A 144179-nucleotide genomic window follows, 5' to 3' on the forward strand; every position below is an offset into this window, starting at 1 on the left:
GTCCATGGAAGAGGAAAAAATCAGATCCCAATCCCATATGGATCCCATATGGATCAACAGTATTGCATCCGATTTTTAAGGATACATTACAATTTGTTAACTTCGAAAAAATGCAATTGGTCTTGTAAAATTTAAAAACTGCTGATGTATAAAACCGGATGCTATTCGGATGAAAATCGGACGATCTTTTATACCCTTGTATGATTGTTGCCATAGACTCGGGCTACTTTATAGGATCTTGGTAACAGTAAGGCAGGTGGTGGTTGGTTTCATCAGCGCCACACGTGTGTGACATCACAGCGCAGTGCCATGCTCTTCAGATCTGGTATTGCGCTGTTTCTGTAAGAGACCAGCCATGTTTTCAAAACCTTGCAAACCCCTTTAAGCAGAGGAACACAATATTTTTACACCAACCATCGAACCATAGGTAGCTGGACACTAATGGTACCAGTAACCAAGGAAGGAAGTGACTATTTGGATTTGGAGAGGTCTCTAATGAAAGCCTTTGAAAGGGTGTCAGTGTGATAGATGTTACCCACATTTTAGTTTTCTGATTCATATGCACTTTCTTTGCACAAGAAGTTATGTAACAGCATTTTTACTTTAAGTGATGATCTGGAAAGTTTTGTCTTCACAATATCTTTCACAATGAAAACTACATATGTCTTTGTTTTCAAGACTGCATTGAAGATTGGTGTCTTCATGGTAATACAATACTTTACAGCACAAGCCAGAGAGCAAACACTTGACGTCTCTGACAATAACTTGTCACACTGCTGCTTTTCTTCCCAACACATTGACATTGAATTATAACAAAAAAAAAACATCTTTTTGATCTTAATGAAGGGTTATAAAAATTGACTGAAGGAAATTGCAAATAGTCAAAAGAGAACAAGATCAAACATCAAAGAGATTCTAGACATCTGGTACCCAACACTTGGGCAGCATAGACATCTACATGACATCATCAATGTGGATGTGATGCTGCAAAATAGCAGCCAGATATGGAGAATACACCCGACATCCCACAGGTAATCAAGCATGCATCTTGCATTCCTCGTCAGCATGACCAGGGGGCCTTGGTTCCCTTTCTGCACTCCACTTCGATGTTTGATCATGGTCATAGAATTCACACTGACCATTAGCTTAGTACTCTGCCTGTTCCAGTGATATCTCAATGTCAATGTCCCCTTGCACATCCACTTGTTGCTGCCTCACCTCCTTCATCACATTCTGCTGCCTGTGACATTGACCTTGAGGTTCCCCAACAGCCCTAGGTTGCGATGAACATTTAGAATTTGCTGTTCCTCATCAATCCCTTGCTGAATCCTTGTGCATGTTTTTTTCCTATATCATAGAATCATAGAATGGTAGAGTTGGAGGGGACCTCCTGGGTCATTTGGTCCAACCCCCTGCTCAAAGCAGGATTCACTAAATCATCTCAGACAGATATCTGTCCAGCCTCTGTTTGAAGACGTCCATTGAAGGGGAACTCACCACATCTCGTGGCAGCCTGTTCCACTCATTGATCACCCTAACTGTAAAAAAGTTTTTTCTAATATCTAATCTGTGTCTCCTCCCATTCAGTTTCATCCCATTGCTTCTAGTCTTTCCTTGTGCAAATCAGAATAAAGATGATCCTTCTACAATGTGACAGCCCTTGAGATATTTGTAGACAGCTATTAAGTCTCCTCTCAGTCTTCTTTTTTGCAAGCTAAACATTCCCAAATCCTGTAACTGTTCCTCATAGGACATGGTTGTCCATACTGATGTGTCCCTCATCAGCTGCCAGTGGTGGATTTCAAAATAATCCAAGCTCCAGGTTGCCTGTTGCATAATAAAATCAGTTACCGCTTTACACTGCTCGTACAGATGCTCCAACACATGCAGCAGTTGAATTCCATCGCTTTGCAACGTAGCAAACAATGCAGTGCACAGGCCGACAGTTCTGTTTGGGTTTTGTCACCCATACTCATTAGCTGTAAAACAGTTTTGTAATGCTTTAACTTACAAGAAAGAAAGTACTGAGGGTCAGGAGTGAATGTAATGTTCTGCCCTATTGTTGTTGGAGATGGTGTCATGTCCGTCGAGGAGAATGAGGAAGAAGTGTAAGAGGAGGTAGATACAGTGCTGCTCACCATTATTGGCACTCCTTTATTTTTTTCATAGACTACACAATATCTTCACAAATAAATGGAAATGTACCAAAGTTATATCCTCAGGATTTTCTAGTTAGTGGGCCAAAGGAATACAACAATAAAACATTGTTTTTCAACTTCCATGTTGCAATTTAAAAGAAGAAACAGAATAAACAGCATGTGCAGCAATAAAGGCCCCCCTAATTAATACTTGGTTGCATACCCTTTGGCATTGCTGACAGCCTCCAAACGCTTCTTGTAGCCATCTATAAGATTCTTGCACTTCTCAGCTAGAATTTTTTCCCACTCTTCCTTTCCAGTTTGTTCAAGCTCTTGAATGGTTGACGGGTTCTTTTTCCCAATGGCAGATTTCAGCTCACCCCAAAGATTTTCAATGGGATTGAGGTCAGGACTCATTGCTGGCCATTTTAAAACAGTCCATTTTTTCTTTTTCAACCATTCTTGTGTACTTTTGGATGTGTGCTTTAGGTTATTGTCTTTCTGGAGTAATAATAATAATAATAATAGTTTATTTTTATAGCGCCAACATATTCCGCAGCACTTTACAAATTTTAGGGGGGACTTATACAGACAATACAGAATAAGCATATCTCATATCGAACGGAGTGAGGGCCCTGCTCGCAAGCTTACAGTCTATGAGGAAGTGGGGGAGACACAAAAGGTAAAAAGTACATATATTGTATAATGCAGCCTTGATATACTGAATAGGATAAATAATAATACATGGACTGGTCGCCAGCCAGTATGTGTGCAGTCCTGACAGAGGCTTTTATGTGCATGGTTGGTTTGAACCCGAAGTTGAAGAAGATTTTAATATGGGGGAAAGCTGGGATGGACAGAGTGTGTTTAGGTGATACGCCAGTCTAAAGAAATGTGTTTTTAGGGTTCGCTTGAAACTGTGGGTATTGGGAATTAATCGAACTGTCCTGGGTAGTGCATTCCAGAGAATTGGCGCAGCACGCGAGAAATCTTGGAGACGGGAGTGGGAAGTTCGGATTATGGAGGATTTTAGTTTCAAGTCATTTGCAGAACGGAGGGCACGTGTAGGGTGGTAGACTGAGACAAGGGAGGAGATGTAGGGGGGTACTGAAGCATGGAGCGCTTTGTGGGTAAGCGTGATAAGTTTAAAACGAACTCTATATTGGATGGGCAACCAATGCAATGACTGGCACAGGGAAGAGGCATCTGAGTAGCGGTTGGCGAGGAATATGATCCTGGCTGCTGCGTTCAGGACGGATTGGAGAGGGGAGAGTTTAGTAAGAGGGAGACCGATTAGTAGAGCGTTGCAATAGTCAAGACGAGAATGAATAAGAGCGACAGTAAGAGTTTTTGCCGAGTCAAAGGTGAGAAAAGTCCTGATTCTTGAGATGTTTTTGAGGTGTAGATGACATGAACGAGCGAGTGATTTGATGTGAGGAGTGAAAGAAAGATCTGAATCAAAAATGACCCCAAGACAGCGGGCTTGTTGCTGGGGAGTAATGGTTGAGCCACAAACGGAGATGGCAATATCGGGCACAGGTAGATTAATGGAGGGAGGAAAGACGAGTAGTTCAGTTTTTGACAGATTCAGTTTTAGGTAGAGGGAGGACATAATGTTAGACACAGCAGAAAGACAATCACTGGTCTTTTGTAGTAATGCAGGGGTGATGTCCGGAGCAGAGGTGTATAATTGGGTGTCATCAGCATAGAGATGGTACTGAAAACCGAATCTACTGATTGTTTGTCCAATAGGAGCGGTGTATAAGGAGAAAAGAAGGGGGCCTAGGACTGATCCTTGAGGAACCCCGACAGTAAGAGGAAGTAGGGAGGAGGAGGAGCCGGCAAAAGACACAGAGAAGGAGCGGTCAGAGAGATAGGAGGAGAACCAGGAGAGAACCGTGTCCTTGAGGCCAATAGTGCGGAGCATAGTGAGGAGGAGCTGGTGATCCACAGTGTCAAATGCTGCAGAGAGATCCAGGAGAATCAGCAGGGAGTAGTGACCATTAGATTTAGCTGTTAGTAGATCATTAGAGACTTTAGTGAGGGCAGTTTCAGTAGAATGTAAAGAGCGGAAACCAGATTGTAAAGGGTCAAGAAGAGAGTTGTCTGAGAGATAGCGGATTAGACGGGAGTGGACCAGGCGTTCCAGGAGTTTAGAGATAAAGGGAAGATTGGAAACAGGTCTGTAGTTGGCCGTGCAGTTCTGGTCGAGGGATGGTTTTTTAAGTAATGGTTGTATGCTGGCGTGTTTAAAAGAAGAGGGAAAGATACCAGATGAGAGGGAAAGGTTGAAAATTTTAGTTAGGTGAGAGGTGACAGCTGGAGCAAGGGACTGAAGGAGATGTGAGGGAATAGGGTCGCTGGTGCAGGTGGTAGGGCGAGAAGATGCAAGGAGCCTGATCACTTCATCTTCCGTGACTGGTTCGAAGTCAGAAAATGAGCAAGATACAATGTGGCGGGGGGGAGCATGCATAACATTTGGGGATTGGGAGAAAATTTCCTGTCGGATATGGTCAATTTTTTCTTTGAAATAGTTAGCCAGATCGTCAGCGCTGAGGTCGGTGGTCGGGGCCTGTGCTGTTTGATTGAGGAGAGAATGAAACGTGTCAAAGAGTCGTTTAGGATTATTGGAAAGTGAGATGATGAGGTTGTTAAAGTAGGTTTGTTTGGAGAGGTGAAGGGCAGAGTTATATGTTTTCAGCATAAATTTATAGTGGAGGAAATCTTCGGGCAGATTTGATTTTCTCCACAGCCGTTCAGCGCACCTGGAGTACCTCTGGAGAAGACGTGTTTGAGGCGTGTGCCAGGGTTGTCGCCGTCTATGCCGAATTGTTCTTTGTGTAGGAGGTGCGGCTTCATCCAGGGCGCATAGCATTATTTTGTTATAATGCTTCAATGCAGATTCGGGACATGAGAGGGAGGAGATTGGGGCCAATGATGATTGCAACCTTTTTATAAATTTCTGGGTGTTAATGGCGCGTAAATTTCTATAAGTGTGGACGGTGGGAGTGTCTTGAGTAGAGTCACAGTTCTTGACAGAGAATGAAAGAAGATTATGGTCAGAGAGTGGAAGGGGAGAGTTAGTAAAGTCATGTACTGAGCAAAGCCGGGAGAAGATCAGGTCCAATGTGTTCCCGTCCTCATGTGTAGGAGAATTAGCAAGCTGTGAAAGGCCGAAGGAGGAGGTTAATGATAAAAGATGCGTGGCAGATGGGGAAAGAGGATCGCCAATTGGGATGTTAAAGTCTCCCATGATTATCGTGGGGATGTCGCAGGATAGAAAATTTGTAAGCCAGGCAGCAAAGTGATCCAGGAATTGACGGGGGGGACCTGGGGGGCGATAGACAACCGCCACTCGCAGGGAGAAGGGCCGGTAGAGTCTGACTGTGTGGGCCTCAAAGGACGGGAAGATGAGGGAGGGTACAGGGGGGATAACCTGAAAAGTACATTTTGTTGAAAGAAGCAGACCAACACCTCCACCTGATCTGTTGTCAGGTCGCGGGGTATGAGAGAAATGTAGGCCACCATAGGAGAGAGCTGCAGCGGCGGTGGTGTCCGACTGCTGGATCCAGGTTTCAGTGAGAGCCAGAAGGTTGAGGGAATTAGAGAGGAAAAAGTCATGGATGTAAGAGAGTTTATTACAAGCTGAGCGTGCATTCCAAAGGGCACAGTTGAATGAGACAGAAGATATGCAGGGAATATTAATGAGATTAGCAGGGTTTCTGAATGTAACAGGGAAAGAGTTAGTGTTATTATTACTGGAGGGTCCTGGGTTGGGAGTAGCCATGATCTTCGACTCAAACGAAGTCTTCTTACACTGGGTAAGACATTTCTCTCTAAAATCTCTTGATGATTCTCTGGTTTCATGATTCCTGTGATACGGTCAAGGCCTCCAGTACCAGACGCAGCAAAGCAACCCCACAGCATCATGGATCCTCCACTATCCTTAACTGTTGGTAAGGTGTTCTTTTCCCTATAAGCTTCATTGCACCGTCTGTAAACAAACTATTGCTTTGCATTGCCAAAAAGCTCTATTTTTGTTTCATCTGTCCACAGAACATCTTCTCAGAAGGATTGTAGTTTGTCACGGTACTTTTTGGCAAAGATCAGTCGTTCCTTTTTATGTCTTTTCTTCAGCAATGGTTTCTTCCTTGGCCTTCACCCATAAAGCTCTGCTTGGTTTAGAGTGCGGCGTATTGTGCTTGTTGAAGACCCCAGACTGTTCCAGGTTGGCTTTCAGGTCTTTGGATGTTTGATGTGGTGTTTTTTCCACCATTCCCAACCCACCAACTTTCGAAGACATCTCTTGTCAATTTTCCTCTTTCCCCCACGTCCAGGGAGGTTCTTGACGGTTCCATGCTTGGCAAACTTCTCAATAACATTGGGCATTGTTGAAACTGGGATACCAAGGTCTTTGGAGACGGCCTTATACCCTTTGGAAGTCTTGTGTTTGCTAATAATAGCAGTTCTGATGTCCTCAGACAGCTCCTTTGTCTCCACTGTTGTGACAAAGGAACAGGGCCTACCATGCTGCTTTTTAAAACAATGAAGTCATCATTCATTGGCTAATTCATGTCACATGGGCACTGACTATTAATCACAGGTGAATCTTTTTTGTGATTTTCAGAGGTGAGTCAAAATGTGTTTCTATACTAAATTAATGTAAAGGGGGCCAATACCAGTGACACAGCAGCTTTAGGTTTTTCTATTTTTCCCTCCCATTGTTTTTTGTTTTAAATTATTTTTTATCATTTGCTCTTTTGTATTTAACACGAGTCTCTATACAAAAAACTGTTTCACTTGATTCATTTTTTTCAGGAGATATTCCACATTATGTACTTAAACGTCATGGATGGCAATAACGATGAGCAGACTGTAAGTTCTGGCTGTAGCATCGACGTCTCTGCCCCCTGACAGGCAGAGACGCCGTCCCCCTTACCGCCGCGCTCCTGGCCCGGCGTCTTCCGGCTCTTCTCCTGCTGCCGGCACGCGCAGCTTCCCAAGCACTGTGCTTAGGGCGCGCGCTTCCTCCCTCTTAAAGGGGCCGCGCGCCGTCCTAAAGAGTCCCCGGCCAATGGCCGGAGGACTTCTCATATAAAAGGCACCTCCTCCAAAATGGAGGTGCCCGTGCAAGGTTGTAGCTTTGTGTTCTAAACTCTGCTTCAGCCCTCAGGTCCCGCTGCTAGTCTGACTACCAGTGCAGTCCACCAGCCTACCAGTCCAGTCCGCCAGCCTACCAGTCCAGTCCGCCAGCCTGACTACCTGTCTCCGCCAGCCAAGTACACTCTCCAGCCCGACCGTCTGCCTACGGTCCAAACCTGCCAGTCTGTCTATGGGCCAGGCTTGCCTGCCTACCCGGAGAACGTACCAGTTACCTGACGTGCCTACCAGCCAGCCTACCTGGAGGCTCCTACCAGTTACCTGCCGTGCCTACCAGCCAGCCTACCTGGAGGCTCCAGCCAGTTACCAGTGGTGTCTGCCAGTCCGTCTACCGGATCACCCGTCAGCCTGCCTGCCGTGCTTATCTGCTGTACCGGTCAGACCCTGCCTTCTGACCCGTGGGAGTCACCTGCTCTCATACAAGGACTGGCCCAGAGTAGCACCTGGTCCCTCTGCTCAGTCCTTCCCTGGTTCACGGAGTCGATTGAGCCGGTTGGTCAGGCCGAGTAGGCACTTAGTTACGCCCCTCTGATCCCTCCTTGCACCGCAGCACAGAGGTTCCACCATCCGGATCCGTAACACTGGCTAGTATTGGAACCAGACCTAGCGCCCAACCGTGGAGACTTCTCTCCTGCTTCTAGTAGTGCAATATTGCCAATCAATATATTGAACTGTGACACACATGTAATGTCCCTGGCCATAATTGCTGCTCAATGTGTCAACAGTTCAGCACTTTCCAGGTCAATTCCAAATCTAGGGAGCAGCCCACATTCTCCTGCATGTAAGAGCACAGAACAGGCACCCATTTCTGCGAGAAACAATGACAGCTGGGTATCTTTCAGCAACGCTGAGCACATTTCATCATTTTTTGAAAGGCAGTGGAATTCATTATTTGGTATGGCAGCGACCGCACCAACTTGACGAGGTGTGAGTTGAGCTGGCATGCAAGTAAATTAGTGGAAGCATATGGTTGTTTCCTGGCCACACAACCAGGTATGGATATCTAATTGTAGGGTGGAGAAGGAGGAGTAGATGACGCTGATGATGACTCTGACCAGGTATTACTTGCTGATAAGGCTTGGCTACCAGACAGATGATCATGAAGAGACGGCATAGAAGGACAGCTAGAGCCTTACTGGCTTGCTTTTCTCACATGAACAGATGATGTTGCGCTGATGGAGAGCCATAGTTCCAAGCCTATTTGAGCCGGGACATTCGGGGCTTATTTTACCCCTGCAGAGCTTCTACACTGCAAGATATGTTGTCCAATGTGAAAATGAATTCCCACACCTGAGATGACCACACATAGAACTTGCCACCAACTACACTAAAGCTTTGAAGTACTGTTGAACCTCCTCCACCAACAATATCATCTGCTCCTGAGCTGACTGCAGAAGAAGCAAACTTGGAAGATCTTTTGGTCGGACATTCGTTCCGCTTTTTATTGTTGACATCGCTACCTTCCTCTTCTGATGACATCACATTGATCTGGTTCTAAGGTCTTGTCAACCCCACAATCATTATCCTTGGCAGTTGTCTCAGGGTGAAATGTCCTGAGCTCCTTACCCTCCTCCTGATTTCCACCACTAGATTACCTGGACTCAGGGTGCCATTGTCACCCCAGTTGCCACTGACAGTGCCTCCTCTATCACCATGGTTGGTAAAGCCAGCAACATACCTAAGCACTTGTATCTTGTCCTCCTTCTGCTCGGAGTACAAAGCTCACCCTATCCAATAAATAAAGTGTAAGAAGTTGTCGTTGGGAAAGATTTTCTTTTGCCCCCCGCTGTGCTGTGGCTTAAGAGATTGAAAAAGGGTAAGAAGAGAAAGTGTTTTATTGGCGGAATTGAAAGACTGCAAGATAACAGATTAAGTGTTACAGCGGCTTAGTGGGAGGACTGTGCAGGACACGGACTTAAACTGACAGTGTCACTGTCAGAGGTAACATCATTGTGCTGACTAAAATGAGTGATATGCCATATATTACAATTTCACCTTCGACTTCTTCTTCACTAACACAGTTGCTGGAGGCAAAGGTGGCCAATTGTGTCCTGTGTTTGGTAGCACTACTGCATGGACGACTGCCGCCACCGATGGTTATGCTTGCTACTCCTATATTCTTATTGTCAGATGCTGTGCTCTTCTTTTTTTTTTTCTTTTATATTACCCCATCTATTGCCAATGTAAATTTTTCTTTTACCATCCATTTTTTATCACACTTTAATTAACTTTTGTCGCAGTTTTCAAACACTATTTCCCCCCTTCCCAAAAAAATAAGTGAACAAGAAATGCTAGATCCATGTACAAAAAAACAGAAGCGACAACAAGCCGCAGTATTGGTGTGGTGCCAGTACAGATGTCAAATTTGACAAACAGGTGTACGAAAAACAGTAGTTTGTGACACGCACACTTAGTGAGGTTGACAGCTGCAGTTAAATGTCTGGATTTTATAAAAAATCCTATTCTGTATTTTTCAAACACAAATATATTGCGATTTCCAAAGCAGAAAGAACAAGAAAAGCTTTGTACACTACAAAAAAAATGAATAATGTGTGCAAAAATTCAGTAAACTGGTTTGTGACACGCACACTCTGTTTCGGCAAACACTTTACTTTTTCTTTTTTTTTCCAGCAATATTGTTGTCTATTTCTGCAAGAAGAATGAGAAAATATATAACTCTAATGCAGCTGTTGCCGGATGCACCATATAATCATTGCTGTCAATCACTTGCGCTGCTACTGTCAGCTATCAGATACCTTTTGCTCTCAATGTATCAACTGAATCTCAATATTCTTTTTTTTCGGATAACACTAATCTTCTCCGCTACTATTGTTCTACAACTATAGTACAGACCAACTATAAAATGTGTCCTTTGTTTCATGGCTTTCTCTCCCTATTATATTACATTGCCGATATCATCATACAGGAGTTTCTTCATTAATTTTATGCCTTTATATGTATCAGCTCCTCTACTCAACCCCTCGTAGTTGGGCTGGACGAGGGGTTGTCTAAATTCTGACTATTGTGAATGAGGTCGGTCCAAAAAGTCCCAGAGAAGATCCATTGCTTTGGACAACAGAACCAAGCACAGATTTCTTCTTATGGCAGGGTCCTGGAATGCAGGAAAGACATGTTTTCGTCTTTCATCCGGTCAATGGTAGTTGAATAGTAATTTAATATCTTCAACCCAAGAGCAGCTACACAGTGCTACAATCCATTCTGGATATTGACTGGTGGGCATGGTTAACGAGTAGTTTCTTCTTAATATACGACCAATGAAGCATCTATGTTTTATGGACGCTCTGTATTGATTGACTCCACCACATTGTTAGCCTGATTTATCTGTATTAAGGAATGGCAGGCTTCATACCCAACCAAGAATTGAACTCTAATTGGAGAACAGGAGAATGTGACAGTGATACATGAGGATAAGATGTCGTCAATATACCGGGCAGATTATAAATGTAACCTACGGCGAGGTGACACATGAGCCGCCCGAGACTTGTCGTTGTACAAGTTACGCACTGATTACTTTGCTATACGAGCAAACAAGAAGTGACAAGTACGGCGTTTAATTTGGTGATATGCCGTAGACGACACTATGTAACGGTATTGGAAATTTGTACTGTCAGATTATAGATGTATGCAGTAGACGAGGGGCACGGTTCTGTAATATTACAGTAATTTTCTAATAAATTAATAAGTATTACTGTATATATAGATTGTTTTTGTTACGTTTTCTAATCTCAGGGAAAACCCCTTTCAAATAGTGGCAGCGGGGGGGCAAGTAATTGTCACGGTTTATGCTTCTGGAGCGGATGTACAATACGTAAGAAACAATACAAGAAAGGAAACTGTTCTACAGATAACACTGACAATAATACATTATAAGGATTCTTTTTGCCAATTCTCAAAGTCGCTCCAGTGAAAATGTACTGAAGTGATCTGCAAAACAAGGAGAGCTTCGTCTTCCAATACAGAACTAAAGTTCTCCACACTGTCTGAAGAGTAATGGGGAAACCTCACGAGACACGGACACCTGTTCACTACCATTTGAAAAGATCATCTTGCTCCGTTTTCTGGCCATGTTCCTAAAGGAAAAGCACGGTCTTTCAGGAGAAAATGGTTTTAGCTCGCTTGTTACACCCAGAAACAGGGGTATTAAAAAATAGCATTTCAAGAATGCGGTTAGTGCTGCTTCAGCAGTACGGTCAAGCTGTGTAAAAGGGCTGTCAAAGATGCAATGGGCAGTAGAGAAGATGTTGGTGTAGCAGAGCTGAAGCAGTGAAGACTGGTGCAGCAGAGATGGAGCAGTGGAGACTGATGCAGCAGAGCTGGGGCAGTGAAGACTGGTGCAGCAGAGCTGGAGCAGTGAAGACTGATGTAGCAGAACTGGAGCAGTGAAGACTGGTGCAGCAGAGATGGAGCAGTGAAGACTGGTGCAGCAGAGATGGAGCAGTGAAGACTGATGTAGCAGAGCTGGGGCAGTGAAGACTGATGCAGCAGAGCTGGAGCAGTGAAGACTGATGTAACAGAGCTGGAGAAGTGAAGACTGGTGCAGCAGAGCTGGAGCAGTGAAGACTGATGTAACAGAGATGGAGCAGTGAAGACTGATGTAACAGAGATGGAGCAGTGAAGACTGATGTAACAGAGCTGGAGAAGTGAAGACTGGTGCAGCAGAGCTGGAGCAGTGAAGACTGATGTAGCAGAACTGGAGCAGTGAAGACTGATGTAGCAGAACTGGAGCAGTGAAGACTGGTGCAGCAGAGTTGGAGCAGTGAAGACTGGTGCAGCAGAGATGGAGCAGTGAAGACTGATGTAGCAGAGCTGGGGCAGTGAAGACTGATGTAGCAGAGCTGAAGCAGTGAAGACTGGTGCAGCAGAGATGGAGCAGTGAAGACTGATGTAGCAGAACTGGAGCAGTGAAGACTGATGTAGCAGAGCTGGGGCAGTGAAGACTGATGCAGCAGAGCTGGGGCAGTGAAGACTGGTGCAGCAGAGCTGGAGCAGTGAAGACTGATGCAGCAGAGCTGGGGCAGTGAAGACTGATGTAGCAGAGCTGGGGCAGTGAAGACTGGTGCAGCAGAGCTGGAGCAGTGAAGACTGATGTAGCAGAACTGGAGCAGTGAAGACTGATGTAGCGAGGTGGAGAAGTGAAGACTGGTGCAGCAGAGTTGGAGCAGTGAAGACTGGTGCAGCAGAGCTGGAGAAGTGAAGACTGGTGCAGCAAAGCTGAAGCAGTGAAGACTGGTGCAGCAGAGCTGAAGCAGTGAAGACTAGTGCAGCAGAGCTGGAGAAGTGAAGACTGGTGCAGCAGAGCTGAAGCAGTGAAGACTGGTGCAGCAGAGCTGAAGCAGTGAAGACTGGTGCAGCAGAGCTGGAGCAGTGAAGACTGGTGCAGCAGAGCTGGAGCAGTGAAGACTGATGTAGCAGAGATATAGCAGTGAAGACTGGTGCAGTAGAGATGGAGCAGTGAAGACTGATGTAACAGAGCTGGAGAAGTGAAGACTGGTGCAGCAGAGCTGGAGCAGTGAAGACTGATGTAACAGAGATGGAGAAGTGAAGACTGGTGCAGCAGAGTTGGAGCAGTGAAGACTGATGTAACAGAGCTGGAGAAGTGAAGACTGGTGCAGCAGAGCTGGAGCAGTGAAGGCTGGTGCAGCAGAGCTGGAGCAGTGAAGACTGGTGCAGCAGAGCTGGAGCAGTGAAGACTGGTGCAGCAGAGATGGAGCAGTGAAGACTGATGTAACAGAGCTGGAGAAGTGAAGACTGGTGCAGCAGAGTTGGAGCAGTGAAGACTGATGTAACAGAGCTGGAGAAGTGAAGACTGGTGCAGCAGAGCTGGAGCAGTGAAGGCTGGTGCAGCAGAGATGGAGCAGTGAAGACTGATGTAACAGAGCTGGAGAAGTGAAGACTGGTGCAGCAGAGTTGAAGCAGTGAAGACTGGTGCAGCAGAGATGGAGCAGTGAAGGCTGGTGCAGCAGAGTTGGAGCAGTGAAGACTGGTGCAGCAGAGATGGAGCAGTGAAGAGTGGTGCAGCAGAGCTAGAGCAGTGAAGACTGGTGCAGCAGAGATGGAGCAGTGAAGACTGGTGCAGCAGAGCTGGAGAAGTGAAGACTGGTGCAGCAGAGCTGGAGCAGTGAAGGCTGGTGCAGCAGAGATGGAGCAGTGAAGACTGATGTAACAGAGCTGGAGAAGTGAAGACTGGTGCAGCAGAGTTGGAGCAGTGAAGACTGGTGCAGCAGAGATGGAGCAGTGAAGGCTGGTGCAGCAGAGTTGGAGCAGTGAAAACTGGTGCAGCAGAGATGGAGCAGTGAAGACTGGTGCAGCAGAGCTAGAGCAGTGAAGAGTGGTGCAGCAGAGCTGGAGCAGTGAAGACTGGTGCAGCAGAGATGGAGCAGTGAAGACTGGTGCAGCAGAGCTGGAGAAGTGAAGACTGGTGCAGCAGAGCTGGAGCAGTGAAGACTGGTGCAGCAGAGCTAGAGCAGTGAAGAGTGGTGCAGCAGAGCTGGAGCAGTGAAGACTGGTGCAGCAGAGCTGGAGAAGGGAAGACTGATGTAGCAGAGCTGGAGCAGTAAAGACTGGTGCAGCAGAGCTGGAGCAGTGAAAACTGATGCAACAGAGCTGGAGCAATGAAGACTGGTGTAGCAGAGCTGGAACAGTAATGACGGATGTAGCAAAGTTGGACCACTGATAGATGTTGAAGTGGAGTTAACTCAGTGATGACCAGAGTAGCACAGTTTCTATATTGGTTGAGGCAGCAGTGCTGCAACAACAATCACTAGAATAGCAGAGTTATAGCAGCATCGGCTAATATATTCTTGCAGCCACAATGGCTGATGTGCAGGGAGTTCCCAACACTACACAGAGGCAGGATGCAACCTACTTGAATTTTAAGATGACATCCCACCACTTGAGCCTGGTTAAGTAACCCAGTGTGAAACTGTTACTGAGGCGTCAAGTTGCAAAGAGAAACTCTGAGGAAGAGTAAGGAGGATGAAGAGCACATGGGCTGGAGCCAGGAAAGGTGAGTAACAACATTACACATGATTGATTATCTAACAGATTCACAGTACCCTGGTCCGGTGTCCACTTTAGTACTTAATGACAGCAGGACTGAGACACCCAGGATGTTGACATTTGAGAGCTGGTCGAGGAGTTTGCAATGCTCTACTTTGGCAGCCACGCAGTATGTCTAGGACCAGGGTAGTGCAAATCTTTTTGCACATCTGCTCAAAATCCAAACTGTTGGATTTGGGTTTCACCTGTGCTGACTTCTTCTGGGGTGTGTATGAAAGTGTCTGGGATGAAAAGAATAAAACACTTATGAAATAGTGGTAGGACAGGCTTGTGTGTCCAGTAAAGTTTTGCATTTATTTCTGGAACACCAATGAGAACTTGGTTCTGTCCCCCTACAAAACTCGGACCCGGTGGAGCACAGCTGTTCATCATTTGTAGTCGAAGACGACCATGACTTCAGCGTGGCTGTGGGTCCAGAGGTGACTGAGGGTCCAGAGGTGACTGATGAGGCCAATCTTGGCCCTGAAGGATCACCCACATAAGTGACATAAGTATACAGATGTGGCTACGAGAGCAGATGTCGCTCTCACTTTCTTTATGCCTCAAAGATTCTCCCATCTTCAGCTGTACATGCTTCTGAGATGATCCTGGTTCGCCAAGCTGAATGGTCCAAGGCAAGTTTCTCCCATTCGTTGACATTGACTCCCAGGATTTTGAGAGATGGTTCAAGGCAGTCTTTGTAACGTTCCTTCTCCCCCCCCAACTGCTAGATTTTCCTGACACAGTTCTCTGTACAGCAGTGGTTTAGGCAATTGGCTATCTGGCATCCTGACTATATATCCAGCCCACCTGGCTTGGGCTTTCAGCAGGAGAGTGTAGACGCTGCAGAACCCAGATTGTTTGAGGATTGCCATGTTGGGGACATTGTTTTGCCACCAGATGTGGAGAAGTCAGCGGAGACAGCTCAGGTGAGTTGTTTGCCATGCCGGCTGTAGACAGTCCCGGTTTCGCTGGCATAGAGAAGAGTGGTAAGGACCACCGCTCTGCTGACCTTCAGCTTGGTGGTAGGGCTGAGTTCCCTTCATTCCCAAACGTTCTTACGCAGTCTCCTGAAGGCGATCCCACCTTTAGCAATTCTGCTGTTAACACAGCATCTATGGTCACTATGAGGGAGAATGCACTGTCCACGTAGGTGAAGTGGTCAACTGTTTTGAGGTTGGGCTTCTTCACCGTAATGCGTGGCTGATGGTATGGTTTTCCTGGAGCAGGTTGGTACATAACTTCCGTCTTTTTAGTATTGATGACGAGACCGAAGTTGTCGCAAGCTTGTGAAAAACAGTCCATTTCATTTTGCATCTGCTGCTGTGTGCTGGCGTTGAGTGCGCAGTCATAGGCAAACAAGAAATTGCGGATAACTGTCTTATGCACCTTTGTAACAGCCCTCAGGCGGAACCAGTAGAACGCAACTATGTTTATATATACAGTGCTGTGAAATAGTGTTTGCCCCCTTCCTGATTTCTTATTCTTTTGCATGTTTGTCACTTAAATGTTTCAGATCACAAAACAAATGTAAATATTAGACAAAGATAACACAAGTAAACACAAAATGCAGTTTTTACATGAAGGGCTTTATTATTAAAGGAAAAAGAAATCCAAACCTACAGAGCCCTGTGTGAAAAAGTGATCCCCCCCCCCCCCCTCTTAAAACATAAATTAACTGTGGGTATCACATCTTTGGGAAGCTGGGTTAAATTTTCCTAGCCACACACAGCCTTGAACACCTGTTCTCAATCAAGAAATCACTTAAATAGGACCTGCCTGACAAAGTGAAGTAGACAAAAAGATCCTCAAAAGCAAAGACATCATGCTGCGATCCAAAGAAATTCAGGAAGAAATGAGAAAAAAAGTAATTGAGATCTATCAGTCTGGAAAGGTTATAAAGCCATTTCTAAAGATTTGCGACCCCATCGAACCACAGTGAGAGCCATTAACCACAAATGGCGAGGACATGGAACAGTGGTGAACCTTCCCAGGAGTGGCCGGCGGACCAAAATTACCCCAAGAGTGTGGCGACGACTCATCCGAAAGGTCACAACAGACCCCACAACAACATCCAAAGAACTGCAGGGCTCACTTGCCTCAGTTAAGGTCAGTGTTCATGACTCCATCATAAGAAAGAGACTGGGCAAAAATGCCATCAAGGCAGAGATCCAACATGAAAACCACTGCTGAGCAAAAAGAACATAAAGGCTTACTCAGTTTTGCCAGAAAAAATCTTGATGATTGCCAAGACTTTTGGGAGAATACTCTGTGGACTGATGAGACAAAAGTTGAACTTTTTGGAAGGTGTATGTCCCATTACATCAGGCGTAGAATTAACACAGCATTTCAGAAAAGGAACATCATACCAACAGTAAAATATGGTGGTGGTAATGCGATGGTCTGGGGCTGTTTTGCTGTGGTAAATTGAACCATGAATTCAGCAGTCCACCAAAAAATCCTGAAGGACAATGTCCGGCCGTGTGTACGTGACCTCAAGCTGAAGTGCACTTGGGTTATGCAGCAGGACAATGATCCAAAACACACCAGCAAGTCCACCTCTGAATGGCTTAAGAAAAACAAAATGAAGACTTTGGAGTAGCCTAGTCACCTATATGAATGCATTGGATATCCTATGTGAAAAGAATGGATTTTAATAAGAAGTTGGGCAGTAGTAGCCTCTGATAATAATCTGATGATGACGTTTCCAGAATTATATTGAAGCTCACTTCAGTGTTGGGAGAGAATTGTAGTTGTGAGTCCCAGCGAATCCCCAACTGTAATGTTCAGGATCAGAGAAACCTACCACCAGAAAAACAGCAAACCTCCCGGAAAATAGTTTCTAACCTCGGGAGTGTTTCGCTTCTAGCAGTCACACTCTGCGAGTCTGATGTGTTGCTCCATTACCACTAACGAGCCTCTGGCTGATAATATCCTGATATTGATCACATATATATTTTAACAGATCAACTGACAGCATAAAAATTCTCTAGATTTTATGAAACTTCCAAAAACTTTAGATAATAATTGGAACAAAGGGAACTTTTCTATCAAGAGAACTGATTTAACCTTTGCAAACCAGAGAAAAGTTGTAAATTTTACGAATTTATTAGTTGTTTCATTTCATGATTTTTTTTTGTCCCATTTTCTACTCTATTAGATTTTTTTAAAATTGTTATTTAGAGCAGGTGTCATTTTATGACCCATAATTAAGAAAATCTGAGTAGGAGAAAGTAATTGTTGTCATCCAATGTTCACTTGATGTAAAGAAAAAAAACAAGACTGCATTTCTTATTAAATTCATTCCAAAAATAGCAATATTAATTTTCTAATGTTATAGAAAAAAAAAACCTCCATAATAAAGCCAACTGCCTAATAGTATATTACACTGCTGCACAGAAATCTGCGATGCTCTATGTCCTGACCCTTTTCTATCATAGCTGTGATGCTCTGTGTGTCCTGACCCTTTTCTATCATAGCTGTGATGCTCTGTGTGTCCTGACCCTTTTCTATCATAGCTGTGATGCTCTGTGTGTCCTGACTCCTTTCTACCATAGCTGCGATGCTCTTCATGTCTTGACCCCTTACTTTCATAGCTGCGATGCTTTGTTTCCTGACCCCTTTCTATCATAGCTGCGATGCTCTGCATGTCCTGACCCTTTGCTTTCATAGCTGCGATGCTTTGTTTCCGGACCCCTTTCTATCATAGCTGCGATGCTCTGCGTATCTTGACCCCTTACTTTCAAAGCTGCGAAGCACTACAGTTACGACCAAAAGTTTGGACACACCTCATTTAAAGATTTTTCTGTATTTTCATGACTATGAAAATTGTACATTCACACTGAAGGCATCAAAACTATGAATTAACACATGTGGAATTATATACTTAACAAAAAAGTGTGAAACAACTGAAAATATGTCTTATATTCTAGGTACTTCAAAGTAGCCACCTTTTGCTTTGATGACTGCTTTGCACACTCTTGGCATTCTCTTGATGAGCTTCAAGAGGTAGTCACCGGAAATGGTCTTCCAACAATCTTGAAGGAGTTCCCAGAGATGCTTAGCACTTGTTGGCCCTTTTGCCTTCACTCTGCGGTCCAGCTCACCCCAAACCATCTCGATTGGGTTCAGGTAGCCATCCCATTGGAAGTAACCAGAAATATATAATGTCAATCCCATCTGGTCCATATAAAACTTAGACATAGTGATAAAAAACTATAAATAATATGTGTAGATCTCACCCATTCTCTTGTCCATGGGCATCCTCCAGGTTTTTTTTTTTCCAGTTCAGTAATCTCCAAATATTAGGGATAATCCATCCTTCCAATGGGATGTATAAGAGGGTTGCACAGTGTCTTGTTTTAGTGTACTGTGTCCTTAATAAGGTTAGAAGTATTTTGTGCTGACTCCCTCTAGTGTATAGGGAGCTTGCCTATGATGCAATACGGGTTTATGAGCCGTTTATATTGGACATTGGAGGTACAAAAAATTAAATATTTTAAGGATCTAATAAAGGCTATATTTTAAAAGTTTTTCCTCTTGGCTGATATATATCGTTAATACTGAGGTTTATAAGTGAATACTGCCGTTACTTTAAGCAGTCTGTGGCTAAATATCTGGTGACTGGGATAAACTTATCCTCAGAAGCAGAGGTGACTCTTGGTCTTCCTTTCCTGGGGCGGTCCTCATGTAAGCCAGTTTCTTTGTAGAGCTTGATGGTTTTTGCAACTACACTTGGGGACACTTGCAAAGTTGGGCCAATTTTTCGGACTGACTGACCTTCATTTCTTAAAGTAATGATGGCCACTCGTTTTTCTTTACTTAGAATTTGTATTATGGCAAGAAAAAAGCAGCTAACAGTCTATTCAGTAGGACTATCAGCTGTGTATCCACCAGACTTCTGCACAACACAACTGATGGTCCCAACCCCATTTATAAGGCAAGAAATCCCACTTATTAAACCTGACAGGGCACACCTGTGAAGTGAAAACCATTTCCGGTGACTACCTCTTGAAGCTCATCAAGAGAATGCCAAGAGTGTCAAAGCAGTCATCAAAGCAAAAGGTGGCTACTCTGAAGAACCTAGAATATAAGACATATTTTCAGTTGTTTCACACTTTTTTGTTAAGTATATAATTGCACATATGTTAATTCATAGTTTTGATGCCTTCAGTGTGAATGTACAATTTTCATAGTCATGAAAATACAGAAAAATCTTTAAATGAGAAGGTGTGTCCAAACTTTTGGTCTGTACTGTACTTTCATTGCTGCAATGCACCGCATGCCATGACCTCTTACTTTCATAGTTACAATGTCGTGTCCTGACTCCTTTCTATCATAGCTGCGATGCTGTGCATGCCCTGACCCCTTACTTTCATAGCTGCGATGCTCTGTGTCCTGACTCCTTTCTATCACAGCTATGCTTTTCTGTGTGTCCTGACTCCTTACTTTCTGGATGCTCTGTGTCCTGACTCCTTTCTATTATGGCTGTGACCCTCTGTCTGTCCTGACCCCTTTCTATCATAGCTGCGATGCTCTGCATGCCCTGACACCTTTCTATCATAGCTGTGATGCTGTGTGTCCTGACTCCTTTCTATCATAGCTGCGATGCTGTGTATCCTGACTCCTTTCTATCATAGCTGTGATGCTCTGTGTGTCCTGACTCCTTTCTATCATAGCTGTGATGCTCTGTGTGTCCTGACACCTTTCTATCATAGCCGTGATGCTGTGTGTCCTTACCCCTTTCTATCACAGCTGCGATGCTCTGTGTGTCCTGACCCCTTACTTTCATAGCTACGATGCTCTGTATGTCCTGACCCCTAGCTATCATGGCTGTGATTCTCCGTGTATCCTAACCCCTTACTATCATAGCTGTGAAGCTCTGCGTATCTTGACCCCTTCCTTTCCTGACTCATCACTACTAATCATCAGGCCCTGAGTGCCCCTTAACTGGTCGCTGGTTTACCAGTTGTTCTTGGAAAAATTCTGCCATGTTTGGTTGGTACTAATCACTTCATATCAGAATCCCCTCTTAATGACCAATATATACAGTACAGACCAAAAGTTTGGACACACCTTCTCATTTAAAGATTTTTCTGTATTTTCATGACTTTGAAAATTGTACATTCACACTGAAGGAATCAAAACTATGAATTAACACATGTGGAATTATATACTTAACAAAAAAGTGTGAAACAACTGAAAATATGTCTTATATTCTAAGTTCTTCAAAGTAGCCACCTTTTGCTTTGATGACTGCTTTGCACACTCTTGGCATTCTCTTGATGAGCTTCAAGAGGTAGTCACCGGAAATGGTTTTCACTTCACAGGTGTGCCCTTTCAGGTTTAATAAGTGGGATTTCTTGCCTTATAAATGGGGTTGGGACCATCAGTTGTGTTGTGCAGAAGTCAGGTGGATACACAGCTGATAGTCCTACTGAATAGACTGTTAGAATTTGTATTATGGAAAGAAAAAAGCAGCTAAGTAAAGAAAAACGAGTGGCCATCATTACTTTAAGAAATGAAGGTCAGTCAGTCCGAAAAATTGGGCAAACTTTGAAAGTGTCCCCAAGTGCAGTTGCAAAAACCATCAAGCGCTACAAAGAAACTGGCTCACATGAGGATCGCCCCAGGAAAGGAAGACCAAGAGTCACCTCTGCTTCTGAGGATAAGTTTATCCGAGTCACCAGCCTCAGAAATCGCAGGTTAACAGCAGCTCAGATTAGAGACCAGGTCAATGCCACACAGAGTTCTAGCAGCAGACACATCTCTACAACAACTGTTAAGAGGAGACTTTGTGCAGCAGGCCTTCATGGTAAAATAGCTGCTAGGAAACCACTGCTAAGGACAGGCAACAATCAGAAGAGACTTGTTTGGGCTAAAGAACACAAGGAATGGACATTAGACCAGTGGAAATCTGTGCTTTGGTCTGATGAGTCCAAATTTGAGATCTTTGGTTCCAACCACCGTGTCTTTGTGCGACACAAAAGGTGAACGGATGGACTCTACATGCCTGGTCCCCACCGTGAAGCATGGAGGAGGAGGTGTGATGGTGTGAGGGGGCTTTGCTGGTGACACTGTTGGGGATTTATTAAAAATTGAAGGCATACTGAACCAGCATGGCTACCACAGCATCTTGCAGCGGCATGCTATTCCATCCGGTTTGCGTTTAGTTGGACCATCATTTATTTTTCAACGGGACAATGACCCCAAACACACCTCCAGGCTGTGTAAGGGCTATTTGACCAAGAAGGAGAGTGATGGGGGGCTACGCCAGATGACCTGGCCTCCACAGTCACCAGACCTGAACCCAATCGAGATGGTTTGGGGTTTGCTGGACCGCAGAGTGAAGGCAAAAGGGCCAACAAGTGCTATGCATCTCTGGGAACTCCGTCAAGATTGTTGGAAGACCATTTCCGGTGACTACCTCTTGAAGCTCATCAAGAGAATGCCAAGAGTGTGCAAAGCAGTCATCAAAGCAAAAGGTGGCTACTTTGAAGAACCTAGAATATAAGACATATTTTCAGTTGTTTCACACTTTTTTGTTAAGTATATAATTCCACATGTGTTAATTCATAGTTTTGATGCCTTCAGTGTGAATGTACAATTTTCAAAGTCATGAAAATACAGAAAAATCTTTAAATGAGAAGGTGTGTCCAAACTTTTGGTCTGTACTGTACCTAGGACATCATACCCACAATACCTGCTGTTGACTGGGATCACGCCACAATACGTGATGTATATTGAAAACATTCCACAAGACCTGCGGTAAACACCAGGAACACCCGACAAGACCAGCTATATACTGGGAACAGCCCAACAGGCCCGACATATACTGAGAACAACCTAAAAGGCCAGACATATACCGAGAACAGCCCATAAGGCCCGGCATATACCAGGAACAGCCCTTCAGATCAGCTGTATACATCAAAAACACTCCATAAGACCTGCTGTATACAGGTAAGACACCATAACAAGATGATACACATGAAGGGTTCACCCCACAAGTATTCCCGTATACTAAGAACACCCCAAAAGGACTATCAAATACAAAACTACCCCTCAAAACCTGACATATGCAGGACCACCCCTCTAGCTCTACCATTTACAGGACCACTCCAATGGACCCATCATACAGCAGGAATACCCAAGAAGACACAATGTATCCCGGAGCACCCCATGGGATCTCTCGGAACCTGGGACACCTAACAAGACCTCTCATATCCCGGCATACCCCAAGAGATCTGTTTTGGAAATTCAGACGCTGCAGCTGCATCCCCCTCCTCCCTTTTTTACTACCGGCAATGTTGTTAAGCTGTATCGCGGACTGTCTACAGACACTGTGTGCACTCACTGCATACACTGAGGTCTAAAGATGGATGGCATCATAGATGTCCACAATGTACAGCATCAACCAGAAGCCACCGGCCCCAAGATCTCTTCTTACTGACCGGAGTAACGCACAGCTAATTCCCAAGTTACCATTGGGCAATATCACTACCTGGAGCGGTGACACGCACGCCGCCATCTTTCTATTCATCACATGATCACATTCCATTACTGCAACATTTCTGTTTAATTATATAAAACAAGTCATTATTCACAAATTGCTGCTTCTATGAGAAGGTTCAGGGTTAATTATGAAATGAAACTGGTTAGAAAATTCATTCTCCGTGCCGGTAATAACAATGCCTTTCTCCATTAGACGCACGACCGGCAGACAATCAGCGCGTGCAGGATTATACCAGGAAGGAATTAGGAATATATTCTGAGGATAATCGAGTGAAGAATCAAGAATTTGGCTGAGGTGACGTAGAGCGGCTCAGAGCTTAGAAGGGACCGGCGCGGCGTGAACGTCTCCCAGCCACTTCATCAGGATTTCATTCACCGCAGCCGGTCTACAACAGAAGATACAGCGTATACAAGTCACACAAAGTAACACAAAGCCGGGGAGCATGTGTCACTATATAAAACAATTTACCACAGTCAGAAATCACATTCTTATACATAGAGCGCAGTATAGTAGTTATATTCCTGTACATAGGGGCAGTATTATAGTAGTTATATTCTTGTACATAGGGGGCAGTATTATAGTAGTTATATTCTTGTACATAGGAGCAGTATTATAGTAGTTATATTCTTGTACATAGGGAGCTGTATTATAGTAGTTATATTCTTGTACATAGGGGCAGTATTATAGTAGTTATATTCTTGTATATAGGGGCAGTATTATAGTAGTTATATTCTTGTACATAGGGAGCAGTATTATAGTAGTTATATTCTTGTATATAGGAGCAGTATTATAGTAGTTATATTCTTGTATATAGGAGCAGTATTATAGTAGTTATATTCTTGTATATAGGAGCAGTATTATAGTAGTTATATTCTTGTACATAGGGGCAGTATTATAGTAGTTATATTCTTGTATATAGGGGCAGTATTATAGTAGTTATATTCTTGTATATAGGGGCAGTATTATAGTAGTTATATTCTTGTACATAGGGAGCAGTATTATGGTAGTTATATTCTTGTATATAGGAGCAGTATTATAGTAGTTATATTCTTGTATATAGGAGCAGTATTATAGTAGTTATATTCTTGTATATAGGAGCAGTATTATAGTAGTTATATTCTTGTACATAGGGGCAGTATTATAGTAGTTATATTCTTGTACATAGGGGCAGCATTATAGTAGTTATATTCTTGTACATAGGGGCAGTATTATAGTAGTTATATTCTTGTACATAGGGAGCAGTATTATAGCAGTTATATTCTTGTACATAGGGGCAGTATTATAGTAGTTATATTCTTGTATAGAGGAGCAGTATTATAGTAGTTATATTCTTGTATATAGGAGCAGTATTATAGTAGTTATATTCTTGTACATAGGAGCAGTATTATAGTAGTTATATTCTTGTATATAGGAGCAGTATTATAGTAGTTATATTCTTGTATATAGGGGCAGTATTATAGTAGTTATATTCTTGTACATAGGGAGCAGTATTATGGTAGTTATATTCTTGTATATAGGAGCAGTATTATAGTAGTTATATTCTTGTATATAGGAGCAGTATTATAGTAGTTATATTCTTGTATATAGGAGCAGTATTATAGTAGTTATATTCTTGTACATAGGGGCAGTATTATAGTAGTTATATTCTTGTACATAGGGGCAGCATTATAGTAGTTATATTCTTGTACATAGGGGCAGTATTATAGTAGTTATATTCTTGTACATAGGGAGCAGTATTATAGCAGTTATATTCTTGTACATAGGGGCAGTATTATAGTAGTTATATTCTTGTACATAGGGGCAGTATTATAGTAGTTATATTCTTGTACATAGGAGCACTATTATAGTAGTTATATTCTTGTATATAGGGGGCAGTATTATAGTAGTTATATTCTTGTATATAGGAGCAGTATTATAGTAGTTATATTCTTGTATATAGGAGCAGTATTATAGTAGTTATATTCTTGTATATAGGAGCAGTATTATAGTAGTTATATTCTTGTACATAGGGGCAGTATTATAGTAGTTATATTCTTGTACATAGGGGCAGCATTATAGTAGTTATATTCTTGTACATAGGGGCAGTATTATAGTAGTTATATTCTTGTACATAGGGAGCAGTATTATAGCAGTTATATTCTTGTACATAGGGGCAGTATTATAGTAGTTATATTCTTGTACATAGGGGCAGTATTATAGTAGTTATATTCTTGTACATAGGAGCACTATTATAGTAGTTATATTCTTGTATATAGGGGGCAGTATTATAGTAGTTATATTCTTGTACATAGGGGCAGTATTATAGTAGTTATATTCTTGTACATAGGGGCAGTATTATAGTAGTTATATTCTTGTACATAGGAGCACTATTATAGTAGTTATATTCTTGTATATAGGGGGCAGTATTATAGTAGTTATATTCTTGTACATAGGAGCAGCATTATAGTAGTTATATTATTGTACATAGGGGGCAGTATTATAGTAGTTATATTCTTGTACATAGGGGCAGTATTATAGCAGTTATATTCTTGTATATAGGAGGCAGTATTATAGTAGTTATATTCTTGTATATAGGAGCAGTATTATAGTAGTTATATTCTTGTACATAGGGGGCAGTATTATAGTAGTTATATTCTTGTATATAGCGGCAGTATTATAGTAGTTATATTCTTGTACATAGGGGCAGTATTATAGTAGCTATATTCTTGTATATAGGGGCAGTATTATAGTAGTTATATTCTTGTATATAGGAGCAGTATTATAGTAGTTATATTCTTGTACATAGGGGCAGTATTATAGTAGTTATATTCTTGTATATAGGGGCAGTATTATAGTAGTTATATTCTTGTATATAGGGGGCAGTATTATAGTAGTTATATTCTTGTACATAGGGAGCAGTATTATAGTAGTTATATTCTTGTACATAGGAGCAGTATTATAGTAGCTATATTCTTGTATATAGGGACAATATTATAGTAGTTATATTCCTGTACATAGGAGCAGTATTATAGTAGTTATATTCTTGTATATAGGGGGCAGTATTATAGTAGTTATATTCTTGTATATAGGAGCAGCATTATAGTAGTTATATTATTGTACATAGGGGCAGTATTATAGTAGCTATATTCTTGTATATAGGGACAATATTATAGTAGTTATATTCCTGTACATAGGAGCAGTATTATAGTAGTTATATTCTTGTACATAGGGCGCAGTATTATAGTAGTTATATTCTTGTACATAGGGGGCAGTATTATAATAGTTATATTCTTGTACATAGGGTCAGTATTATAGTAGTTATATTCTTGTACATAGGGGCAGTATTATAGTAGTTATATTCTTATACATAGGGGCAGTATTATAGTAGTTATATTCTTGTACATAGGGGAAGTATTATAGTAGTTATATTCTTGTACATAGGAGCAGTATTATAGTAGCTATATTCTTGTACATAGGGGCAGTATTATAGTAGTTATATTCTTGTACATAGGGGGCAGTATTATAGTAGTTATAATCTTATACATAGAGCGCAGTATAGTAGTTAAATTCTTGTACATAGGAGCAGTATTATAGTAGTTATATTCTTGTACATAGGAGCAGTATTATAGCAGTTATATTCTTGTACATAGGGGGCAGTATTATAGTAGTTATATTCTTGTATATAGGAGCAGTATTATAGTAGTTATATTCTTGTACATAGTGGACAGTATTATAGTAGTTATATTCTTGTACATAGGGGCAGTATTATAGTAGTTATATTCTTGTACATAGGGGCAGTATTATAGTAGTTATATTCTTGTACATGGGGCAGTATTATAGTAGTTATATTCTTGTACATAGGAGCAGTATTATAGTAGTTATATTCTTGTACATAGGGGGCAGTATTATAGTAGTTATATTCTTGTACATAGGGGCAGTATTATAGTAGTTATATTCTTGTACATAGTGGGCAGTATTATAGTAGTTATATTCTTGTACATAGGGGCAGTATTATAGTAGCTATATTCTTGTACATAGAGCACAGTATAGTAGTTATATTCTTGTACATAGGGGCAGTATTATAGTAGTTATATTCTTGTACATAGGAGCAGTATTATAGTAGTTGTATTCTTGTACATAGTGGACAGTATTATAGTAGTTATATTCTTGTACATAGGGGCAGTATTATAGTAGTTATATTCTTGTACATAGGGGCAGTATTATAGTAGTTATATTCTTGTACATGGGGCAGTATTATAGTAGTTATATTCTTGTACATAGGAGCAGTATTATAGTAGTTATATTCTTGTACATAGGGGGCAGTATTATAGTAGTTATATTCTTGTACATAGGGGCAGTATTATAGTAGTTATATTCTTGTACATAGTGGGCAGTATTATAGTAGTTATATTCTTGTACATAGGGGCAGTATTATAGTAGCTATATTCTTGTACATAGAGCACAGTATAGTAGTTATATTCTTGTACATAGGGGCAGTATTATAGTAGTTATATTCTTGTACATAGGAGCAGTATTATAGTAGTTGTATTCTTGTACATAGGAGCAGTATTATAGTAGTTGTATTCTTGTACATAGGAGCAGTATTATAGTAGTTATATTCTTGTACATAGGAGCAGTATTATAGTAGTTATATTTTTGTACATAGGGAGCAGTATTATAGTAGTTATATTCTTGTACATAGGAGCAGTATTATAGTAGTTATATTCTTGTACATAGGGCGCAGTATTATAGTAGTTATATTCTTGTACATAGGGGCAGTATTATAATAGTTATATTCTTGTACATAGGGGGAGTATTATAGTAGTTATATTCTTGTACATAGGGGGCAGTATTATAGTACTTATATTCTTGTATATAGGAGCAGTATTATAGTAGTTATATTCTTGTACATAGGGGGCAGTATTATAGTACTTATATTCTTGTACATAGAGGCAGGATTATAGTAGTTATATTCTTGTACATAGGAGCAGTATTATAGTAGTTATATTCTTGTACATAGGAGCAGTATTATAGTAGTTATATTCTTGTACATAGGAGCAGTATTATAGTAGTTATATTCTTGTACATAGGGGTAGTATTATAGTAGTTATATTCTTATACATAGGGGGCAGTATTATAGTAGTTATATTCTTGTACATAGGGGCAGTATTATAGTAGTTATATTCTTGTACATAGGGCATTATTATAGTAGTTATATTCTTGCACATAGTGGCAGTATTATAGTAGTTATATTCTAGTACATAGGGACAGTATTATAGTAGTTATATTCTTGTACATAGGGGCCAGTATTATAGTAGTTATATTCTTGTACATAGGGGCAGTATTATAGTAGTTATATTCTTGTACATAGGGGGCAGTATTATAGTAGTTATATTCTTGTACATAGGGGGCAGTATTATAGTAGTTATATTCCTGTACATAGGGGCAGTATTATAGTAGTTATATTCTTGTACATAGGGGCAGTATTATAGTAGTTATATTCTTGTACATAGGGGCAGTATTATAGTAGTTATATTCTTGTACATCGGAGCAGTATTATAGTAGTTATATTCTTGTACATAGGGGGCAGTATTATAGCAGTTATATTCTTGTACATAGGGGGCAGTATTATAGTAGTTATATTCTTGTACATAGGAGCAGTATTATAGTAGTTATATTCTTGTACATAGGAGCAGTATTATAGTAGTTATATTCTTATACATAGGAGCAGTATTATAGTAGTTATATTCTTGTACATAGGAGCAGTATTATAGTAGTTATATTCTTATACATAGGGGGCAGTATTATAGTAGTTATATTCTTGTACATAGGAGCAGTATTATAGTAGTTATATTCTTGTTCATAGGGGCAGTATTATAGTAGTTATATTCTTGTACATAGAGGGCAGCATTATAGTAGTTATATTCTTGTACATACGGGGCAGTATTATAGTAGTTATATTCTTATATATAGGGGGCAGTATTATAGTAGTTATATTCTTGTACATAAGAGCAGTATTATAGTAGTTATATTCTTGTACATAGGGAGCAGTATTATAGTAGTTATATTCTTGTACATAGGAGCAGTATTATAGTAGTTATATTCTTGTACATAGGGGCAATATTATAGTAGTTATATTCTTGTACGTAGGGGCAGTATTATAGTAGTTATATTCTTATATATAGGGGGCAGTATTATAGTAGTTATATTCTTATATATAGGGGGCAGTATTATAGTAGTTATATTCTTGTACATAGAGGCAGTATTATAGTAGTTATATTCCTGTACATAGGAGCAGTATTATAGTAGTTATATTCCTGTACATAGGAGCAGTATTATAGTAGTTATATTCTTGTACATAGGGAGCAGTATTATAGTAGCTATATTCTTGTACATAGGGGCAGTATTATAGTAGTTATATTCTTGTACATAGGGGCAGTATTATAGTAGTTATATTCTTGTACATAGGAGCAGTATTATAGTAGTTATATTCTTATATATAGGGGGCAGTATTATAGTAGTTATATTCCTGTACATAGGAGCAGTATTATAGTAGTTATATTCTTGTACATAGGAGCAGTATTATAGTAGCTATATTCTTGTACATAGGGAGCAGTATTATAGTAGTTATATTCTTGTACATAGGAGCAGTATTATAGTAGTTATATTCTTGTCCATAGGAGCAGTATTATAGTAGTTATAATCTTGTACATAGGGGCAGTATTATAGTAGTTATATTCTTGTACATAGGAGCAGTATTAGAGTAGTTATATTCTTTTACATAGGGAGCAGTATTATAGTAGTTATATTCTTGTACATAGGGGGCAGTATTATAGTATTTATATTCTTGTACATAGGAGCAGTATTATAGTCGTTATATTCTTGTACATAGGGGCAGTATTATAGCAGTTATATTCTTGTACATAGGAGCAGTATTATAGCAGTTATATTCTTGTACATAGGGGGCAGTATTATAGTAGTTACATTCTTGTACATAGGGGCAGTATTATAGTAGTTATATTCCTGTACATAGGGGCAGTATTATAGTAGTTATATTCTTGTACATAGGGGCAGTATTATAGTAGTTATATTCTTGTACATCGGAGCAGTATTATAGTAGTTATATTCTTGTACATAGGGGGCAGTATTATAGTAGTTATATTCTTGTACATAGGAGCAGTATTATAGTAGTTATATTCTTGTACATAGGAGCAGTATTATAGTAGTTATATTCTTGTTCATAGGGGCAGTATTATAGTAGTTATATTCTTGTACATAGAGGGCAGTATTATAGTAGTTATATTCTTGTACATAGGGGCAGTATTATAGTAGTTATATTCTTATATATAGGAGCAGTATTATAGTAGTTATATTCTTGTACATAGGGGGCAGTATTATAGTAGTTATATTCTTGTACATAGGAGCAGTATTATAGTAGTTATATTCTTGTACATAGGGGGCAGTATTATAATAGTAGTTACATTCTTGTACATAGGGGTCAGTATTATAGTAGTTATATTCTTGTACATAGGGGCAGTATTATAGTAGTTATATTCTTATATATAGGAGCAGTATTATAGTAGTTATATTCTTATACATAGGAGCAGTATTATAGTAGTTATATTCTTGTACATAGGGGCAGTATTATAGTAGTTATATTCTTGCACATAGTGGCAGTATTATAGTAGTTATATTCTAGTACATAGGGGCAGTATTATAGTAGTTATATTCTTGTACATAGGGACAGTATTATAGTAGTTATATTCTTGTACATAGGGGCAGTATTATAGTAGTTATATTCTTTCACATAGTGGCAGTATTATAGTAGTTATATTCTTGTACATAGGAGCAGTATTAGAGTAGTTATATTCTTTTACATAGGGAGCAGTATTATAGTAGTTATATTCTTGTACATAGGGGGCAGTATTATAGTATTTATATTCTTGTACATAGGAGCAGTATTATAGTCGTTATATTCTTGTACATAGGGGCAGTATTATAGCAGTTATATTCTTGTACATAGGAGCAGTATTATAGCAGTTATATTCTTGTACATAGGGGCAGTATTATAGTAGTTATATTCTTGTACATAGAAGCAGTATTATAGTAGTTATATTCTTGTACATAGGGGCAGTATTATAGCAGTTATATTCTTGTACATAGGGGGCAGTATTATAGTAGTTATATTCTTGTACATAGAAGCAGTATTATAGTAGTTATATTCTTGTACATAGGGGCAGTATTATAGTAGTTATATTCTTGTACATAGAAGCAGTATTATAGTAGTTATATTCTTGTACATAGGGGCAGTATTATAGCAGTTATATTCTTGTACATAGGGGGCAGTATTATAGTAGTTATATTCTTGTACATAGAAGCAGTATTATAGTAGTTATATTCTTGCTCATAGGAGCAGTATTATAGCAGTTATATTCTTGTACATAGGGGGCAGTATTATAGTAGTTATATTCTTGTACATAGAAGCAGTATTATAGTAGTTATATTCTTGTACATAGGGGCAGTATTATAGCAGTTATATTCTTGTACATAGGGGGCAGTATTATAGTAGTTATATTCTTGTACATAGAAGCAGTATTATAGTAGTTATATTCTTGTACATAGGAGCAGTATTATAGTAGTTATATTCTTATACATAGGAGCAGTATTATAGTAGTTATATTCTTGTACATAGGGGCAGTATTATAGTAGTTATATTCTTGTACATAGGAGCAGTATTATAGTAGTTATATTCTTGTACATAGGGGCAGTATTATAGCAGTTATATTCTTGTACATAGGGGCAGTATTATAGTAGTTATATTCTTATACATAGGAGCAGTATTATAGTAGTTATATTCTTGTACATAGGGGCAGTATTATAGCAGTTATATTCTTGTACATAGGGGCAGTATTATAGTAGTTATATTCTTGTCCATAGGAGCAGTATTATAGTAGTTATAATCTTGTACATAGGGGCAGTATTATAGTAGTTATATTCTTATATATAGGGGGCAGTATTATAGTAGTTATATTCTTGTACACAGGAGCAGTATTATAGTAGTTATATTCTTATATATAGGGGGCAGTATTATAGTAGTTATATTCTCTTGTACATAGGAGCAGTATTATAGTAGTTATATTCTTGTACATAGGGGGCAGTATTATAGTAGTTATATTCTTATATATAGGGGGCAGTATTATAGTAGTTATATTCTTGTACATAGGAGCAGTATTATAGTAGTTATATTCTTATATATAGGGAGCAGTATTATAGTAGTTATATTCTTATATATAGGGGGCAGTATTATAGTAGTTATATTCTTATATACAGGGGGCAGTATTATAGTAGTCATGTTATTGTAAGTACATTTAATCTTAAATCCCCTTGCTTTTTGCTGTTTGTTGAGAAGTGACATAAAAGAGTTTCATACATAATCAGGTAAAAAACATAAAACTGTCACAATCAATAGTAAATAAACGCCGTCAGCATAGAGATGTAGATGTCATTCATGAAACCATAACCTGTAATTTGTGCTCCTGTGATCGCTCACAGCCTCGTGTTATGTTGGTCGTATGAGTGCGGCACAGCGTTCTTCATACGTCTCGTGTAGGTCACACTTATAGCTCGCTCTGTACGTGCTGGATAGTTATACTGTATCTTTATTTATACTTTAAGCAAATATAACCTGGCAAATATGAGACTTACATAGGAGCAGACTCTACTGCGATACTGGAAGAAGAATGTCAGGATTGATTTATTTTAAGAGGATCTTTATTATTAAAGGCGCCCGTGAGACCCATCTTCCCCGATTCCATAGAAGTAGACTGTGTCAGGGTTGGACGAGTCGGTAACATTCGCCCTGCGAGCCGCTGCCGGCTTACGGTTTATGTATATGATTGTGGCTGCTATATAACCGCTATTAGGGTGATGCAATATATTTACAGGGATCTGGAGACTTATCCACTGGCAAAGAATGGCCGGATAAACATTTTCCCTTTTAAAATTTAGCATTCAGAAAATTCTAAAATACAGTTATATGAAAAAGTTTGGGCACCCCTATTAATCTTAAGCTTAATGTTTTCTTAAATTTGGTGTTTTTGCAACAGCTATTTCAGTTTGATATATGTAATAACTGTTGGACACAGTAATGTTTCTGCCTTGAAATGAGGTTTATTGTACTAACAGAAAATGTGCAATCTGCATTCAAACAGAATTTGACAGGTGCATAAGTATGGGCACCTCACCAGAAAAGTGACATTAATATTTAGTAGATCCTCCTTTTGCCTCTAGTCGCTTCCTGTAGCTTTTAGTGAGTTCCTGGATCCTGGATGAAGGTATTTTTGACCATTCCTCTTTACAAAACAATTCCAGTTCAGTTAAGTTTGATGGTCGCCGAGCATGGACAGCCCTCTTCAAATGATCCCACAGATGTTCAATGATATTCAGGTCTGGGGACTGGGATGGCCATTCCAGAACATTGTAATTGTTCCTCTGCATGAATGCCTGAGTAGATTTGGAGCGGTGTTTTGGATCATTGTCTTGCTGAAAGATCCATCCCCTGCGTAACTTCAACTTTGTCACTGATTCTTGAACATTATTGTCAAGAATCTGCTGATACTGAGTGGAATCCAAGCGTCCCTCAACTTTAGCAAGATTCCCGGTGCTGGCATTTGCCACACAGCCCCAAAGCATGATGGAACCTCCACAAAATTTTACTGTGGGTAGCAAGTGTTTTTCTTGGAATGCTGTGTTTTTTTGCCGCCATGCATAACGCCTTTTTGTATGACCAAACAACTCAATCTTGGTTTCATCAGTCCACAGGACCTTCTTCCAAAAAGAAATTGGTTTCTCCAAATGTACTTTTGCATACCTCAGCCGACTCTGCTTGTGGCGTGCTTGCAGAAACGGCTTTTTTCGCATCACTCTCCCATACAGCTTCTCCTTGTGCAAAGTGCGTTGTATAGTTGACCGATGCACAGTGACACCATCTGCAGCAAGTTGATGCTGCAGCTCTCTGGAGGTGGTCTGATGATTGTCCTTGACTGATCTCACCATTCTTCTTCTCTGCCTTTCTGATGTTTTTCTTGGCCTGCCACTTCTGGCCTTAACAAGAACTGTCCCTGTGTTCTTCCATTTCCTTACTATGTTCCTCACAGTGGAAACTGACAGGTTAAATCTCTGAGACAGCTTTTTGTATCCTTCCCCTGAACAACTATGTTGAATAATCTTTGTTTTCAGATCATTTGACAGTTGTTTTGAGGAGCCCATGAGGCCACTCTTCAGAGGAGATTCAAACAGGAGAACAACTTGCAAGTGGCCACTTTAAGTAGCTTTTCTCATGATTGCATACACCTGGCTATGAAGTTCAAAGCTCAATGGGGTTACAAAACCAAAAAAAGTGCTTTAGTAAGTCAGTGAAAAGTAGGTAGGAGTATTTAAAACAAGAAAATGATAAGGGTGCCCATACTTATGCACCTGTCAAATTTTGTTTGAATGCAGATTGCACATTTTCTGTTAGTACAATAAACCTCATTTCAAGGCAGAAACATTACTGTGTCCAACAGTTATTACATATATCAAACTGAAATAGCTGATGCAAAAACACCAATTTTAAGAAAACATTAAGCTTAAGAATAGGGGTGCCCAAACTTTTTCATATAACTGTACTTATTGGCCTTTCCCCAATAGCTCGTGTATAGAGGAGGCACCAGTGACATTACACTATAGTGTCGTGGATGTGGGAATCGACATAGTAGCATGCTTAAAACTGTACTGTGAAAGGAGGGAGATGCAGCTTCAGCAGAATGCCTAAGACTGTTTGCTGTGAGAGGGGAGAAGAGCTGAAGTAGGAAACATATGATTGGCTCAGTAGTAGAAACAGCAGCATGCCTAAGACTGTACTGTGAGAGGGGGGAGATGCAGCTGCAGCATGCCTAAGACTGTACTGTCAGAGGAGGGAGATGCAGCTGCAGCAGCATGCCTAAGACTGTACTGTCAGAGGAGGGAGATGCAGCTGCAGCAGCATGCCTAAGACTGTACTGTGAGAGGAAGGAGATGCAGCTGCAGCAGCATGCCTAAGACTGCACTGTCAGAGGAGGGAGATGCAGCTGCAGCAGCATGCCTAAGACTGTACTGTGAGAGGAGGGAGATGCAGCTGCAGCAGCATGCCTACTGCTGTGTACTGTGAGAGGAGGGAGATGCAGCTGCAGCAGCATGCCTACTGCTGTGTACTGTGAGAGGAGGGAGATGCAGCTTCAGCAGCATGTCTGAGACTGTGTACTGTGAGAGGAGGGAGATGCAGCTGCAGCAGCATGCCTAAGACGGTTTGCTGTGAGAGGGGAGAAGAGCTGAAGTAGGAAACATATGATTGGCTCAGTAGTAGAAACAGCAGCATGCCTAAGACTGTACTGTGAGAGGGGGGAGATGCAGCTGCAGCATGCCTAAGACTGTACTGTCAGAGGAGGGAGATGCAGCTGCAGCAGCATGCCTAAGACTGTACTGTCAGAGGAGGGAGATGCAGCTGCAGCAGCATGCCTAAGACTGTACTGTCAGAGGAGGGAGATGCAGCTGCAGCAGCATGCCTAAGACTGTACTGTCAGAGGAGGGAGATGCAGCTGCAGCAGCATGCCTAAGACTGCACTGTGAGAGGAGGGAGATGCAGCTGCAGCAGCATGCCTACTGCTGTGTACTGTGAGAGGAGGGAGATGCAGCTGCAGCAGCATGCCTACTGCTATGTACTGTGAGAGGAGGGAGATGCAGCTTCAGCAGCATGTCTGAGACTGTGTACTGTGAGAGGAGGGAGATGCAGCTGCAGCAGCATGCCTAATACAGTGTACTGTGAGAGGAGGGAGATGCAGCTGCAGCAGCATGCCTACTGCTGTGTACTGTGAGAGGAGGGAGATGCAGCTTCAGCAGCATGTCTGAGACTGTGTACTGTGAGAGGAGGGAGATGCAACTTCAGCAGCATGTCTGAGACTGTGTACTGTGAGAGGAGGGAGATGCAGCTGTAACAGCATGTCTGAGACTGTGTACTGTGAGAGGAGGGAGATGCAGCTTCAGCAGCATGCCTAAGACTGTACTGTCAGAGGAGGGAGATGCAGCTGCAGCAGCATGCCTAAGACTGTACTGTGAGAGGAAGGAGATGCAGCTGCAGCATGCCTAAGACTGTACTGTCAGAGGAGGGAGATGCAGCTGCAGCAGCATGCCTACTGCTGTGTACTGTGAGAGGAGGGAGATGCAGCTTCAGCAGCATGTCTGAGATTGTGTACTGTGAGAGGAGGGAGATGCAGCTGCAGCAGCATGCCTAATACAGTGTACTGTGAGAGGAGGGAGATGCAGCTGCAGCAGCATGCCTAATACAGTGTACTGTGAGAGGAGGGAGATGCAGCTGCAGCAGCATGCCTAATACAGTGTACTGTGAGAGGAGGGAGATGCAGCTGCAGCAGCATGCCTAATACAGTGTACTGTGAGAGGAGGGAGATGCAGCTTCAGCAGCATGTCTGAGACTGTGTACTGTGAGAGGAGGGAGATGCAGCTGCAGCAGAATGCCTAAGACTGTTTGCTGTGAGAGGGGAGAAGAGCTGAAGTAGGAAACATGATTGGCTCAGTAGTAGAAACAGACCACCTGTTGAGCAGGAATTAAGTAACTAAATTAAAATTTGAAGTGAAGGCAAAAGACGTGCATTCTTCATTTTGTGCAAATTCATTAAGGTGATTTTTTTTTTTTTTAATTGGTCATCCCGATCACCGACATTTATAGCATATGGATAGGATTCCACATGCAGGGGGGGAATGAATGGAGAGGGACCTGCACAATGGGATAAATAAAAAAACATTGAGTGGAGACATTTTTGACATATCACATGGACATGCCAGAAATGTTCAAGATAGTTAAAGGGTTATTCCTCCCCCCCGAGATCAAGGAGGATGGTGTTGGTATGGAACCTTTCTGTTACTTCATCATCATGTGACATTTTCTCCAACCAAACTGCAGAATGTAATTCTATGAGCTCCCCGCAGCAAAATGCAGCAAGAATGGTAACATGCATCTGTAAAACTGCGCGAGAAGAGCGGACAGAAAACTGGATCTTATATATAAAAAGAAACAAAAAAAAAACCCCGGTCCACTGTAAGAGGATTATACTGAAGATGTGCGCTCCCTGCTACAGCCACAGCTGCTCGGAAAGGCAAGAGAAGAGAGATTTATCTGGGCATAATTCAGATTACAAATGCTGCATTTGCCAGTCCTGGGTTATCTGCCTTTGCATTAGGCCAGCCAGATGGCGCGGGCACAACAATCAGCTGAATATATTAACCTTTTATCAATGAAAAGCTAAAGACAAAGGCCCCGATTCATCACAGTCTTTGCACCTTAAACAGGTTTTATTTCAGACTTTTTTTTTTTTTTATATATATATTTCTGCCTCATTTGTAATTTTATTACGTTTATTTTTTACGTTTCCTTTACTTGGCTTAGTCTGGGGTTTTTTTTTTTGATAATGTGGTAGTAAGTTTTCCTTATCCAGATGTTGTTTGAATCTGTTGCAAATTTTTGGCACAATTGTCCTCTAGTTCCCTAGTGGAATACAAATTATTATTTTTATATTTTTTTTTGCACAACGTACGACATTTTACAGGATGATGCGACTTTTTCGCTCTACAAGGGTGCAAAAAAAAAAAGGCGAATGCCAAAAATAAAAAAAGAGAAGAAGAGCATCTTTGATTTTCTAGATAATTCATCAACCCATTTTGAAGAATTTGGACAAAAAAAAAAAATTGCAAAATGATGAATTGCGGCCACAGTTTTCTTGCCTTTATCTTATTTCAAAAAATCGTTCCCACAAATGTTTCTTTTCTTACTCGACATATCGAATCGAGAGACGGCTGGTGTTCAGTCACCAGCTTTCTGATGCTTTTGCTGGGAGAAGTTTATGTAGTGTCAGCCGGGTTCAATATCGCATTTGCAAAGTTTTGGTTTAGTTTTTGGTTTGTTGTTTTACTTTGCACTTTTTTTTAACTCTATTTTATGTGAAAAAAACAAAAACAAAAACCAAATGATGAATTGGGCTGAATGCCTCCGTGTGTGCGCCACCTATTGGTTGTGATGTGGATGGCAGGGATTCGCTACCAAAAATTGGGAGTCCTTAACCAGATTCAATGGTGAGAGTGTTTTTCCAACCGGCGTCTACGTACAGACACTGAACCAGCAGGTGAAACTGGGAAAGCGTCCCTGGATCTGATGGGAAGACAGCGATCATATCTAGATGGTACCAGTAAGGACGCGGAGCTGACAATAACCATCGTGTTCCTTCTTCTTTGCCCCCAATTGTCATTAAACAGAAAGTAATTGATCCTACGTTGATGATTCAATGCGGAGGTCACCGGGCTCGGCAGCGTCCTCTCCGCAGCCGGGGATCAGGTGTGCGCCCAGGACCAGATCATGTATAAATCACAAGGAGTTCAGCAATAGGTCAAGATAAAGCTCCATGACTCCATGTCAGCACAAGTGACAGGCAGGCGACGGCATCAGTGCTCACCGCCGCCGGCAGGGAAGCTGGACACGTCAGATGTGCCAGATATGGCAGGACGGGGTTAGAAATGCTCGAACATGGGCCTGAGCTTCAGAGCAATATTTACTAGTGCAATTACACCGCAAAATCCGTGGTGTACGAAGTGTGTCCGTGTGAACGTGTGTGTCATCCATGTGCCACGTACCGGAATAGAATAGAAGTGACAGATGTTTAGGTGTTAAAAATGTGCAAAGATAAGAGAAAAATAGACATCCGTGAGATAATCTGTGACGTGCGTGTGCAGTTTACTGTATTTGTATTTAGCTAATAAATAAATCATTAAAAAAAAAAAACGACGTGGGGTCTCCCCCTTTTTTTTTTTGATAACCAGCAAAGGTAAAGCAGACAGCTGAGAGCTGATATTATCAGGCTGGGAAGGTCGCTGGTTATTGGGCCCTTCCCAGCCTAAAAATACCAGCCCGCAGCCGCCCCAGGAGTGGTGCGTCACATTAGATGCGCCCAATTCTGGCTCTTTACCAGGCTCTTCCTGATGCCTTGGTGCGGTGGCAATCGGGGTAATGGTAGCTGGGGTTGATGTCAGCTGTGTAATGTCCGTTGACATTAAGCCCACGGGTTAGTAATGGAGAGGCGTCTATCAGACACCCGCATTACTACCCCAGTAATCAAAAAAAAAAAAAACACAGAAAAAAATACTTTATTTGAATAAAGACTCCCCCACACTATCCCTCATTCACCAACAGATGTGAGGAACATGGACTACGGCGGAGGAGCTTTGTGGGAACATTTTTACAAATAAATTGGTTAACGAGGGGCAGTGTGGGGGGAGTCTTTATTTAAGTAAAGTGTTTTTTTCTGTGTGTGCTTTTATTTTTTATTACCGTGTTAGTAATGGGGGTGTCTGATAGACCCCTCTCCATTGCTAACCCTAGGGGTTGATGGCAGCTGTGATTTTTGACTATTCACAGCTGTCATCAAACCAAACTACCATAACCCGATTTCCACCACCACACCAGGAAGAGCATCTAATGTAATGTGTCAATTCTGGAGTAGCTGCAGGCTGGTATTTTTAGGCTGGGAAGGGAACAATAACCAGGGACCTTCTCAGCCTGATAATATCAGCCCCCGGCTGTCTGCTTTACCTTTGCTGGTTATCAAAAATAAAGGGGACCCCACATGTTTTTTTTTCCATTTATTTATTAGCTAAATACAACTCCAGGAGTTGATGGCAGTTGTGATTTTTGACAATTTACAGCTGTCATCAAACCCAACTACCATTACCCCGATTTCCACCGCACCAGGGCATCAGGAAGAGCATCTAATGTAATGTGTCAATTCTGGAGTAGCTGCGGGCTGGTATTTTTAGGCTGGGAAGGGAACAATAACCAGGGACCTTCTCAGCCTGATAATATCAGCCCCCAGCTGTCTTTTTTAACTTTGCTGGTTATCAAAAATAAGGAGGACCTCCATGTAGTTTTTTTCATTTATTTATTAGCTAAATACAAGTACAGTAAACTACACACGCAAGGCACTAATAGCTCACGGATATCTTTCTATCTACTCCATCTCTATCTATCTATTCTCTATCTTTGCACATCTAACACCTAAACATCTGTCATTTCTATTCCGATATGTGTCACACTTTATACAATCCGCATGCACGTGTGACGTCCGTGCTACAGGACAAAAATGGACATGTCCACGTACATGTGCGCAGTCCAATCTAATATATATAATTGTCTTATCCTGTCTGTCTGTCTTTCCATCTGTCTGTCCAGGAAATTCCTCGGACGCTCACCCTCACACGCTCACCCTCGGACGCTCACCCTCACACGCTCACCCTCGGACGCTCACCCTCGGACGCTCACCCTCGGACGCTCACCCTCGGACGCTCACTTTCTCACGCTCGCCCTCACACGCTCACCCTCGGACGCTCACCCTCGGATGCTCACCCTCGGACGCTCACCCTCGGACGCTCACCCTCACACGCTCACTTTCTCACGCTCACCCTCACACCCGCTCTCACGCTCACCTGCTCCCACGCTCACCCTCACACCCTCACATTCTCACCCTCCCACGCTCACCCGCTCCCACGCTCACCCTCACACGCTCACCCAGTGCTAGCCGGTCATCTCCCGGCTGCTCGCAGCAGAAGTACCCCGACCAGCGGCCTCGCTCCCCGGTCCTCCAAAATTCATTAGGGGCCCCGGGGTGAAAACATTGGGGGGTTAATTTAAAGTAGTGCACAACCAATTTAAACACTGCTTCGCTGATTAGTCGCGCCCTGTCGGCCGCATGCATATTCTAGAATACCCGATGCGTTAGAATCGGGCCACCATCTAGTAGATAATAATGGGTGTACGTGTCTCCAGTCAACACTGACATGCGAAGAAGGCTGTAACAATAGATCGGACTATTACAAATGCAGCAAAACCAAATAAGTGTAATTTAATTTTTGTATTACTCTAATGGGGGAAAACTGGGATAATATAAATTATTTGATTTTTTTTATATATATATATATATATATATATATATATATATATATATATATATATATATATATATATATGTATATATATATATATATATATATATATATATATATATATATATATATATATTAAAAAACTGATTCTTTTTTAGTCCTGTTGCGATTGTTTTTTCGCTTGTACTATATACTGTAATTCTCTAATATTGCTGAATATAGTAAAAAAATCACGGTCTCCTAATGAAGCCCATCCACAGGCTGAGCTTCACAGCAGCACAGACCAGGAAGCCACAGGGGCTTTCAGCAGGTCCACAGCTGCCATTGCAACCCAATGACATGCTGCGATCGCAATACATCAGTGCCTCAAAGACTGACAGTGGCTCTCTACTGTTAGAGGCAGATGATGGTGGTGTAACACAGCCATCATCTACCAGGTATCATCTAGGCTCCTGAGCATCATACATAAGGAATCGAATTTAGGACGTACCAGTCCAATGTCGGGAAGGGGTTAAGAGTCAGTAACAATCTGGTGACCGCGGCCAATTCTGAATCCGTCTGAGCTGTCAGATACGAAGGCACCAGGATCTGCGATCAGAAAAGGCTCATCAGTGGCGCAGTTCAGGGGGCTCACGGGATGCAGTAGTGTTCAGCGCCCGCTCTGCCGTCTCCTCCGTGACCGTACCGCACTGGTTCATCACTCCTTTAGTACCCGTGCAGCTGCATCGAAAAGGGTCTGACCCGGGAGAAAAGTTTTAAAGGAGTTGGGAATATATATATATTTTTTTAACATGATATTGGGGGCTAAACATCTTTTTTCTTGCCTTAAAAATGCTTCGCCATCGGGCTTTTATAAGCTCTTTGTACATTCAGTTTCAGGTGGTCACAAATCAGCAGCAACAGACAGGAGCTCAGAAAGACATCAGATTGAGCTCGCTGATGGATACTCAGTTAACTCATTCGGCAGCCAAAAAAAAAAAAGTCAGATTCTATAGCCGGCAACATTTTTAATGAAACCCATTAATATTAAGGGATTACTTGTAACGGAGCAGCCACGATGTTTAACTCAATGATTCATAGAAAATCCGACTGAAAAAATAAGCCGTAATCTCCAGTGAAATGAAGAGACCTCCAGGGGGGACATCTGGAGCTGCACTAGGGCCCATACAGCGCTATGGGAGCCACTCTGCAATCCTTGCCATTTGTTGTTTTGCAGTCCTATGTAAATCAAAACATCGTTACATCGGTATTCTCAGATGACTTTACAGCGCTTGCAGCTGCACATTACATGTAAGGCACGAGACTGCGGGGGTCCGGCTGTGAGACTGCGGGGGTCCGGCTGTGAGATGTGCGGATTAAGGATTCTTACCATCCAGCGATACGAGTCGCAGCTTCTCGGCAGGAACGGCCCCCCGCTCCTTCATAAAGACTGATATAAAGACCACCTTTTATGCCACCACATAACCCGGCACTTACATCAGGTGTTATAGCCTCATTATTTCTACCTGGCTCCGAGACCGTAATTATATATGGAGTCGTTAGGAAATTTCATGTCTCCAATAAACAGCAATGTGCTATTCTATTGTTGGGAAGACAGCAGCGATCCCGGCGGGAATTAATGACTCATGTGCCGGTACAGGTCTGTTCTGTAGTGTCCGTGCTCCATGCTGGATACAATGGCTGCCATCATCCACCACCAAGAAATCAATGCTGCGAATGACTCCCAATGTCTGCAGATCACTCCCCGGCTCGGACAGACCATCTAACTGTCTGCAGGTCTCCTGACTCACACTCAACAACCGGCCTTATGTCCGAGGGCTGAACTGTCCCAGGATCAGAGAGTAAAAAATAATCAGCTGAATGCAACCCAATGTACTCCAATCCAACATCAGCCCTTGGGTCATTTAACCTGGTTGGGTATTTAGGTAGTTGGCTTCATACCGTACAGCTCCGTTGCTTCATTCTCCATTTTCTGCAGCTCTGCTACATCAATCATTCATTGCTGTTCCAGCTCTGCTGCAACGGCCCCTGCCGTTCCAGTTCTGTCACAAAGATCCTCCTTGTTCCTGCTGTTCCAGCACCAATAACCTGGTGCTTAAGATGTTCCCATTTGCACCAGAAATGGTTTTTACAATGAATTACAACTAAAAGGCACTTGTCCTGTCCTGGGATCACACACATACAGTGGGGAAAATAAGTATTTGACATATTGTTGATTTTGCAAGTTTTCCCACCTACAAAGAATGGAGAAGTCTGTAATTTTTATAGTTGGTCACTTCACTTGTGAGAGACAGAATCTAATAATAAAATCCAGAAAATCCCATTGTATGATTAATTTGCATTTTATTGCATGAAATAAGTATTTGATACAATGGAAAAACAGAACTTAATATTTGGTCCAAAAACCTTTGTTTGCAATTACAGAGGTCAGACGTTTCCTGCAGTTCTTGACCAGGTTTGCACACACTGCAGCAGGGATTTTGGCCCCTTCCTCCATACAGATCTTCTCCAGATCTTTCAGGTTTCGGGGCTGTCGCTGGGCAACATTGAGTTTCAGCTCCCTCCAAAGATTTTCTATTGGGTTCAGGTCCGGAGACTGGCTAGCCCACTCCAGGAGCTTGAAATGCTTCTTATGGAGCCACTCCTTAGTAGCCCTGGCTGTGTGTTTTGGGTCATTGTCATGCTGGAAGACCCAGCCATGACCCATCTTCAACGCTCTTACTGAGGGAAGGAGGTTGTTGGCCAAAATCTCACAATACATGACCCCAACCATCCTCCCTTCAATAAGTTGCAGTCATCCTGTCCCTTTGCACCCCCAAACATGTTTTCCCCACTATGCTTCACTGTTGGGACCGTGTTCTTGGGGTTGTACTGATCCTTCTTCTTCCTCCAAACACAGCAAGTGGAATTGATACCAAAAAGTTCTATTTTGGTCTCATCTGACGTCATGACCTTCTCCCATGCCTCTTCTGGATCATCCAGATGGTCATTGGCGAACTTCAAACGGGTCTGGTCATGTGCTGGCGTGAGAAGGGAAACCTTGAGTGCTCTGCAGGATTTTAATCCATGACGACGTAGTGTGTTACTAACGGTAATGTTTGAGACTGTGGTTCCAGCTCTCTTCAGGTCATTGACCAGGTCCTCCCGTGTTGGTCTGGGCTGATTCCTGACCTTTCTCAGAATCATCCTTACCCCACGATGCGAGATCCTGCATGGAGCCCCAGACCGAGGAAGATTGACAGTCATCTTGTATTTCTTACATTTTCTAATAATTGTACCAACAGTTGTTGCCTTCTCACCAAGCTGCTTGCCTATTGTCCTGTAGCCCATCCCAGCCTTGTGCAGGTCTACAATTTTGTCCCTGGTGTCCTTAGACAGCTCTTTGGTCTTGGCCATGGTGGAGAGTTTGGAGTGTGATTGATTGAGTGTGTGGACAGGTGTCATTTATACAGGTAACGAGCTCAAACAGGTGCAATTAATACAGGTAATGAGTGCAGAGTAGGAGGCTTCTTAAAGAAAAACTAGCAGGTCTGTGAGAGGCAGAATTCTTGCAGGTTGGTCGGTGATCAAATACTTATTTCATGCAATAAAATGCTAATTAATTATGTAAAAATCATACAATGAGATTTTTTGGGATTTTTTTTAGGTTCTGTCTCTCGCAGGTGAAGTGACCTACGATAAAAATTGCAGACCTCTCCATTCTTTGTAGGTGGCGAAACTTACACTGACAATTTTGCATCAAATAATTATTTTCTCTACTATACAGTGTATGGTATAGAGGGAATTCATCAAAATTGCCCTTTGCTCCCACAGTACACAAATACCTTCTAATAAATATTTTGCATTTTTGGGCTGTCTGTGCACCAGAAATTTAAAATCTATGCCAGCTATTAAATCTGATATAAATTACACCATTTTACTGGCATACATAATAGTAAATATATAATGCTGTATCACCAAGCCACAAACCCTATATCACATACAGCGGGTGAAATAAGTATTGAACACGTCGCCAATTTTCTTAGTAAATCTATTTCTAAATGGTGCTAATGACATGACATGTCTCTGAAACCAATTGAGAGTTTCCTTGGCTGTGTGTTTGGGATCATTGTCTTGCTGAAATGTCCACCCTCGTTTCATCTTCATCATCCTGGTAGACGGCAGCAGATTTTTATCAAAAATGTCTCAGTACATTTGTCCATTAATTCTCCCTGTAATTATGAAGTATACCAGTGCCGTAGGCTAAAAAACAGCTCCACACCATGATGTTCCCACCTCCACACTTCACTGTTGGTAGGGTGGTTTTAGGGTGATATTCAGTGCCTTATGGCCTCCAAACATGGTGTGTATTATGGCATCTGAAGTGTTCAATTTTGATCGCATCTGACCAGACTATATTTTCCCAGTATTTCACAGGCTTGTCTAAATGTTGTTGAGCATAAAGGCCATGGAGGTTGTGTGGTGAGCGTGCATACAGGCAATGGAGGCTGCGTGGTGAGTGTGCATACAGGCAATGGAGGCTGCGTGGTGAGTGTGCATACAGGCAATGGAGGCTGCGTGGTGAGTGTGCATACAGGCAATGGAGGCTGCGTGGTGAGCGTGCATACAGGCCATGGAGGTTGCGTGGTGAGCGTGCATACAGGCCATGGAGGCTGCGTGGTGAGCGTGCATACAGGCCATGGAGGTTGTGTGGTGAGCGTGCATACAGGCCATGGAGGTTGTGTGGTGAGCGTGCATACAGGCCATGGAGGTTGTGTGGTGAGTGCACATACAGGCCATGGAGGTTGCGTGGTGAGCGTGCATACAGGTCATGGAGGTTATGTGGTGAGTGTGCATACAGGCCATGGAGGTTGTGTGGTGAGTGCACATACAGGTCATGGAGGTTGTGTGGTAAGCGTGCATACAGGCCATGGAGGTTGTGTGGTGAGCGTGCATACAGGTCATGGAGGTTGTGTGATGAGCGTGCATACAGGCCATGGGGGTTGTGTGGTTAGCGTGCATACAGGCGATAGACGATGGGGGTTGTGTGGTGAGCGTGCATACAGGTCATGGAGGTTGTGTGGTGAGCGTGCATACAGGTCATGGAGGTTGTGTGGTGAGCGTGCATACAGACCATGGAGGTTGTGTGGTGAGCGTGCATACAGGCCATGGAGGTTGTGTGGTGAATGTGCATACAGGTCATGGAGGTTGTGTGGTGAGCGTGCATATAGGTCATGGAGTTTGTGTGGTGAGCGTGCATACAGGCCATGGAGGTTGTGTGGTGAGCGTGCATACAGGTCATGGTGGTTGTGTGGTGAGCGTGCATACAGGTCATGGTGGTTGTGTGGTGAATGTGCATACAGACCATGGAGGTTGTGTGGTGAGCGTGCATACAGGTCATGGTGGTTGTGTGGTGAATGTGCATACAGGCCATGGAGGTTGTGTGGTGAGCGTGCATACAGGCCATGGAGGTTGCGTGGTGAGCGTGCATACAGGCCATGGAGGTTGTGTGATGAGCGTGCATACAGGCCATGGGGGTTGTGTGGTTAGCGTGCATACAGGCGATAGACGATGGGGGTTGTGTGGTGAGCGTGCATACAGGTCATGGAGGTTGTGTGGTGAGCGTGCATACAGGCCATGGAGGTTGTGTGGTGAGCGTGCATACAGACCATGGAGGTTGTGTGGTGAGCGTGCATACAGGCCATGGAGGTTGTGTGGTGAATGTGCATACAGGTCATGGAGGTTGTGTGGTGAGCGTGCATATAGGTCATGGAGTTTGTGTGGTGAGCGTGCATACAGGCCATGGAGGTTGTGTGGTGAGCGTGCATACAGGCCATGGAGGATGCGTGGTGAGCGTGCATATAGGCCATGGAGGTTGCGTGGTGAGTGTGCATACAGGCCATGGAGGTTGCGTGGTGAGTGTGCATACAGGCCATGGAGGTTGCGTGGTGAGTGTGCATACAGGCCATGGAGGTTGCGTGGTGAGTGTGCATACAGGCCATGGAGGTTGTGTGGTGAGCGTGCATACAGGCCATGGAGGTTGTGTGGTGAGCATGCATACAGGCCATGGAGGTTGCATGGTGAGCGTGCATACAGGCCATGGAGGCGGAGTACATTACTTATAGTTTTCTTTGATACAATTGTATCTGCTGATTCCAGGTCTTCTGTAGCTCTCCACAGGTGGTCCTTGTCCTTGGCTCCTGGAGAACTCTTCTGATAATTCTTTTCACTTCTCTGTCTGAAATCTTGTGGGGAGCACCTGGTTGTGGCCGGTTTATGGTGAATGGTGTTCTTTCTACTTGCGGATTATCTCCGCAGCAGAGCTCACTGGAACCTTCAGTAGTTAGAAATTCTTCTGTAATCAATGCCATTGGGATGTTTTGCAACAATAAGGTTGAGAAGGTCTTGAGACAGTTCACTGGTTCTCCCCATCATGAGATGTTTCTTGTGTTCCACCTTGGTAATGAGACACCTTTTTATCGGCCATCAGATGAACCAGCTGATATTATTTGTCACTAAGTGACAGGATTGCTTTCTAATTACTGATAGATCTCAGCCGGTGTCAGGACTTTCCAGGGCTTTTTGCACCTCTCTTTCTTCATGTGTTCAATACTTTTACCCTGCGACATTTCTCATTATTACACATAATTTCTGGACATCTCTGGTGATTTCCTTGCCCGTGTGGATAGGATGGGTGGTTACCGATATCTGGTGAGAATTTCATGTCAATAGCACCCATATATATCTATTTTACTGGTTGGTAGAAGTTATTCTCTTTCACACATCAGGAATCACATTGCACTATGGAAGTCTTGTCCACAAATCTAAGGGCTGCGATCATTTTCAAAGAAAAAGCAATCTGCCAGCAGATAACATGACAAACCTGTAATGTAACCTGAGACAGTAGGTTAAATGAATGCCACAGTGCAAAGTCAGGAGGGCTCAGAGACGGGTGACAGCGGCCCTGAACGGGGAGTAATGAAAATTTCTCTTATCAGCCATCAAACCTGTCAAGATCCCATCATCTCCAGACCCAAACTAATCCTGCGGACATGTCACAAGTGCTGGAAACAGTATGTCTCTGAATTAAAGCACTTTACAAGGTCTCATTGCTACCCTGCTGCAGAATATAATGCTTAAAGGGCAACACCGGGCATTATTTATATATACAAGAATATAGCTACTATAATACTGCCCCCTATATACAAGAATATAACTACTATAATACTGCTCCTATGTACAAGAATATAACTACTATAATACTGCTCCTATGTACAAGAATATAACTACTATAATACTGCCCCCTATATACAAGAATATAACTACTATAATACTGCTCCTATGTACAAGAATATAACCACTATAATACTGCCCCCTATGTACAAGAATATAACTACTATAATACTGCCCCTATGTATAAGAATATAACTACTATAATACTGCCCCCTATGCACAGGAATATAACTGCTATAATACTACCCCTATGCATAAGAATATAACTACTATAATACTGCCCCCTATGTATAAGAATATAACTACTATAATACTGCTCCCTATGTACAAGAATATAACTACTATAATACTGCTCCCTATGTACAAGAATATAACTACTATAATACTGCTCCCTATGTACAAGAATATAACTACTATAATACTGCTCCTATGTACAGGAATATAACTACTATAATACTGCCCCTATGTATAAGAATATAACTACTATAATACTGCCCCCTATATACAAGAATATAACTACTATAATACTGCTCCTATGTACAAGAATATAACTACTATAATACTGCTCCTATGTACAAGAATATAACTACTATAATACTGCCCCCTATATACAAGAATATAACTACTATAATACTGCTCCTATGTACAAGAATATAACTACTATAATACTGCTCCTATGTACAAGAATATAACTACTATAATACTGCCCCCTATATACAAGAATATAACTACTATAATACTGCCCCTATGTATAAGAATATAACTACTATAATACTGCTCCTATATACAAGAATATAACTACTATAATACTACCCCTATGTACAAGAATATAACTACTATAATACTGCTCCTATATACAAGAATATAACTACTATAATACTGTCTCCTGTGTACAAGAATATAGCTACTATAATACTGCCCCTATGTACAAGTATATAACTACTATAATATTGCCCCTATGTACGAGTATATAACTACTATAATACTGCTCCTATGTACAAGAATATAACTACTATAATACTGCTCCTATGTACAAGAATATAACTACTATAATACTGCCCCCTATATACAAGAATATAACTACTATAATACTGCCCCTATGTATAAGAATATAACTACTATAATACTGGCCCCTATGTACAGGAATATAACTACTATAATACTGCCCCCTATGTACAAGAATATAACTACTATAATACTGCCCCCTATGTATAAGAATATAACTACTATAATACTGCCCCCTATGTATAAGAATATAACTACTATAATACTGCCCCTATGTATAAGAATATAACTACTATAATACTGCCCCCTATGTACAGGAATATAACTACTATAATACTGCCCCCTATGTACAAGAATATAACTACTATAATACTGCCCCTATGTACAAGAATATAACCACTATAATACTGCCCCCTATGTACAAGAATATAACTACTATAATACTGCCCCCTATGTACAAGAATATAACTACTATAATACTGCCCCTATGTATAAGAATATAACTACTATAATACTGCCCCCTATGTACAGGAATATAACTACTATAATACTGCCCCCTATGTATAAGAATATAACTACTATAATACTGCCCCCTATGTACAGGAATATAACTACTATAATACTGCCCCCTATGTACAAGAATATAACTACTATAATACTGCCCCTATGTATAAGAATATAACTACTATAATACTGCCCCCTATGTACAGGAATATAACTACTATAATACTGCCCCCTATGTACAAGAATATAACTACTATAATACTGCCCCCTATGTATAAGAATATAACTACTATAATACTGCCCCTATGTATAAGAATATAACTACTATAATACTGCCCCCTATGTACAGGAATATAACTACTATAATACTGCCCCCTATGTACAAGAATATAACTACTATAATACTGCCCCTATGTACAAGAATATAACCACTATAATACTGCCCCCTATGTACAAGAATATAACTACTATAATACTGCCCCCTATGTACAAGAATATAACTACTATAATACTGCCCCTATGTATAAGAATATAACTACTATAATACTGTCCCCTATGTACAGGAATATAACTACTATAATACTGCCCCTATGTATAAGAATATAACTACTATAATACTGCCCCCTATGTACAGGAATATAACTACTATAATACTGCCCCCTATGTACAAGAATATAACTACTATAATACTGCCCCTATGTATAAGAATATAACTACTATAATACTGCCCCCTATGTACAAGAATATAAACACTATAATACTGCCCCCTATGTACAAGAATATAACTACTATAATACTGCCCCTATGTATAAGAATATAACTACTATAATACTGCCCCCTATGTACAGGAATATAACTACTATAATACTGCCCCTATGTATAAGAATATAACTACTATAATACTGCTCCTATGTACAAGAATATAATTACTATAATACTGCTCCTATGTACAAGAATATAACTACTATAATACTGCCCCCTATGTATAAGAATATAACTACTATAATACTGCCCCTATGTATAAGAATATAACTACTATAATACTGCTCCTATGTACAAGAATATAATTACTATAATACTGCTCCTATGTACAAGAATATAACTACTATAATACTGCCCCCTATGTACAAGAATATAACTACTATAATACTGCCCCCTATGTACAAGAATATAACTACTATAATACTGCTCCTATGTACAAGAATATAACTACTATAATACTGCCCCCTATGTACAAGAATATAACCACTATAATACTGCCCCCTATGTACAAGAATATAACTACTATAATACTGCCCCCTATGTACAAGAATATAACTACTATAATACTGCCCCTATGTATAAGAATATAACTACTATAATACTGCCCCCTATGTACAGGAATATAACTACTATAATACTGCCCCTATGTATAAGAATATAACTACTATAATACTGCCCCCTATGTACAGGAATATAACTACTATAATACTGCCCCCTATGTACAAGAATATAACTACTATAATACTGCTCCTATGTACAAGAATATAACTACTATAATACTGCCCCCTATGTACAAGAATATAACTACTATAATACTGCCCCCTATGTACAAGAATATAACTACTATAATACTGCCCCCTATGTACAAGAATATAACTACTATAATACTGCTCCTATGTACAAGAATATAACTACTATAATACTGCCCCCTATGTACAAGAATATAACCACTATAATACTGCCCCCTATGTACAAGAATATAACTACTATAATACTGCCCCCTATGTACAAGAATATAACTACTATAATACTGCCCCTATGTATAAGAATATAACTACTATAATACTGCCCCCTATGTACAGGAATATAACTACTATAATACTGCCCCTATGTATAAGAATATAACTACTATAATACTGCCCCCTATGTACAGGAATATAACTACTATAATACTGCCCCCTATGTACAAGAATATAACTACTATAATACTGCCCCTATGTATAAGAATATAACTACTATAATACTGCCCCCTATGTACAAGAATATAACCACTATAATACTGCCCCCTATGTACAAGAATATAACTACTATAATACTGCCCCTATGTATAAGAATATAACTACTATAATACTGCCCCCTATGTATAAGAATATAACTACTATAATACTGCCCCCTATGTACAGGAATATAACTACTATAATACTGCCCCCTATGTACAAGAATATAACTACTATAATACTGCCCCCTATGTATAAGAATATAACTATTATAATACTGCCCCTATGTATAAGAATATAACTACTATAATACTGCTCCTATGTACAAGAATATAATTACTATAATACTGCTCCTATGTACAAGAATATAACTACTATAATACTGCCCCCTATGTATAAGAATATAACTACTATAATACTGCCCCTATGTATAAGAATATAACTACTATAATACTGCTCCTATGTACAAGAATATAATTACTATAATACTGCTCCTATGTACAAGAATATAACTACTATAATACTGCCCCCTATGTACAAGAATATAACTACTATAATACTGCCCCCTATGTACAAGAATATAACTACTATAATACTGCTCCTATGTACAAGAATATAACTACTATAATACTGCCCCCTATGTACAAGAATATAACCACTATAATACTGCCCCCTATGTACAAGAATATAACTACTATAATACTGCCCCCTATGTACAAGAATATAACTACTATAATACTGCCCCTATGTATAAGAATATAACTACTATAATACTGCCCCCTATGTACAGGAATATAACTACTATAATACTGCCCCTATGTATAAGAATATAACTACTATAATACTGCCCCCTATGTACAGGAATATAACTACTATAATACTGCCCCCTATGTACAAGAATATAACTACTATAATACTGCCCCTATGTATAAGAATATAACTACTATAATACTGCCCCCTATGTACAAGAATATAACCACTATAATACTGCCCCCTATGTACAAGAATATAACTACTATAATACTGCCCCTATGTATAAGAATATAACTACTATAATACTGCCCCCTATGTACAGGAATATAACTACTATAATACTGCCCCCTATGTACAAGAATATAACTACTATAATACTGCCCCCTATGTAAAAGAATATAACTACTATAATACTGCCCCTATGTACAAGAATATAACTACTATAATACTGCTCCTATGTACAAGAATATAATTACTATAATACTGCTCCTATGTACAAGAATATAACTACTATAATACTGCCCCCTATGTATAAGAATATAACTACTATAATACTGCCCCTATGTATAAGAATATAACTACTATAATACTGCTCCTATGTACAAGAATATAATTACTATAATACTGCTCCTATGTACAAGAATATAACTACTATAATACTGCCCCCTATGTACAAGAATATAACTACTATAATACTGCCCCCTATGTACAAGAATATAACTACTATAATACTGCTCCTATGTACAAGAATATAACTACTATAATACTGCCCCCTATGTACAAGAATATAACCTCTATAATACTGCCCCCTATGTACAAGAATATAACTACTATAATACTGCCCCTATGTATAAGAATATAACTACTATAATACTGCCCCCTATGTACAGGAATATAACAACTATAATACTGCCCCCTATGTACAAGAATATAACTACTATAATACTGCACCTATGTATAAGAATATAACTACTATAATACTGCTCCTATGTACAAGATTATAATTACTATAATACTGCTCCTATGTACAAGAATATAATTACTATAATACTGCCCCCTATGTACAAGAATATAACTACTATAATACTGCTCCTATGTATAAGAATATAACTACTATAATACTGCTCCTATGTACAAGAATATAATTACTATAATACTGCTCCTATGTACAAGAATATAACTACTAAAATACTGCCCCCTATGTATAAGAATATAACTACTATAATACTGCTCCTATGTACAAGAATATAACTACTATAATACTGCTCCTATGTACAAGAATATAATTACTATAATACTGCTCCTATGTACAAGAATATAACTACTATAATACTGCCCCCTATGTACAAGAATATAACTACTATAATACTGCCCCCTATGTACAAGAATATAACTACTATAATACTGCCCCCTATATACAAGAATATAACTACTATAATACTGCTCCTATGTACAAGAATATAACTACTATAATACTGCCTCCTATGTACAAGAATATAACTACTATAATACTGCCCCCTATGTATAAGAATATAACTACTATAATACTGCCCCCTATATACAAGAATATAACTACTATAATACTGCTCCTATGTACAAGAATATAACTACTATAATACTGCCCCCTATGTACAAGAATATAACTACTATAATACTGCTCCTATGTACAAGAATATAACTACTATAATACTGCCCCTATGTATAAGAATATAACTACTATAATACTGCCCCTATGTATAAGAATATAACTACTATAATACTGCTCCTATGTACAAGAATATAATTACTATAATACTGCTCCTATGTACAAGAATATAACTACTATAATACTGCCCCCTATGTACAAGAATATAACTACTATAATACTGCCCCCTATGTACAAGAATATAACTACTATAATACTGCCCCCTATGTACAAGAATATAACTACTATAATACTGCTCCTATGTACAAGAATATAACTACTATATTACTGCTCCCCATGTACAAAAAAATAACTACTATAATACTGCCCCCTATGTACAAGAATATAACTACTATAATACTGCCCCCTATGTACAAGAATATAACTACTATAATACTGCCCCCTATGTACAAGAATATAACTACTATAATACTGCCCCCTATGTACAAGAATATAACTACTATAATACTGCTCCTATGTACAAGAATATAACTACTATAATACTGCTCCCCATGTACAAAAAAATAACTACTATAATACTGCCCCCTATGTACAAGAATATAACTACTATAATACTGCCCCCTATGTACAAGAATATAACTACTATAATACTGCCCCCTATGTACAAGAATATAACTACTATAATACTGCCCCCTATGTACAAGAATATAACTACTATAATACTGCTCCTATGTACAAGAATATAACTACTATAATACTGCTCCTATGTACAAGAATATAACTACTATAATACTGCTCCTATGTACAAGAATATAACTACTATAATACTGCCCCCTATGTACAAGAATATAACTACTATAATACTGCCCCCTATGTACAAGAATATAACTACTATAATACTGCCCCCTATGTACAAGAATATAACTACTATAATACTGCCCCCTATGTACAAGAATATAACTACTATAATACTGCTCCTATGTACAAGAATATAACTACTATAATACTGCCCCCTATGTACAAGAATATAACTACTATAATACTGCTCCTATGTACAGGAATATAACTACTATAATACTGCCCCCTATGTACAAGAATATAACTCCTATATGAATATGGTTGTTAATAGGATTGTCTTGATATAATTATTGCCTTTCTCTTCTAGGGGACATTTCCTGTAGGGACTTTACCACTTACTTCTCCATCTGAGTCCAGTGGCCGCAGTCTTCGATATGTCCTCTTGTAAGATTTGGAATCTGTAAAATACATTTTTATGTTGACGACGTGGATAATCCATGATGTGCAGAAGAATGTAATCATAAGGCCTCTAGTATTAAGACCCCATCCGATGCCACCCTAGAAAGGTCTCCGGCGTCAATCCTGCTGCAGAATGATCAGGACCTGATTGCTCGGGATCTCTGGTGATCACAGAATAAGATTTGTAAATTGTGAAAAATATCAAGTTTTTGAATTTTCCTAACTGTATTTCTCAGGTGAGCTCTAGAATGTGAAGGGGTGATACATTTTTGGATGATAGATTAAACCAATGATATCCGTTGTCTATGGTCCTCTTTCTCGGCGCCCGTGGTGTCTCACCTTTTTCTCCATGCCCGTGGTCATTACTGGCAGTAACACTGCATCCTTTTCCGCCGTCACCATCAGGGCTGGAACCAGGATCTGAAAATGAAGGAATAAAAAATAACTGAAAGATGCTCAGAAAAAGACAAATAAAAAGAGTTGGGAGTCAGAATGAGCTCACTGATGGATTCTCAGATAACTCACTCTGCAGTAAGTAATAGACAGTGTAACACAGATGCTAAAGAAGGCAACATTTGTAATGAAGCTAGGTTGCAATGTTGGGCTGTGGGGCGTCAGGATTTATTCTGTTCCGTATGAACTATCCCGTTTCGAGTGCGCGTCAGGCGTCTGCAGGACCCTCCATGGTTATTAATATATTTAGGTGGCGTGACGCGCGCTCCCTACCTGGGGGTCAGGCTGAGCAGATATCTGGACAATATCCTGCAAGATCTGAATTAATAATCACAAGAAGAGTTTACGTTTGCCAAACAAATCCTCCCAGCGAGCGTCCCATCACATCTGTCCGCGAGCAGCGGCCAGGAGACGCCGAGGTTTAACCCCTCGCTGTTCGCAGCTCCTTAATATTCACTGTGTCTTATTCCAGCCAACAAGGATTACCGGACGGATAAATACTGCGCCCCCCATTTGTCTTTTGTTTGTTTGTTTTTTTAAGTGAATTTTCTGTCTCTTTTTGTTTCCTTTTTTTGGCGCCCAATTCTTTCACCCCTTCACCCCCGAGGGTGGTTTGCACGTTAATGACCAGGCCAATTTTTACAATTCTGACCACTGTCACTTTATGAAGTAATTACTCTGGAACGCTTCAACGGATCCCCCTGATTCTGAGATTGTTTTTTCGTGACATATTGTACTTCACAATAGTGGTAACATTTATTCAATATGACTTGCGTTTATTTGTGGTAAAAAAAAAAAAAAAAACGGAAATTTGGCGAAAATTTAGAAAATTTCACAATTTTCAAACTTTGAATTTTTATGCCATTAAATCGGAGAGATATGTCACACAAAATAGTTAATAAATAACATTTCCCACATGTCCACTTTACATCAGAACAATTTTGGAACCAAATATTTTTTTTTTTTTTGTTCGGAAGTTATAAGGGTTAAAATTTGACCAGCGATTTTTGGAATGTGGAGGAAAGCAATGATCATTTAGCTTTTTTTTCACAAAAATTTTACTTTAGACCCAATTTTTTTTTTACATTTTCACAGGGGTAACAGGAAAAAATGGACCCCAAATGGACCTTCTGAGCACGCCGATACCCCATATGTGGGGGAAACACCAAGGTTACTTACCAGTAGCCGGTTTTTCCCGAACCCATGACGGGTTCCATGCTTGGCAAACTTCTTAATAACATTGCGCACTGTTGAAACTGGGATACAAAGGTGTTTGGAGATGGCCTTATACCCGTTGGAAGTCTTGTGTTTGCTAATAACAGCATTTCTGATGTCCTCAGACAGCTCCTTTGTCTTCACCATGGCGACAAAGGAACAGGGCCTACCATGTGGCTTTTTAAAACACTGAAGTTATCATTCATTGGCTAATTCATGTCACATGGGCACTGACAATTAATCACAGGTGAATCTCGCAAGCTTTAGGTTTTTCTATTTTTCCCTCCCATTGTTTTTGGTTTAAAATTATTGTTTATCATCGGGCTTTATATATAGTGCTCAGCATAAATGAGTACATCCCCTTTGACCAAACTGAAGTTCATACAACAATTTTAACTTTAAGATTAATAATATAAATTCCATTTAGAAAATATTCAGCTTTACTCACATTAGTAAAGATTAATACATGTAAGACCTGGTGGTGGCTGTGTCCTTATGTGGGGGCACATGAGCTGATGGTGTCGGGGGGCTGGGGCACATGAGCTGATTGTATCAGGGAATACATGTCATTGATGGTACCATTAATTCACAGATGTTCTGCTCTATAGTGACAGAGAAGATGCCGCCATCAGGTCTCACTGTAGGCACCGGGCAGTTTTCTAAATTCATTTTTCTAATAGCACAATGCCTACAGTGAGACCTGGTGGAGGCCGTGCCCTTATGTGGGGCCACATGAGTTGATGGTGTCGGGGGGACACATGTCATTGATGGGATCATTAATTCACAGATGTGCTGCTTTATAGTGACAGAGAAGATGCCGCCATCACTCCGTGCTCTTGGTAGACGTGCACTTTTCCAACATGACAATGATACAAAACTCACATCTGCTGCATTTCTGAAGAAGAACCGGTGACAGTGACTCAGTGGCCAAGCGTCTCCTGATCTGACAACTGGACACCTATGGGGGGATTGTGAAGAGACAAGTGGTCATCACTCTCCATCCGGCATCCAGGCTCGTTCTTGGAAGAATGGAGAGAGATCGATGTTGAAATGTCTCACCAGCTTGTTCCTTCCAGGCGTAGAAGACTCGGTGCCGTCCTTACACATCATGGAGGTCACACACAATACTGGATGTAGGTAGTTTTTTTTTTTTTATGTGGGGTGTACTCATTTTTGCATCGATTAAGTTGAGCAAAACGGAAGATTTTTGTAATGAAAGTTCTATTATTAACCTCACTGTCATCTTAAGGGTTTCACAAATTGTCCTTGTGTTCAGTGAGACATTTATTAAATTCTTAAATGGGGTGTACTCATTTATGCCGAGCACGGTGTGCACCTCACCACCTTACAGGGAGCGTTCCTCACGTTGCCTCCTGACTACTTTAATCATATGTCGTAGTAGATAATATCACGCACAAGAAACTTCTGTTTTAGAGGTTTTGTGCCCAGGAGATTTATCGCCCTTTATCCCGGACGTTTCGGGGGGGGGGGGGTTGCCCAGTATGACGTGTGACCTTACCTTCCAGTCGTGGCCCTTGATTGCCCACTCCCAGCTCCGGTCCATGTTTCTGTACCAGTTTAATGGGCCCCTGAAGAACAAAGGCCGTGGATCAGCTGCCATCATTAACCCTTTTAAGACTAACAAATTCCTCCAATTAGAAATCTAGTATAGTTCTTCTGATTAGCTATGTCTCTTACCCCATCTGCAGGGCATTGTAGCAGCTTAGGTACCCATGGTTACGACCACTCATATAGTGACAGTTAGTTAGCTGTTAGTGGTCGTAACCATGAATAGCTAAACTACTGCAATGCCCTGTACATGCGGTAAGTGACATAGCTAATCAGAAGAACTATACTACATCTGTAACTGGACTTATTTGCTAATATTATTATTAGTATTATTACTACATATTGGGATAGGGTCTTGGAGATGTAAATACCCTGTTAAAGCCACATACTTACTTTTTTTTTTTCATTTCATAACTTTGAAAAAAAGTTTTTGTCATGCATTTTTTTTTTTTTTACACCCATCACTTTTTACTTTTCTATCATATGGAGCTTACTTTTTTTCTTACGAGCTTTTGTCTTACTGATCACATTTTGGGCCGCATACGACGTTTTGAATGCTTTTCGTTGCATGTTTTTTAGGGAGGGAGGCGCAAAGATGGAAAAAAAAAGACAATTGTAGCTTTTTCGATTTTTTTTCTTTTTTCTTTATGGTGTTTACCATGCGGATCAATATTACATTTTCATAGATTGGATTTCTATGGATTTGAAGACACCAAAAATATGTTTTTCTTTATTTCTTTAACTTTCGAATTGGGAAATGGCGGAACGCTTAAACTTTTTAAGTGTTTTAATATATTTAAAAATAAAAAAAATAATATAAATAAATATATATATATATATATATATATATTTATTTATATATATATATATATATATATATATATATATATATATATATATATATATATATATATATATATATATATATATATATATATATATATATATATATATATTTTATTATTTTTCACTTTATTTTCTATTTCTGCTTGGAGACTTGAAGCCGCGATCCGTACTCCAGAATTGCAGTGTATAGTACAAATTTCCTATAACGAGCAGCTGGGCATCATGGGAGTACAAAGATGGAGGTAAAGGGGCCTTCAGAGGATCAACGCAAAGACTTCCCATGATCAAATCATGGGGATGGGGAGCAATGGGTGCTGAAACAGTCGCGTAATGAAATCACGAGAGCGGTAATTACGTGGTTAAATATCAGCGATCGGAGTTTGCTCTGGTTGCTGCTGTTAGGATCAGGTGCTGGCTGTGTAACACAGAAGGCACCCACCATGTATGGAGAGAGCGCAGCTCCTGAGCACACTTTGTATGTATGTTCACGAAGGGGAAAAATAAGCCATATTAATTTGTTTCCTCATGCATGCAACCTCATTGCAAAAGTCTGCAGTCCCCACAAGCCCATTCTGGTTATCAGCCAATCCCAAGCCCCTGTTCTGTTTGCTGGTGACGTGATAAGATTCCTACCTGAACCCATTCTTTTTAAACTGCGAGACGTAAAACTGCAGATCCGATTCGCTGAGTAGATGACTGCGGGGGATTTCTTCTGGGAGACCGACAAACAGACCGCCTGTAAGGAAGAAGAGCGGATGGTATGGGGATTGCTGGAAACATCGAAATCTATTTAATCACACATTAATTATATCTGGCATCTGATAATCCAGCACTTAACATCTCAGTATCAGGAGAAACTTTTTCAGATCCCAGGAAGAAAAGTACAATAAAAAATAATTCTTCATTACAGGCACAGTAGATTGGATTTTTTTTTAGGGCCTTTTTACTATTTCGTTAACCTGAGGATTTATTGGTGGCAGCTTATCTTTCCGCAAAAACAAAACAAAAGATCAGGCATACTGAAATCCAACTGCCCAATCTTCACTCTTCTGTCTCTGTTCCTGTCTCTTCTTGTGGGCATCGGGTTGATGCTCTGAGGACATTCATCCAGATAATGTAAACCCAGCTCGGGAGGGGGGGGGGGGGTTGATGTCGTTCCTTCCGCTACATTGCAAATTCAACACTGCTATTCCGGTCATCATGGTTATAGAACAGCTACATCAAGCACTGCTGTGCAACTCTGCTATTTCGTTGCTCCAGCTCTGATGTACTGAGACTCTCTTGCAAATCCAGCTCTTCCACATTGGTTTTCACAGGAGAATGAACTCTGCTGCAAACTCAGCTCTGCTGTGCTGCTTCCTCATAACTAACTCAATCTTAGCTCTGCTTACACTGGTTCCTCTTGGTTAAGCTAACTTTGCTACATCACTGTGCATTTAGCCTCCGTTCTCTACTCAGAGTGAACTTTTCAGGTACTTCTTGGAGTGGACTTTAAAAACTTTTTTAAACACTTTTTTCGCAGGTTTTTTTTTTTTTCATTTGAGTGGGGTCTGCGCCAAAAAACAGCTGAATAAAAAAAAGCAACAATCACCTATAAACTCATGTTGTGAAGTTACTCAGACGCCACAAACTTTTTTGTGAGTTTTCACCCGGGAGAAGATCTGTGGTGCTGAGAAGGTATCAGCGACACTTACCTCTCTCGCAGACTCCGCTGGTGCTTAAGGAAGATGAAAGTTTGTTCTACGATAAAACAGACACAAGTATTATAAAAAGCCGCCTCCACCTGCAAAGTGTCAGTCACGAAGAAGAGGAACGGTAACAGTTGTCATTCTGGAGCCTGGGAAAGCTGGGTGAGATCCCTGTGGAGCTCCGTAATGGCGGCTCCATCACAGGAGGACACCGGCGGGCCGCCATCAATTATTGACGGGGGAGACGGAGAGTTTAGTCGCGCTCTGCTTGGTGCTAATCTCTTTCGCTCCGGCTTTTCTTTGCCGTCTGACCCGTCCTTGTCAGAAACACCTCCGACACCAGAGTTCAGCGCCCGCCGGGAGGTGACGGGGAGGTCGTGTAGTGCGGACGGACGCTCCTCTCCTCCGATCACTTCCAGCAGGTGTCAATCACCGAGTGATACTGATACCGGAGGAAGAGCGCGACCAGCCCCCCGTAATTAACTGAGCGCCCATCACATGCACAGGACGACCCCCCGTGTAGGTGTGGAGTATATACACATCTACTGTCTGACGCCACTATCAGACAGGTAGCATTTCCCACGTATTCAGTAACATGTGAACTATTGATGAGATCGGATCTGGTGTCACTGACATTTTCCAGTGTGGAGGATTTCACACATTGTCTCATGTAGCAGGAGGGTGAGAGCACGAATACGGGGGAGGATCATCCGTAATATCACCAAAGCTCAAATACTATAATGTCTGGTAATAAGTCACCAGCGGAATAGTGAGTGCAGCTCTGGAGTATAATGCAGGATGTAACTCAGGATCAGTAATGTAATGTATATACACAGTGACTGCACCAGCAGAATAGTGAGTGCAGCTCTGGAGTATAATACAGGATGTAACTCAGGATCAGTACAGGATCAGTAATGTAATGTATGTACACAGTGACTGCACCAGCAGAATAGTGAGTGCAGCTCTGAAGTATAATACAGGATGTAACTCAGGATCAGTAATGTAATGTATGTACACAGTGACTGCACCAGCAGAATAGTGAGTGCAGCTCTGGAGGATAATACAGGATGTAACTCAGGATCAGTAATGTAATGTATGTACACAGTGACTGCACCAGCAGAATAGTGAGTGCAGCTCTGGAGTATAATGCAGGATGTAACTCAGGATCAGTAATGTAATGTATGTACACAGTGACTGCACCAGCAGAATAGTGAGTGCAGCTCTGGAGTATAATACAGGATGTAACTCAGGATCAGTACAGGATCAGTAATGTAATATATGTACACAGTGACTGCACCAGCAGAATAGTGAGTGCAGCTCTGGGGTATAATACAGGATGTAACTCAGGATCAGTAATGTAATGTATGTACACAGTGACTGCACCAGCAGAATAGTGAGTGCAGCTCTGGAGTATAATGCAGGATGTAACTCAGGATCAGTAATGTAATGTACGTACACAGTGACTGCACCAGCAGAATAGTGAGTGCAGCTCTGGAGTATAATGCAGGATGTAACTCAGGATCAGTAATGTAATGTATGTACACAGTGACTGCACCAGCAGAATAGTGAGTGCAGCTCTGGAGTATAATACAGGAGGTAACTCAGGATCAGTAATGTAATGTATGTACACAGTGACTGCACCAGCAGAATAGTGAGTGCAGCTCTGGAGTATAATACAGGAGGTAACTCAGGATCAGTAATGTAATGTCTGTACACAGTGACTCCACCAGCAGAATAGTGAGTGCAGCTCTGGGGTATAATACAGGATGTAACTCAGGATCAGTAATGTAATGTATGTACACAGTGACTGCACCAGCAGAATAGTGAGTGCAGCTCTGGAGTATAATACAGGATATAACTCAGGATTAGTCATGTAATGTACAGTACAGACCAAAAGTTTGGACACACCTTCTCATTTAAAGATTTTTCTGTATTTTCATGACTATGAAAATTGTACATTCACACTGAAGGCATCAAAACTATGAATTAACACATGTGGAATTATATACTTAACAAAAAAGTGTGAAACAACTGAAAATATGTCTTATATTCTAGGTTCTTCAAAGTAGCCACCTTTTGCTTTGATGACTGCTTTGCACACTCTTGGCATTCTCTTGATGAGCTTCAAGAGGTAGTCACCGGAAATGGTCTTCACTTCACAGGTGTGCCCTGTCAGGTTTAATAAGTGGGATTTCTTGCCTTATAAATGGGGTTGGGACCATCAGTTGTGTTGTGCAGAAGTCAGGTGGATACACAGCTGATAGTCCTACTGAATAGACTGTTAGAATTCGTATTATGGAAATAAAAAAGCAGCTAAGTAAAGAAAAACGAGTGGCCATCATTACTTTAAGAAATGAAGGTCAGTCAGTGCGAAATATTGGGCAAACTTTGAAAGTGTCCCCAAGTGCAGTTGCAAAAACCATCAAGCGCTACAAAGAAACTGGCTCACATGAGGATCGCCCCAGGAAAGGAAGACCAAGAGTCACCTCTGCTTCTGAGGATAAGTTTATCCGAGTCACCAGCCTCAGAAATCGCAGGTTAACAGCAGCTCAGATTAGAGACCAGGTCAATGCCACACAGAGTTCTAGCAGCAGACACATCTCTACAACAACTGTTAAGAGGAGACTTTGTGCAGCAGGCCTTCATGGTAAAATAGCTGCTAGGAAACCACTGCTAAGGACAGGCAACAAGCAGAAGAGACTTGTTTGGGCTAAAGAACACAAGGGATGGACATTAGACCAGTGGAAATCTGTGCTTTGGTCTGATGAGTCCAAATTTGAGATCTTTGATTCCAACCACCGTGTCTTTGTGCGACGCAGAAAAGGTGAACGGATGGACTCTACATGCCTGGTCCCCACCGTGAAGCATGGAGGAGGAGGTGTGATGGTGTGGGGGTGCTTTGCTGGTGACACTGTTGGGGATTTCTTCAAAATTTAAGGCATACTGAACCAGCATGGCTACCACAGCATCTTGCAGCGGCATGCTATTCCATCCGGTTTGCGTTTAGTTGGACCATCATTTATTTTTCAACAGGACAATGACCCCAAACACCTCCAGGCTGTGTAAGGGCTATTTGACCAAGAAGGAGAGTGATGGGGTGCTACGCCAGATGACCTGGCCTCCACAGTCACCAGACCTGAACCCAATCGAGATGGTTTGGGGTGAGCTGGACCGCAGAGTGAAGGCAAAAGGGCCAACAAGTGCTAAGCATCTCTGGGAACTCCTTCAAGATTGTTGGAAGACCATTTCCGGTGACTACCTCTTGAAGCTCATCAAGAGAATGCCAAGAGTGTGCAAAGCAGTCATCAAAGCAAAAGGTGGCTACTGTGAAGAACCTAGAATATAAGACATATTTTCAGTTGTTTCACACTTTTTTGTTAAGTATATAATTCCACATGTGGTAATTCATAGTTTTGATGCCTTCAGTGTGAATGTAGAATTTTCATAGTAATGAAAATACAGAAAAATCTTTAAATGAGAAGGTGTGTCCAAACTTTGGTCTGTATGTACACAGTGACTGCACCAGCAGAATAGTGAGTGCAGCTCTGGAGTATAATACAGGAGGTAACTCAGGATCAGTAATGTAATGTATGTACACAGTGACTGCACCAGCAGAATAGTGAGTGCAGCTCTGGAGTATAATACAGGATGTAACTCAGGATCAGTAATGTAATGTATGTACACAGTGACTGCACCAGCAGAATAGTGAGTGCAGCTCTGGAGTATAATACAGGATGTAACTCAGGATCAGTAATGTAATGTATGTACACAGTGACTGCACCAGCAGAATAATGAGTGCAGCTCTGGAGTATAATACAGGATGTAACTCAGGATCAGTAATGTAATGTATGTACACAGTGACTCCACCAGCAGAATAGTGAGTGCAGCTCTGAAGTATAATACAGGATGTAACTCAGGATTAGTACAGGATCAGTAATGTAATGTATGTACACAGTGACTCCACCAGCAGAATAGTGAGTGCAGCTCTGGAGTATAATACAGGATGTAACTCAGGATCAGTAATGTAATGTATGTACACAGTGACTGCACCAGCAGAATAGTGAGTGCAGCTCTGGAATATAATACAGGATGTAACTCAGGATCAGTAATGTAATGTATGTACACAGTGACTGCACCAGCGGAATAGTGAGTGCAGCTCTGGAGTATAATACAGGCTGTATATATCCTATCATGTGTCGCGCTGTACAGGAGACTGGGGCAGGTGTGGAATAATGATGTAAAGATGTGGACAGATATTTAAGTACAATTACTGACAGAGCTATTTCCTATGGAGGATAATTTACCTTTTCTCCTGGACCACGGAAAAATATTTTAAATGTTCTTTCCAAATTTTTCTCCAGTTCTGCTTCAGCGACGCCCTAAGAAATGAAAACACAATTAGCAATGGGAGGAAGAGGAGGATGAGGATGAGGAGGAGGAGGAGGAGGAGGAGGAGGAGGAGGAGGAGGAGGAGGAGAAGAAGGAGAAGGAGGAGGAGAAGGAGGAGGAGGGGGAGGAGGAGGAGGAGGAGGAGGGGGAGGGGGAGGAGGAGGAGGAGGAGGAGGAGGAGGAGGAGGAGGAGGAGGAGGGGGAGGGGGAGGGGGAGGAGGAGGAGGAGGAGGAGGAGGAGGAGGAGGAGGAGGGGGAGGGGGAGGGGGAGGAGGAGGAGGAGGAGGAGGAGGAGGAGGAGGAGGAGGGGGAGGAGGGGGAGGAGGAGGAGGGATGATAGAGATTGTGCTGTCACTGATGGTTGTGCCTCCGCCATCGGCGATTACAGACAGGGTCGGCCGCACAGTCGGTGCAGTACAGCGGAGCAGCAGCGGCCGGGTCTATCATCCACAGAGATAAAGACCTGCAGCCGGCCATGCTGGGGCTTGTAGTCCTGCAGTGGATGGTCCCCGAGCATTCGTGCTCGGTATTGGGGGGGGGGGGGGGGGACAACTCACCGGTTCCTGGAAATAAATCTGGTAATCAAAGATGGGGTTCCCTTTTATTGTCTCACTGGCTTTTCTCTCTGGATTAATGGGGAAGAATGGCGTATTGAGCGACGCCACGGCTCTGCAAACAACAGGTAAGAAGTAATAGACATGTCCGCTCCTGAAATACTCTGCACAGCTGGTGTCGCTGCTGCAGCCGCTATAAGAGTCCGTCTCGGACTTCTTCTCTACCATCACAATGGCCGCCTCTTACATACCGAGAGCGACATCTACTTACTTCACTCTCTCGGGAAAGAACAGCGCCAGGTTCCAAACAAAGAAGCCGCCCCAGTCGTGGCCGATGAACGTGGCCTGAGAGATCCCCTGAAAAACAGAAGGAGCTCCAGCCAGCGGCAGAAAGACAAGCGAACAAAAGCCCCCCCAGAGGCCGAAGGGTGGGAGAAGAGCTCTGTGGTCACAGCTCTGAAAATAGGTCTGTGCAAAGGTCATTGTACAGGAGGAGGAGGAGGTGAGCTGTGACATCACCTATTGTGTATGGTGGATCCTGTGTTATCTACTGTATATAGAGGTGTTATCAGTCATTGTGCAGGAGGAGGAGGTGAGCTGTGACATCTCCTATTGTGAATGGTGGATCCTGTGTTCTCTACTGTATATAGAGGTGTTATCAGTCATTGTACAGGAGGAGGAGGTGAGCTGTGACATCACCTATTGTGAATGGTGGATCCTGTGTTATCTACTGTATATAGAGGTGTTATCAGTCATTGTACAGGAGGAGGAGGAGGTGAGCTGTGACATCACCTATTGTGAATAGCGCCCTAAGCAAACTCTATCGGTGTGCATTATAATACTACACAGCCACCCCCTCCATGAACTAGTAGGTTAGTGAATGGCTGTTTGCATCAGTATTTTGCACATGTGCTGCCCCCGCCTTTATCATGGAGGCTTGCTGCATCCTGCAGTGCATTGTTAGTCTGGCCTGGAGTTGGTAAGGTATTATCTTTTACTGTGATGCTTTTTGAAATGATGTCTAATGTTAACCGAAGAGACAGGACGGTAATAAAATGCGGATGGAACAGCAATAAAGACATAAAAATGTGCAAAAAATCCAGAGGTAAAATTTACAGACTGAGATCAAGACACTCAAAGTCTCATTCTGTAAAAAGTAACGGAAATATCAACTTCAGATCACTCACCAGCTTATCCAGGAAAGTCACCGCGTCCTGCAAGAAATACAAGAAACACGAAGATATCAGAGGAAGAAAAGGAGAGAACTCGATAGCAAGTGATTGCGTGTATATACCACCGCCACAGCATATATACCACTCCTGCCCCGGCCACAGAGTCTGCATCGCTGCCCCGGCCACAGAGTCTGCATCGCTGCCTCGGCCACAGAGTGTACACCCCTGCACCGGCCACAGAGTCTGCATTGCTGCCCCGGCCACAGAGTGTACACCCCTGCACCGGCCACAGAGTCTGCATTGCTGCCCCGGCCACAGAGTCTGCATCGCTGCCCCGGCCACAGAGTCTGCATCGCTGCCCCGGCCACAGAGTCTGCATCGCTGCCCCGGCCACAGAGTCTGCATCGCTGCCCCGGCCACAGAGTCTGCATCGCTGCCCCGGCCACAGAGTCTGCATCGCTGCCCCGGCCACAGAGTCTGCATCGCTGCCCCGGCCACAGAGTCTGCATCGCTGCCCCGGCCACAGAGTCTGCATCGCTGCCCCGGCCACAGAGTCTGCATCGCTGCCCCGGCCACAGAGTCTGCATCGCTGCCCCGGCCACAGAGTCTGCATCGCTGCCCCGGCCACAGAGTCTGCATCGCTGCCCCGGCCACAGAGTCTGCATCGCTGCCCCGGCCACAGAGTCTGCATCGCTGCCCCGGCCACAGAGTCTGCATCGCTGCCCCGGCCACAGAGTCTGCATCGCTGCCCCGGCCACAGAGTCTGCATCGCTGCCCCGGCCACAGAGTCTGCATCGCTGCCCCGGCCACAGAGTCTGCATCGCTGCCCCGGCCACAGAGTCTGCATCGCTGCCCTGGCCACAGAGTCTGCATCGCTGCCCCGGCCACAGAGTCTACACCGCTACCCAGTAAGCAGGAGACCCAGGGCCGGTCACTACATCAAGGTCCGCACTCGGACCATGAATGAAGGATGTGTGAGGGTCCTAAGGGTTAATGTTCTAGACCAAAATCGCCCTAACAGCTTGATGGACGGTCAGCTCATGTGATCGAAGGGTAAAGAACCGGCCATTCCTGCACCCGACTGTAAAGTTAGTCGTACCTGGCAGAGCACTTGTTGGGAGTATTCCTCAATCTCTGGAACAAATTAAGAAAAAAAACATCATTCCTTTTTCACGTTTTCACATTTTACTCATTATGTAGAGAGATTGGACATGTTTGTTTGCCTTTTGTAACTATAAGACATTCAAAGACAAATCCAGAAATACCTTCACATGGTCGGTCCGTTCCTCCATTACTGAGAAACCGGCGTTTGAACTGATATGCAAATGAGGCTGAAGATCTATGGTAGATCCAAAGCCTCTGTCATTCCAGCTCTATTCCCCGCCCAATGCTGCTGCTAGACTGATGGCTCCTTCACCTGAAGTCGCAGCATAGAGGCTGCCAGTAAAGCAGGCGGCTCCGGGCGGCGAATAGAGCTGGAGTGACCGAGGCTTCGGATCTACCATAGCTCTTCAGCCCCATTTACATAACAATTCAAACGCCGATTTCTCAGTAACGGAGGATCGGACCGGCCATGTAAAAGGTATTGCTGTACTTGTCTATGAAGTTACTTACCAGGTGGAGCAGACGAGTCCCCATAGCCCTTCATGTCCAGGGCTATAACTCTGTAGCCAGCAGTAGCCAAGGCCGGCAACTACAATGAAAATGGGAACAAATGAGAATGTTTCTGACCGTGAACACACCATAGACAAATCAATGACTGACTGCAGCGGTCACAACAACAAATATCGCCCAAGACGGCTGGAAAGTGTTTATAATATTATTGTGAGCCTTAGGAAGCCATTCTGTATAGTAAGATGTAAACCTTGCGGACTGTCAGCACATAGTAGGGTTAGCGTTACTCACCTGGTACCGCCACGAATACCAGCTCTCCGGAAAGCCGTGACACAGGCAGATCGCCGGCCCGCTGCCCATCTCTACATAATGCAGCTTCACGCCGGGCTACGAGGAGGGAGACAGTAACGATACAAGAGTCAATGACATCCGGGGATACATTCCCATCCTTATCCTTCCTCCTGGTCTCATCTGACCCTTCCCATTCTCATTACTGGTGATACATTGTATCCAGAAGGAATTGATCTCATTTACATCAGGAAAGAAACATGAGATTATAGCCCCCCCTGTATATACTCCAGTAACCTGGTCCTGGAGGGTCCTCCACATAGGAGACACCGGCAGAGAAGAGCCGCGAGGTTTATGTAGGAGAGGAGCTGCAGGCAGTAGGGATTATTCCCGACCGCTCCTTCCTTACGTCTCCGCCTGGATGGAGACATCCTGAGATGAGGGACTTAAGATGAACGGCTTAGAAGGATGTCCTGGCACTTCTATTCATCAAAGACGGTCATCTCAGGACGCGGATGTAAGGATATATCGAGGAGAAGGAAGACTGGACATGAGCCGGTGCGGGGCCGACCTCAGGACTGATCAGAGATCGGCACATGTACAGAGAACTTTATACGCAGGAAAAACAAGCGCCTGGTATATAATACCTGGCCCATATCATTGGTGCAAGCAGTGCGGCCGCACAGGGGCCCAAGAGGTAAGGGGGCTCCCTTTCTGTCTGTGTTCGCAGTGATTTGGCCCCTCGCCCCCAGTGTGCAACATCCAGTCCCATTGCCTCCAGTGTGTAACATCCGACCCCCGATCCCGCGGTATAACAGCCAGACCCCTAACCTAGGAGTGTAACAACCGACCCCCGATCCCGTGGTATAACAGCCAGACCCCTAACCCAGGAGTGTAACAACCGACCCCCGATCCCGTGGTATAACAGCCAGACCCCTAACCTAGGAGTGTAACAACCGACCCCCGATCCCGTGGTATAACAGCCAGACCCCTAACCCAGGAGTGTGACATCCGACCCCCGATCCTGCGGTATAACAGCCAGACCCCCAACCCCGGTGTATAACATATGACCCCCGATCCCGCGGTATAACAGCCAGACCCCCGACCCCGGTGTATAACATATGACCCCCGATCCCGTGGTATAACAGCCAGACCCCTAACCCAGGAGTGTGACATCCGACCCCCGATCCCACGGTATAACAGCCAGACCCCTAACCCAGGAGTGTGACATCCGACCCCCCGATACCGTGGTATAACAGCCAGACCCCTAACCCAGGAGTGTAACAACCGACCCCCGATCCCGTGGTATAACAGCCAGACCCCTAACCCAGGAGTGTGACATCCGACCCCCGATCCCACGGTATAACAGCCAGACCCCTAATCCAGGAGTGTGACATCCGACCCCCCGATCCCGTGGTATAACAGCCAGACCCCTAACCCAGGAGTGTAACAACCGACCCCCGATCCCGTGGTATAACAGCCAGACCCCCAACCACAGTGTGTAACATCCGACCCCCCGATAACGTGTATAACAGCCAGCCCCCCCGATCCCGCAGTATAACATCTGACCCCCGATCCCGTGGTATAACAGCCAGCCTCCCAACCCCGGTGTGTAACATCTGACCCCCGATAACGTGTATAACAGCCAACCCCCCCTATCCCGGTGTGTAACATCTGACCCCCGAACACGTGTATAAAAGTCAACCCCCCCGACCACCAAACCAGTGTGTAACAGCCAACCCCCCCACCCCCCCCGTGGTATGTAACATCCGACCCCTGATCCCGTGGTATAACAGCCAGCCCCCCGACCCCGGTGTGTAACATCCGGACCCCGGTGTGTAACATCTGACCCCCGATCCCGGTGTGTATCATCCGACCCCGATCCCATGGTATAACAGCCAACCCCCCAATCCCAGTGTATAACATCCGACCCCCATGTGTAACATCCGTCCCCCGAGCCCATGGTATAACAGTCGACCCCTCGATCCCAGTGTGAAACATCCGACCCCCGATCCCGTGGTATAACAGCCGACCCCCGATTCCGTGGTATAACAGCTGACCCTCCAATCCCGTTGTGTAACATCCGACCCCCGATCCCGTGGTATAACAGCCGACCCTCCAATCCCGTTGTGTAACATCCGACCCCCGATCCCGTGGTATAACAGCCGACCCTCCAATCCCGTTGTGTAACATCCGACCCCCGATCCCGTGGTATAACAGCTGACCCTCCAATCCCGTTGTGTAACATCCGACCCCCGATCCCGTGGTATAACAGCCGACCCTCCAATCCCGGTGTATAAGATCCGACCCCCGATCCCGTGGTATAACAGCTGACCCTCCAATCCCAGTGTATAAGATCTGACCCCATTGTATAACAGCCAACCCCGGTGTGTTACATCCATCCACCAATCCCGCGGTATAACAGCCGACCCCTCGATCCCGGTGTATAACATCCGACCTCCGATCCCGCGGTATAACAGCCAACTCCCTGATCCCGGTGTATAACATCCGACCCCGGTGCGTAACATCCGTCCCTCAATCCTGCGATATAACAGCCGACCCCTTGATCCCGGTGTATAACATACGACCCAGATGTGTAACATCCGTCCCCCGATCCCGCGGTATAACAGCCGACCCCCCAATCCCGGTGTATAACATCTGGCCCCCTGCCATACCATCTGCCTTTACTGACATGTGACAGAGCGGCCGGTGGTGCAGAGCTCCCTGATACCAGCACGGTCCTGTGATAGGAGCCACTGGGGTAACAAGTCCGTCCATGCCATTTCTTCTCTCATCACCTGTGTGTGATATTATTGAGAAGTGGAAGGAACCGCAGCAACTCAGCCACAAAGTGGAGACCCCATAAGGTTACAGAGCGAGGGGCCGAGTGCTGAGGAGCAGAGGGCAAAGAAATCCCCACAGCTCTGCTGATCCCATATTTGCATAGTGCAGACCTCTGCTGGTATCAGCCCGAACATAGCGCCCCCGCCAGGAGCTTCATGGACGAGCAGCTGCATGCAGCCATACATCACCAAGCACAATGCCAAGCGTCGGATGGAGTGGTGTAAAGCTGCCACCACTGGACTCTGGAGGAGACGTGTTCTGTATAGTGACGGATCACACTTTTCTATCTGGCATCTAAAGGAGGAGTATGGGTTTGGTGATTCCAGGAGAACGTTACCCCCTGACTACATTGTGCCCGCTGTAAAGATGGTGGAGGATGATGCTATGGGCTGTTATCAGGGGTCGGCATTGGGCCCTTAGTTCCACTGAAGGGAAATCTTAATCTTCAGCACAAGACATTGTGGACAATTGTAGTTTCCGGCTTCATGGGAACAGTTTGGGGAAGACCCTTTTCTGTTCCCCATGACTGTGCCCAGTGCACAAGCTCCATATAGAGATGGAGGGGAGACCATGAGCGACCGCACAGAGCCCGGACCTCAGCTTCATCCAACACCAATAACTGTGAGTCCGGCCTCCCCCAATATCAGGGTCAGACCTCACAAATGGGCAAAAATACCCACAGAGACCTCCAAAATCTTATAGAAATCCATATAGGTATCTGTGATTTGGCTGGGGCACATTTCCTCTGTGGAATACAAGGTCCGCACTGTTCCTAAGGGTGAGATGAATGGGATTCTGTGGGTCGTTGGCTCCTTGCGGCATCAAGGAGGCATCATTGCCCTCTGACCTCACACCGAGGTATCACAGAACTATCCGTCCTTTCATCTGCTCCGGATCTATGAGCTGCTCGCCGAACGGAGGATAATGGCCTCCTCTTCATCTTCTCCTGCAGTATATTACCGATCCCAGGAACCGATGGCTGTAAACTAGCAGTATACAGCGTATACATTACTCACAGGGTCGCAGACCTCCGCAATCCATACAGGGGTCAGCGCCGGCCTTGCTTTATAAAAAGTAATAGCGCGAGGATGATTTGTTATATACGACATCGAGTCACTGATCTATGAAGCCCCAAAATCCAATAATCCGGCATTTACCAACAGATGACAGAGAAGGGTAAAAATAAAATATCAATATAAAACGCGGAGGGCAAAAGGTGGGAGCGAAATGCGTCAGCACCAATAAGAAGTCCCAGCCCGGACCGTACAGGCAGGAGTCAATGAAGGGGTTAAAGCAGCTTAAGACTGAAATCCTTATCAATGTCCGGCAGGTAATGCAGACGGCAGAGCCATCACTGGACAGCGGGTCCCTGCCAGCGTCAAGACTGGTGACGGGGCTTATCTCTGCCCCTGATGCCAGTCGGCAGCTGCCCGTGTACAGCACGTTCTGCCGAGCAGCCGCCGCCGCTTATCTGCTCCGTACTAATCACACAGACGAGCGTCCAAAAGTTCAGAGAGTTTTCACTTTGGCACAAAAATAAATCACATCTTGGATTTATCCTAACAGCTGATTGGTGAATATTTGGACATATATTCAGCCAGAACAGTAAAACCAAAACTAGCGTAAGCCCCCATCTGCGAACAAAATAACTGATCCCCCCCAAGCGTTTGCAGGGTCCTGTGCTATCCGGCACCAACAGCCGCACATCCCACCAATGATCTGGGAATCTGGAGACCAAGTGATCGTTTCTTCCATCGTTCCACCGTCCATTTATGATGCTGACAGCAGTGGACAGGAGTCAGTATGGGCACCGTGACCGGTCTGCAGCTACAGCCCCACAGATAGCGAGCTGCAACGCTGACTCCTTTCTATCATAGCTGTGATGCGGTGTGTCCTGACTCCTTCCTATCATAGCTGTGATGCGGTGTGTCCTGACTCCTTCCTATCATAGCTGTGATGCTCTGTGTGTCCTGACCCCTTTCTATCATAGCTGTAATGCTCTGTGTGTCCTGACCCCTTTCTATCATAGCTGTGATGCTCTGTGTGTCCTGACCCCTTTCTATCATAGCTGCGATGCTCTGTGTGTCCTGACTCCTTCCTACCATAGCTGTGATGCTCTGTGTGTCCTGACCCCTTTCTATCATAGCTGTAATGCTCTGTGTGTCCTGACTTCTTCCTATCATAGCTGCGATGCTCTGTGTGTCCTGTCTCCTTTCTATCATAGCTGTGATGCTCTGTGTGTCCTGACCCCTTACCATCATAGCTGCGATGCTCTGTGTGTCCTGACTTCTTCCTATCATAGCTGCGATGCTCTGTGTGTCCTGTCTCCTTTCTATCATAGCTGTGATGCTCTGTGTGTCCTGACCCCTTACCATCATAGCTGCGATGCTCTGTGTCCTGACCCCTTTCTATCATAGCTGTGATGCTCTGTGTGTCCTGACACCTTTCTATCATAGCTGTGATGCTCTGTGTGTCCTGACACCTTTCTATCATAGCTGTGATGCTGTATGTCCTGACACCTTTCTATCATAGCTGTGATGCTCTGTGTGTCCTGACTCCTTTCTATCATAGCTGTGATGCTCTGTGTGTACTGACACCTTTCTATCATAGCTGTGATGCTCTGTGTATCCTGACACCTTTCTATCATAGCTGCGATGCTCTGTGTGTCATGACACCTTTCTATCGTAGCTGTGATGCTCTGTGTGTCCTGACACCTTTCTATCGTAGCTGTGATGCTCTGTGTGTCATAACTCCTTTCTATCATAGCTGCGATGCTCTGTTTGTCCTCACCCCTTTCTATCATATCTGCGATGCTCTGTGTGTCCTGACTCCTTTCTATCATAGCTGCGATTCTCTGTGTGTCCTGACACCTTTCTATCATAGCTGCGATGCTCTGGGGGGCCTGACACCTTTCTATCATAGCTGTGATGCTCTGTGTGTCCTGACACCTTTCTATCATAGCTGCGATGCTCTGGGGGGCCTGACCCCTTTCTATCATAGTTGCAACGCTCTGTGTGTCCTGACCCCTTTCTAGCATAGCTGTCATGCTATGTGTGTCCTGACACCTTTCTATCACAGCTGTGATGCTCTGTGTGTCCTGACACTTTTCTATCATAGCTGTAATGCTCTGTGTGTCCTGACACCTTTCTTTCATAGTTGCGACGCTCTGTGTCCTGACCCCTTTCTAGCATAGCTGTCATTCTATGTGTGTCCTGACACCTTTCTATCATAGCTGCGATGCTCTGTGTGTCCTGACCCCTTTCTAGCATAGCTGTGATGCTCTGTGTATCCTGACACCTTTCTATCATAGCTGCGATGCTCTGTGTGTCCTGACACCTTTCTATCATAGCTGCGATGCTCTATGTGTCCTGACACCTTTTTCTATCATAGCTGCGATGCTCTGTGTATCCTGACCCCTTTCTATCATAGCTGCAATGAGCTTCTGTCTGCCTTGATGGAAGAAGAAACATGGGGCCATATCCAGAGTTGATTCTCAAGGTGTTGGGGTCCTGCTCGTTGCAGGTTCTCACCCTAATAACGCGGCATCGCCTGATGTTTGTGGGAGCAGCTGTGATTTCCACCATCATCTTACAGGGGATTCTCTAATGGTATCGTCCGGTAAGAAGTGAATCATCACCGTCACATCTCCATTTATCCCAGAATGAGCTATGACACACGTGTGAGCCGAGTGATAGGGGGCTGCAGTCAGCCATCGCTTATCACAGGAGCACGAAGGGCCGCCGCCGGAAATCGGCTCCGCTCCAGTGGTAACACTAATAATATCTCATCATCACTGCTGCACTGATAGAAGATCCAGGACACAGACTGCGCCATCATCGGCCATTCTGCTAGTTATGGCACAGCAGGGGCCGGCGACTGGTCCCTCCATCACCAGGAGCTGTAGGGGTACAGACAGGATGCAGAAGGGAGAATGTACAGTGCAGGCTCCGCAGCCCTGTATATAGTGTGGAGATGGTCTTGTGGGGTGTGCCCGGTATACGGCGGGTCTTGTGGAGTGTTCCCGGTATACGGTGGGTCTTGGGGGGGGGTATGTTCCCGGTATACGGTGGGTCTTGGGGGGTGTTCCCAGTATACAGCAGGTCTCGTGAGATGTTCCTAGTACATGGCAAGTAATGTGGGGGATTTTCAAAGTATGCGGCAGGTCTTGTGGGGTGTTCCTGGTATACAGCAGGTCTTGTGGGGTGTTTACGGTACACGGCAGGTCTTGTGGGATGTTCCCGGTACACGGCAGGTCTTGTGGGATGTTCCCGGTACACGGCAGGTCTTGTGGGATGTTCCCGGTACACGGCAGGTCTTGTGGGATGTTCCCGGTACACGGCAGGTCTTGTGGGATGTTCCCGGTACACGGCAGGTCTTGTGGGATGTTCCTGGTATACAACAGGTCTTGTGGAGGGTTCCCGGTACACGGCAGGTCTTGTGGGGTGTTCCTGGTATACGACAGGTCTTGTGGAGGGTTCCCGGTACACGGCAGGTCTTGTGGGGTGTTCCTGGTATACGACAGGTCTTGTGGAGGGTTCCCGGTACACGGCAGGTCTTGTGGGATGTTCCTGGTATACGGCAGGTCTTGTGGGATGTTCCCGGTATACGGCAGGTCTTGTGGAATGTTCCCAGTATACAGCAGGTCTTGTGGGATGTTCCTGGTATACGGCAAGTCTTGTGGGATGTTCCCGGTATACGGCAGGTCTTGTGAGATGTTCCCAGTATACAGCAGGTCTTGTGGGATGTTCCCAGTATACGGCAGGTCTTGTGGGATGTTCCCAGTATACGGCAGGTCTTGTGGGATGTTCCCGGTATACGGCAGGTCTTGTGGAGGGTTCCCGGTACACGGCAGGTCTTGTAGGATGTTTACGGTATACGGCAGGTCTTGTGGGATGTTTCCGATATACGGCAGGTCTTGTGGAGGGTTCCCAGTACACGACAGGTCTTGTGGGATGTTTCCGGTATACGGCAGGTCTTGTGGAGGGTTCCCGGTACACGGCAGGTCATGTGGGGTGTTCCCGGTACACGGCAGGTCTTGTGAGATGTTCCCGGTACACAGCAGGTCTTGTGGGATGTTCCCGGTACACGGTAGGTCTTGTGGGGTGTTCCTGGTATACGACAGGTCTTGTGGGATGTTCCCGGTATACAGCAGGTCTTGTGGGGTGTTTCCGATATACGGCAGGTCTTGTGGGATGTTCCCGGTATACAGCAGGTCTTGTGGGATGTTTCCAGTATACGGCAGGTCTTGTGGGATGTTCCCGATATACAGCAGGTCTTGTGGAGGGTTCCCGGTGCATGGCAGGTCTTGTGGGATGTTCCCGGTATACGGCAGGTCTTGAGGGATGTTTTCCGATATACGGCAGGTCTTCTGGAGGGTTCCCGGTACACGGCAGGTCTTGTGGAGGGTTCCCGGTATATGGCAGGTCTTGTGGAGGGTTCCCGGTACACGGCAGGTCTTGTGGGGTGTTCCCGGTATATGGCAGGTCTTGTGGGATGTTTCCGGTATACGGCAGGTCTTGTGGGATGTTTCCGGTATACGGCAGGTCTTGTGGGATGTTCCAGGTACACGGCAGGTCTTGTGGGATGTTTCCGGTATACGGCAGGTCTTGTGGAGGGTTCCTGGTACATGGCAGGTCTTGTGGGATGTTTCCGGTATACGGCAGGTCTTGTGGGATGTTTCCGATATACGGCAGGTCTTGTGGAGGGTTCCCAGTACACGGCAGGTCTTGTGGGATGTTCCCGGTACACGGCAGGTCTTGTGGGATGTTCCCGGTACACGGCAGGTCTTGTGGGATGTTACCGGTATACTGATGCAGACGATAGATACAGTACAGAGAGCAATCTTTCTATTACAGTTTTAAAGAACAGGGGGAAAAAATGGATGTAACATGGATGCACCCTAGAAGAAAAATGACCGTTGTCACGGACGTACGTGCAGCATAAGGCATGAACGTGCTCATCGTCCAGTGTGGACGAGGCATCTGCGTATTTCATGGCATGACCCTGGCATTTCTCGATGGTGCTGATGGAGCCCTTTTGACAAATGTTCCCATTTTCAGAGACTATGCGGAGGTGATAAGTAACGATATCTCGTCCCTTCGTTCTTAATGTGTAGAGGGGAGCGCAGTATTACGCTCGATGCAGCAGGTCTCATTGCGCAGCTTTTGCTCCCAATCCCCGGTGGAGATCCTACCTTGATGGTGACGTATCCATGAGACACAGTGTCAGGGTCGGCAGCCGGCGGCAGCACATCGTCATCCAGGAGCTGCGGTAACAAGAGCGAAACTCATGCACTGACTGTATAGAAGAGCAGCGCTCCCCAGGGATTCTGCATTTTCATCTTTTTGGGGGGAAATGTCAGATTATCAGCCCTGATTACTTATATTCTTCACCTTCACACCGGACAATTCTTGCAGCTCCTTCAGAGCTTTCTCTGTGTCTCTGACCAGCACTGTAGATATCCCCAGATCACGGGCCGGTTTCAGGTTCGCACCGATGTCATCAAGGAAAATGGCCTGAAAGACAAAATGTAACGCTGCAGCCAGAGAGGATAAAATAATGGCCGGGGTCAGGACTGGCCGAGACGCCAGCAGAGACCCGGGGCATCGTAACAAGCCGCCGCCGAACATAGGATGTATGTGCACAGGGATCGCACCAGCAGAATAGTGAGTGCAGCTCTGGAGTGTAATACAGGATGTAACTCAGGATCAGTAATGTAATGTATGTACACAGTGACTGCACCAGCAGAATAGTGAGTGCAGCTCTGGAGTATAATACAGGATGTAACTCAGGATCAGTAATGTAATGTATGTACAGAGTGACTGCACCAGCAGAATAGTGAGTGCAGCTCTGGAGTATAATACAGGATGTAACTCAGGATCAGTAATGTAATGTATGTACACAGTGACTGCACCAGCAGAATAGTGAGTGCAGCTCTGGAGCATAATACAGGATGTAACTCAGGATCAGTAATGTAATGTATGTACACAGTGACTGCACCAGCAGAATAGTGAGTGCAGCTCTGGAGTATAATACAGGATGTAACTCAGGATCAGTAATGTAATGTATGTACACAGTGACTGCACCAACAGAATAGTGAGTGCAGCTCTGGAGTATAATACAGGATGTAACTCAGGATCAGTAATGTAATGTATGTACACAGTGACTGCACCAGCAGAATAGAGAGTGCAGCTCTGGGGTATAATACAGGATATAACTCAGGATCAGTAATGTAATGTATGTACACAGTGACTGCACCAGCAGAATAGTGAGTGCAGCTCTGGAGTATAATACAGGATGTAACTCAGGATCAGTAATGTAATGTATGTACACAGTGACTGCACCAGCAGAATAGTGAGTGCAGCTCTGGAGTATAATACAGGATATAACTCAGGATCAGTAATGTAATGTATGTACACAGTGACTGCACCAGCAGAATAGTGAGTGCAGCTCTGGAGTGTAATACAGGATGTAACTCAGGATCAGTAATGTAATGTATGTACACAGTGACTGCACCAGCAGAATAGAGAGTGCAGCTCTGGAGTATAATACAGGATGTAACTCAGGATCAATAATGTAATGTATGTACACAGTGACTCCACCAGCAGAATAGAGAGTGCAGCTCTGGAGTATAATACAGGATGTAACTCAGGATCAATAATGTAATGTATGTACACAGTGACTGCACCAGCAGAATAGTGAGTGCAGCTCTGGAGGATAATACAGGATGTAACTCAGGATCAGTAATGTAATGTATGTACACAGTGACTGCACCAGCAGAATAGAGAGTGCAGCTCTGGAGTATAATACAGGATGTAACTCAGGATCAGTAATGTAATGTATGTACACAGTGACTGCAGCAGCAGAATAGTGAGTGCAGCTCTGGAGTATAATACAGGATGTAACTCAGGATCAGTAATGTAATGTATGTACACAGTGACTGCACCAGCAGAATAGTGAGTGCAGCTCTGGAGTATAATACAGGAGATAACTCAGGATCAGTACAGGATCAGTAATGTAATGTATCTACACAGTGACTGCACCAGCAGAATAGTGAGTGCAGCTCTGGAGTATAATACAGGATGTAACTCAGGATCAGTACAGGATCAGTAATGTAATGTATGTACACAGTGACTGCACCAGCAGAATAGTGAGTGCAGCTCTGGAGTATAATACAGGATGTAACTCAGGATCAGTAATGTAATGTATGTACACAGTGACTGCACCAGCAGAATAGTGAGTGCAGCTCTGGAGTATAATACAGGATGTAACTCAGGATCAGTAATGTAATGCATGTACACAGTGACTGCACCAGCAGAATAGTGAGTGCAGCTCTGGAGTATAATACAGGATGTAACTCAGGATCAGTACAGGATCAGTAATGTAATGTATGTACACAGTGACTGCACCAGCAGAATAGTGAGTGCAGCTCTGGAGTATAATACAGGATGTAACTCAGGATCAGAACAGTATCAGTAATGTAATGTATGTACACAGTGACTGCACCAGCAGAATAGTGAGTGCAGCTCTGGAGTATAATACAGGATGTAACTCAGGATCAGTAATGTAATGCATGTACACAGTGACTGCACCAGCAGAATAGTGAGTGCAGCTCTGGAGTATAATACAGGAGGTAACTCAGGATCAGTAATGTAATGTATGTACACAGTGACTGCACCAGCAGAATAGTGAGTGCAGCTCTGGAGTATAATACAGGAGGTAACTCAGGATCAGTAATGTATTTAGAGACTAAACCTTACACGTACAATGTTTATTCTCTTTGTGGCTGATGGTGGAAACAGCTTTCTAATAAAATTAGCGTAACGGCCAAGAGGAAGAAGTAGATATAAGTTGAAGATAATGCCGAGACTCCGGTGTGATATTGTTATCCGGTGTCATCGCCGCTCACCTCCTCAGGCTTGGCTTCCATCATCTTCAGTGCGTACTCGTATATCCGGGTCTCTGGTTTCCTCATGCCGATGCGGCAGGATTCGATGACCAGGTCAAAGTGGCGGCTCAAGAAAGAGACCATCTCGGCGGTGTGGTGTCGGAGGGGACTGTCATCCACCCAGTTGTTGGTGAGAACACAGGTTTTAAAGCCTGAATGTGGGGGAAACAGAATGGCTAGTGAAGAACGTATTCGATGCTCATCTCCATCCTATTAATTGTATAGGAAGACATCACGTCTTCCAGAAGTGGTAATCAGCCCACGAATCTTAATTTGTAGACACAAAGTCAGTCTTTGTCAATGAAGACTTTGTACGGCCAATGTGAACGTGGTCTTCAAGTGCGAGATCCGGCTGTTTACACCAACTCAGCGCGGCCATACTGTTGACCAAGTGATTACTGCTCTGAAGATGTTAACATTTGATAACCACAAATTCATTTTGTCCCCCCCGAGGATAGCAGAACAATAAACTGTAACAAACATCAACTCAAGAGTCAACGTTCAGGCTCATATGAACAATGGCCTATGTTTTTTTTGACCCACAGAAGAAACACATCTGGTCTAATCGAGAACAAATGCTGTGTTGTCACAGAAGGGTTTGCAGAAATAAGGGGTGCAGAATTTATTAAGGACCGCACGCCACATAATGAATTCGGCACATCTCATTAGGGAATGGGGTTATGCTTCTGGGGTAAGAAACGCCATCACTTTTGAAGAATTTGTCAGGTGGGTGTACCCACGCCTCCCCAGCTCCATCCAAAATTACAAAGGTTGCAAAAATCTTGGGAGACTTTGTAAAAACGTTGGCGGTCTTACCGTGGTTTCTCAGCGTCGTGGCGGCTTTCAGGAACGGCTTGTTGACTTCACCAGTCTCAAACAAACCATGTACGGCCTGTTCCAGAGAGAAGGTCTCGGGGAGGGAGACCCCAGACTCTTTAGCAAACGCCTGACACTCCTTGTCCATGTCTGTAACAAACTATCAGAGGACAGACCCTAGTAAATTCTCCGATGGTGGCAAAGATCATCCAGCGACTGCGTCCAATCCCCTTACAAGTTATGGCAAACCAAGCAGAGATATTTTTTTTATACCTGTATCCAAATCCCTTCCATTAGATACATGCATCCACTCACAAATTGACTTAGATGCAGTTAAATGGGCAATGTCCTCTGATATCGGAGGGGGGTCATCATGTATCCCCTTTCTCACTGCAACCAATTCTTTGCCTTTTGTTTTTAGGGCTTTCGATCTTTGTTTTGTTCTATACCAAACTTTTATAGTTTTTTTGTTTTTTTTTTTAAATATTTTTGTGATTTAAAAAAAGTTCAAAAGTTTTTCGGCCAATAGAGTTGTTGTGCGAGGGAGTGTTTTGTTTTTTTTTGCTCAGTGAGCTCTGCTGGTCATTGGTACTATTTGGGAGCACTTGTCACATTTTTATACTATTTTATTGCACTTAATTAGGGGTGACATAATCAAAAAGACAACTCTGGTGTTTCAATTTATTTATTTATTTTTTTTGCTTCACCATCATTGTATACTTTGATTGATCGGACCTTTTCAGAAAGTGGAGATGTTTTTTTCTTTTTAATTTATTTATTTTTGTATTGTGAAGGAGACGGGTCACGAACCTGCAACCGTCCGATCATTTCTTTTCTATAATGCAATCCCTTAATATTGCACCAAATAGATGAAACGACAATGTCCTATAAAGTAAAAAGATGGCAAACCATCCCTTCGGGGGGGGAAGTTCGGTGGGAGGTTGGGTACTTTTTGGCCAAATCGGGGCACCACTTGGATCGCTCCACTTAAATGCTGCTGTCAATGATTACCAGCAGCATTTAAGAAGTTAAACAGCAGCGATCAGAGCCAGCTTCGGGCACTGCAGTTACAAGTGGGTGCCGGCTGTATAACACAGCTGGCACATAACATATGGAAATGGCTCAGCCTTTTCCATACACCCACAAATGACATGCACCCTAAATGTGTGGCAGCTGTCAGGAAGGAGTTAAAAGGTGGTCAGGAAAGTAGTACATAAAACCGAAAAACTTCTGCAGATTGAGCTCAAGAGAAGAGCTGTAGAGGAGGGGTACCTGGATAGATCATCGTTTTCTGATGTGATCTGGGGAACGTCCCTTTAAATAGATATTTTTGAGGTTATCCATATAAACGCCATGGGTTTTGTTTTTTTTTTTTAGTGGGTTTTTAAGTCACTTTTTTTTTGTCTCATGGTCTTTGGTGCAGTTTATTTTTTTTGCGCCAAAAATTCTTCAAAACGGTGCAGATGAGTGTTTAGGAATTGTGTGTAAAAATAAAAAAAATGTTCTTTTGTATTAAATCTTTTCCCTTGGAAAAGGGAAAATTAGTTCAAATTTAACACAACAACTCTAACATTTACGAATAAAAAAAAAAAAGAAAACATGTATTTTCTCGAAAATTTTGCAACTTTTTAAAAAGTCACCAATTGATGAACCAGAAGTTAAAAAATATGGAAACTATGGCCACAATGGTGACATAAGAACTAAAAAAGAATAAAAAAAAAAAAGAACAACGAAAAAAAAGAAAGAAAAACAAAAGAACAAATAAAGAACAAAAAAAGAAGAAGAAAAAAAATAACAAAACAAACATAAAAAGAGGGTCACATAATAAAATAGACTTTCAAAAAAAGGCACAAATTAAAAGCAATTAAAACAAGAGAAAAAAAAAGCGCAAATGCAACAATGAATCGGGCCCCATATGTGTTTCATGGCAGAAACAATGGAGCACGCGGCTCCGTCACACTGGACGTTACGTTTCACAGACACATTGTCCCTCCGGTGTTCCTCCATCTTACCTGGGAGAGCGGTATCTGTCCCCTCTCGGCCCGGGCAAACGATCCATCTGAGCCGCTCTTCACGAACACTTTCACCAGGAATCCTCTGTAAAAAAAGAAGTCTACGTGTGAAGTGAGCACAATATGGAGTACGCACGGTAGGCCGGGTCCAGACAGGTGTATTTTCCACCCATCCGCAATTTGCACTCATGACGGGCCCCATAACTTCAATGGTCGTCTGAACCCGGCCTCAACAATACAACCTTAGGCCTCATTCAGATTTTCTCCTACGAATGCTCTCCAAGGCTTTCATGGATCACACTCGTGCCTGTGAAAGTCTATGGGGCCACTCACATATCCGTGAATTTTTTGCGGACTGGGTGGTCTGTACAAGATCGCAAAGACGTGTCAGATTTTGATCAAAATCAGCAATGCAAGTCTATGGGTCAGTGAAAAAAAAAAATCGGACAACACTTGGACGCCTTTTGAGTAGGGTCTGATTTTCACGGACTGTCACATCGGAGAGGTCATATTTGGTGCTGGGTCGGAATATCTAAACAGGTTAAATGACCACCGGCCGGCAGCCACGCTCCTGGGAGTATAACACTGCGCAGTGTAAATGCATCCTTAGTCTAACATGTATGGCGGCATTTAGATACGGGTCCTTTATGGACACCAACATTTAGCTTACTTTACAACATTAACAGGAACCTGTAGGCGATCGTGTGGTTTGGGCGGCAGGACTCAGAGCCCGGATACACGATTGCAGCCAGGTATATTTTTCTCTTAATAGCTTTGGTGTTCCAGAGAAAATATAGCTTGAAGATCTAGCCGAGGACCATAGGTAGAGACTAGACTCGTCCAGCGCTGCCCCCTGTCCGGCTTTCTCCCAGCGCTGCCCCCTGTCCGGCTTTCTCCCAGCGCTGCCCCCTGTCCGGCTTTCTCCCAGCGCTGCCCCCTGTCCGGCTTTCTCCCAGCGCTGCCCCCTGTCCGGCTTTCTCCCAGCGCTGCCCCCTGTCCGGCTTTCTCCCAGCGCTGCCCCCTGTCCGGCTTTCTCCCAGCGCTGCCCCCTGTCCGGCTTTCTCCCAGCGCCGCCCCCTGTCCGGCTTTCTCCCAGCGCTGCTCCAGAAGACTTGAAGGTCCCAAAGAGAATGTAAGGTAAAAATCTATATTCTTTAGAAACTTAGTTATTTTTTTTGCCCCTGAAATCATGGGCACACATAAGTGGTGCAACATGTCACACAGAACATGTCTATGGACACCTTATTACAAGCACATCCAATGTCATATTATATGCCTCATGCACAAGGCACAACCCTCATAATATACAGTACAGACCAAAAGTTTGGACACACCTTCTCATTTAAAGATTTTTCTGTATTTTCATAACTATGGAAATTGTACATTCACACTGAAGGCATCAAAACTATGAATTAACACATGTGGAATTATATACTTAACAAAAAAGTGTGAAACAACTGAAAATATGTCTTATATTCTAGGTTCTTCAAAGTAGCCACCTTTTGCTTTGATGACTGCTTTGCACACTCTTGGCATTCTCTTGATGAGCTTCAAGAGGTAGTCACCGGAAATGGTTTTCACTTCACAGGTGTGCCCTGTCAGGTTTAATAAGTGGGATTTCTTGCCTTATAAATGGGGTTGGGACCATCAGTTGTGTTGTGCAGAAGTCAGGTGGATACACAGCTGATAGTCCTACTGAATAGACTGTTAGAATTTGTATTATGGCAAGAAAACAGCAGCTAAGTAAAGAAAAACGAGTGGCCATCATTACTTTAAGAAATGAAGGTCAGTCAGTCCGAAAAATTGGGAAAACTTTGAAAGTGTCCCCAAGTGCAGTTGCAAAACCCATCAAGCGCTACAAAGAAACTGGCTCACATGAGGATCGCCCCAGGAAAGGAAGACCAAGAGTCACCTCTGCTTCTGAGGATAAGTTTATCCGAGTCACCAGCCTCAGAAATCGCAGGTTACCAGCAGCTCAGATTAGAGACCAGGTCAATGCCACACAGAGTTCTAGCAGCAGACACATCTCTACAACAACTGTTAAGAGACTTTGTGCAGCAGGCCTTCATGGTAAAATAGCTGCTAGGAAGCCACTGCTAAGGACAGGCAACAAGCAGAAGAGACAAGTTTGGGCTAAAGAACACAAGGAATGGACATTAGACCAGTGGAAATCTGTGCTTTGGTCTGATGAGTCCAAATTTGAGATCTTTGGTTCCAACCACCGTGTCTTTGTGCGACGCAGAAAAGGTGAACGGATGGACTCTACATGCCTGGTTCCCACCGTGAAGCATGGAGGAGGAGGTGTGATGGTGTGGGGGTGCTTTGCTGGTGACACTGTTGGGGAGTTATTCAAAATTGAAGGCATACTGAACCAGCATGGCTACCACAGCATCTTGCAGCGGCATGCTATTCCATCCGGTTTGCGTTTAGTTGGACCATCATTTATTTTTCAACAGGACAATGACCCCAGACACACCTCCAGGCTGTGTAAGGGCTATTTGACCAAGAAGGAGAGTGATGGGGGGCTACGCCAGATGACCTGGCCTCCACAGTCACCAGACCTGAACCCAATCGAGATGGTTTGGGGTGAGTTGGACCGCAGAGTGAAGGCAAAAGGGCCAACAAGTGCTAAGCATCTCTGGGAACTCCTTCAAGATTGTGGGAAGACCATTTCTGGTAACTACTTCTTGAAGCTCATCAAGAGAATGCCAAGAGTGTGCAAAGCAGTCATCAAAGCAAAAGGTGGCTACTTTGAAGAACCTAGAATATAAGACATATTTTCAGTTGTTTCACACTTTTTTGTTAACTATATAATTCCACATGTGTTAATTCATAGTTTTGATGCCTTCAGTGTGAATGTACAATTTTCATAGTCATGAAAATACAGAAAAATCTTTAAATGAGAAGGTGTGTCCAAACTTTTGGTCTGTACTGTACATCAGCAAAAAATATATATATACTATATATCAAAAAGTATCAAAAATTACTCTCCCACTTAGCAAACTTTCTTCCATCGAATCCGTCCTGAATGCAGCAGCCAGGGTTGTACTTCTGTCCAGCTGCTACACCGATGCCTCCACCATGTGCCAGTCATTACACTGGTTACCCAGCCGCAACAAAATACAATATAAACTTCTCTCTCTCACCCACAAAACACTCCACAATTCTGCACCCCCCCCCTATATCTCTTGAATACCCCCATGTATCATAATGATGGCTGGGCCGTTAATAACAAGCATGTTCTACATATTGGAAGTGCATTGAGCTGTAGGGTGCATTGCTGCAAAAGGGGAAAAAAAAAAAAAAACCTCTTTAAATCTTCTTCCTTAGCGAGTGTGACCGGAGTGTAAGTGCAAACGGAAGTGTGTGACTTGTTTTTCAGTGACTTTGGATTCGAGGAGTTTGGAAGGGAGGAATTTGGACTGAATTGCTGTCCGTATTTTATTAAATTCTTTATATTTCTTTTTACTTAACATTTCTGTCTAGTGCAATCCCCATCAGGAAATGAGCTCCATTATTGACAATGCTATCCAGTGTACATCTTGCCACATGTATGTAATCCTTGAACAGCCGGTCGGGGTTGCATACTGTTGTGCGAGATGTGTGCACATTGTGCGTTTGGAAGCCCAGGTACTGGATCTAAATGAGCAGCTGGCAACACTGAGATCCATTGACAACATGGAAAGGAGTCTGCTGCTCACTGAGCAGCAGCTCACTGGGGTAGATGTGGGGGAGGGTGGTAGTCGGGAGCTTCAGGACAGTGAGGCCGCTAGTTGGGTGACAGTTAGAAGGGGGGGTAGAGGGAAGAGTGCCAGGGAGGCTAGTCCTGATCTGGCACACCCCAATAAGTTTGCAAAGTTGGCAGATGAGGGGAGTGACGGTACAGGGGTAGCACTACTGCAGCAAGGCATGTCCCCTGAAAGCCGGAGGAGTGTCAGCTCCAGTAAAGAGGGAAATAGGAGAGCAGGGCAGGCCAGGCAGGTGCTGGTAGTGGGGGACTCAATTATTAGGGGAATAGATAGGGCAATCTGTCACAAAGACAGGGATCCTCGAACAGTGTGCTGCCTACCTGGCGCTCGAGTCCGGCACATCGCTGATCGGGTTGACAGATTACCGGGAGGGGCTGGTGAGGACCCAGCGGTCATGGTGCACATTGGCACACATGACAAAATTAGAGGTAGGTGGAAGGTCCTTAAAGATGATTTCAGGGAATTAGGCTGCAAGCTTAAAGCAAGGACCTCCAAGGTGGTATTCTCTGAAATACTACCGGTACCACGTGCCACGCCAGAGAGGCAACAGGAGATTAGGGAGATAAATAAGTGGCTCAAGAACTGGTGTAGGAAGGAGGGATTTGGGTTGCTGGAGAACTGGGCCGACTTCTCAGTTGGCTACAGACTCTACGCTAGGGACCGGCTGCACCTCAATGGGGAGGGTGCAGCTGTGCTGGGGGAGAAAATGGCTAGAAGGTTGGAGGAGTGTTTAAACTAGGGATTGGGGGGGTATTCATTTTGTAGGTGGGGAACATAGTGCAGATAGTGACCTGGGCACAAATAAAGAAATTGGGGGTGGGGTTAGAACAGTCAATAAAGTAAGAAGGAATAGAGGTACAGAGAGATACATAAAATGCATGTACACTAATGCCAGAAGCCTCACCAACAAAATGGAGGAATTAGAATTAATTTTGTTGGAAAATAATAGACATGGTGGGGATATCTGAGACATGGCTGGATGAGAGCCATGACTAGGCAGTTAATTTACAGGGCTATAGTCTGTTCAGAAATGACCGTACAAACAAGCGAGGGGGGGTGTGTGTTTATAAGTAAAATCATCCTTAAAACCCGTCTTGCAGGAGGATATATGTATATGAATCTAATGAAAATGTAGAGACCCTGTGGGGGGAGATAAGGGGAGGGGGAAAAAATAATAAATTACTGATAGGGGTTTGTTATAAGTGTCCAAAAATAATGGAAGCAGCGGAGAATATCCTCATAAAGCAAATAGATGAAGCAGCGACTCAAGGAGAAGTCATTATTATGGGGGACTTCAACTACCCTGAAATGCATTGGGGGACAGAAACATGTAGTTCAAGCAAAGATAATAGGTTTTTTACAACTATGAGAGACAATTACCTTTCACAACTGGTTCAGGACCCAACAAGAAGGGGGGCACTGCTAGACCTAATATTAACCAATAGGCCAAACCGCATATCAAATATACGAGTTGGGGGTCACTTGGGTAATAGTGATCACAAAATAATACGTTTTCAGATATCCTTTAATAAGATGTGTAGTAGAGGGGTTACAAGGACACTAAACTTTAGGAAGGCAAATTTCCAACAGTTGAGAGATGATCTTAGTGCAATAAACTGGGACGATATCCTGAAACATAAAGCTACACAAAGCAAATGGGAGACATTTATTAGCGTCCTGACTAGGACCTGTGCACAATATATACCCTATGGGAATAAACATGCTAGTAATAAGAGGAAACCACTATGGCTAAATAGAGCTGTAAGGGGCGCAATAAGTGACAAAAAGAAAGCATTTAGAGAACTAAAGCAAGTAGGTAGTGATGAGGCATTAAATAAATATAGAGAATTAAATAAATTCTGTAAAAACCAAATCAAGTGTCATCTGCAAATATTGAAATATTACTCTGTATGCCCCCTACAAGGTCTCAGTTAACAGTGGGGTACCACAGGGGTCAGTATTGGGCCCCCTTCTTTTTAACATATTTATTAATGACCTTGTAGGGGGCATACAGAGTAATATTTCAATATTTGCAGATGACACTAAACTCTGCAGGGTAATCAATAGAGGAGGACAATTTTATATTACAGGAGGATCAGCTTGGGCTGATAAATGGCAAATGAGCTTTAATGGGGATAAATGTAAGGTAATGCACTTGGGCAGAGGAAATAAAATGTATAATTATATGCTTAATTGTAAAACACTGGGCAAAACTGTCACTGAAAAAGACCTGGGTGTATTGGTGGACGACAAGCTCACGTTTGGTGGCCAGTGTCAGGCAGCTGCTGCAAAGGCAAATAAAATAATGGGATGCATTAAAAGAGGCATAGATGCTCATGAGGAGAAGATAATTTTACATCTATACAAGTCACTAGTGCGACCACACTTAGAATACTGTGTACAGTTCTGGTCTCCGGTGTATAAGAAAGACATAGCTGAACTAGAGAGGGTGCAGAGAAGAGCGACCAAGGTTATTAGAGGACTGGGGGGTCTGCAATACCAAGACAGGTTATTAGAGGACTGGGGGGTCTGCAATACCAAGACAGGTTATTAGAGGACTGGGGGGTCTGCAATACCAAGACAGGTTATTACACTTGGAGTTATTTACTGTGGAAAAGAGAAGGCTTGGGGGTGATCTTATTACTATGTACAAGTATATGAGGGGACAGTACAAAGACCTTTCTACTGATCTTTTTACTCTGAGGCCTGAGACGGGGACAAGGAGGCATCTTCTACGTCTGGAGGAAAGAAGGTTTAATCATAATCACAGACGGGGATTCTTTACTGTAAGAGCAGTGAGACTATGGAGCTCTCTGCCGCATGATGTGTAATGAGTGATTCACTACTAACATTTAAGAAGGGCCTGGATGCCTTTCTTGAAAAGTATAATATTACAGGTTATATATACTAGATTCCTTGATAGGGCGTTGATCCAGGGAACTAGTCTGATTGTCGTATGGAGTCGGGAAGGAATTTTTTTCCCCAATGTGGAGCTTAGTGTTTGCCACATGGTTTTTTTTGCCTTCCTCTGGATCAACATGTTAGGCTATGGGGTGAACTAGATGGACTTAGTCTTCCTTCAACTTTAAAACTATGTTATTATGTTACTATTGCGTCCCCCTATTTCCTTATAGATTGTATCTTGCGATCAGCAGGACCCTCACTCCTCCAGTAAATGGTGAACTATGTGTCACTTTGTATTGTCTGTACATTTCCCCGCTTAACTGTAAAGTGCTGCAGAATATGTTAATGCTACAGAAATAAAACGATTACTACATGCAGTGAATGTCCTGTAATCGGAGATCTCTGAGCCTCACCTTTCACGTTACTTGAAAATCAATAACGTAAATACAGACGCGATCGTGCAACTGTTTTTTGAAGCATTTCTGTATGTGAAAGTAACGTGTTCACTTTAGTCTTCATAAAGAGGCGCTGTAGTTCTTCCTGATTTATACAGGTGACGTTGTATGAAGGGTTTACTTTTCCCCTAGGTAAATACACCATTAATGCAGGTGTCTTAGGTTTGGTTCACATGGTGCTGAATTACGGAAAACATTGGGATAACTCAAGATTTTCTGGGGAACCACATAAAAATGGGTCCGTTAAATTTGTGATGGCTCCACCGTGAAGTTAGGCTTTTTTTTAAAAAAAAAAATAATAATTAATGCAGCGGTTAGTATTTATAACATTTATAAGAAATTGTCCCATAGTGGACAACCTCTAAGGGTGAGGGAAGATCTGAGGTTGTGGGTTGTAATAATCACCTAGGCAGGTTAACAATGCAACTATTTTTTATTCCTTACGTCCATAATCTTACAGCAATTCTGGGTAGATGGCCAAAATACAATGTTCCCAGTCCACAAGATTCCAACCCGGGGCCGAACTCAGGTTCGGACAAACGTCTTTATGGGTTCAGTAATGGGCATTGGAGCAGACCTATATTCCACCAGATGGAGCCGAGGTTCCTTAGGCTGTTCCTGTAGAGTCTCTGCAGAGGGAGCCAGAGGCTTTATACCCACAGCTCCCATTCAGGACATTATTCCACAGAATTAGGGGAAGGAGTGGGGAGGTGATCCTTCACTGTTCGATTGTTCAATTAACCTGCATATTTGTCCTAATTGTGTAGATTAGTAAACCGCAGTGAGTTAATGCAATACCTACTCAGCAGGCATTCACAAATTAACATACAAGAGTCAATGTACAGGCTTATATGAAACAATGTCTCAATTGAGGCCCCCCCGAGACACTAACAAGAGTAATGTTATGATTGTTTTATCTGATTACCGATTTTGTGTCTGGCCTTAGGTACACATAAGATCCAGCCCACACGTCTTCCACTGCTTACTGTCACTGAATGGAAACATTGATTCCAGAGGCTGAACACTTTAGAAGTGAAATTTGTGAACTTAAACTGATGAGCAAGAAAATCTCTAATAAAACACAATAAGATTGAAGTAACCGGTGCTCCATACTGGAAAAAGTCTATATCCCTTAGAGCCGTGGATTCCTCTCTATGTGCATTGGTCAAGAAGTCTTTAGTCCGTGGCCAGCTCCTCACAGTAGGTTTACATTGTAATTAAGTAACTGATGTGTATTATTACAGCAAAAGATATCTGGTCCTTATACACAAGTCTTTTTTTTTTTGGAAGTGCATTGAGGTGAAGGGTACATTGCTGGAAAAGGAGGAAGAAAAAAAAAAAAAAAAAACTCTTTAAATCTCTTAGTTTGCGAGTGTGAACGAGCTGCGTGTGTCCGTAGCGTAAGTGCGAACGAAAGTAAGTGTGTGACTTGTTTTCCAGTGACTTTGGATTCAGGGAGTTTGGAAGGGAGGACTTAGGACTGAATTGCTGACTGTATTTCATTCTTTCTTTACTTTACTTTTTACTTAATTAATCCACCTGACCTACTTATCTGATTCCCCCGTCCATACTGGATACTTAACTGATCCCCCGCCGATATCTAATTGATACACTTGCACATCCCTAATTGATCCCCGTCCATACACCTATATATAAATAATTGTGTTTTGTACTTGTATATATATACTGACTGTATCCCCATATTTAGAATGACGTCCATGTTGGCCGGAGCCGTGCAGTGTACATCTTGCGCAATGTATGCATTCCGTGAGCAACCGCTCGAGGATCCATACTGCTGCGAGAGATGTGAGCATATCGTGCACTTGGAAGCCCAAATTCTGGATCTAAGTGCTCAGATAGCGATACTGAGGAGCATCGACAACATGGAACGGAGTTTGCTGCTCACCGAGCAGACATTCAATGGGTCAATACTGGGGGTGGAGCATAGAGGGGAAGTGCAGGCTGAACAGGCAGGGAGCTGGATAACAGTTAGGAGGGATAGAGGGAAGAAGTATAGGAAGGCTGGTTCAGAACCGGCATTATTGGAGCACGACAGATCCTCTGACCGCCAGGGGAGTGTATGCTCCAGTAATGAGGGGGAGGGGGGAAGTGTAGGGCAGGCAAGACAGGTTCTGGTAGTGGGTGACTCTATTATTAGGGGGACAGACAGGGCAACCTGTCACAAAGACCGGGATCGCCGAACGGTGTGCAGCCTCCCTGGCGCTCGAGTCCGGCACATCGCGGATCGGGTTGACAGGTTACTGGGTGGGGCTGGCGAAGACCCAGCGGTCATGGTCCACATCGGCACCAATGACAAAGTGAGTGGTAGATGGAGGGTCCTTAAAAATGATTTCAGGGACCTAGGTAGGAAGCTTAGGGCAAGGACCTCCAAGGTAGTTTTCTCAGAAATACTACCAATCCCGCGAGCCACACAGGAGCGCCAACGGGAAGTTAGGGAGGTGAATAAGTGGCTAAAGAGTTGGTGCAAGGCAGAAGGGTTTGGGTTCATGGAGAACTGGGCCGACTTCGCGGTCGGCTACAGGCTCTACCGTAGGGACGGGCTGCACCTCAATGGGGAGGGTGCAGCGGTGCTGGGGAAGAAGATGGCTAATAGGTTGGAGGAGTTTTTAAACTAGAGACGGGGGGGGAAACCAAGGAAATAGGTGGGATGTGAGGCAAGCAAGGGGGAAGGGGAGAAGTGAATATAATGAGGGTGGAGAGGGGGGTGGGGATAGTACAGTTAGATCGTTAGAGAAGAATAGGATGCTAAATAACCCCAAAGTTTTATCTTGCATGCTGACCAATGCAAGAAGCCTGACCAATAAGGCGGATGAGCTGCAGGCGCTTATATCGGAGGAGAGGTATGACATCGTAGGTATAACAGAGACTTGGCTAGACGATAGCTACGACTGGGCGGTAAATTTATTAGATTATAGTTTATTTAGAAGGGACCGGAAACAGTGGAAAGGCGGAGGAGTCTGCTTATATATAAAGTCATGTCTAAAATCCAGACTAAGGGAAGATATAGGAGAGGGAGAAGAGGGGGTCGAGTCCATGTGGGTAGAGATAGAGGGAACTAAAAATAATAATAAAATATTACTGGGGGTCTGCTATAAGCCACCCAATATAACAGAGGAGAATGAGAATCTGCTATTAGGACAAATAGACAAAGTAGCAAAACATAATGAAGTGATTGTAATGGGGGATTTCAACTACCCGGATATTGACTGGGAAACAGAAACCTGTAGATCTCAGAAAGGAAAAAGGTTCTTGACAAATATTAAGGATAATTATCTCTCCCAACTAGTGCAGGAACCAACGAGAGGGAAGGCCGTGTTGGACTTAATATTGACTAATAGGCCTGATAGAATAACTGAGGTACAGATAGGGGGGCACCTAGGTAATAGCGACCATAATATTATCGACTTCAAAATGCCCTTCAGTAGGGTTATCAATAAGGGAACAACAAAAACATTAAACTTTAGGAGGGCAAAGTTTGATCAGCTGAAAGAAAACCTTCAACTTATTGACTGGGACAAAGTTCTTAATCAAAGGAAATACGAATAGTAAATGGGAAACCTTCAAAAGAATTCTGAATACTCAGTGCGAGAGGTATATACCGTATGGGAATAAAAGGGCCAGAAATAAGAGGAAACCAATATGGTTGAACAAGAACGTAAAAGGGGCGTTAAATAGCAAAAAAGAGGCATTCAAGAGATTAAAACAGGAAAACAGTAAGGAGGCACTAATGTGTTACAAGGAAAAAACGAGAACCTGTAAAAAACAAATAAAAATAGCGAAGGAGGAAACAGAGAGACGTATTGCTAGGGAAAGTAGATCAAATCCCAAACTGTTCTTTACGTATATAAATAGTAAAAGGATTAAATCGGATAATATTGGACCAATAAAAAGTGAGGAAGGCAAAATCATAGAGAAAGATGAGGATAAAGCTAATCTATTACCGTAAATAATTTTTTTTCGACAACTTTCACAAAGGAAATAGAACTAACAGGAGAAATGAGAAGTGACAAGCTTAATCCTCCACTAAGTATGACAAATCTAACCCAAGCTGGGGTACAGAAACGCCTCAGTAACATTAAAATAAACAAATCACCAGGACCTGATGGCATACACCCACGGGTACTAAGGGAACTAAGTAATGTGATAGACAGACCGTTATATCTTATATTTAAGGACTCTGTTGAGACTGGGTCTGTGCCACTTGATTGGCGACAGGCGAATGTAGTGCCAATATTCAAAAAGGGAGCGAAAAGTGACGCCGGAAACTATCGGCTGGTGAGTCTGACGTCCGTTGTGGGCAAAATTTTTGAAAGCTTCATTAAAGAGGCAATTACGGAGCATCTTGATGCTAATAATCTTTTAATCCCGAACCAACATGGATTCATGAGGAATCGCTCCTGCCAAACAAACCTGATTGACTTCTACGAGGAGGTTAGCTCTCGAGTAGATCAGGGGGAACCAGTGGATGTCGTGTATCTCGACTTCTCAAAAGCGTTCGATAGCGTGCCACATAATAGGTTGGTATACAAAATGAGAATGATGGGGCTGGGGGAAAATGTCTGCAAGTGGGTAGCTAACTGGCTAAAGGATAGAAGGCAGAGGGTGGTTATAAATGGAATATACTCAGATTGGGTAAGCGTCACTAGTTGGGTACCACAGGGGTCTGTACTAGGCCCAATGTTATTTAATATCTTTATTAACGACATAGTCAAAGGGATAAATAGTAAAATATCAATATTTGCAGATGACACAAAGTTATGTAAAACAATTAATACAAAAGAGGACAGTGCAGACCTACAGAGGGATTTGGATAAGCTGGGTAGGTGGAGCATTAAATGGCAAATGAGGTTTAACGAGGAGAAATGTAAGGTCATACATATGGGAAGGAAAAATGGAAGTCACCAGTACTCACTGAATGGGAAATCATTGGGGAATTCAGAGATGGAGAAGGACTTGGGCATCTTGATTGATAGCAAACTAAATTGGAGTGCCCAAAGTCAGGCGGCTGCTGTAAGGGCAAACAGGGTAATGGGATGTATCAGAAGAGGTATAGCTGCAAAGGAGGAGAACATTGTTCTTCCACTGTATAAAGCACTGGTCAGACCACACTTGGAATACTGTGCTCAGTTATGGGCCCCAATATATAGAAAGGATATAAATGAGCTTGAAAAGGTACAAAGGAGGGCAACAAAATTAATAAAGGGAATGGAGGGACTGCAATACCCAGAGAGGTTGGCAAAACTAGGACTATTCAGCCTGGAAAAGAGAAGGTTGAGGGGGGACATAATAAATGTGTACAAATATGTTAGGGGACAGTATAGAGATCTTGCCCGGGATTTGTTCAAAAGGAGGGATATTACGGTAACAAGAGGGCATTCACTAAGACTGGAAGAGAAAAGGTTTCAGCACCAGCATAGGAAGGGGTTCTTTACGGTAAGAGCAGTGAGAATATGGAATTCACTGAGTGAGGAGACGGTAATGTCGGATTCACTAAACCAGTTCAAGCGGGGACTGGATGCATTTCTAGATACCAGGCAGATTTCAGCATATACTTAAAAATAAAATAAAATAGTAGGTTGATACAGGGATTTATTCTGACTGCTGGTTTCAGAGTCGGGAGGGAATTTTTCCTCAGGTGAAGATTGGCTAAGTCATTTGGGGTTTTTGCCCTCCTCTGGATCAACTTTAGCAATTACAGAACTTACAGGTCGAACTTGATGGACGCAAGTCTTTATTCGGCTTTACAAACTATGTTACTATGTTACTATGTATTCACTCCTAATACATGGATCCACAGGTCACATGTGCATGAGACCCCAATATCAACGCGAGAATAAGCAAATATTTTGAGACTTTGGCATTCTCATGCTATTTTCACAGTTACGATAGTGGACGAAGTAGGGGAGGAACAGGGGCGTGTCGACCCCGCGCCCACCAATCATCACATTCATGACAAACGGCGGCATTCCTTACACCCCAAATCTTACTCCAGTCCCCGGCAAGAGTAAGATTTGGGACGAAATTTCGAGAGCTTTGCGCCTCTTAACGAGTCGGGATCATCTGACTCCAGGCTGCCCCCTCATCGAGACCAGCAAGAAAAACACCGGTCACAATGAATCTGGGCCAATTTGCATGGAAATTTCCGTAGACACAGAGGCTTTTTGGGGGTCAAATGTGACACCCACCTCCCCTCATATACGTGACCCGATCCAATGACCCCGATTGAAGAAACAAACCCATTCCCTCTCGGCCCCATATATACACACAAGCCAGCACTCCCCAACCTCTTGTATACAATTCCCATCGCCTCCCATGTATACATGGCCCTGTCCCATCTCCTCCCACCCCCTCGTACACCCGTCCCGTCTACCCCCTCCTCGTATACTCACCCGTCCTCGTATACTCGCCACGTCTCCCCCCTCCTCGTACACCTGTCCCGTCTCCCCCCTCCTCGTATACTCGCCCCATCTCCCCCCTTTGTACACCCGTCCCATCTCCCCACTCCTCGTATATTCCTCCCATCTCCCCCCTTCTCGTACACTCGCCCCATCTCCCTCCTCCTCGTACACCCGCCAGTCCCCCCCCTCGTTTACCCGTCCCGTCCCCTCGTTCACCCGTCCTGCCCCCCCTCATTCACCCATCCCGTCCCCCCCCTCGTTCACCCATCCCGTCTCCCCCCCTCGTTCACCCATCCCGTCTCCCCCCTCCTCATACACCCGTCCCGTCTCCCCTCCTCGTATACTCGTCCCATCTCCCCCCTCTTCGTATACCCGTCCCCTCTCCTCATACATTCGTCCCGTCTCCCCCTCCTCGTACACTCGTCCCCTCTCCTCGTACACTCGTCCCATCTCCCCCTCCTCGTATACTCGCCCCGTCTCCCCCCCTCCTCGTACACTCGCCCAGTCTCCCCCCTCCTCGTACACTCGTCCCCTTTCCTCATACATTCGTCCCGTCTCCCCCTCCTCGTATACTCGTCCCCTCTCCTCGTACACTCATCCCGTCTCCCCCTCCTCGTATACTCGCCCCGTCTCCCCCCTCCTTGTACACTCATCCCATCTCCCCCTCCTCGTATACTCACCCAGTCTCCCCCCTCCTTGTACACTCGTCCCATCTCCTCGCACACTCGCCCCGTCTCCTCATACACTCGCCCCGTCTCCCCCCTCCTCGTACACTCGCCCCGTCTCCCCCCTCCTCGTACACTCGCCCCGTCTCCCCCCTCCACGTACACTCGTCCCGTCTCCCCCCTCCACGTACACTCGTCCCATCTCCCCCTCCACGTACACTCGTCCCATCTCCCCCTCCACTCGCCCCGTCTCCCCCTCCTCGTACACTCGTCCCGTCTCCACCCTCCTCGTACACTCGTCCCGTCTCCCCCCTCCTCGTACACTCGTCCCGTCTCCCCCTTCCTCGTACACTTGTCCCGTCTCCCCCCTCCTCGTACACTCGTCCCCTCTCCTCGTACACTCGTCCTGTCTCCCCCCTCCTCGTACACTCGTCCCGTCTTCCCCCTCCTCGTACACTCGTCCCCTCTCCTCGTACACTCGTCCCGTCTTCCCCCTCCTCGTACACTCGTCCCGTCTTCCCCCTCCTCGTACACTCGTCCCGTCTTTCCCCTCCTCGTACACTCGTCCCGTCTTCCCCCTCCTCGTACACTCGTCCCGTCTTCCCCCTCCTCGTACACTCGTCCCGTCTTCCCCCTCCTCGTACACTCGTCCCGTCTCCCCCCGCCTCGTACACTCGTCCCGTCTCCCCCGCCTCGTACACTCGTCCCGTCTCCCCCCTCCTTGTACACTCGTCCCGTCTCCCCCCTCCTCTCCTCGTACACTCGTCCCCTCTCCTCGTACACTCGTCCCGTCTCCCCCCTCCTCGTACACTCATCCCGTCTCCCCCCTCCTCGTACATTCGTCCCGTCTCCCCCTCCTCGTTCCCTCTCCTCGTTCACCCGTCCCGTCTCCCCCCCCTCGTTCACCCGTCCTGTCTCCCCCCTCCTTGTACACTAGTCCCATCCCCCCTCCTCGTATACTAGTCCCATCTCCCCCCTCTTCGTGCACCCGTCCCGTCTCCCCCTCCTTGTATACTAATCCCCTCTCCTCGTACACTCGCCCCATCTCCCCCCCTCCTCGTAAACTCGCCCCGTCTCCCCCTCCTCGTACACTCGTCCCCTCTCCTCGTACATTCGTCCAGTCTCCCCCTCCTCGTATACTTGTCCCCTCTCCTCCCTCTTCGTATACCCGTCCCGTCTCCCCCTCCTCGTATACTAATCCCCTCTCCTCGTACACTCGCCCCGTCTCCCCCCCTCCTCGTACACTCGCCCCGTCTCCCCCCTCCTCGTACACTCGTCCCCTCCTCGTACATTCGTCCCGTCTCCCCCTCCTCGTATACTCGTCCCCTCTCCTCGTACACTCGTCCCGTCTCCCCCTCCTCGTATACTCGCCCCGTCTCCCCCCTCCTTGTACACTCGTCCCATCTCCCCCTCCTCGTATACTCGCCCCGTCTCCTCATACACTCGCCCTATTTCCTCGTACACTCGTCCCGCCCCCCTCCTCGTACACTCGTCCCGTCTCCCCCCTCCTCGTACACTCGTCCCGTCTCCCCCCTCCTCGTACATTCATCCCGTCTCCCCCTCCTCATCCACTCGTCCCGTCTCCCCCCTCCTCGTACACTCGTCCTGTCTCCCCCCTCCTCGTACACTCGTCCCCTCTCCTCGTACACTCGCCCCGTCTCCCCCCTCCTCGTACACTCGTCCCGTCTCCCCCCTCCTCGTACACTCGTCCCGTCTCCCCCCTCCTCGTACACTCGTCCCGTCTCCCCCCCTCCTCGTACACTCGTCCCGTCTCCCCCCTCCTCGTACACTCGTCCCGTCTCCCCCCTCCTCGTACCCTCGTCCCGTCTCCCCCCTCCTCGTACCCTCGTCCCGTCTCCCCCCTCCTCGTACCCTCGTCCCGTCTCCCCCCCTCGTACCCTCGTCCCGTCTCCCCCCCTCCTCGTACACTCGTCCCGTCTCCCCTCTCCTCGTACACTCGTCCCGTCTCCCCCCTCCTCGTACACTCGTCCCGTCTCCCACCCTCCTCGTACACTCGTCCCGTCTCCCCCCCTCCTCGTCCCGTCTTCCCCCCTCCTCGTACACTCGTCCCGTCTCCCCCCTCCTCCTACACTCGTCCCGTCTCCCCCCTCCTCCTACACTCGTCCCATCTCCCCCCTCCTCCTACACTCGTCGCGTCTCCCCCTCCTCCTACACTCGTCCCCTCTCCTCGTACACTCATCCCGTCTCCCCCCTCCTCGTACACTAGTCCCGTCTCCCCCCTCCTCCTACACTCGTCCCATCTCCCCCCTCCTCCTACACTCGTCCCATCTCCCCCCTCCTCCTACACTCGTCCCGTCTCCCCCCTCCTCCTACACTCGTCCCGTCTCCCCCCTCCTCCTACACTCGTCCCGTCTCCCCCTCCTCCTACACTCGTCCCGTCTCCTCGTACACTCATCCCGTCTCCCCCCTCCTCGTACACTAGTCCCATCTCCCCCCTCCTCCTACACTCGTCCCATCTCCCCCCTCCTCCTACACTCGTCCCATCTCCCCCCTCCTCCTACACTCGTCCCGTCTCCCCCTCCTCCTACACTCGTCCCCTCTCCTCGTACACTCATCCCGTCTCCCCCCTCCTCGTACACTCGTCCCGTCTCCCCCCTCCTCCTACACTCGTCCCGTCTCCCCCCTCCTCCTACACTCGTCCCATCTCCCCCCTCCTCCTACACTCGTCCCGTCTCCCCCTCCTCCTACACTCGTCCCCTCTCCTCGTACACTCATCCCGTCTCCCCCCTCCTCGTACACTAGTCCCGTCTCCCCCTCCTCGTACATTCGTCCCGTTGCCCCCTCCTCGTCCACTCGTCCCGTCTCCCCCTTCCTCGTGCACTCGTCCCATTCCCCCTTTGTATGTATAGCCCCCCCCCCTCTCCCTTACACTCAGCACTTTTCACCTCCCTCACATTAGCCCCCGTCTACTCTTTCCCCCTCATATAACGCTTCTGTCCCGACCCCGCTACCTCCTTCCCCCCTGAGCGGGTCACATGACCAGACTGTGACGTCACTGGCTGGACAGTAAACACACAGGCGCCCTGCACCACGTGACGCCTCCTGTGATTGACAGGCGTGGACCCCGGAGCGGCGCGGGCAGCAGTCACTCACCCGGGCAGACGGTGCGTCTCCTCCAGCCTGTGGAAGGCGGCCTGCAGCCCGGGGGTGAACAGCACCCCGCCCAGGTCAAACAGCACCAAGCGCTTGGCGGCCATGTCTGTGAGCTGCTCGGGACACCGGCGGCCTCTGGACTGCGGGCACCAGGTCACTGCAGCGCCCCGCCCGCGAAGGCGGCACCGACAGAGGCGGGGAGGGGGTGTATTGTGTGGCCATATATATGTATATAGTGTGTGCATATATATGTATATAGTGTATGATTATATGTATATAGTGTGTGCATATATATGTATATAGTGTATGATTATATATGTATATAGTGTGTGCATGTATATGTATATAGTGTGTGCATATATATGTATATAGTGTGTGCATATATATGTATATAGTGTGTGCATGTGACGCGCCCCTGGGCCTGTGTCGCGCTGCGTTGCGCACGCGGGAGCTTACCCGGAGCCGGATCTCTTGAGGGTTGTAGTCTCGTGGCGGCGACCCAGTCCGTGCCCAGGGAGTCAAACTGAGCGGCGATGTATCGGCGGTAGATGTTGTACGACTACGCCACCCCTTGAATGCAGCTATGGAGCTGCCGCTGCAGAACAGTCCGCTGAGGCCGGTGGATGGATGGTGCAGCGTAGATGGTATAACCCCCAACGGGAGGGGTATGGCCTCAGGGCAGCAGATGTGGATGATGGGGGTAGCAGGAACCACTCGGAGACGGTACTGTGTAGTTCAGGGTCTTTACTGGTGACAATGATAGACCCTCCCGGAGTACTGGCTAGCGATTGGGGCCTGGTCAGTCCTTGAGCAGATGGGATCTCCCCTGGCCAGGTGGAGTTGTAGGCCTCCCAAACTGACTGTACTCTTCTGGCTACCTTGCTAGAAGCGGGTATAAGTAGCCCACGTCCCTGAGTGTACCGTGTGGTGCTCACCCGTATGGCCGGTGACTCGGGGCCTTCTAATGGCTTCCGCTCCACGATGGCGGTGCTGGTCCCACGCGTGTGACCGTGCCTTCGGGCTTCTTGGCCAGAGGACCTGAAATCCCCTGCCTGACGGATTCTGCTGCTGGGTAGGAGTTAGTCCCCACAGCCTCGGACTCCGGGTCCAGTAAGAAATCTCAGTCAGGGCGAGCTCTGCAGCTGCCAGCCCCTGACTTGTAGTAGTATTGCTCCCACTGAGCTTCTGCTGTTTCTTCCTGTGACTGTTTCTTGTCTCTACTCTCCTTGACTGCTAACCCTGCTTCAGCCCCGGGTTTATATAGGGGAAGTTCTTCCCCTCCCAAGACTGGGCAGGAGGTGTGGCATGCACAGGATCCCTGACCAAAGGACCTCCCACCTGCTCTCAGACGTAATATCTCTATCACTGTGGCAACCAGACCCCTGGGGTGTCACATTCCCCCCTAGTGAAATTTAGTACTCCGGGACTAAACATATTTTTTTAGAAAAGCATAACAAGGTATAACAATAACAATACAATAAGAAAAACACATAAGATGGTTGCGGCGTGTCCGCAACCGGGTGCAGTCTTTGAAGAAAGCAAGGTGTCCATTTCACCAAAACAGGGAGACGTAACCAGGTAGGGGTCTGTCCTACCCCGAGTCCTTAACAGTCTCTAGTCCATCCTGGGTTACGCTCCAACTATGTACAAGGATTCCCGGTAAATCCACCAAGGACTCCTAAAAATAACTGGAAACACAAAATTATACACAAGCAACAATACACAGATAAACATAAATAAAACAATTTATACACTTCAAATCCTCCAGCGTGCGGGTAACTGGCCTCTAGTGGCCCTAGTGGACCTACGGAGCTGACTGTCTGGCCCTGAACTACAGGGTGTAGGAGCTGTCAAGGGTAAACTGGGCAGCTGTCTACCGGGTCTTTGTCTCACTAGGGGTACGGCAGGCTCACTATAAGCAGAGGGTTGATCCTCCTGTTCTGCTTGTGTGGAGTCTTCTGCCTCCTGGACCCGCTGTTCTTCCAGCTCTACCTGTTGCTCCGTAGGTGCTTGGGATACTGGTTGGAGGAAGGTGAGTACGGGTACCACAACTGCACCATTGACTTGAGTCCAAGACCGAGGGAAGTCCCCGAGCACAGTACTAACCATATCTTCCCTTTCCTCTACGGGTCGATGGTCTTCTTGTTCCTCTTCAGGGTTCCTCAGTTGTTCGGGACACTTCTTCAGGTGGTCCCGGGATACAATAGCTGTGGTTTCCCCTCCGTCTTTACTGATGGTACAAACCTTCGGGTTCTCGTGGCTTGAGGGCAGTACGGTGTACGGGTCCTTTTCCCACTGGTCGTCCAACTTGTGGAGCCGTCTCTTCCTCTTCAAGACCTGCTCTCCGGGTACCAGGGGAACAGCGGGAGCATACTGGTTGTAAGTTTTCTCTTGTCTTTCCCTAGCCTGACAGAGACTTCGCTCCACGCTCTCCTGTACTCTCCGGTACTGCTGCTGCCTCTCTGTGTCCCAGTCTGCTTCTGGTGAAGTGTCCTCGGGTGTCAGGACTCCCATTTCCAGGTCAACAGGTAACTTACCAGGTCTTGCCCTCATTAGGTAAGCCGGGGTACAGTTGGTGGAACCTACCGGGATGTGGTTGTATAGGTCCACCAGATCGGGCAACTTCTCAGGCCACAGACTACGTTCTTCCAGGGGCAACGTTTTTAGAAGATCCATTACCACCTGGTTCATTTTCTCACAAAGTCCATTAGTTTGCGGATGGTAGGGTGTCGTCCTTATCTTCCGGCAGCCATACAGATTGCAGAATTCCTGGAAGACCTCTGCTTCAAAGGCAGGTCCCTGGTCCGTCAGCACTTGGTCCGGGTACCCGTGTGGACGGCAAAAGTGCTGCTGGAAGGCTCTAGCTGCTGTTTGAGCCGTTAAGTCCTTGACGGGGACGACAACCAGAAACCGGGAGTAATGATCCACGATGGTTAACGCGTAGACGTAGCCACTTCTGCTTGGGGTCAGTTTTACATGATCCAAGGCTACCAGTTCCAACGGTTGCCGGGTGACGATGGACTGCAGGGGAGTCTTCTGGCTGGCACGGTCCTTCCTTCTCAGGTTGCACGGGCCACAGTCTCTGCACCACTTCTCGATGGTTCCCCTCATGCCTACCCAGTGGAACCGCTCGCGCAGCAGGAACTCCAGCTTCTTCCACCCGAAGTGTCCAGCTCCGTCGTGGTATGCCTCCATCACCATGGCTGCGTCTCTTCGTGGCACCACTACTTGCCAGAGTAATTCATGCGTCCGGGAGTTAACCATTCTGCGGCACAACTTCCCTTTGTAAAGGAACAGTCGACTCTTCTCTGCCCATAGTTGTTTGGCTTCCTCCGGAGCGTCTGGTTCAAGGCGAGCCTCCGGCCGAGTCAGCATCTCCTTCACCAGTCGGACGGCAGGGTCGCTGTCTTGCGTTTCCGCCCAGTTGTAGTGGGGTAAGGGGTTCAACATAGCAGCCTGCTTACTCCTTACCCGGTGGGAATACTGGATAGTCCCATGACGGTGGAACGCAGGGAGTTCAACTTCTTCCAGTCCCTCCGGATCTTCTCCTCCGTCCGGCAGGTTGGGCATCCTGGACAGGGCGTCCGCGTTGGTATTGGAGCGTCCTGCCCGGTATTTGATTGTGAACTCGTAGTTGGACAGACGGGCCATCCACCTCTGCTCCAGGGCACCGAGTCTTGCCGTGTCCAGGTGTGTCAACGGGTTGTTATCCGTGTACACGGTGAACCGGGAAGAAGCGAGGTAATGCTTAAAGCGCTCGGTGACTGCCCATACTACGGCCAGGAACTCTAACTTAAATGAGCTGTAATTCTCGGGGTTCCTTTCGGTGGGTCGCAGTTTTCGGCTGGCGTAGGCGATTACTCGTTCCTTCCCCTGCTGGATCTGGGACAGTACGGCTCCTAGCCCGATGTTACTGGCGTCGGTGTAGAGGATAAAGGGCTGGCTATAATCCGGGTACGCCAGGATTTCGTCCCCCGTGAGGGCCATCTTCAGCTGGCGGAAGGACTCTTCTTCCAGCTCCTCCCATTTGAAGGGCGGCTTCTGGTTCTTGGCCTTCCGGGACTGGCCTATCAGGAGGTCCTGCATAGGTGCTGCCTTTTTGGTGAAACCGGGAATAAACCTTCGGTAGTAGCCTACCAACCCGAGGAACTGCTGCACTTCTTTTACGCTGGAGGGGCTTGGCCATTCCTTAATTGCGGTGATCTTATCAGGGTCGGGAGCCACTCCGTCAGCGCTCACCACGTGTCCCAGGTACTGCACCTTTGGTTTCAGGAGGTGACACTTGGAGGGTTTCACCTTTAGGCCGTAACTTGCCAGAGCTTCGAACACTTCCGCCAGGTGTTTCAGGTGGTCCTCATACGTCTTGGAATATACGATGACATCGTTCAGGTACAACAGGACCGTCTCGAAGTTTCTGTGGCCCAGACAACACTCCATTAGTCGTTGGAAGGTTCCTGGTGCGTTGCAGAGTCCGAACGGCATGCAGGTGAACTCGCTAAGTCCCATCGGGGTGGTGAATGCGGTCTTCTCCCGGTCCGCCTCTGCTACAGGAACCTGCCAGTACCCGCTAGTGAGATCCAAGGTAGAGAAGAAGTTAGCAGATCTTAAAGCAGCCAATGACTCCTCTATCCTTGGTAAGGGGTACGCATCCTTGTGTGTGATACGGTTGATTTTCCGGTAATCTACACACATCCTCATGGTGTTGTCTTTTTTTCTGACTAAAACTAGTGGAGCTGCCCAGGGGCTACAGCTATCCCTGATCACCCCAGCCTCCTTCATGTCTCTAAGCATCCCCTTGGCGTGTTGGTAGTGTGCAGGGGGTACGGGTCGATACCTCTCTTTTATGGGAGGATGGTCTCCCGTGGGGATGTGGTGTTCTACCCCCTTGACTCGCCCGAAGTCTAACGGGTGTTTACTAAACACTCGTACTCTTGAACCACCCGATAGACTCCCTGTTTCTGATGTGAGGGAGTGGAGTCAGTACCCAAATGTAGTTGCTGACACCAGTCCTCCTTTGTTTTCTTAGAGCCGTTACCTTCCTCCGGGTGAGATGGAGGCAAGGGTTCCACAGATTGTATAGCATTTTGGTTAATGGTATATAATTTGGCTAGCGTGGCATACCGGGGCAGGTACACTTCCCTCTTCCCGATATTGATTATGCGAACGGGCACCCTCCCATGGCTTACATTAACCACCCCCCGTGCTGTCAAGATGGTGGGCCTACTGTCTGAGTAAACTGGTTCTACCATTGCCTGGTAATCTCTACCTCTCAGACCAATAGCTGCCCGGCACCAAATCATCATTTCACTTTTTGGGGGCATGGCAATAGGAAAAGGGTCACACATTCTTACGCTACCAATCTCACCGCCGGAGAGTTCCACCTGTTGCCGTCGCATCAGTGCCCGGATCTCTTTCTGGAGCACCCGCTGCTCGCCGGAACTGGCGTTCTTGGCAACCTGCTGTAGAAGGAAAATCACCTCTGCAAGACAATTTTCAATTACATTAGTTCCTAGAGTTATTTTTGGGTGACTCTCATGTTTGTCAATATCTACAATGATCAGTCCCTGTGCTGCCAGTTCGACTCTACCGATTTTGATGGTCACTTCTTTAAATCCGATCTGTGGCACGGGCTGGCCATTGCTGGCGATGATACTCAAGTCGTCGTCAGGGTAGCGGGTAATATCCGAGTCATTCCAGTATTGCTTAAAGAGCACGTACGGGATGGTGGTGACCTGTGACCCGGTGTCCAGTAGGGCACTCATGGGAATGCCATCCAGTACCACAGGCAAGACTGGACGTCCTCCCACATATCTGTCGCGCCAGTTCGATGGGCCTGGTGATCTTTTTCCTGGGGGTTGGCCCTCTACCCCAGGTTGTGCCCGTTTAAAGAACAGTACCTTGCCATATGTCCGGGTTGATTGCAGCGGCGGCAGATGGGTCGTCCGTCCTCGCTGTATCGGTCACTGGGTCTTCCTCTGGCCGGTGGGGTCCTTCTTGGTCGACGCCACGGGATGTCCTCCGGTCCGGATGCCAGCTGGATCTTCCCTGGAGTGGAAACCTGTAAAGACTGCACAGTTCGGGTTAGCGCAGCAACGCTCTTAGCTAGCTCTTGGACCTGATGGTGTAGGTCTGGAGCCGGGTCATTGTCCAAAGCCTGCGCATCAGCTCCCACAGGCCCTGCCGACAAGAGCGCCGCCTCCTGGTGGTAAGTGGTAGTGGGGCGCCTGTGGGTCACAACGCCACCTGGTGCCGGTTCTCGGAGCACCCGGATGGCTCTGTCCTTGAACTGTGCAAATCCCAGATGGGGATCCTGCAAGGCCATTGCCCGCAACTGGGTTCGGTGGGTATTACAATATAGTCCCTCTATAAACTGTTCGGTCAACAGCCTGTCCTCGTTTCCCACTCCATCAGGGTCGGTCTGCTTAATGGCCCTCAGGGCCTCTTGTAGGTTTAGTGCATAGTCCCTTATACTCTCATGCGCTCGCTGCTTGCACCCGTAGAATCTAAGCTTAATCTCGGCTGAGGTGCGGGTATCAAAGGTGTCCTTCAGCCGGGTTAGTATCCCTGCGACAGTCTTCCTCCCAGGTGGCCAGGATTTTACTTCCCTTTTGGCTGCCCCGGTTAGTGGGCCACCAGGATGCTCACTTTTTGCTCTTCTGTGAGGGGGTACACCTGGAAGAGGCTATCCAGATTTTCTCTAAAGTCATGCAGGGTATGTGACTCCCCTGAGTACTGGGGTAGCCAAGCTGCTCCCGGGATATAGGGCATGGTGAAGGGCATAACTGCAGCAGCGGTAGCGCTGGCGGGGGTTGAGGCAGTGAAGCTCTCCTCCGTATCCGACATCTTCCTCCCCCCTAGTGGACCGTGGCCTACCTTGCGATGATCCTCTTCCGTAGGCCGCGGCTCCGCAGTGGATCGTCAGGGTTGAGGACCTTCCGTCGCGCTCCTGTGACGTCGGCGTCTGCTGGGCTCCTTCCAGGACCTTACGCAACGTCCGGACGTGAGGCGGGGCTTCAGTTCTCGCGCGCTTTCGGAGTCCACGCCCCTCTTCTTCCCGCGCGGCGTCCTCAAGATGGCGTCCAATGGCGGGAAAACTCCACGGATGGCGGGAAGAAGGCAGAAGATGGCGCCGGATGGCGGGAATCTTCACCACAGGTAAGTTTGAAAAGTCTCTTTTTCAGGCACGCAGTACCCGGTGGTTGCGGGCACGAAATCCTGCCGACTACGCCAAAGTTGACGCGCCCCTGGGCCTGTGTCGCGCTGCGTTGCGCACGCGGGAGCTTACCCGGAGCCGGATCTCTTGAGGGTTGTAGTCTCGTGGCGGCGACCCGGTCCGTGCCCAGGGAGTCAAACTGAGCGGCGATGTATCGGCGGTAGATGTTGTACGACTACGCCACCCGTTGAATGCAGCTATGGAGCTGCCGCTGCAGAACAGTCCGCTGAGGCCGGTGGATGGATGGTGCAGCGTAGATGGTATAACCCCCAACGGGAGGGGTATGGCCTCAGGGCAGCAGATGTGGATGATGGGGGTAGCAGGAACCACTCGGAGACGGTACTGTGTAGTTCAGGGTCTTTACTGGTGACAATGATAGACCCTCCCGGAGTACTGGCTAGCGATTGGGGCCTGGTCAGTCCTTGAGCAGATGGGATCTCCCCTGGCCAGGTGGAGTTGTAGGCCTCCCAAACTGACTGTACTCTTCTGGCTACCTTGCTAGAAGCGGGTATAAGTAGCCCACGTCCCTGAGTGTACCGTGTGGTGCTCACCCGTATGGCCGGTGACTCGGGGCCTTCTAATGGCTTCCGCTCCACGATGGCGGTGCTGGTCCCACGCGTGTGACCGTGCCTTCGGGCTTCTTGGCCAGAGGACCTGAAATCCCCTGCCTGACGGATTCTGCTGCTGGGTAGGAGTTAGTCCCCACAGCCTCGGACTCCGGGTCCAGTAAGAAATCTCAGTCAGGGCGAGCTCTGCAGCTGCCAGCCCCTGACTTGTAGTAGTATTGCTCCCACTGAGCTTCTGCTGTTTCTTCCTGTGACTGTTTCTTGTCTCTACTCTCCTTGACTGCTAACCCTGCTTCAGCCCCGGGTTTATATAGGGGAAGTTCTTCCCCTCCCAAGACTGGGCAGGAGGTGTGGCATGCACAGGATCCCTGACCAAAGGACCTCCCACCTGCTCTCAGACGTAATATCTCTATCACTGTGGCAACCAGACCCCTGGGGTGTCACACATGTATATGTATATAGTGTGTGCATGTATATGTATATAGTGTGTGCATGTATATGTATATAGTGTGTGCATGTATATGTATATAGTGTGTGCATATATATGTATATAGTGTGTGCATGTATATGTATATAGTGTGTGCATGTATATGTATATAGTGTGTGCATATATATGTATATAGTGTGTGCATGTATAAAAAACTCTAAAAATGCTGAAAGAATTGGCGGGCGGCCGCTTTCTAATTCATCAAGGAAAAATAATCTAAAAAAAAAAATTGTGTGTAGATTTCTGAGATCTCAGAGGTTTTGCTGGTTCTGTAGGAAGATTTTAAAAATGCAACAAGAAAACACAATGTGTGAACAGCGGCTAATGCAGCAGCTGCTGGATGTCGGTGGGGAAAGTTTTTTTTTAAACTTTACAAAGTTTTTTCCAGGTGCGGAAGTTGCTGCGGATCTCTTGCCTTATAAATGGGGTTGGGACCATCAGTTACTTTTTGGTCGCATATTTGGTGAATAAAGCTAATTTTATTAACCATGTTCTGTAGACAAATGACACCAAAAAAGCAACAAAACTTGTTTTATTTTAAGCAGTTTCTTTACAGGCAGGAGAGCAGAAAAAAAGCACAACATGTGAACACGGCCTTACCGTATCGCTGGCCCTCTCTAGGCGAGGAATATGTCTGGAGTATAGGGCAATATTCCATGTTTTGATCGATGTTTATTACATTTTTTGGGTAATTTTTTTCTTCAGTGTTAAAAAGTATTAAATTATATAAATTCCATAAAAATGTGTATATAATGATTTTATTAATAATAATCATATTTTTCATAATAATCTTTATATAGCGCCAACATATTCTGCAGCGCTTTACAATTCATACAGTGGGTACGGAAAGTATTCAGACCCCTTTACATTTTTCACTCTTTGTTTCATTGCAGCCGTTTGGTAAATTCTAAAAAGTTCATTTTTTTTCCTCATTAAAGTACACTCTGCACCCCATCTTTACTGAAAAAAAACATAAATGTAGAAATTTTTGCAAATTTATTACAAAAGAAAAACTGAAATATGATATGGTCATAAGTACTCAGACCCTTTGCTCAGTATTGAGTAGAAGCCCCTTTTGAGCTAGTACAGCCATGAGTCTTCTTGGGAATGATGCAACAAGTTTTTCACTCCTGGATTTGGGGATCCTCTGCCATTCTTCCTTGCAGATCCTCTCCAGTTCCGTCAGGTTGGATGGTGAACGTTGGTGGACAGCCATTTTCAGATCTCTCCAGAGATGCTCTGGTTTAGGTCAGGGCTCTGGCTGGGCCAGTCCAGAATGGTCACATAGTTGTTCTGAAGCCACTCCTTTTTTCATTTTAGCTAGCTGTAAGTTGTGGTTCGTCCTAATTTCTTGGAGTAGAGCATTCCAAAGAATAGGTGCAGCTCAGGAGAAGTCTTGGAGCCGGGAGTGGGAGGTACGGATTAGTGCGGATGTTAGTCGGAAGTCACTTGCGGAGCGTAGAGAACGAGTAGGCCGATAAATAGAAATGAGGGAGAAGATGTGGGGGGTGCCGCACTGTGGAGAGCTTTGTGAGTGAATTTTTATCCTCTAATGTATGGGCAGCCAGTGCAATGACTGTCACAGAGCGGAAGCGTCCGAGTAGCCAGATAGATGACCCTGGCTGCAGCATTAAGGATGGACTGGAGAGGGGACAGTCGAGTGAGGGGAAGGCCAATTAATAGAGAGTTACAGTAGTCAAGGCGGGAGTGGATCAGGGCAACAGTGAGGGTTTTTGTTGTTTCCAAGGTGAGGAAGGGGTGGATTCTAGAGATGTTCTTCAGGTGCAAGCGACAAGAGCGGGCAAGAGATTGTATATGGAAGGTGAATGAAAGATTGGTGTCAAACACAACGCCCAAACAGGGAGCCTGCTGGCTCGGTGTTATTGTGGTGCCACACAAGGAGAGAGAGATGTCAGCTTTAGGGAGGTGAGTAGACGGTGAGGGAGCAGAAGTTCAGTTTTGGAAAAGGTTGAGTTTCAGATAGAGAGCGGACATGATGTAGGAAACTGCGGCCAGACTGTCACTGGTGTTCTGTAGTACAGTTGGGGTAAAGTCAGGGGATGAGGTGTATAGTTTGTCATCAGCAGAAAGATGATACTGAAAGCCAAACTTGCTGATGGTCTGTCCAATTGGGGCCGTGTAGAGAAAGAAGAGGGCCAAGGACTGACCCCTGAGGAACCCCAATAGTGAGAGGAAGGAGGGAAGAAGTAGAGTCAGCAAACTATACACTGAAAGAGCGGTCAGATAGGTAGGAGGAGAACCAGGAGAGAGCAGTGTCCTTTATGCCGATTGAGTGGAGCATAGAGAGTAGGAGGTGGTGGTCAACAGTGTCAAAAGCTGCAGGGAGGTCAAGAAGAGTGAGCAGAGAGTAGTCACCGTTATGTTTTGCTGTCAGAAGGTCATAGGTTACTTTGATGAGTGCAGTTTCTGTTGAATGTGGGGGGCGGAAGCCGGACTATGATGGGTCTAGAAGAGAGTGAGTGGAGAGGTAACTGCTAAGGTGGGAATAGACCAGGCGCTCCAAGAGTTTAAAGATGAAGGGGAGATCGGAGACTGGTCTGTAGTTGTTTGTGCAGGAAGGGTCAAGAGAGGAGTTTTTTAATAAAACTCCATCCTCCATGGCAGCGTCTACGAGCATGCAGGGCGCACCTTAAGTCCGGGGTTTTCGGCCGGTTGCATTCCACTGTGGAATGCATGGGCCACGGCGGGAAATTCAAATATGAAACAGCGGTTTGGGCTGAAAAATAGGAATCATCCACCTGATTGGTGGAATCAGCATTGGGTCTCAGTCTCAGCTATAAAAGACCCAGATGAGAAGACACCATTAAGAACATCCTTTTACTATGGAAGGTGTCGGTTCTAAATCTGCATCTGCAGAGCCCAGCGCGAACCCAGACCCAGTAAGTACACCTGGAATGGGTTATTTCCCACTCTCTTTTGAGCAGGATCCAAAAATTTTAAAATCTCCCTTTTTTAAAATTTTTAGGGAGACAAGGATCCTGCACCAAGAGTGGGAGAAAATACTGCAATGCGCGAATGTGCCATTTGTAAAAAGAAGCTTGCTTCAGGCCATAAGAAACCCTTAGGCCAGAAATGCACTGAGAACATTGTTAAAGAAGAACAGCCTTCCATTATGGAAGAGGTCAGAGGAATGGTTCGGCAGGAGAAACATTCCTCCCTAGCCTCTTTCTCACAATCCTTCTCTCAGGCTAATGTTGGAGGTTCATCTCCAGCGAAAAAGAGAAAGTATAACCCTATAAGCTTTCCATTCGAAGATTCCTCCCAACTAAAGGATCCAATGGATAGGAAGATGGACAGTTTGCTGAGGAAGTCATGGGAGATATCTGCAGCTTCCATGAGGACAAACATCGCTTCGACCTTCGTAGTACGATCCATGTTCCGCTGATTGCAACAATTGGAAGAACATCTTTGGAAAGGTACCCCTAGGGAGGACCTTCTTACATCTCTTCCCTTACTGCAAAAAGCCACAGGATCCTAGCGAATGCTTCGGCGGAGTCAGGATTGCGGTGAGATCAGCAGTGTTATCTAATTCTACGAGAAGAGCTCTATGGTTGAAAATGTGGATTGGGGATCATGTTTCAAAATCTAAACTTTGCTCCATCCTGTTTAAAGGAGAATACGTGTTTGGAGCAGCCTTGGATGAGCTGTTGGAGAAGGTATCTGATAAGAAGTCTCTTCCAGAGCCAAAGAATTCAAAAAATTTTTAGGAAAAGACCATTTCTTTCACCTCAGCAACAGCAAACATTTCATTATAAAGGCAAAGGTAAATCCGGTCGCTGGAGTTACCCCAAATTTGGGAGAGGAAGAATATCTTTCAAAATACGAGGCAAGACAGACAATGACGCCAAAAGTGTAGGAGGCAGGATTGTAAAATTCCTTCCACAGTGGCAACAGACAGGAAGATCCTGGAAATGAGTGGAATAGGAGCAAAAATCGACTTTGCTGCCTACCCTATAAACAGGCTAGAAATAACAACCTTGTCATATCCAAGATCCTAATATTGGGTCTTCAGGATCTGCAAAATTCAAAGATTATATCACCAGTACCTTACATGGAACAAGGAGAAGGTCACTATTCTCGGGTATTCCTGTTGAAAAAAATCCATCAGGAGCCTGCAGGATAATGCTCAACCTGAAACATGTCAACCAATATGTCAAGTACAGAAGGTTCAAGATGGAATCTATAAGATTCCACTAATTGGAGAGGATTTAGTCATGGCAGCAATAGACCTGCAAGAGGCATACTACCATGTGCCGATTCACCCTGCCTACAGAAAATTTCTCACATTTGCTGTGAAACAGAATCAGAGGATGCACCACTACCAATTCAATGTGCTTCCCTTTGGGATTTCATCGGCACCTCGTCTCTTCACAAAGCTCATGGCGGAAGTCGTAGCTTTCCTAAGAAGGCAAAATTTCAGCATCATCCCCATTTAGACGATTTTCTAATAATTGCTCCCTCAGTTCCAATATTTGAGAAACACCTGCAGCTGACCCTCCAGATTCTGGAATCGTTAGGATGGCTGGTAAATTGCTGGTCAATCCTTCTTTCCTCCAGACATAGATGATGCTAAATTGTCACCATCACAGGCCAAGTCTGGTAACCCGTCTTCTGCAGTCACCCATTCCCTTAATACCCCCTTGGTCGCTCTTCTCTGCACATGCTCTAGTTCAGCTCCGTCGTTCTTATACACTTGAGACCAAAATTGTACCCAGTATATGTGTGGTCGCACTAGTGACTTGTATAGAGGAAAACTATGTTCTCGTCACGAGCATCTCTGCCCCTTTTACTGCATCACATTATTTTATTTGCCTTTGCAGCAGCTGCCTGACACTGATCACTAAACTAGAGTTTGCTGTCTACCCATATACCCACGTCTTTTTCAGTGACAGTTTTGCCCAGTGATTTGCCATTTAGTACATAATTATACATTTATTTTACATTTATCTACATTAAACTTCAGTTGCCATTTCTCAGCACAAGTCTTCAGCTTACATAAATCTCTCTGTAATGTCATCTGCAAATATTGAAATTCTACTCTTTTATGCCCCCTATGAGATCATGAAAAAATATGTTAAAAAGAAGAGGGCCCAATACTGACCCCTGTGTAATATTGAAGTTTTATAATAAGGTGTTCACAGTGTCCTTTTTTTATCTACACAACACCTGTATTAGTATAGGGATTTGTGCAATAGGTATTATGTTATGGGATTGCTTCTAATCATGTGATTTGAAGGGACACATTGTGCTGTACTTACAGTGGGTACGGAAAGTATTCAGACTCCTTTAAATTTTTCACTCTTTGCTTCATTGCAGCCATTTGGTAAATTCTAGGAAGATCATTTTTTTTCTCATTGAAGTACACTCTGCACCCCATCTTGACTGAAAAGAAAACAGAAATGTTGTTCTGAAGCCACTCATTATTAATTAGTGCAATTATATATTTACTAGATGGTGGCCCGATTCGAACGCATCGGGTATTCTAGAATAGGTATGCGGCCGACGGGGCGCAATTAGCAGAGCGGCGTTTAAATTTGGGGCCCAAATCGCTGATTGGTCGCGGTTGCCTAACGCGACCAATCAGCAAAGCGGTGTTTAAATTTGGCGGCAATATCGGTGATTGGTCGCGGGCGGCGGCCGCGACCAATCTGGGAACCGTGTTAGTGAGGACTGGAGAGCGTGTTTAAATTTGGCGCCAAAATCCCTGATTGGTCGAGGCCGCCGCCCGCGACCAATCAGCGATTTTGGCGCAAAATTTAAACAACGCTCTGCTGATTGGTCGCGGCCATCAGACGCGACTAATCAGCGACTTTGGGGCCAAATTTAAACCCCGCTCTGCATCGCTCTGCTGATTGGTCGCGGTCGCCGGCCTCGACCTGTTCAGCAGAGCATTGTTTAAATTTGGCACCAAAATTGCTGATTAGTCGCGACCGTGACCAATCAGCAGAGCGGGGTTTAAATTTGGCGCCAAAATCGCTGATTAGTCGCGACTGCGACCAATCAGCAAAGAGGTGTTTAAATTTGGCGACAATACTGCTGATTGGTCGCGGTCGCCGGCCAATCAGCAGAGCGGGGTTTAAATTTGGCACCAAAATTGCTGATTAGTCGCGACCGCGACCAATCAGCAAAGAGGTGCTTAAATTTGGCGACAATACTGCTGATTGGTCGCGGCCGGCAACCGCGACCAATCAGCAGAGCGGGGTTTAAATTTGGCGCCAAAATCGCTGATTACTCGCGGCTGACGGCCGCGACCAATCAGCAGAGCGTTGTTTAAATTTGGCGCCAATCTCGCTGATTGGACGCGTCTGGCGTCCGCGACCAATCAGCAGAGCGTTGTTTAAATTTGGCGCCAAGCTCGCTGATTGGTCGCGGCTGGCGTCCGTAACCAATTAGCACAGCAGTGTTTAAATGTGGCGGCAAGATCGGTGATTGGTCGCGGCCGCTATTTAAATGTGCCCAAATCGGTGATTGGTCGCGGGCAGCGGTCGCGACCAATCAGCAGAGCGGTGTTTAACTTTAGCGCCAAGATCACTGATTGGTCGGGTGCGGAGAGTGCGACCAATCAGCGAATCGTATTGGTGAGGACCGGGGAGCGCCGCTGCCTGTGCGGCTACTTCCGCTGCGAGAACCCGGGACATGAGCGGGCGCTCGGAGCAGAAGTATCCCGACCCGCAGCGCCGCTCCCCGGTCCTCCCTTCACATCCTAGCCGCTGATGTCCCTACAGTATCCGCATGGTGTTACAAAGGTCCGGACATTTGTGTTAAAAATCGCTGATTGGTCGCTGGCGCTGCCCGCGACCAGTCACCGATTTGGGCGCCAAATTTAAATATCGGAGGCGACCAATCACCGATCTTGGCTCCACATTTAAACACCGCTGTGCTGATTGGTCGCGGCGATATTTAAATTTGGCGCCCAAATCGGTGATTGGTCGCAGGCAGCGCCAGCGACCAATCAGCGATTTTTAACACAAATGTCCGGACCTTTGTAACACCATGCGGATACTGTAGGGACATCAGCGGCTAGGGTGTGAAGGGAGGACCGGTGAGCGGCGCTGCGGGTCGGGATACTTCTGCTGCGAGCAGTCGCTCATGTCCCGGGTTCTCGCAGCGGAAGTAGCCGTACAGGCAGCGCCGCTGACATCCATGCGGCTAGGGTGTGAAGGGAGGACCGGGGAGCGGCGCTGACATCCAATTGGTCGCGGCCGCTATTTAAATGTGCCGCACAAATCGGTGATTGGTCGCGGTCTTGGCCCGCGACCAATCACTGATCTTGCGGCTAAAGTTAACCACTACTGTGCTGATTGGTCGCGGCCAATATTTAAATTTGGCGCCCAAATCAGTGATTGGTCGCGGGCAGCGTCCGCGACCAATCAGCACAGCGGTATTTAACTTTTGCGCTAAGATCAGTGATTGGTCGGGTCCGAAGACCGCGACCAATCATCGAATCGTCTTGGTGAGGACCGGGGAGCGGCGCTGCCTGTGCGGCTACTTCCGCTGCGAGAACCCGGGACATGAGCGGGCGCTCGCAGCAGAAGTATCCCGACCCGCAGCGCCGCTCCCCGGTCCTCCCTTCCGCATGGATGTCAGCGACGCCGGAGGTCCTTCCGCTGCTACCGGCCGGGAGATGAGTGCCTCGCGCCGCTCATCTCCCGGCTGCATCTCCGTCCCGCAGATGGGTCCGGCGGTCGGGTTCCTTCTGCTGGTACCGGCTGGGAGATGAGCGCCTCGCGGTGCTCATCTCCCGGCTGCAACGCCGCTGAGCTCCGTCCCGCAGATGAGCCGCTAACGGCCGCCATCTTTTTTCTGAAATCCCGCGGCGCTGATTGGCCGCTGCCGGACCAATGAGCGACGTGGGATTTCCTGGACAGACAGACAGACGGGATAAGACAATTATATAGTAGATAACGCGAGTGTTGTGAATTATTCTATTGTAGTTCCCACTTGTTTATTTATTGTGGCATATTGTCTACTTTGCTTTTATGGGAGATTTAAAGGTAACCACATTGCCCAGCTGTTTTTTTATGGTGTCTTTGCATTTAAATGAAGTTTGAAACTTTGTTCGAAAATGTGGTCATGATTATTGGAGTAATTTCCAGGATATTGGACACTTTATGCTGTCTGGTCATCCAGAATCTTTTATAATTTGGCTTCTCCCTGGTCCTTTTTTATTTTGGATTGTTTTTGTATTATTTACTCTTCACTCGTTAAATTCAGTCTGCGCTTTGGGGATGAATATAAATGGAGTGCACTGTAAAATAATCCTTAAACCCCAGTAGATGTCGGCTCCGGAGTGGAGTATTCTGCTCTGCTTATCACTGCAGGCAGGGGACATACTTACCGGATTTAATTAGTCCCTTACATACGTGATATGCTGATGTGAGAGGGGGCTGCATTGGGTATCGTAAGCCGGACCGCTTTCCTGCATGCTCTTGACCGCGTAGCATTTACTGTCCTTTATTACACAAATGCCATTGACTTTATTTCCTCTCGAGCAGAAAAATATCAAGAATTCCATTAATATTTCAGAAAGTCAGGGCTGAAGTGTTGTAACGTAGGGTGCAACGTGTGCAAAAGACGGTCACGACGATCGTAGGAGATACGGCATCTAATGAAAGGTCAGGTGATGACCAGACAGGACACAGGAACATATTTTTATTGCAGTAGATTAAACATGGGAAGCCTGGATAAATGTGTCCTGCTTCATATAAACCAAAGGCTGTGGATGCCGATAAACTTCAGAGTTTAGTGTACTGAAAAAAAATCATTTTTACATGTTAGTGGTTAGCTTTAAGTAATAAAATTGCAATAAGTTTCAGTTTGCAATCTTCAAACCTTTATTCATTTTCAGAGCCCTTGATATGCAATTTAAAGCCTGATCCAAGATTTAGATTTTTTTTTCTTGGAGTGTCTTTCTCAGTAATATAGGCTGGATGTGAGGTCTGTGTATCTCTTCTAGTAATATAGGCTGGATGTGAGATCTGTGTGTCTCTCCCAGTAATATAGGCTGGATGTGAGGTCTGTGTATCTCTTCTAGTAATATAGGCTGGATGTGAGATCTGTGTGTCTCTCCCAGTAATATAGGCTGGATGTGAGATCTGTGTGTCTCTCCCAGTAATATAGGCTGGATGTGAGATCTATGTGTGTCTCTCCCAGTAATATAGGTTGGATTTGAGGTCTGTGTGTCTCTCCCAGTAATATAGGCTGAATGTGAGGTCTGTGTGTCTCTCCCAATAATATAGTCTGGATGTGAGGTCTGTGTGTCTCTCCCAGTAATATAGGCTGGATGTGAGGTCTGTGGGTCTCTCCCAGTAATATAGGCTGGATGTGAGGTCTGTGTGTCTCTCCCAGTAATATAGGCTGGATGTGAGGTCTGTGTGTCTCTCCCAGTAATATAGGATGGATGTGAGGTCTGTGTGTATCTCCCAGTAATATAGGCTGGATGTGAGGTCTGTGTGTCTCTCCAGTAATATAGGCTGCATGTGAGGTCTGTGTGTCTCTCCCAGTAATATAGGCTGGATGTGATGTCTGTGTGTCTCTTCCAGTAATATAGGCTGGATGTGAGGTCTGTGTGTCTCTCCCAGTAATATAGGCTGAATGTGAGATCTGTGTATCTCTCCCAGTAATATAGGCTGGATGTGAGGTCTGTGTGTCTCTCCCAGTAATATAGGATGGATGTGAGGTCTGCGTGTCTCTCCCAGTAATATAGGCTGAATGTGAGATCTGTGTGTCTCTCCCAGTAATATAGGCTGGATGTGAGGTCTGTGTGTCTCTCCCAGTAATATAGGATGGATGTGAGGTCTGCGTGTATCTCCAGTAATATAGGCTGGATGTGAGGTCTGTGCATCTCTCCCAGTAATATAGGCTGGAAGTGAGATCTGTGTGTTTCTCAGTAATATAGGCTGGATGTTAGTTCTGTGTGTCTCTCCAGTAATATAGGCTGGATGTGAGGTCTGTGCATCTCTCCCAGTAATATAGGCTGGAAGTGAGATCTGTGTGTTTCTCAGTAATATAGGCTGGATGTGAGGTCTGTGTGTCTCTCCCAGTAATATAGGCTGGATGTGATGTCTGTGTGTCTCTTCCAGTAATATAGACTGGATGTGAGGTCTGTGTGTCTCTCCCAGTAATATAGGCTGGATGTGAGGTCTGAGTGTCTCTCCCAGTAATACAGGCTGCATGTGAGGTCTGTGTGTCTCCCAGTAATATAGGCTGCATGTGAGGTCTGTGTGTCTCCCAGTAATATAGGCTGGATGTGAGGTCTGTGTGTCTCCCCAGTAATATAGGCTGGATGCGAGGTTTGTGATTCCCTCTGAGTAATATAGGCTGGATGTGAGGTCTGTGTGTCTCTCCCAGTAATATAGGCTGGATGTGAGGTCTGTGTGTCTCTCCCAGTAATATAGGATGAATGTGAGGTCTGTGTGTGAGGCCCTCCCTGAGAAATGGGGTTACTCAGAGCCAGGTCAGTGTAGGTGTCTCGGGGGTTGCAGTCGTGGCCCGGACCCGTTCCGTGCCCAGGGCGGTCACATAAAAGATTTTTAATGGGCTTTCAGGGTTGTGTGGTATTTCCGACTACGCCTCCTACGGTTTCCGGTGATAGACACCAGCGCTGCTTCAGTCCACTGAGGCCGGTGTTAAAGGGGCAGCTTAGATGGAATGGCTCCCCGCAGGCAGAGCAGGCCTCAGGGCAGTGTGAGGAAGGAATGGTGGGTGCAGTGCCACGCAGGAAATAACAGGCTGAAGCGGGGTGTGAAGTCATCCAGGGTTTTTACTCACATTAAGATGGACTTTAGCCGCAAAGCTTCCCTCTGCTCCTCGCGGCGTACTGCGGCCACCGGGGAGAGGGTCCAGCACTTTCCAGGTAGATCAGGAGCCCCTGTCGAGACCCCTCTGGTGTGTGTTCCTCTCCTTGGTGAGTTCTCCCACTAAGTCTTCTCCTGACTGTGTGTGGTATGAACGTGGTGTAAGGCCGGGCCCCACTGGATAAACGCAGGTAGAGAGGCACAGGTGGCGTGTGCCGCTCCGTCCGTATCCCTCCTGGGATCCACTAAGCCTCCGGGCTTTTCTGACTGAGACATGAAGTAACAAAGTCAGATATCGGGGGCCGGTCACCCCTCTTGCAGCAGGAGTCACTCTGACTAGGCCAGAGTAAGAAATACAGGTGGCGTATGCCGCTCCGTCCGCATCCCCTGGGATCCTTTTGCCTGTGGAGCTTGTCTCCTCTGCTCCCCTCCAGGCCTTCTTAGGTCAGGATCTTGACCGGGTAGAGGCAGTGGTTAACTCTGACCCGCTCCTCGTCTCAAGGCCAGAGAACGAGGATCGTGTATCTTCAGTCAGCTGCAGGCGCATGCTGGACCCTGACAGAATACCACAATCAAAGACCTTGAACCAAAGATGGCCGTAGATTAAATATGAATCAATAAGTGTAACCTAAAAGTGTGTTCTCCACCCTCACCCACTACATGGTTCCCCCTAACTTTGGTTCCCCCCATCTCCTATATCCCGGGCCGGGGCAGCACCCTGGTGCATTTAGGCCCCCTTCAGGACAGGAGTGGTGTAGTGTTGAGTGGTGAAGTAGGGTCCTGAGAAGTGCTCCATCCTTACCTGGAAGAGGAGATACCACACCTCTACTGAGGTGCAGTACCCCTGTGGCAACTGAACCCTCAGGGGCGCCACATGTGTGTCTCTCCCAGTAATATAGGCTGGATGTGAGGTCTGTGTGTCTCTCCCAGTAATAAAGACTGGATGTGAGGTCTGTGTGTCTCTCCAAGTAATATAGGCTGGATGTGAGGTCTGTGTGTCTCTCCCAGTAATATAGACTGGATGTGAGGTTTATGTGTCTCTCCCAGTAATATAGGCTGGATGTGAGGTCTGTGTGTCTCTCCCAGTAATATAGTCTGGATGTGAGGTCTGTGTGTCTCTCCCAGTAATGTAAGCTGGATGTGAGGTCAGTGTGTCTCTCCCAGTAATATAGGCTGGATGTGAGGTCTGTGTGTCTCTCCAGTAATATAGGCTGGATGTGAGGTCTGTGTGTCTCTCCCAGTAATATTTTCTGGATGTGAGGTCTGTGTCTCTCTCCCAGTAATATAGGCTGGATGTGAGATCTGTGTGTCTCTCCCAGTAATATAGTCTGGATGTGAGGTCTGTGTGTCTCTCCCAGTAATATAGCCTGGATGTGAGATCTGTGTGTCTCACCCAGTAATATAGACTGGATGTGAGGTCTGTGTGTCTCTCCCAGTAATATAGGCTGGATGTGAGGTCTGTGTGTCTCTCCCAGTAATATAGGCTGGATGTGAGGTTTGTGTGTCTTTCCCAGTAATATAGGCTGGATGTGAGGTCTGTGTGTCTCTCCCAGTAATATAGGCTGGATGTGAGGTTTGTGTGTCTCTCCCAGTAATATAGGCTGGATGTGAGGTTTGTGTGTTTTCCCAGTAATATAGGCTGGATGTGAGGTTTGTGTGTCTTTCCCAGTAATATAGGCTGGATGTGAGGTTTGTGTAACGGGTCTGGGAGGCGGAACCTCTGAGCTACTATACAAGGGGGTGGTCCTTGTAAGGGAGCGGGTGGCGACCAGGCAGGCAGTCACAGCAGGTGACCGGGACAGTCTCTAGAAGAACGGGCAGGAGGTCACGGCAAGTGACCGGGGCAGTGTCTGGATGAACGGGCAGATGGTCACGGCAAGTGACCGGGGCAGTCTCTGGGTGAACGGGCAGATGGTCACGGCAAGTGACCGGGGCAGTCTCTGGGTGAACGGGCAGATGGTCACGGCAAGTGACCGGGGCAGTCTCTGGGTAAAGGGTTGGTACGACCTGTGGCGGCTGATGGTAGACGTGAGCTCCCAGGTGAGCAGGCGAGAGTCTCTGGATAAACGGGTGGTCACAGCATGTGACAGCGGAGCCTCCAGGAAGACCAACAGAGAGGCGGCAGATGAGCGCTCCCAGGTGAGCGGGCAGAAGTCTCTGGACAGGCGGGTGGTCACAGCACGTGACGGCAGAGCCTCCAGGTAGGCTAGCAGACAGGCAGCAGATGAGCGCTCCCAGGTGAGCGGGCAGGAGTCACTGGACAGGCAGGTGGTCACAGCACGTGACGGCAGAGCCTCCAGGTAGGCTAGCAGGCAGGTAGCAGATGTGCGCTCCCAGGTGAGCGGGCAAGCTGGTCCTTAGACAGACTGACAGGAGTAGTAAGGCAGACCGTCGGACCTCAGGCTAGCAGGCAGGTAGCAGAATATCAGGCAGGAATAAGACAGCAAGCTGGCAGGAATCTGGCAGGTATCTGGCAGGTAACTGGCAACGGGACCTGAGGGCTGAAGCAGAGTAGTGAACAGTGCAACAACATTGCTCGGGCACCTCCATTTTGGAGGAGGTGCCTTATATATGGTGAAGTCCTCCGGCCATTGGCCGGGGACTCCTTAGGACGGCGCGCGCGGCCCCTTTAAGAGGGAGGGAGAGCGCGCGCCCTAAGCACAGTGGCCGGGAAGGAGCGCGCGCTGCCAGCAGAGCGGGAGGAGGACGCCGGGCACGGAGCAGAGAGGTGAGGGGAACAGCGTCCCAGCCTAGCAGAGGGCAGGGACGCCGGCACTACAGTACCCCCCCTTTAGGCCCCCCCTTTTTTAGGCCAGAAAGAAATTTAGCTAGGATGAGAGGGGCATGGATGTTCTCCCGGGGCTCCCACGTTCTCTCCTCAGGACCAAACCCCTTCCAATCTACCAGAAAAAAGGTCTTTCATCTTACCCTTTTGGTGGCAAGAATGTTCTCTACCTCAAACTCGTCCTCAGCAGAAACCGGAGCAGGAGGCGTACCTGTAGACTTGGAAAAAGAGTTAAGTACCACAGGTTTGAGGAGAGATACATGGAAGGAGTTAGGGATCCGTAAGTTGGCCGGGAGTTTCAATTTATAGGCCACCGGGTTGATCTGACTGATGACCTCCAGAGGACCGATGAACCGAGGCCCTAACTTGTAAGAAGGTATCTTGAGTCGGACATATTTAGATGAGAGCCAGACTTTATCTCCAGGACGAAATTGTGGAGGATCCAGGCGTTTTTTGTCAGCGTGTCTTTTCATCCGTTCGGACGACTGAAGGAGTGCGGATCGGGTACTCTCCCAAATGGAGGAAAATTTGCTAACGAGAGATTCCGCAGCCGGGTTGTCCACAGAGGTGGAGACAGGAAAAGGAATCCGAGGATGCTGACCGAAGACTACAAAAAACGGGGATTTGGAGGAGGATTCGCTCTCGTGATTGTTATAAGAGAACTCGGCCCATGGTAGGAGATCCACCCAGTCTGAATGATGGGCATTAACGAAGTGCCAGAGGTAACTGGTCAGGTTCTGATTGATCCGCTCCACTTGACCATTGGACTGTGGGTGGTAAGCGGAAGAGAAGTCCAGGGTGACGTCTAGCAGTTTACAAGTGGCTCTCCAGAAGCGTGAGGTGAACTGTACCCCACGATCTGACACGATGTGGAGGGGCAGGCCATGAAGACGAAAGATGTGACGAATAAAGTCTTTCGCTAGCTCGGGTGCAGACGGGAGGCCTGGCAGGGGAACGAAATGAGCCATCTTGGAGAAGCGGTCAGCGACCACCTAAATGACCGTACAACCGGCAGAGACTGGGAGGTCAGTTATAAAGTCCATTGCTATATGCTGCCAGGGGGCAGCAGGTACAGAAAGCGGAAGGAGGCGACCGGTTGGCAGATGTCTCGGAACCTTGTTGCGGGCACAGGACACACAGGCAGAAACAAAGTCTATTACGTCCTTGTGCAGGGTAGGCCACCAGTAGTGCCGGGTAATAAGCTGGAGGGTCTTTTTCTGACCGGCGTGGCCAGCCAGTTTAGACGAGTGACCCCAGTGAAGGATCTTCTCCCGATCAGGTACTGATACGAACGTCTTTCCGGGAGGGAGACGATTTAGACTCACGGGAGCCACCTGCATTACTCTGGCGGGATCGATGATGTGTTTCGGATCTTCCTCGAGATCAGACACCAGAAAGGATCGAGACAAGGCGTCCGCCTTGACGTTTTTGTCAGCCGGGCGAAAATGAAGAACAAAATCAAAGCGAGCAAAAAACAAGGACCACCGGGCTTGGCGCGGGTTAAGTCTCTGGGCATGCTGGAGGTAAGCCAAGTTCTTGTGGTCAGTGTAAATTATTACCGGGTGAAGAGCCCCCTCGAGCAGGTAACGCCACTCCTCCAATGCCAGTTTGATGGCCAATAACTCTCGGTCTCCTATGGAATAATTGCGCTCTGAGGAGGAGAAGAGTTTAGAGAAGAAGCCGCAAGTTACCATCCTCCCGGAAGATGATTTTTGAGTAAGTACCGCTCCGGCTCCAGAGGAGGAGGCGTCAACTTCCAGGAAGAACTGCTTGTTGCCGTCCGGGCGATGCAGCACCGGGGCGGAAGAGAAGGCCTGTTTTAAGGAAAGAAAGGCCTCCTCTGCTTCGGGCGGCCACTCTTTGGGATTAGTACCCTTACGGGTGAGCGCGGAAATTGGGGCAGTCCGGGAAGAGAAGTGCGGTATGAAGAGGCGTTAGTAGTTGGCGAAGCCCAGGAACCGCTGAATGGCCTTCAACCCCTCCAGTCGAGGCCATTTCTCGATGGCAGACAGTTTCTCTGGATCCATTCGTAGGCCGGTCTGAGAAATAATGTAGCCCAAAAACGGAAGCGAGGTCTGCTCAAAGAGGCACTTCTCGTATTTAGCGAAGAGGTGATTCTGCCTGAGCCTGAGCAGGACCTGACGAACGTCCCTCCGGTGAGTCTGGAGATCCGGAGAGAAGACCAAGATGTCGTCCAGGTACACCACTACGCAGGAGTAGAGAAGGTCCCGGAAGATGTCATTGACCAACTCTTGAAAGACGGCAGGAGCGTTACAGAGACCAAAGGGCATTACCAGATATTCATAGTGGCCGTCCCGGGTGTTGAATGCCGTCTTCCATTCATCCCCCTGACGGATACGAACCAGGTTGTATGCCCCACGGAGGTCCAGTTTGGTGAAGATTCTAGCCCCCCTCAGACGATCAAATAACTCCAGAATGAGCGGAAGGGGGTACTTATTCTTCACCGTGATCTGGTTAAGGCCTCTATAGTCTATACAGGGACGGAGAGAGACGTCCTTCTTTTTGACGAAAAAGAAGCCTGCTCCCGCCGGGGAGGTAGATTTCCGGATGAATCCCCTGGCCAGATTCTCCTCAATATATTCGGACATCGACCAGGTCTCAGCAGCGGATAATGGATAAATACGCCCACGGGGAGGAGTAGTACCAGGTAACAGGTCGATAGGGCAGTCGTATGGTCTATGAGGGGGTAGTGTCTCTGCCTCCTTTTTATTAAAGACATCAGCATAAGACCAATAAGGAATCGGAAGTCCAGGTAGATTAGCTGGGGTAGGAGAAGGACGGACGGGATGGACGGGAACCAGACAGGTCTTATGGCAGTCCTGTCCCCAGCGAAGGACTTCTCCGGTCTGCCAGTCAAGCACGGGTGCATGTCTCTGGAGCCAAGGTAGACCTAGCAAGAGGGCGTGAGAGAGTCCAGGCAGAACATGAAAGGAGATACTCTCAGAATGCAGCATTCCCACCTGCAGAGTAATGGATTCAGTGATGAGTTGGATGGGGCGTGGTAAGAGACCCCCATCCACGGCAGCAACAGACAAGGGTACAGCCAGAGGTTTGGTGGGGATGCGGTATTTCTCTACCAGGGACTGTGAAATAAGATTCCCGGCTGCTCCAGAGTCAAGTTGGGCTAGTTCGAAATAACGGTTCTCCCCGCAGACAATTGAGACTGACAGCAGCAGAGATGGAGAGGATTTATTCTTGTCTAGGTCGACCTCTCTGAGCGAACCTAGACACAGGCGTTTCCCGACCTCTCCGGGCAGGCACGGATCCGGTGCTCCTTACTGCCACAGTAGAAGCAGCTCCCCTCGGCACGGCGTAAGTCCTGACAGGTTTTGACCATCTTGGTCTGGTCGACCTGCATAGGCTCAGGAGAGTGTACCTGGGGAGAGACGGATTTCTGAAAAGTAGGAGCTAGACGTGGAAACCTCCTCTCACGGGTGACCTCTTTGGCACGCTCCTGGAACCGTAGGTCAATCCGGGTGGCAAGAGTTATTAGGTCATCGAGAGTGGTAGGAATGTCCCGACCGGCAAGTTCATCTTTAATACGGCCGGACAGACCCTCCCAGAAGACGGATACCAGAGCATCGTTATCCCAGGCCAGCTCCGAGGCAAGGGTACGGAACCGTATGGCATATTGGCCCACGGAGAGACTTCCCTGACGGAGGCGTAGCAATGATGATGCGGATGAGGTCTTCCGTCCGGGTTCGTCGGAAAGCCATGAGAAAGGCAGGCAAGTCGGACACCAGGGGGTCTCCTCTCTCCCATAGAGGATTTAGCCAGGCCAGGGCCTCCCCGGTGAGATGGGACATGATGAAGGCAATTTTGGCCCGGTCGGAGTTAAACTGGTGGGACAGGAGTTCAAAGTGCAGGGTGCACTGATTTATGAAGCCCCGAGCCTGGGCGGAGTCGCCTCCGAAGCGAGGAGGTGCAGAAAGCCGGGGTCCGGGGTAGGATACCATGGTATTAGTGGACAGCGGAGCTGCCGGATTGCGAGTCATGGCACTGGCGGAGGTTGCTGGCGGAGTCCAGAGTGTCCAGGTGAGAATTGACATTCCGCAGGTGACCCAGGATGGACTCCTGTTGGGACCTCTGACGGGACAGTTCATGACACAGGTCCGAGAGCGAGGGAGCTTGGGTGCCACCGGGTTCCATGGCCCGGGCAAACTGTAACGGGTCTGGGAGGCGGAACCTCTGAGCTACTATACAAGGGGGTGGTCCTTGTAAGGGAGCGGGTGGCGACCAGGCAGGCAGTCACAGCAGGTGACCGGGACAGTCTCTAGAAGAATGGGCAGGAGGTCACGGCAAGTGACCGGGGCAGTCTCTGGATGAACGGGCAGATGGTCACGGCAAGTGACCGGGGCAGTCTCTGGGTGAACGGGCAGATGGTCACGGCAAGTGACCGGGGCAGTCTCTGGGTGAACGGGCAGATGGTCACGGCAAGTGACCGGGGCAGTCTCTGGGTAAAGGGTTGGTACGACCTGTGGCGGCTGATGGTAGACGTGAGCTCCCAGGTGAGCAGGCGAGAGTCTCTGGATAAACGGGTGGTCACAGCACGTGACGGCAGAGCCTCCAGGTAGGCTAGCAGACAGGCAGCAGATGAGCGCTCCCAGGTGAGCGGGCAGGAGTCACTGGACAGGCAGGTGGTCACAGCACGTGACGGCAGAGCCTCCAGGTAGGCTAGCAGGCAGGTAGCAGATGTGCGCTCCCAGGTGAGCGGGCAAGCTGGTCCATAGACAGACTGACAGGAGTAGTAAGGCAGACCGTCGGACCTCAGGCTAGCAGGCAGGTAGCAGAATATCAGGCAGGAATAAGACAGCAAGCTGGCAGGAATCTGGCAGGTATCTGGCAGGTAACTGGCAACGGGACCTGAGGGCTGAAGCAGAGTAGTGAACAGTGCAACAACATTGCTCGGGCACCTCCATTTTGGAGGAGGTGCCTTATATATGGTGAAGTCCTCCGGCCATTGGCCGGGGACTCCTTAGGACGGCGCGCGCGGCCCCTTTAAGAGGGAGGGAGAGCGCGCGCGCGTGCCCTAAGCACAGTGGCCGGGAAGGAGCGCGCGCTGCCAGCAGAGCGGGAGGAGGACGCCGGGCACGGAGCAGAGAGGTGAGGGGAACAGCGTCCCTGCCTAGCAGAGGGCAGGGACGCCGGCGCTACAGTTTGTGTGTCTCTCCCAGTAATATAGGCTGGATGTGAGGTTTGTGTGTCTCTCCCAGTAATATAGGCTGGATGTGAGGTTTGTGATTCCCTCTGAGTAATATTGGCTGCATAGGTCTGAGTTTTACCTAGGGTTCTGCTGTCTTCATATCGTCATATATCAGCTCAGCTTCTATCCTGCACTTATTTAATCTCCACAAGCTTTCCTCCTCATCTGCAGCCTGTTATCTCAGGCTCCCCTGAGTCTGTACATGCATTTTTCCCTCTTCACACTGTTAAGGTCTTTGAACAACCCCTTTTCTGATGTAAGGATGAACATAGCCTTTAAGGTTTTGTTTTCATCTTCCCATACTAAAAGTCATGACTTTATTTTATTTTCTGTAACCGTACGGCGTAATGGAAAAATAGTCCTTTGCTGCTCGCGTGTTTGACACAGAAAATCTGCAAAATATCCTGTATATATCTTTCACCTACGTGAAGGAGGGAAGTGGCATGTGACAACTTCCTAAAAAAAAAAACTAACTCTGCAAATATTGTGTTTACCGACTAATTTTGGGTTTGTCCAACGGAGTGCAATTTTTCAGCAAGACCCACAGCTTGCCAAATCCTACCGTAGCGGTGTGGATTAGGCACACAGTTAGGATTCAGCTCTGGTTGCAGGGATCGTCCTGCTATTTGCTGGCTCGAGGTTACCTGTCGATTAGCTTCTCACCACCTCCTCTCAGTAGGTAATTGAAAGAGTTGGCACATACTTGCGGTTAGGTGGCAATTTGTACCAGCAAGGAATCAGTGTGCATATTACACGCTGTTAGGATTTGGCAAGCTGCTGTAATTGCTGAAATATTGCACCCCTTGTATAATGCTTTTTTACTGGCATACTGACTCCATTGGGGAGGGGGTTGCTCTTGTTATTTCTATTATCAGGGTGCCCTGGAGAGCAGTTGTGTGGCAGGGAGCGGAGGTGTAATCCTCTCCTGCGGCTCCTGTCACCACCGCTCTGCCTGCTGATACCTCCTCACCCAGTCCCCTATCACTGACATGATTAATGTGCAGACACTCAGCACTTTTTTTAATCCTAGTTTCAAAGTACAAGAACTTGGAACCACTGTGACTGGTCAGATAGGTCGTCACTGATCTGCAGGATAAGTCTATCCAGGCTGTGTCCTTGTACATTCAGTGGTCAAAGTGCTGCGAGCGTCAGCAAAAAGGCCGCCGGAGCCATTAATCCCGGCGGCGTCTGCACCAGATTCCTGACAATTCCTACATTTTTTCGGTTTGAAAAGGCCCCGTGTCGAAGCCGCTCTGTGGTGCTGTGTCGCATACAGGGTCCTGTTCTAGAAAAACTTTGCCGCTTATTTTTTGCATTAACCCTCTGAAATCAGAAACTATTCCCGTACAGCTGAAATATAACGTAAACCTTCTGTAATTTTTGCTTTTTTTGTTTTTTTTCCAAGTCTCGCAAGAGCCGTAATTCAACCGAGCCAAATGAGGGCTTGTGTTTTTTTTTATCGTTTTTATTGATATGACCTTTTATGTTTTTTTTTTTTTTCTCTTTAATTTTTTTTACCATATGGGTTGTAATAATTAATTTGATATTTTGTTAGACTTTGATACCAAATGTTTTTTTTTTTTTTTTTTTCCATTTTTAAAACCATTTTTTTTTTTTTGTTCTTTAATTTTAGCCCCCCCTTGAATCTGTGATTGTTTAATCGCTTGCTCCGTGTACTGCGATACTTTTAGCATTTCAGTACAGGGAAGAAATCGAAGTTTGCTGTAGGCTTCGTAGGAGTAGGGTAGGTTCACACCATTGATTTCTCCGCATACGTGAAAAACGGTCCGATTATACTGATCAGCGTTTGATCAGTGTTTTTCATACATGGAGACAAAAAAAAAAAAAGTTTCTCCACATTATTCTTTCTTTTTGGATGTCACCCAAAAGCATTCCGTTTTTTTTTTCTCGCACCCATTAACCTGCATTACCTATTTTGATATGACCTCTAGGGTAAAAAATTAAGCATGGCTTCGATTTTTTTTCCACGGACCACTCGATAAGAGGGAAAATTCAGCCCCATAGAATATCATAGGTACGAGTGCTAACTGTGAAAAGTTCAGACATCACTGAACAGAAAAAGGACCAAGAAAAGGACCCAGAAAAGGACCCGCTTTTCACCCCTTTTTGGAGGTGAATAGAGCCCTATGGATACATAAACAAGGTTTAGGAGCATATACAGTGAACCTAGCAGACTTGCTAAATTGTTCATTATTTGGTGACTTTATTGTTTAGACGTATGTGTGTTTTTCTTGTCGAGGAATACGCCATGTGTTGCATTATTGCCGGTTTAGGCTGTTGTGCCAGTGTTGCAAAATGTCCCCCATTTAGGACCCTTTTTGCATCACTGCATGGTGCGGTGTAACTGCTGCTAATTGTTATGATTGTGTAACAATTCACATGGGAAAGTAGGTAAAGAACACTAAAAACTGTAATGCAATGGAAATAAGTAGCATGTGATGTTCACTTTTCTGTACTATAAGAAGAGCGAAGAGGTGATAACTTTCTCCTAACTTTCCACAAGCAGAAGATAAACAGATGCGCTGTCACGTGGCTGCAAGTGAAACAGCTACAGATCGTGTATTAGATATTAATCTCACTACATGGAACAATATTTGCGCATCATTTGTTAAACCCTTTGAATCGAACAAATATAATATGATGAGTGTATGATGACTCCAGGTTCATGGTCAATCTCGGTGTAATGGTCACTAATTGATTTCTTTTAAGTTACTTTTTATTCTCCTATAAAATCTGTTAATGTTGCTCCTGTAAAATACAAGTAGGAGAAATCACTCGCCGTAAAATGAACTTCCCAGACGATAACTTTAGAGATAATTACATTATCCAACCACAAAATATCTCGACAGTTTCTTAAAACAATAATAAATTGTTCAAATTTTCACCAGGTTCCATCTCAGAGATATAAAACCAGGATCCTGAGCAGAATTTACTCAGAATTCACTAGTAGGCTATGTTCACACATTGCATTTTTTTTGCGTTTTTTTTATGCAAATTTTCAACTGTGTTTTACAGTACCAGCAAAGTCTACGAGATTCCAGAAATCTCCTGCACACATCTTGGGTTTTGTTTTATCAGTTTTTTGTGCTTTGCGTGTTTTTTTTGCACAATAGAGTATGTCACTTGTTTCAGCGCTTTTCACCTATTGAAAGTAATGGGTGGTGAAAAAATGCCTAGTGTGAACATAGCTCTCAGGTTTTGCTGCGTTTTTAGTGAAAAAAAAAAAGTACAGCCTTATGTGAAACTCATTTATATTTATGATTTTACCATCTTGTCTTGGTCACCTGAGATGGCAGTGTTTGGGTTAGGACAGTTTAATTAAATTAGTGACTTGTAAGAGGGTAAACATTGGCTGACCTAGGTGTGAGATTAAACAGTACCTGTGACCCACGGAGGTGTGAAATTGAACAATGCCTGAGCAATTCAATGGCAGACCATAGTGTGAAAATAAATAGTGTCCTACAAACTCAATGCACTGCCAGTGTCTTAGAAAAACTATTGCTGAACAATTCACCTCCCCTCACTGTTACATTTGGTTAGTTCTGGTTAATATGGTTTCACATATGTCTTGCATTGGTGACCTGTGTTCATGCTTCTGTGGTGGAAGCAAAGCTGAACTTTGGAATCCTGAAAACGCAGCAAAAATCTAAGGGAAAACGTTTCTCCTTGTGGACAGTGGCAAGCCAGGCCTGGGATGTCAGAGTGAGGAGATGGTCCTGGCCTTAAACACACATCGTATAGGGGACTGGTTTAAAACATTACCTCTAGGACCCATGGGTGAAGACAGAAGTGGTTTATAGTGGTACCAGCACACATATGGTGCTAACCCAATATGGCAGACCTCTGTCAATAAATAACCTTACGTGCACATGGAATTTTGCGAATAGTTTTTAGAGTAGAAACTGAGCAAAAACTCTCCAAATCTTCTTTTAAAACTTTGAGTTTTGCTCTGAAAACTCGGCAAAAAGACGCCATGTGTACATAGCCAACAGGGGGCCGTTTTTGCCCTGTTGGCTCCTAATAAGGTGTAAATTACAATGGAAAACTGCAAAAGGGTGAATTCCTTTTATAACTTTATGGGGGGGGGGCATATTTAACAAAACTACTTGCAATCTTAAATGAAACAAAATGTATATATGAAATGCAAGAAAAAAACCCATTGGTTATCCTTTAGCCGTAGCTGCATCATTCACCCTAAACTACACACATCACATGTCAAAACAAAATGGTAAAGCCATCCTACATAGGGTTACATTGTCACCTAGTCATCCTACATATACAGTGGCATGTAAAAGTTTGGGCCCCCCCTGGTCAAAATTACTGTTATTGTGAACAGTTAAGCAAGTTGAAGATGAAATGATCTGTAAAAGACCTAAAGTTACAGATGACACATTTCCTTTGTATTTTAGGCAATATATATATATATATTTTCATCTTTTACATTTTAAAAATTACAAAAAGGAAAATGGGCCAATGCAAAAGTTTTGGCACCCTTGCAGATTTGTGTGCTCAGATAACGACCAAGGTATCAGACCTTAATTAGTCTGTTAGGGTTATGGCTTGTTCACTATTATCGTTAGGAAAGCCCAGGTGATGCAAATTTCCAGCTTTATAATAACCCAGCCTCCTCTACCAAAACCAGCAGCCATGGGTTCTTCTAAGCAGCTGCCTAGCACTGAAAATGGTGGAGGCCACAAAGCAGGAGAAGGCTATGAGAATACAGAAAAACATTTTCAAGTTGCCATTTCCTCAGTTTAAAATGTAATTAAGGAATGGCAGTTACCAGGAACAGTGGAGGTCAAGATAAGGTCTGGAAGACCAAGCAAAATCGCAGTGAGAGCTGCTTGTAGGATTGCTAGACAGGCAAATCAGAACCCCTGCTTGACTGCAAAATAACTTCAGAAAGATTTAGCAGACTCTGGAGTTGTAGTACATTGTTAAGAGACACCTGCACAGATATGGCCTTCATGGAAGAGTCATCAGAAGAAAACCTTTCCTGCGTCCTCATCATAAAATTGAGCTTCAGAAGTAGCAAAAGAACATCTAAACAAGCCTGATGCATTTTAGAAACAAGTCCTGTGGAGCGATGAGGGTAAAACAGATCTCTTTGGCCACAATGATTAAAGTTACAGTATGTGTGAAGAAAAAAGCAGAGAATTTCAGGAAAACATCTCGCCAACCATTAAGCATGGTGGTGGATCAATCATGTTTTGGGCTTATGTTGCAGCCAATGGCACGGGGAACATTTCACGGTAGAGGAAAGAATGGATTCAATGAAATTTCAACAAATTCTTGATGCAAACATTACACCTTCAGCTTTTTTACAGATGGTGTTAAGAGGATGGCTTCTACAAATGGATAATGATCCTAAACACACGTCACAATCCACAATAGACAACCTCAAAAAGCGCAAGTTGAAGGTTTTACAATGGCCCTCACAGTCCCCTGATCCGAACTTCATTGACAATCTGTGGCTAGACCTCAAAATAGCAGCGCATGCAAGACGACACAGGAATCTCACAGAACTGGAACAATTCTCCAAGGAAGAATGGATGAAAATCCCTCCAACAAGAACTGAAAGACTCTTGTCTGGCTACAAAAGTGTTTATAAGCTGTGATACTTTCAAAATGGGGCGCTACTAGGTACTAACCATGCAGGGGGCCTTTTTGTAATTTTTAAAATGTAAAAGATGAAAAAAGGAAAAAAAAATATATATATATATACCGTATATATATATATATATATATATATATATATATATATATATATACAGTACAGACCAAAAGTTTGGACACACCTTCTCATTTAAAGATTTTTCTGTATTTTCATGACTATGAAAATTGTACATTCACACTGAAGGCATCAAAACTATGAATTACCACATGTGGAATTATATACTTAACAAAAAAGTGTGAAACAACTGAAAATATGTCTTATATTCTAGGTTCTTCAAAGTAGCCACCTTTTGCTTTAATGACTGCTTTGCACACTCTTGCCATTCTCTTGATGAGCTTCAAGAGGTAGTCACCGGAAATGGTCTTCCAACAATCTTGAAGGAGTTCCCAGAGATGCTTAGCACTTGTTGGCCCTTTTGCCTTCACTCTGCGGTCCAGCTCACCCCAAACCATCTCGATTGGGTTCAGGTCTGGTTACTGTGGAGGCCAGGTCATCTGGTGTAGCCCCCCATCACTCTCCTTCTTGGTCAAATAGCCCTTACACAGCCTGGAGGTGTGTTTGGGGTCATTGTCCTGTTGAAAAATAAATGATGGTCCAACTAAACGCAAACAGGATGGAATAGCATGCCGCTGCAAGATGCTGTGGTAGCCATGCTGGTTCAGTATGCCTTCAATTTTGAATAAATCCCCAACAGTGTCACCAGCAAAGCACCCCCACACCATCACACCTCCTCCTCCATGCTTCATGGTGGGAACCAGGCATGTAGAGTCCATCCGTTCACCTTTTCTGCGTCGCACAAAGACACGGTGGTTGGAATCAAAGATCTCAAATTTGGACTCATCAGACCAAAGCACAGATTTCCACTGGTCTAATGTCCATCCCTTGTGTTCTTTAGCCCAAACAAGTCTCTTCTGCTTGTTGCCTGTCCTTAGCAGTGGTTTCCTAGCAGCTATTTTACCATGAAGGCCTGCTGCACAAAGTCTCCTCTTAACAGTTGTTGTAGAGATGTGTCTGCTGCTAGAACTCTGTGTGGCATTGACCTGGTCTCTAATCTGAGCTGCTGTTAACCTGCGATTTCTGAGGCTGGTGACTCGGATAAACTTATCCTCAGAAGCAGAGGTGACTCTTGGTCTTCCTTTCCTGGGGCGGTCCTCATGTGAACCTGTTTCTTTGTAGCACTTGATGGTTTTTGCAACTGACTGACCTTCATTTCTTAAAGTAATGATGGCCACTCGTTTTTCTTTACTTAGCTGCTTTTTTCTGGCCATAATACAAATTCTAACAGTCTATTTAGTAGGACTATGAGCTGTGTATCCATCAGACTTCTGCACAACACAATTGATGGTCCCAACCCCATTTATAAGGCAAGAAATCCCACTTATTAAACCTGCCAGGGCACACCTGTGAAGTGAAAACCATTTCCGGTGACTACCTCTTGAAGCTCATCAAGAGAATGCCAAGAGTGTGCAAAGCAGTCATCAAAGCAAAAGGTGGCTACTTTGAAGAACCTAGAATATAAGACATATTTTCAGTTGTTTCACACTTTTTTGTTAAGTATATAATTCCACATGTGGTAATTCATAGTTTTGATGCCTTCGGTGTGAATGTACAATTTTCATAGTCATGAAAATACAGAAAAATCTTTAAACGAGGAGGTGTGTCCAAACTTTTGGTCTGTACTGTATATATATATTTATATATATATACACTGCTCAAAAAAATAATGGAAATTATTGGCAATTATCAAGACACCCTCAATAAAGGAGTGGTTCTGCAGGTGTGGACCACAGACCACATCTCAGTACCAATGCTTTCTGGCTGATGTTTTGGTCACTTTTGAATGTTGGTTGTGCTTTCACACTCGTGGTAGCATGAGACGGACTCTACAACCCACAAAAGTTGCTCAGGTAGTGCTGCTCATCCAGGATGGCACATCAATGCGAGCTGTGACAAGAACGTTTGCTGTGTCTGTCAGCGTAGTGTCCAGAGGCTGGAGGCGCTACCAGGAGACAGGCCAGTACACCAGGAGCCGTGGAGGGGGCTGTAGGAGGGCAACAACCCAGCAGCAGCACCGCTACCTCCGCCTTTGTGCAAGGAGGAACAGGAGGAGCCCTGCCAAAGCCCTGCAAAATGACCTCCAGCAGGCCACAAATGTGCATGTGTCTGCACAAACGGTTAGAAACCGACTCCATGAGGGTGGTATGAGGCCCGACGTCCACAGATGGGGGTTGTGCTCACAGCCCAACACCGTGCAGGACGCTTGGCATTTGCCACAGAACACCAGGATTGGCAAAGTCACCACTGGCGCCCTGTGCTCTTCACAGATGAAAGCCGGTTCACACTGAGCACATGTGACAGACGTGACAGAGTCTGGAGACGCCGTGGAGAGCGATCTGCTGCCTGCAACATCCTCCAGCGTGACCGGTTTGGCAGTGGGTCAGTAATGGTGTGGGGTGGCATTTCTTTGGAGGGCCGCACAGCCCTCCATGTGCTCGCCAGAGATAGCCTGACTGCGTACTGGCCAATAAAGGGTTTAATCTGTTTTTAGCTTTGAGGGTTCCATTATTGGACTGTATTTCCATTATTAGAAGTATATACTATTGAGGAGGCGGATGATGGTGGCCTACCTCTATGACTCACCTCAGAGTCTCTGCCCTGAATTATCTTGAAGTGGTTTGTTTTCTCTGGGAAGATGAAAGCTGCAATCATGATCCGGAGCAAACAAGCAGGAGGTTGGCAGCAAATGGTCGATATAGATTGGATTAACCCTTCACATTTGGTCGTGTTTGGCAAAGACTTCGTATTGTGGTCATCAAATGAGAATTTTTTACTATTAGGCCATGTGCCCACGTAGCTTTTTTCAAGCATTTTTGTAGCGTTTTTGTGGCGTATTTACGGCTGCGAAAACGCTTGTAAAACCGTCCGCCATGCAAAGCAATGTGAATTCGGATGTGCTGTGCACATGATGCGCTAATTTGCGCGCCGAATTCACATTGCTTTGCAAAACGCAGCATGACCATTTCTACCACGATTACGCTGCAGCGTAATCGCGGTGCGTGTGGTACCTGGGATGAAGACGAGACTACAACTTCTCTTCATCCCGGCTACCACGCGGTGAAAAAAAGAAATAAAAAGTTAAAAATAAACAAAACCAGTATAATCACCTCTCCGGCGGCCCCTGGTCTCCTCTGGTCTGCTCCCGGCCGCGTCTTCTTTCCTCGGCGTCCCGCGGTGTACTGTCAGGACCTGCGGTGACGTCATTTAGTCACCTGATGGTCACGTGACCGCTGACGTCGGCGGTCAGGTGATGGTCGCGTGACCATCAGCTGAGTGACGTCACCGCAGGTCCTGACAGTACACCGCGGGACGCCGAGGAGAGAAGACGCGGCCGGGAGCAGACCGGGGGCCGCCGGAGAGGTGATTATACAGGTTTTTTTTATTTTTAACGTTTTAATTCTTTTTTTTTTACTATAGATGCAGCATTTAAAGCATCAGTTGTTCACACATTATAAATCCATGCCGGTTGCATGGATTTATATTGTGTGATCAACTTGTCAAGCACTTTCCAAGTGATGCTCAAAATCGCTTGGAAAAGTGCTTGAAAAAACGCATGCGAAAAAGCATGTAAAAACGCTTCTCTCTGGCAGAAAAAACGCATGTAAATCTGCATGTAAATCTGCATGCGTTTTTTTCTGCCAGAGAGAGGCAAAAACGCTCTGCATCAAATCTGCTATGTGGGCACATAGCCTTAGTGATAGTACGGGACTGTAAAGGACTGGACAACTTGGTATTCTTAGTGGAGCCATCAGTCCTACACTATATCCGATAATAGAAGATCAGAAGCTGAAAACTGGGTTCTACTACAAGACAATGACCAAAAACACTAAAGCAAGTCTGCATCTCAATGGGCGAGGAGATACTGGATGAATGTTGTAGAGAAGAACCCAACAGAAATGTGATAGAGGGCCAAAACGTGACTGCAACCTGCAAACAAGAGCGGGTTGTCATCCTTCATCAACCATGCGGTGGTAGGAGGCCAAATTATGGCATGAACCTACTTTAGGTCAGCGCCGCTTCCAATCCCAAAGCTTTGCTTTTAAGGCCATCTGTTTTGCAAATTGCCTCTTCAGGGGAAGAGGTCTTGCATGGCGTATAAGTCTCTTCACTCTGACGTGCCAGGCCTGGCATGTCACTCTCTACAAGGAGAAACTTTACCTCTTACATCTCAATTTCTGTTTTGTCACTTCTTCTGTATGTGTCTACATCAGATAACCGTGCAACCAAACCAACAGATGACAGTAACTTATAAGGAGGTGCGTCATGTTGATAAGAAGAATAAAATTGCAAACCGTGCTACTCCGAAGTGCGCCGAGGCCTCCGGTAGGGAGACGGTTGTCCATCAGCTGCAAGCAGCCACAGTTCATGACCCTCAAGAACTTCTCAAGAAGATGTAGAGAACTTCTGAACTCAACTTTGCTGGAAGAGCAAAACAACGACTTTTATAAAAGTCCGTGAGTTTTCTGGCACGGCCAAGCAAAGTCACTTCTTTCATGTTCAATAATTCTTTTTATTTCTGCTTTCTATCTGGCAGCCACATCCACAGTACAGAAGAGCTCCTGGTATCAGTTGACATGTAGCGAGCAGCAGTCTATATTTTCTTTGCACAATGCCGCCAATCTACATTAACCAGGAGAGTCTACAGATCAAAATACTTTGGCTTTAGTCTTCTTTATTTCAGCCACCGGCTGGTAAAGGACGGTTCAGATTACTTGTTCATTTTATGAGACAAAGAATCAAATGATCAGAAATGTTCTTGTAATAATGAAGACAATCTACATGTATTTTGACGACCGGCAGATGTAAGAAAATATACATTACACGTTAACGCGATCTGCCCAATATATCCTCGTGTCACCGAAATAGCTCTGATTTGTTGAAGCAAGTCCTCCGAAAGACGTCTGCAGGTGCCCTGAGGTATCTGGCACCATTAACAGCAGAGCCTTTAAAGGGGGTTGTAAAGATTTTCATGAAAAGCTGAAGTCGCTCTATGTGACAGGTTAGTTTCAGCTGTGAATTGGGGCCAGCACGGTCCCTTTGACAGTTCTATTGTTACACAGGCCTAACCACAGCAAGCTGTAAAGCTCTCCGTACTCTGACACCTTCCCATCATGGCAGCATTTCTCTGCATGTTCTGAGAGTTGCGACTCTCTGCATGTTCTGACATTTATCTATCATAGCTGCGATGTTCTGACTACTTTCTACCCTAGCTGCGATGGTATCAATCATAGCTAGCAGGAAATTTCTTATCAGTTTGGTCTATGATAACTCTTTTTGTAGGATCAGAACAGACTGTCTAGTTTTTGATTGACTCTCACGTCATTGAGCTTTTGGTGTCCATGACCATGTTGCTGTTTCAGTAATTTCTCAGATCATTTGCAGTAGGTACTAATTACTGCATAGAATACCGAGAACATCCCACAAGACCTGCCGTATACCAGGAACATCCCACAAGCCCTGCCGTATACCATGAACACCTCACAAGACCTGCCGTATACCGGGAACATCCCACAAGACCTACCGTATACCGAGAACATCCCACAAGACCTGACGTATACCGGGAACATCCCACATCCTGCCATATACTGGGAACACACTACATCCTGCCATATACCGGGAACACGCCACATCCTGCTGTATACTGGGAACACCCCACAAGACCTGCCGTATACCGGGAACACCCCACAAGACCTGCCAAATACCAGGAACACCCCACAAGATCTGCCATATACCGAAAACACTCCACAAGACCTGCTGTATACTGAAAACACTGAACAACATCCTGCCATATACAGGAAACACCCCACATCCTGCCATATGCCGAGAACACCCCACATCCTAATGTATATACAGGGACACCCCACAAGACCTGTCATACGCCGGGAACATCCACATCCTGCCGTATACAGGGAACACCCCACATCCTGATATATATACACAGACACCCCACAAGACCTGTCATAGGCCGGGAACATCCACATCCTGCCATATACAGGGAGCACCCCACAAGACCTGCTGTATACCAGGAACACCCCACAAGACCTGCGCATACCGAGAACACCCCACAAGAACTGTCGTATGCCGGGAATATCCCACATCCTGCCGTATACCGGGAACACCTCACAAGACCTGCCTTATACTGGGAACACTCCACAAGACCTGCCGTATACAGGGAACACTTCACAAGACCTGCCGTATGCCGGGAACAGACCACAAGACCTGCCGTATACTGGGAACACACCACATCCTGCCGTTTACCAAGAACACTTCACAAGACCTGCCAAAAACCAAGAACATTCCTCAAGACTTGTATTTCCAGAATACCCCACAAGGCCTGGCATATACCAGGAACACTCCACATGATCTGTCAGAGAATGATGATAGGAAATGAATACAACGGTTGCTACAGTGAAAAAGAGATCAGGTTTACAGGGAATACCCACTGAGCTCTGAACTTGAAGCTCCACAAGCTGCATGTCCAAAAAATCAGTTCTGGGAAATTGAAGAAGCAAAATAAATCAATCAACAATGAAGAGCAATCTAAAACTTTCCCGATGCACAGGTGAAGATTACAACAGAGTAAACTAAAAACCCACTAAAATGGATGGGTGCAAATTTTACAACTATTTTTCATAAAGGCCTTATTTGTATGTGTATTATCTGCAATGTTGCCTCATCTCTTCACACTCCACTGAAACTGCCCTCACCAAAGTCTCTAATGATCTACTAACCGCTAAATCCAATGGTCCCTGCTCCCTGCTGATTCTCCTGGATCTCTCTGCAGCATTCGACACTGTGGATCACCAGCTCCTCCTCACTATGCTCCGTGCTATTGGCCTCAAGGACACTGTTCTCTCCTGGTTCTCCTCCTACCTCTCTGACCGCTCCTTCACTGTATCTTTTGCCGGCTCCTCTTCCCCTCCTCGTCCCCTTACTATCGGGGTCCGCAGGGCTCAGTCCCAGGCCCCCTCCTCTTCTCTCTATACACGGCCCCTATTGGACAAACAATCAGCAGATTTGGGTTCCAGTATCATCTCTATGCTGACGACACCCAATTATACACTTCTTCCCCTGACATCACCCCTACCCTAATACAAAACACCAAGGATTGTCTGTCTGCTGTCTCTAACATCATGTCCTCCCTCTATCTTAAACTGAATCTCTCCAAAACTGAACTTCTTGTGTTTCTCCCCTCTACTAACCTAACTCTACCTAACATTGAAATTACCTTGAAGGGTTCAACCATAACTCCCAGCAGCACGCCCGCTGCCTTGGGGTCATATTCAACACTAAAATTTCCTTTATTCCCTATATCTGATCACCCGCTCTCGTCACCTGCATCTTAAAAACATCTCCAGAATCCGACCTTTTGTCACCTTTGAAACTGCTAAAACTCTTCCTGTCGCTCTTATTCTCTCTCGTCTGGACTACTGCAACTCTCTTCTGATCGGTCTCCCTCTTACCAAACTTTCTCCTCTCCAATCCGCCCTGAATGCAGCAGCGAGGGTCGTATTTCTGTCCAGCCGCTTCACCAATGCCTCCATCTTGTGCCAGTCATTACACTGGTTACCCAAGGTCCAATATAAACTCATCGCTCTCACCCACAAAGCTCTCGACAGTTCTGCACCACCTTATATCGCCTCTCTCATCTCAGTCTATCGTCCTACACGTGCCCTCCGTTCCACAAATGACCTAAGACTAACATCTCCCATAATCCGAACCTCTCTCGTGCTGCGCCAGTTCTCTGGAATGCTCTACCCCAGGCGATCCGACTGATGCCTAGCCCCCACGTCTTCAAGCGCGCTTTAAAAACCCATCTCTTTAAACAAGCCGACCACCTTAACTACTCAGTAAACTAACTTTCCCCTGTTCCCTCAAAAATATTATTCAGAATCTGCTCCCTACTAGTCATCTGCCTCCACACTCTCCATGCACACGATAACTGCACTCGATACTTGATTATTGCACTTAAACATACGGGCAGCCTTATATGAAAATCCCTATTTATTGTAATTGCCAGAAATGAAATAACAAGCACTTTTCACCTATTGTGTCCCCCCATTTCCTTGTAGAATGTAAGCAGCGAGCAGGGACCTCACTCCTGATGTAACTGTTAAACTGTCTTACCGTGTATTGAATTTATTGTCTGTACATATCCGCATTTAATTGTAAAGTGCTGCGGAATATGTTGGCGCTATATAAATAAAAATTATTATTATTATTATCTCTTTACACCATTTTCGGATAAATGGGATGTCAACAGTTTGCCATGGCAAAGAAGGTGTAGGAAACATGCGTGACCGTCACTCCATTGACTGTTTATCGATGAGTTGGTCATACATACATCATCCACATCCACACCAAACTTTTCGCTGCCACTACCTGCCGCTTTTTGAGACGAGACACCTGCACTGGGTCACACATTGGCACACACGCCACCCAACTTTCCCGAGCACCTGATACTCTTCTTGCACTCCGTCATACACAGAGTAACACGACCAAACTATTCTCACCTTCTTCCGGGTTTGTGGGGACGTTTAGAGCAGCAAGGAACAAACTTTTAGATTTAATATACAAAAAGAAGTACAGTGCTCAACAAGGTTACAAAAAGTGAAATAATAAAAAAAAAGACATGAATATAGTCAAAAACAGTATAAAATAAAAGGGATAAAATACAGATAAGTCTTACGAATGGGATCTGTGAGGGCTTCTGGAGGAGGAGAAGGCTGCAGGAAATATGGACAGATCTGTAATACTCTTTGCTTCTCTTGGAGTCTGACACTGGTATTCGGTAGATGAGATGTGATAAAGGGTCTCACCAGACCCCTCACTCCTCCCTCAGCTGAGGTAAGACAGTGACGGCTGATTAGATTCGATTCTGATCCAGATTTGGCCCTCATTTCTGCTCTGGGTCATATTTTCCCCAAGAAGCCTCCTAGAAAAACAATATGGCTGTCATCTTACCGAACATCCTTCCCTCATTCTACGCATTCGACACAGGAACATGTTATATCCATAATTCAGGGAGATATCGCGTTCCTGTGGGTTTCCAGCTGCCAACACTTTTGCAATTTCACCAACAGATGCAAATATGTTCCCCGAGTATGGATCTATCCATGGATGGTGTCCAACTTGCATTTTATAGATATGGCATGCAAAATATTGAACTTCCATTGCCATGTGAGGTCTCTGATATGGAGCCGTCCCGTCTGCCTTCGGTGTAGTGTTTGTTACCTTGCATTTATTAGCACTAGAGATGAGTGAAATTGAACTGTAAAGTTCAGGGTTCGTCCCGGATGCCTAGTGTCTGGTGCTGAACTCCAAACGTGGACTTCTCCTGGAAGTTTGTTTTACAGTTCAGGAGTTTGGAGAGGAGAGAGAGATATATTTTCTAGCTTCAAAGAAAGTTCAGGTCCCCATTGATTTCTATGGGGTTCGGGTTCAGGTTCAAGTTCAGGTACAGTTCTGGAACCCGAACCGAACTTTGGACTAAAGTTGGGTAGAACTCAACAAACCCGAACTTCCACTAGTTCGCTCATCCCTAATTAGCTCCTCTTTAGTAATAAGGATGCACACAGTCAAAGTTTGTTAGCTATTTGTTAATTATGTTAATTACTCTGTGTACACACTCCGTATCTGCTCCCCATCAGATAACCTGCTTCAATTATCACAGCGGTTGGCAGGGGGTGCAGGCAGTGATCCAAGGCCCCCAGCCTTTGATCTGTCTAACTCATAACTTAATTTATGACAATAGTCAATACTATTATTACATATTGATCTGTCACCACGTCCAAGCTGAAGACTGGAGTTATTAGCCTCTCTAACTGGGTTGTTAGTGCAGCACCCAGCCAATATGACTGGCTGGGCTTTTGGTAGCGTTGTTAGTCCTATTGATGGGTAATCTGAGGATCCGTTCTAGGACCAATGATCGCTACCAATGTCCTATTTAAACCCTCAGTGTCCTGTCACCTTTGCCAATTATTTTATTTTTATGCTACCCTGGTCTTCTGGATTGTTCAACTGTTTTCTTAACAATTGCTCTGATCAACCCCTAAATGCCATTTTGGGTTGATGCTTGGCTTCCCGACTTCCTAGACTCTGAGCTGGATACCTCTGACTCCTGTTTCTCCCTCTTTGCTCCTTAGAAACCCAGGAAACCCATGTAGGTAACATTAGATCCCTGTTTTGGGTTACAAGGTGAAGACCAGGGTGCTCTTGGATAGTGTTGAGCGAATTTGTTTGGCATTTCAAATTCAGGTTCGTGTTCGGGGTTCCGGCTTGTTATCTGCATGACAGCATGGCTTATCAGTGATGTTCGTGGACAGAGCCAATTTTTTTGGCGTGAACAAGCCGGAACCCCGAACAAAAACCCGAATTTGAAATACCGAACAAATTCGCTCA

General features: G+C 45.3%; 1 protein-coding gene across 2 annotated transcripts; it reads right to left on the reverse strand.

Moving 5' to 3' along the window:
* Positions 1–22913: 22913 nt before the first annotated feature.
* EPHX2 (epoxide hydrolase 2) lies at positions 22914–101117 on the reverse strand. Of its 2 annotated transcripts, XM_073673837.1 has the most exons (19): positions 100932–101117; positions 83626–83710; positions 81614–81773; positions 80759–80949; positions 78243–78365; positions 78044–78115; positions 69010–69105; positions 68719–68797; positions 68204–68238; positions 67120–67146; positions 66204–66289; positions 65936–66047; positions 65294–65368; positions 60996–61041; positions 59935–60037; positions 58406–58475; positions 55558–55638; positions 55159–55217; positions 22914–23254 (listed from the first exon to the last, which is right to left on the reverse strand). In XM_073673837.1, exons 1-19 carry the CDS (start codon positions 101033–101035, stop codon positions 23179–23181), a joined length of 1680 nt encoding a protein of 559 aa, XP_073529938.1. In that variant the 5' UTR covers positions 101036–101117; the 3' UTR covers positions 22914–23178. The 2 variants fall into 2 exon arrangements, with proteins under 2 accessions (XP_073529938.1, XP_073529939.1); XM_073673838.1 differs by lacking the exon at positions 22914–23254 and having other exon boundaries at positions 55155–55217; positions 100932–101116.
* Between the last annotated feature and the right edge of the window lie 43062 nt (positions 101118–144179).

This window comes from Phyllobates terribilis, unplaced genomic scaffold (genome assembly GCF_046119375.1).
Source record: "Phyllobates terribilis strain yellow unplaced genomic scaffold, ASM4611937v1 Scaffold_3__8_contigs__length_932513732, whole genome shotgun sequence".
Classification (NCBI taxonomy): Eukaryota; Metazoa; Chordata; class Amphibia; order Anura; family Dendrobatidae; genus Phyllobates; species Phyllobates terribilis.

Coding starts and splice junctions, on each gene's coding strand:
- EPHX2 (XM_073673837.1), bottom strand. CDS start 101,035: ATGGCCGCCAAGCGCTTGGTGCTGTTTGACCTGGGCGGGGTGCTGTTC. Junction 55,639..58,405: donor TCAAGGGCCACGACTGGAAG/GTAAGGTCACAC, acceptor CTTCATTTTCAG/ATCCTGGTTCCAGCCCTGAT. Junction 55,218..55,557: donor CCACGGGCATGGAGAAAAAG/GTGAGACACCAC, acceptor TGTATTTTACAG/ATTCCAAATCTTACAAGAGG.